General features: G+C 39.1%; 2 protein-coding genes across 3 annotated transcripts; one reads left to right on the top strand and one right to left on the bottom strand.

Annotated features, from left to right (window-relative positions):
* The first annotated feature begins 5,505 nt into the window (after positions 1-5,505).
* On the top strand, positions 5,506-88,645 carry LOC131044848 (ribosomal RNA-processing protein 8). 2 transcript variants are annotated; one of them, XM_057978306.2, is made up of 9 exons: positions 5,506-5,920; positions 17,619-17,680; positions 18,001-18,052; positions 27,236-27,350; positions 27,528-27,622; positions 27,964-28,070; positions 87,105-87,222; positions 87,327-87,371; positions 88,345-88,645. In XM_057978306.2, exons 1-9 carry the CDS (start codon positions 5,594-5,596, stop codon positions 88,414-88,416), a joined length of 993 nt encoding a protein of 330 aa, XP_057834289.2. In that variant the 5' UTR covers positions 5,506-5,593; the 3' UTR covers positions 88,417-88,645. The 2 variants fall into 2 exon arrangements, with proteins under 2 accessions (XP_057834289.2, XP_057834290.2); XM_057978307.2 differs by having other exon boundaries at positions 5,507-5,920; positions 87,108-87,222.
* A 31,866-nt stretch (positions 88,646-120,511) lies between these two features.
* On the bottom strand, positions 120,512-125,130 carry LOC131044846 (small ribosomal subunit protein eS4x). The gene is made up of 5 exons (XM_057978299.2): positions 124,828-125,130; positions 121,978-122,055; positions 121,660-121,840; positions 121,418-121,515; positions 120,512-121,170 (listed from the first exon to the last, which is right to left on the bottom strand). Exons 1-5 carry the CDS (start codon positions 124,828-124,830, stop codon positions 120,739-120,741), a joined length of 792 nt encoding a protein of 263 aa, XP_057834282.2. The 5' UTR covers positions 124,831-125,130; the 3' UTR covers positions 120,512-120,738.
* Positions 125,131-144,179: the final 19,049 nt, after the last annotated feature.

The following is a 144,179-nucleotide window of genomic DNA, read 5'->3' on the forward strand; positions in this document are numbered from 1 at the left end:
ACAGCTGCAAGTCACCCCTCTTCTCCGACGACACTCCTGTATGAACAACATCCAGGAACACGATGATGGCATGATGCAACATATATAAAACCTTGTGCCAGAGTCCTAAGCATTTATGGATGCATTGAGAAAGGAATGATGCCTAGTTGAAGACCGTGCCTTTTCGCAACCCATTCATCAAATACAACATCCACACGGCGATGTGTGACCCCCGACTGGCTCTTGTTAGTTTGCTTTTGATGATGTTCATGATGCATCGCCACTCTACATTGGCCAAAAATGTCCGCTTCACCCTTCGACTACTACCAGACCTCCATATGTTGTCCTGTTCGCCCTGTGTCAAGTCCCCTCGACAAACTAGTTGAACCAATTACTTCTTTTGTTCTAATGTCATTTTTCTTTTAATGACAGGGCTGCCTTGGTTAGAAATTCCAAAAAAATTGGCAAACTCAGGGGCGAAATACGAAATGGTGAGGTGACATCCCTCGTGCTGTACCATAGACTTGTGTGTATGTCGATCATATCCAACCACCATTCCCTTTAGTACATGCTCAAATTCCTTAATGCTAAAGACTGACATGGTTAGAATGTGGTCAACCCTTGCCCTCTTCAGATTCATTTTGATGATATTGGTGTCGTCTATCTCCTCCCACCATGTCTTGCAGTCATTGCCATTCAACCCTTCCCATGTCAAAGACTACATCGTTACAGGCTCATTTCTTTGCACACGTGCCCACACCTTCTTCCCTTTGTTGTTGCCTGGTGTGGCCATGTTTCCGATGAAAATGATTGTGCCTTTGTCACTTGGGTTGCCAAAACTTAGTTGCGACATAACTGAATCAACTTTTCTAAGTTGCAATTCGTTGTTCAATTCTCCTACCAGATCCACCCTATCACTGTCAAATCCATTATCCCAATTGTTCCCGCAATCAGCTAAATCCTGACACGTGCTAACTGCACTATACGACAAGCTGGCCACCTTTGGTTAACTCTATAGATTACCTGTGTACCAGTCGTACAAAATTTCAGTCTCTTTCTAGCTGTACGGACTCCTTCGACTGTACATAATTCCACAATGTCCCAATTCCGTACAAATTTGTGCCAATTTCGTATGAATTTCAATAAATCTTTCTTGGACCTTCGTTCATCGTGTATAGATTATCATACGAATATCATTGTCGATGCTATGGTACATATTTCCACTGTTGTTGTACAACTCACCTCCCGATTCCTGTGCCGCTTCTAATTACGTATGGTGTCTGTACAATGCTGTCTTGTTGGAACCTTCGTACTGGCTTTGATCGGTTGTAACCTCCGTACACCCCCCGTATGAATTTTCGTCTTCTACAATTACCGTACGGTCAATTGCAATTCCAATTTTTGTACTCTGCAATTTCTGTATACTACAATTCCTGTACCCTGCTATTTTCGTACTTTGCAATTTCCTTTCTTTGCAAGTTTCATGCTCTGCAACTTTCGTACTCTCTCTGTATGGATTTTTGGCCCTGCTACTACCATACGACCCGTACGGATTTCCCATGATCTCCTTGTACGAATCTCTTCTTTCTTTGCAATTTCTATCTTCTGGTGTGAGGAAATTGGCCACTCGGGATAATTTATAGAGTTTTCTCATTTTTAGGGTTAGGGAATTTTTTTGTAATTTTTTATAAAATAAGCTTTTTTTCACATCCGTTTCCTTGTACTTGATAGGTTTATCATGTTCAAATTGGTGGGTTGGCGTGTTATCCACCCATGCCACTCCTTCCTGGTACCTATCGTACTTCCGGGGAAATGACTGCTCTTCCGTACCGCCACTTGATTCCCCAATCTCACATATTTGTAGCATGTGGCACTCCGGGTGGAAGACCTCATAGTCCTCCATCTGCCAATGGAAGAGTTCGACCAATGAACTAGTTTCATCTTTAGAGCATCCATCCAATTCCAACACTCCTTCCTTGTTGGGTTCCATCCCTCCTTTGTCTCCTCCAGAACCCCACTCCCATCTGTTTGAGTCCTCGAGTTGGAATTAGACGACACAAGCTCTTCATTGACAACCTAGTTCCTCAGGTCAATCACATACTTATGGACTTCACTCTCAATCGAGAGTGTATTCTTCTTCCAATTATGATTAGCTCTGGCCATGATGAACCATCCCCTTTCGAGGAGGGCGCCATATGCTTTCCTCTCCAGTGGAATGACTACAAAGTCCAGAAGAAATTGTTGTGTCCCAATCACCACCTTATGTGCCATGAGAGTCCCGAGGGGTTTGATGTTGTGTTGATCCGCGTCGACGAGGTGGAATGTTGGTGGCCAGAGGGTAGGCTTGCCAAGACCCTTCCAAGTTTCTTCTGGTAGTACGTTGACACCAGACCCGCCATCCACAATGGTGTTTGTGAGATTTTGCCCCATTATCTCAATCTCCACCACGACAGGTTTCCATCCAATGCTTACTTTGAGCAGCATAGGGTCTGTGGCATCTGTACCAGGTTCCATCACTGTAACCGTACTAGGTGGTTCTATTATCGTTTGGTGTTCCTAGTCGGCAGTGGTGTCACCGATTGCATTTGTCAAGGCCATCCTCAACTGCAACATGGTTTGTAGGAGGTCAGATACTTGTACAGGTATAGTGGTTTGTAACATATGCTTAATGATAGTTTTTTCCGATCTTGACTGAAGTGGAGTACTGGTAGCCTAGTGCGAGGCCCTCCATTCGTCCACCATCGCATGTTCAATGTCTGCCCTGGCCTCCCGAAGTCTTCCCTTCTCCGTGCGAGGGTCAAGGTAGGTGGCTTTCTTACTTTGCAATCTTGTGATTGCCAGTAAATCTTCCTCTGATTCCTTCACCTCAACCATATTCACCCCTTTTTGCTTTGGACACTCTATGTCCTCACGATTTCTTGGACCGCACCATTTGCACAACAAACTCCCCGCACTATCTCTATTTTGACATTCTCGCGCAAAGTGACCCCATTCGTTGTATTTCTGACATTGGATCATGGGTCATCCTTTTGCGTTGTACTGAATTCTACTGCTTGGCGTGTTATTGTTGGACCTGTTGTTACCTCGCCGGTTGTTTTGGTACCCTCCAGGAGAGGCGTTTGAGTTTTCTACCAGCTTTGGAGGTGTCGCTCGTGGTGTGACTTGGTAGGGTTGGGCGTGGAGCACTTGGGTGCTCCATGCTTTCGAGTTGTACGGGGTTTCCTTGATGGAATGTCCCATTACTTGGCAAATGTCACATAAGGCTTTTTGAGGGCAACTCCCCTTAGTGTGCCCTTCTGTCTTACAGTTGGTGCATCAAAGTTCCTTTCCTTCCTTGCCATTTTCTTTATCATCCTTCAGTTCTTTCATCATCCTCATCATATCCCTTCGGAGTGCTTGTACGGTCTTAGATTCCCCGTCGCTGTCTTCACCTGTTCTATCACCATCACTCACCCGACGCTTCCCTCGGGACTTCTTATTTTCACTCTTAATATCCATTGCGCGGTTGTATGCTTCATCTTACGAGGGCGAAGGGACCACCTTCATCTTTCATCTGAGGGATGGCACTAGTCCTTCGACAAACCATCTCTTCTTCAGGGCATCAACCGGTTGGTTCTCCACTTTGTTGAGCAGTTCCCTCAACCTTCTATTGTAGGCCCACACACTTTCACTTTTTCTCTACTTGGTATTGTAAATCATCGCCACGATTTCATTGGCATGTCGTAGGAGTTTAAACTCCTCTTGGAAATCCTTCTTCAAGTTGTTCCATAATGTTTTATACTAGGCATCCAGGTCCATAAAACAATCAATTTCTATTCCTCGCAGGGTGGCCAAACATGCCTTCAACTAGTAATCCTGGTCGTCTTGGCCATTTGCCTCCCAAATGGTCACGCATGTCTTACAATGTCGTACGAGGTCCTCTGACCCATCACCCATGAATTTTGGAAGCTTTTGTTTCTCCGGAGTGTGTGCCATTGTCTTCATCTAGAGGGTTTTATGTAGCACCTAGAAGTTATTATATGTCTGGAAGGTATTATGTGTCTGGACGGTACCATATGCGTTTGACCTGGTTGGACCCATGTCCGTAGGGCTTTGGTCACCCTCGCTCCTATAGTCCCTCCTTCCCGGGGTTTCTGGGTTTGCCTCGCCTTTGGTTTCCTCCATCAAGGACAACTTCCCGATGCGGGATAATGTCGTTTCAAAATATTGGTGATCTCCTCATGCAGATCTCGTACCGCCTCCTCTCCTTGTTCAAAATACTTCGATAGACTCCTCTGCGTCTTGGCTCCAGAGTCTTCTTCACTCGACGTCGAGTGTGAGGCATGATTGACAAGATCCTCCTCCTCTACGTCTGGATGTGGCAGGTTCCTGGCGACCTCCTCCAACTCCTTCAACGTACACGGTCTCTGTCTCTCCAGACTATGACTCCAACTCACACTCTGACTTCTGCTATGTTCCTCAAGGCTCCTCGAGTCAGCAACTTCCCTTAGCCGTCGTCTCCACTCAACCTGTTCTTTTATGCGAAGGGATCTCCGTACGGTTCCCTCGTCTACTCCCTCGGTGGTAGTGGTACGTTTGTCTTTGTTTGGCCATAGGGGCATTAAGTGCCGGGGGTACGACATCGACTTGTATCCCTTTCCTCTTCCTCCCTATGGTTCCGCTCTTCATATCTTTGGAGCACTTGTTGCCAATGGAGTTCCCGTGCTGTTTCCTCTCTTCAGTCTTAGAGTGCAATCAGATTTCTGGCGAGCAACCTTGGAATGCTTTCGAGCAGATCAAAGATGAGAGTGTTGACGGTGAATTCAACACGTACCATGCCTTCAGAGACGAATCTCTCCTGAGCCTCCCTCTGCACGTACTGCGTGACCGACACGTCCCACAACTCTACCAAGTCTGCTGTCAACTGATCCTCTCGTGCCTCTTCCTCGGTACTTTCTTCGCGCGTGTCATTGTCTATGACAGTTAATTGTTGGTTGAATGGCCAACCCATTAATTCCTTCCGCCTGCAACCATAGTTATCTCTAGGTTTGTACAGGCAACGACGCCTAAATGTTTGTTCCCTACTGGGAATGATTTAAGTTCTAGAATGAATCACAGAATAAGCACATAACAAGTACCAACAATACAACTATGCAAGTAACATTCATATATATTAAAGCATAAATAACAATTACAGAAAACACAAATATGGCAGAAGTATGATATCTTTATTCCATTCCCAAAATATCCAATACAACAACCTCTCCGTCGGGGTTCCCTTACATGACAATATATACTAATTGGCGGTTGACGGGAGGTACCAACCGTCGCAACTAACACGAGAACCCACACGACCGACTCCAAACACAACAATAACTTAAAAGTTTTATTCCCTAATTACAGCCTAACAAACTCATTATTATATTTTAAATTTTATTTCTCTTTAGACTTTGGAAGGTGACTTCTTCCAATTTTTTTAAAAAAATATACGTTAATATTATTTAATAATTAATAATACAAACGCTTGTTTTAAAAATAACAAATTGAAAAAATGAAGCTCAGGGTACAACTCTGAAGCTGCACTTTATTTCTTCACAACGGGTGTGGAAATCTTTTCGATCATACTTCGTTGCCGATGAAAACCCAAAATGTCACTGTGACTGCAGAGTCACTGAAGAGCAAGAGAATGAAGAACAAGAAAAGGAAAAGAAAATTCAAGGGCAACTTTAATAATGGCTCGGAGGAAAATCCTCGACCCGCAGAAGAAGAAATCTCCGAGATATCCACAAGAAAAAGAAAAAGGAGGCGAAAATCTGCAGGTGAAAATCGTTCTTCTGCCAAATTAGAACATAATTTTATGGAATCGTCCAAATACGTCGAAAAGCAATCTCAGAACGCAATGACGAGGGAACCCTCAAAGCCTCCGATGTCTTCATTGAAACCCAACAACTTTCTTGATAAGGTGTGTAATTTATAATACAATCCAATTCAACAACTTGTTTTCAATAAGGCGAGTAATTTAGAACATAACCCAATTCAACAATGTGCGTGGGATGCATAAATATGACCCATGTGGCAGTTTGTGTCAGAACTTTAAATTTTTTATAAAAAATCGGTTGTAGGTCTACTTGTCAGTGGCGTAATCGTTATTTGTAACTGCCGCTCAGAACGTAAAATGTAATTTGTCTTGAAGCCTAGTTTGCAGACCAGACATGACAACTAAAATGGTTTCTCAGAGATTAGATTTTGGTTTATGCACTTCATTCCAAGGGATCCACTATTGTGCAACAAATAAATTTTCAAAATTATAAAATATTATGTGTTGATAAGGAGGCAGTCCCATCGAGGAAGCTGCCTCTTCTATTTTTCATGTCCAGGCGATCCCAAGGTAAGTTTTCAAGAGCGAGACAAGAATAATATGAATCTTCTCGATGAAATATATAGCAATCAATTTTTTAGATGGAAGGTTTATGGGGGGTGCTGGAGAGGGTGGCCAGACCTTTGCAGTTGCTGCTCAGATAATTTGGGAAAATATTGGGCCATTTATATTTATTGAAGGTAATATCTGTAGAAAATATTTTAACTGATAATTTTAAATACAGACCTCTGAAAAATAGCAGGAATAGTTTGAATTTAAAAAAGTTCACGGGACCAATTTATTGCATGTCTCCAATTTTTTCTCTGTCAATTCCCATAGAATACGAAGGGCAGCTTCAATCCGTAGGACGATTGTCTTTAGAGTCGTTGGAAGAAGCAAATCACAAATCTATAGTAGAGCGCCAGGGACAACACAAATGAGGGTTTGAGGCTTGAGTAGCAGATCTGGGCGGAAGACTTTTAGACCCTAGATGGCAAATAAACAGTCAAAGAAAATGTTACGAACCTGCAATCCTTCTGAAGTGATCTATTTTTGCAAGCAGCCCACGAAGCCTTAATGAATCTATTAGTACTAGTAGAGCCTGTGTTGGGGTACTAAGTTTAAATAGAGGGTATTGACCGGTAAAACTGTTGTTGGTAACTCATTTACATTTATATTGTATCTTGCTGGGGAATAAATTTGTTTTAGATCTGTAGTTGCAATTTATTTAAGGTTTAATGGTGATTTTTGTTCTAGCGTCGCATGATTCTACTGGCAAATTTGTAACCCTAGAGCAAGTAAACCATAGGGATTGTACATTGGTATCAAAGCACAGCTGACCTACTAGCTTGAGGGTGTGATAGTTTATGGCATATGCAATTGAGCCAAAGAGATTAGCGAGCGCCGGAGAAAGGAAGAAACTAGAAAAAGATTTAGAAGTTATTGAGGTTTGGAATTGGAAGCAAAGGTGAGAAGATGTCAGATCAAGATGAGAAATGGATGTTTACTGCTATATCCGATAAATTAAACACATGAATCAATAATACAGATGACAATGCATACCAGATAGAAATAATATATATCTCACATGAAATTACTACAGAGAAGAAGACCATAGATGGTTGGACAAGGATTACAGTTGATCCGACTACGTCATACTACATTTCTTGACAATACACAATATATCGAAAAGACTTGACAGTTTCCAAGAGGAACACAACCATATGATGATAAAATGAGGTCGTACAATTAGATGAATTTGCAATCCCAATAATTGAAGTTGCCATACGGTGTGTAAGAGCCCACTAAGCCATGCGACTTGAATACTTGAATGCCATACTATGTAAATTCTTGGATGCCATACGATGATTTTTTGAAGGGGCCATATGGTAAACTTTTGAACTGGCCATATGTTGCTGCAAGGAAATTGTTGTACGGCTTGGTAGTGAAAATGTCGTATGACTTGGCAATGAGAATGCTGTACACTAAAAACCGAGTGCATGAGCCACTGTATAATATGAGCTATTTGCCGTATTGTATGAATGCTTAGCTGTGCGATAAGAAGTGTTTGAGTCCCTACGATGTGTTGAGGGAGTCATATGATCAGCTTGTGAGTTATCTGCTGTACAAGAGGGATTTGACAAGGCCGTACTATGTTCTGATGAGAATGACAAGACCTCGCTCTCACAGAGAGTGGAATATTATGCCACTGAGAATGGTGAAACCCTGTGTTCACTGTGAGTGAAATGTGCCATTGAGAATAAAATGAATTTCGTTGAGAGTAAACTGAACTCCGTCAAGAGTAAAATGATTTCTATTGAGAGTGGAATATATAATATCACTGAGAGAGATATAATATGGTTGTGTGATATCCCCAACCAACGAGTACAGCGTATCACCACGTCACCCTGGATCAGATCAGATCAAAACAAGCAATATAACCAGTCACAAGATCGAGTATCATAATCAATAATTCCAAATCCAATAGCACAAGATACCTATCTTTACTTCTAAGAGTAATAGACTATGAGATGATAACATCAGTAAAGTCTACATTACAATCAACATGAAGGAAGAGTAATAATCACAACAACTTATATTATCAAGTTAAATACAAGGATTTGTTGCTGGTAATAATAGCAGTAACAGATCGATAAATGGAAAGTACCAGCGACTTGGATACGTGTCAACAGTCCTTAATAGTATTGGCAAGTATAATTAAGCACCTTTAATCGATGAAGAGACTAATCGGTATTATGCAATATTAAGTAGTTATTGTCAACTAATGGATCTCTTAATGAAGTGGCACAAGAAAAACTAACTGTCAATCAAGACACCGATGTGGAAACGTACGAAGGCAGCGATTAATTATGGCAACAATTGTTATGAAGAAAGCTCAATCTAGAAGAGACACGACTCATCAACTCCAAGGATTGCAACCATTTCAATTCAGGAGATAGAAGAGTTGGATCAAACTCATTCGAAGATCATGGTGGAGTGTATATCTTATTTCTATTCAGTTTGGATTGTTCTTATTGAGAAAATGCCATAGGCACATTATCGGGCGCATAAGCAAGTCAAATTCACATCTGAGACAACCCCATTCAAGTTGCACGTAGATAAGCTACCCACAAGAAAGTGAACATATCACCATCGAGAAAAAATAGTGATCATCAATCTGCTCGTGTTACCGATTCATCAGACATAGCAGCGAAATTAAGGAGCAGCGGATACTGTAATTGCATGAATAGAAAGCATAAACAGAAATAGCATCAATATTGGAGTTGCAAGCACATAAATCTAAATCTGAAATAGCAACAGATTGTTCATAAATGATATCACCATATTTTGCATAAGTACATTGTCATATTAGATATAGAAATTGCCTTCGGTCTGGCATATCTTGTTGATGATATCAGATATAGCAGAAACAACAGAGTTCATTGCATAGTTCTATCATCTTTATTGGGAGAGCAGGTGAATCAATTCGCAGATTAGAAGATTTCAAATAGCATATTCTTCAAAGATCAGATTAGAGACAGCTTCTATCCAATCAACCATCCCTCATTAACATTAGTGAAAAACATATTATTCACTTGGCATTGGTTATAATAGAAAGAGCAAGTGACATTGAAAGTTTAAATATCTCTATATATTTGTATTCAGACTCTTGATTATATAATCCATAATCTAAATCTGATATTATAATCTCTAGTAAGTTAAGGATCTGAAATAATTGTCTTATACTAGCCAATAATCTTAGAAGCTACATTATAGGTTGAGAGTGAGAAACATAATATCGTCGAGAGTGAGAATATATATCCCCACTTCTTTAATTTTTAATCCCACCTTTATATTTTTGGCCCTTAATTGTTCCTTTATTTTTCCTCCATGCTTTATAGTATTTTTCAATTCAACTCCCTCAGTAATTTTTCTCCGTGGCACTTTAATAATTTTTCCTGTGAGTAATTCAATATTTTCTAGCTCCAATATTTTATCGACCTTCTCCTTTTTTCTCTATTGCCAAATTTTTTTTCCTTTTAATTGATTTTTCCTTGGTTGTAATATTTTAATAACTTTGTTTTTAAATTTTCTTTTCGCTCGCCAACTCCCCTTTAAAGTTTAAAATTTTTTTTTACTCTATTATTTTTTGCTTTTTCTTTCCATTTCCCATCCCTCCTAATATTCTCTTTCTTTTCTTGTAAACTTTTGGTGAAGTTGATTTCCTTTGACAATATTTTGTACGCTCCACATTATCAGATGTATCATCCATAATTTTATGTGCTTTCATTGGTTGCTCTTCACCGAGAGTCGTGGCTTCTAGAAAATTACATGTTGACGAAAATACCTTATAGTCCTCCATTTGCCAGTGAAAAGGCCATGGAGAGAATTTGTTTCATCCCTTGAGCATGACTGTAACTCCAATATCCCTTTATCATTTGGTTCCATCTGATCTTGACTCTTTGTTCATTCTTTTCTAGAATTTGAATCTAACGAATCTGAGGAAGCTGCTTCCTTATTGACGGCTTGGTTCTTTAAATCAATTACATACTTCCGACCCATTGTTCTCAATGGAGATTGTATTCTTTTTCCAATTGTGATTGGCTTTGGTTGCTATTAGCCATCCTTTTTTGAGTAATGCATCATACACTTTCTTCTACAACGGGATGACCACAAAATTTAGGAGGAACTGTTGGGTCCTGATTGTTACCTTCTGTGCCATCAATGTCTGCAATGACTTGATTCCATGCTAGTCGGCACCTACTAGGTGAAATGTTGGTGATCAAAAGGTTGGTTTCCCTAGGCACTTTCAGGTGTCTTTTGGTAGTACGTTTATGTCTGAGCCTTCATTGATGATGGTATTTGTGAGGTTCTCCCCCATGATTTTCATTTGAATGACAACCGATTGCTTCTTGATGTTCACCATCATCAACATTGGGTCAATGACTTGTTCGCCCTCAGGTGGCGGCTCTATTATCATGTCTTTACTTGGGTCTTCTTGTCGCCAACTTTGGTTGTCACTGATCATGTTGGTAATTGCCACTCTCAATTGTGGCATAGTTTGAAGAAGGTTTGTCACCTTGATGGGTATGGCTGTATATACTATATAACACCTTTGAACTATGTTCTCCTTTGACTTGGATTGCAATGGCGTGCTTGTAGTTTTGTTGGAGCTTCTTTGTTCCTTCGCCATCACTAGTTCTACTTCTCTGGCTTCTCGAAGTCGTTCTTTCTTTGTACGAGGGTTTGGGTTTACCACCTTCTTCGTCTGTGCTCTCGTGTTTGCTAGAATTGCCTCGTTTTGATTGCTAGAACTACCTCGTCTTGTTCCTCCTTGTCTAGCATATTCATACCCTTTTGCTTCGAGCAGTTAGTGTCTTCATGGTCACCTGGTCCACACCTGTTGTACAATAATTGTACGTTCTCTTTCTTATTCTGGTAGTCTCTCGGAAAGTGTCCTGTTGTGACATTTTCACATATCGCTCCATTGCAAATGGGGACCCCTACTTTTTAGGCTCTCTTGGTCTTTTGGCTTTCGGTTTTGTGGTCTTTTGAGCAGCAATCTCATTAGTCCTCCGAGCCTTCAAGTGAGTGGGGTCAAATTGGTTAAGTTTTCTTTTCGTTTGAGCGAATTTGGTTAAGTCTAGGGCCTGTTTTGGTCATTTTAGGGTTTTGTCCTTAAGTCCTAGATTTTAGGGGTTTCTTTTAGGGTTTTTGAAAAACTGAACTTAAACTGGAATCAGGACCCTTCAAGGAACCTCCCAGTAAAATTTGAGCCAAAACGGAGCAACTTTCTATTTTCAGAAAGTTCCTATTTTTCAGGGATTTTACTGATTCCCGGAATATCGTCATTTTGCCAAAAATCAAACTTACTATTTTTAGCAAGTTTCTATTTTTAGTAAGTGCTTTTCTGACCTATTTTGTCCAAACCCTAACATTCTGAAACACTTACTATTAGGGAAAATCTATTTTTGGCAGGTTCTTCACAGGGAAACACTGAAAACTGAACATCCCTGAAGACGTTGAAGACTGAACGTTCCTGAAGATCATTTCTAAATTTGGAAGAGTCAGAAGGCAGACAAGTTGGATAAAAAAAAATGTTTAAGCATGGAACTCCTATTCTAGAAGTGGAAAGCATGCAAAATCATTTAAGTCTGGAAATTCACATCAATCCACAAATGTCATCTTGATCCGGAAATGGCCTGAAATTTGACTAAGTCTGAAAATTTAAAATATCTTCTAAAACCTAGAATTTGCATTATAATTCCTAGAGATCTGAAACCACTCTCAAACATCCTGCCAATATATATGAAATATAACTTAAAGTATAAAAAAGGAAAAAGACGTATTGAAATGCCACTTATATGTTATATTTCATATATATATATATATATATATATATATTCTGAATTGGTAGAAAACATCAAATTCCTCCACAAGCATGGAAATCCGCCTAGGCAAGGATGAGGGCGCTAAAGTCAAGAAGTCATAGAAGATAGTAAAATGTATGAATTCCTTGGACAACTCAAAATCCTCAAGAAAGTCAAAGGGCGGCAAAGCATGGTCAACAGGGAGAATAGAAAAAATTGTGAATTCCTCAACCTTAGTCAAATTCTGCCCTACTCCTCAGTAGGGCGCTAAATAGGAGAGGTCATGGGCATAAGGACAAATAGAAAATTCCATGACAAGGTCAAAAATCCGCCCAAGAAGGTCATAGGGTGCTAATTCCAAGGGATGATGGATAATTTAAACAAAGCATGAATTCCTCCTTCAGTGTGAAATTCCGCCCATGTACATGAAAGGGTGCCAAAATGCCTAGGCTTTGGAAAATGTGTAAAGGATGAATTCCTTCATCAAGCCAGTTCAACGCCCAAGTTCAAAGATAGGAAAGGAAGGTTTAAATGATGATGAAATTTCTACTCCAAGATGATTCCATGCTCAAAAAATATTGGAAGTCTCCCATGACCAAGGATGAAATGATGAATTCCACCATGCAAAATGAATTCCATGCTCAAGCCAGAAAACAAAGGAAATTTGTCGAAGACATGAAAATCCAAGGGTCAAGGAGGAATGAAAAGCAGAAATCCCCTTAGGAATATTTTTGAAATTTCCATTTTTAGACATCAAATTTCATCAGAATTTCAAAAGTTTTGACATGATGAATTCAAAGAACACAAAAAATTCCTTCCTCAACGAACAAATTTCCAGAATTTCTTCCCCTGTTCCAAAATGTGCCCAACGTTGGAAGCAAGATGTAAAAATCAAGGTTCAGGAAGAAAGGTTCAAAATTAAAAAAAAATTCCTTCCTCAGGGAAGAATTGCGCCCAAAAAGAAGAAATTCCTTCCTTCACAAGAAAGTGAAAAAATTGACTAAGTGATGGAAATTCCTTCCTTCACAACATAATTCTTGGAAAAGGTGAAAATTTGGCTAAGTGATGGAAATTTCTTTCTTCATGACAGAATTCCAGGAAAGCTAAAAATTGACAAGTGTTGGAAATTCCTTCCTTCAGGACATAGTTCTTGGAAATCATGAAAATTGGCTAAGGCATGAAGAATTTCCTTCCTCGGGGTAAGGAACAAATTTCTTTCCAAAGGAGAATTCCTTCACAACATGAATTCCACATCGGGATGAATTGAAGGTAAAAAAAACCAATTTCTAAGGCAAGCAAGGAAGAAATCAAGGATGAATTGAACAAGAAATTCCCCCTCGAGAAAATTTTTGAAAAATCCATTTTTGGGCATCAAAAATCATCCAAATTTCAAAATGATGATAGATTTGGAGTCGTGAGGGAATTTTCTCTCTCCTGGACTATGGAACCCTAATTTGAAAATTTTCCTAGAAAATAGGAAATGTGTAGAATTGATGAAAAATCTTCTCCAAGGCAGGAAAAGTCAAGCCAAGTGGATAAATCAGTTGAATCTTGAAGAATCTCCTAATTTCCCTCCACAATTTGAAAAAATGGAAAGTTGACTTAGTGGTGGCCCGGTCTATATGCATGTTGAATGCATGAAGAATATTTTTGCATGTAGCTGCCATATTAATGATTTTATGACAAATTCTTGCCGCATGTAGTCGTCGCATGGAGAATGATGGGCATTTATGTCTACGTGAGGAATATTCATGGTATTTTGGGCAAATTTGATGTAATGGTGTGCATTTAATGCATGAATGGATGCCATTTTGGGATTGTTTGAATTCATTGTATATGGGCTTAGTGGGCATTAATAGTTGATTCCCACCTTGTTGCATCTTGAGTGGGGAATCTTTTGGGAAAACCCTAATTAGGGTTTTGCATGTAATCAAGGCTTGGAGCCTATATAAGGGGGTGACCCCCCTCATTTTTAACGGGAAGGAGACTTGTATGAAATTGTTGCGCTAAGTTTTGAGATAATAACAGTGAAACATTGTTCTTTGATGGTGTCCACTTAAGTTATTTTTTCAAAACTTGCATGGTTTCACCTTCCTCACTTAAAGTAGAATTTTATTTTCTCAGTTGTTAGATAAAGTGCTTTGATTTCGATAGAGAATGTGATGGTGTTTGATGAATTTCCATGGTTCATACTTTTTGCATCTTGCTGATTGTAAGTTGCAGTGTAAAGTTAGTTGAACCCCCAAATTTGTGCTAAGTTCGATTGTGATTAGTCGTTTGGATTGTGCTGTGTTGGGTATTCAATGCACTTTCTCAATGTGAAAATCCTCCAACATCCTCAGAAGATTGCACCAGTTCTTGCGAGTTGTAGTTAAACTTGGCAAAGTAGAGCTTGGTTTATTTGGAATTTGTCCACCAAAGCATTAACTATTGATATCACTACCCTTAGGAATAGATTTAGATCCTTCTAAACCCGTTCCCCTTTATTTTCAGTTCATTCGAAGCAGAAGCATCGCTAAATTGCCATATCTGATGATGAAGTTCCATGCCACAACAAATAAGTGAAAGAACAATCCAAACATAAGGCCCCTTGGATTACCAACAAACACATCAGCCAACTGAGTCACGTCCATGCATTGAAGGAACCTTGGAGGTAGCCGTTTGATCTTATTGAAATCTTAGCATATAGACTAACTTTGTTTTAGAGAGAGTAAGGTGACCATTGGTAACTTTATTCTGTGTTCAACATAGTCATAAAAAACATGTCAACACGTCCTTATACGCTACGTTGTCGACATTGTATGATAGGACATCTTTTGTAGTCATACTGTATATGATTTCACCCTCATTGATTTTGATAACTGCATGGGGATGCATTTTGTGGTTTTGATGGAGTGGACTCTCCATGTGTGAAGAGTACTTGTGTACTTTTGGTCTTAAAATTGTATGGGCACTCCTTTATTGAATGATCCATCACTTGGCAAATCTCACAAAACATCTTTCTAGGACAATTACCTTTAGTGTGCCCCTCAATTTTGCACTCACTACACCATAGTTCATTAGTTTCTTTATTGGTTCCTTTCTCCGCCTTTAGTTCTTTCATCATTCTCATCATATCCCGTTGTAGGGCCTAAATTGGTTTCGATTCTTCATCGGTGCTACCTTTGATGCTCTTGTCATCATTCATCTTCCATTTTCCCCAAGAGGATGTTTTGGATTCACTCTTGATGTCCATCTCCCGATTATAAGCATTGACATACGATGATAGAGGTACCACTTTCATTTTCTTGCGCAATGAGTGAATGAATCCCTTAATGAACCACCGCTTCTTTAGCTTGTCGACTCGCTGATTCCCCAACTTAACCAACAATTCCTTGAGCCTATAATTGTAAGTTTGTACGTTCTCATTCTTCCCTTGTTTGGTGTTATAAATCTCAGCGACAATCTCATTGTCATCGTTTAGCAATTTAAACTCGGTCTCAAATGCCTTCTTTAGTGCATGCTAAGAGATTGTGCATTCATCATCAAGCTTTGTGAACCAGTCAATGGTTATGCCCCACAATGTTGTTGGAAACGCTCTTAGCCAATAGCCTTTGTCCTCTTGATTGCGTGCTATCCAAATAGTTTCACACGTTTTGAATTCTTTCCAGTTCCTTGGATCCATTTCCTATGAACTTGGGGAGTTTTTGCTTGTCGACATTTAGACTCATTGAGGGAGTCACCATCTTTCTCGATCGGTACACACCTCGTGCCTTGGATTTGGTTGGACTGTTTTTCTCTTGATGTTTTGGTGATTCACTTGCACTCACGACCACGTTCGAGACCTCTACACGTCCACTCTCAACATCTCTTGCACTCCGGTTACCTTTCGTTTCATTCTTGGACTCTTTTCTCCCGAGGTCTTTGGCTTAGTTCCCCCAATTTTTGGTTCCTCTCTCAGGATGGATAGTTCTTGGATGTGGCATATGTTATTCTCAAATGATTTAGTTAATTTATGTCCAGGGTTTCTTTCTTCTTCATTGTCTGTTGTCGTCGGTATAGACAACTATCCTGCTTGGTTGGCGGTCGGCAAGGTCTTGGTATGTTTTGTTAGGGAGTGATAAGTGTTTGGCAATTTATTCCCAATTTCCCTTAGAGAGTTCTTCGGTGAAGGTTTTCCTCTCTTCTCAACTATGACTTCACCGACGCTTTGGCTTTTACTTCCTTAGTTGGAAGGGCTCGGACTTGGGAATCGTCCAACTAGATTGTCCTTGAATGGTTCTCGTAATCTTCTTCTTTGTTCTATAATCCTTAATGATTGTTTGATCACTTGGTCTTGACCACCCTGTGGCCTCTTCTTGCCTTTATTGGGATCTAAGGGCACAAATCACTCAAATTTGACTAGATTTCTTTAAAGGCAATGGCACCAAATTTTTACTGCTATATCTGATAAATTAAATACATGAATTAATAATACAAATGACAATGCATACTATATACAAAAGTAAAATATATGTTTATTCGCACATGAAATTATTCTAGAGAAGAAGACCAGAGATATTTGGCCAAGGATTACAGTTGATCTGACTACATCATACTACATTCCTTGACAATACACAATATATTTAAAGGATCTTACGGTTGCCAAGAGGAACACAACTGTCAACCAACCAATGCTTATAACTACCTGAGAATGACAAACAAATTAATACATAGCTGGATAACCAATATTATCGAAACATAAGAATGGACATTGTATGCTGACTACAATGGAGAGCCTTCTTGCAAATACAACAACAATTAACAGAAAATAACTTCAAATTTTTACATCTATTTCATGTTTGAATTCTAGCTATATATTCAGAAGACAAAATGCAAAAATACTATGGTCCATTTTCCAGAATTGATAAATATGTGTAGAAAGTCAACACTATCCATTCAAAATTGTTTTGACTGCTGTTATTCTAGTTATTTTGAATGTTTAAGGTCTTGGAGGGCACAAACATGATTTATGTTTCTGTTGAAGGAGATTTGGAGAAATGAAGTTTCTATCAGCAGCAGAAAAACTTATAATAATGCACTGATGTATTTTATCTTGAAATATTGTAGTTTTTGATTCATATGTATTTGTGGAAGAAAGCATCCATACAAAAGGTTTATGCTAATTCCAGCTTGAGTAATTCTGTAATTTACTAATCCTGTGTCTAACTCTGAGACATTTCATGCTTTGGGATGTGCTTGCACTCATTTTATCACTTAAAAACAAATTCAATGGGGATATTCTCATCCTTCTGAAAGTAATTATTTTGGTAATTTTACGTTAACTGTTTAACTTCAGTCTAGCATTTACTGTATATTTTGGGGGTTTGAATAATGAATAATGTGCATTTATTAACTTCTAGAACTTAGCATTTTTCATTTGAGGTCACTAAAATTATGTAATGGCTGTGCAGATGCGAGCGAGATTGGCAGGGGGACATTTTCGCATGTTGAATGAGAAGCTTTACACTTGCAGGTACAACAGGCACTTGGAGTGCACAAATATATGCCATCTTTTTATGTTATTTAGGTTGGCCAAGATTTGGATGGTAGCTCAAATTTTTGGATTAGGGCATGCATATTCTTGATATTCATGAATGGTGGAATAGGCAGTGATGCTGCTGTGTTCCTTTCTGTTTCTTAAGTGACTTTATCAAATGATTCTGACAATTCATTGCCAAATTTCTGGGTCTTTTATTCTTCTGAGCTAAAGCTCTAGCATTTTAAGTGAGTTATAAAGTTGTTAAACAGCTAAGGGCTTGTCTTGATTTAAAACATGGTGTTTTTTTTGTGCAGAGGCAGCGAGGCATATGATCTATTTAAGAATGATCCTTCTTTATTTAATGTGGTAATGTAAATGGTCTATCTTGCTCTCATCATTTTGTTTGTTTTAAATTCTAATCTATTGTTAGAATTATTGTTTTTTTATATCATTTTTGGTTTTTCATGCTTCGTTGGGTTAGATCATATGAATTTGAACTAGCATGTTTCTAGATCAACCTACACGAGGTCTTTCAACTAGGAGGTTGCAACTCTCCACTGAACGAAAGGACACACCACTTCCAAGCAATGACTCACTTTCCAAGGCAAGGAGATGTCCTAAAGACCATTGTAGGACACTTGTCATTGTAATGACGACCTAGGAAGACTTCGAGGACCGAGGGAACCAACTTTGACCCACAAGGTCACCCTGAGAAATGGTCAACAACCGGTACTAGGCAACTGAACTGCAAAAGTGGACACGATAGGGACACTAGCGCCCTAGGAGGACACTAGTGCATGAGTTTGGTGTCCCAAATTTGCTTTAGAGTTCTGTTTGTGCGTTGGAGTCCAACTGAACATTGGTCTCTTGGCTCTGCATTGGTGTCCTAACCAGTGAGCAATTTAGAGCCAGGGATTGGTCACTAGGACACCTCGAATGGAAAGGACACACCCACAAGGGTGTATGACATCACAATAGTTCGAAATTGACAAAACTTGACTCAGGAGATGAAATCAACAATTGACTCCCTTTGGCGCAAAGCACCACCTAAAAGTGAAATGAGAGGTTGTGAGGGACCCTAGTGACCTCACCAACGCTCCTAAGTCTTGCCCTAAGCCAAAGGACATAAGAACACAAAACTAACACTTTACGACAAAAGAGACACTTTGCAACACTCTCTAGAGGGTCCAAATTGGTTCAAAAAACCTTACAACGTCACTCGAAATGCCGCTAGGACATATGATGAAAGTACAATGGATCTACAAACACCACCCAAGATGACATCACGACACTTAAGATTCATTTTAAGCCCAAAATACAAATTCCTAAGTTCATATTCCTTAACAAAGTATAAGCAATTTGATCAAGTTAATAATCATGCTCGCCTCCAACATCGAGACATGGAATACAAACCATAAACATAAGCATCATTCAAAATTAAGTACACCCATCTCGATGAGAGGTCCATAGAATATCATTACATTACATGAGGGCTCAAATGTCCTTCAATTATACAATTACATTTCAATAACATCTGGAAAGAATAAGCAAGTACATGAGAAGTGGATCCATTGAGCAAGTTGGGTTCACTATCCATCAGATCCCAACGGTGGTAATCATGCTACCCAACCATGTGGAATCAAAAGATCCAAACCTTCTATGGTAGGAGATAGTCACAAAGGCCGAATACACTCACACACAACACATGAGGAGAGGTGCAAACACTCATCCAAACATGGAGAATACACATCATCAAAGGCATGGAAGTAGACGATATCCAAGCACGAGGGATATCATGTCCAAAAGCCAAGTATACATGGAATCACATAAGCATCAATAAATTAACATGCACTGGAAAGGCATAATCATCTTTCAGGTGCTGCTCAACTACTCAAAGGTTAGATGTTAGAGAGAAAGAGAGGGGAGTGTGTTGACGTGTCTGAAATCGCATCGCAGCAAACTCCATACGGCCAATGCAGAATAGAATGTACTCGCTGAGTATCCTATCCTCTCTTAAGATAAGGAAATCCCTAGTGCTATTTTCTACGTTTTATCAAAGGGGATAACCTCAAGGTTTCGATTGTCAGGTTTTGACTGCGGGATTACTCAGTGGTCGATGTGATTTGCTGGGAGCACAAGGGGACTTACGATTTGCAACAGGCTGGTCTGCTGTGATTCTCGAATTACGTAATAAAGAGCAAAAGGAAAGGGTTAGGAGATCTAAAACTAACAACACGGGTATGTGGGTAGATGGATTCAACATAACCAATTCCTACTTGGCCAGAATAGCTCACAACCTTGCAGGAATGGTGCAATCTTCAAAGGGACTTGGAAGATTTTCAGATTGGAGATGCACGACTAAGCACCCAATTCTGGCGCAGCTCAGACGGACACCTGCAATTGAACTAAGCACAATTAAAGGCTCAGGTTAACCATACAAAAGGATACACAATCAGTATATCCTCAATGGTATGAGCCTGAATCTATCAAATACCTGCACACCCAAAATAGAAAGATCTATCTAAAGTGCTGAGAGAAACCATGCAAACAGGATGAAAACAAGACAATAAACACCAAATCAATGTCTATATATTGATTTCAGCTGCCTATTACAACAATTTCTGCAGCATCTCTATGCTACTGCTTAAAATCTAACCTATTCTAACTCTAAAATCTAACTCTCTCAACAGAATCTAACTATCCAACAATCTCTAACTATCTAACCATCTAACCCTTTACAAAAGAAAGGCCTTTGCCTTTTATAGATATTACAATTTTGAATCGAAGGCTAGGATGGATTGCATCCAAGGCCTGCAAATTGCCATCCAAAAGTTGGCAGCCTTAACCCATGCCCATTACATTCTCACTCATCCATTTAACCACAATTTCAATTACCTGCCACTATTTGGCTTCAATTTGAGTCTATCCGGTAGTTGGACATAACTGTCCACAACTGACTTGTTTCCCCTTTCTTTCAAAATATCTGAGTGGGACCTACAAGCAATTTTACAATAAAACAATTTCAGCTTTTTAGAAATTGAATTCTTGGAATTAAATCCAGTTGTGTGCTTTTTTCTTGAGAAGGCATAAACTTGCAGCATTCAGAGTGTTCTTTGGTCTTTGGTCCCGGTGGTGGACTTCATCTTGTTCAGCGGCACGGTTCCCAATGTTTGGTTGCTCGCGCTCCTGCAGCACGTTCCCACATCTTTTTTCTTTTCCAGTTTTCAGTGCCTGGCCTTGATTGCGATCCTTCTTCGATTTGCGTTTCAAGTCTTTCTCCTAGTTCTTTAATGACGTCCTGCAACCTGCGAACGATTAATTTCATTTCATTAAATCAATTTGAAAAATTAATTAATTTGATTTAACAAATATTAAAATTTAACGCTTGGAGGGTTATTTGAAAATTTCCCAAGTTTTAATGCTTTACTCCTTTCGTGAATTTGGTTGTTCCTGGCAATTTTGGGCAAGAGGGGCATTCGAAAAGTTTTAAAAACTTTGACATTTCACCCCGTAATGGTGAATTTCGGGATTTTGGGCACTTTTGCAAACTTTTCACTTTTTAACATTTTGGCTTAAAGGCCCAAATTCGGCCCTTTGGGCACTTTTTGCAAACTTTTCACTTTTCAAATTTTCACTTAAAGGCCCAAATTCGGCCCTTTGGGCACTTTTTGCAAACTTTTCACTTTTCAAATTTTCACTTAAAAGGCCCAAATTCGGCCCTTTGGGCACTTTTTGCAAACTTTTCACTTTTCAAATTTTCACTTAAAGGCCCAAATTCGGCCCTTTGGGCACTTTTTGCAAACTTAAAGGCATTTTCGGACCTTTTGCCAGTTTTGTTAACTTTTGAATTTTTTTGAGAATTTGACCCCAAGGTCTGAAATTCGGCCCCCTGGGCGGTTTTGGCAACTTTTTAACCTTTTTAAAATTTTGGCCTCTGGGTCCGAAATTCGGCTCATAAGGCAATTTTGGCGACTTAAGTGAAATTTCGGACCTAGGACCAGTTTTCGCCAGTTTCGCAATTTCGGACCTTTGGGGGTCTTTGGGAATTTAACGAATTTTGAAATTTCTCTCAATTTGGCCTGAAAGTCCGAAATTCGCCCTTAGAGTGATTTTGGCAATTTTAACTTTCTCCTCGAGAAGCGTGAGCTTGGGCAAGTTTGTCAACGTTGGCACTTTGCATATTTTATCTCCCTTGTATCCCTTGGCGAAAATCGGCATTTCAACGTCATTGAAAATCGGCGATTTTGCGAGAATTGGGGAGTTTTTAGTTCGCAACATGGCCCTAGAGGCCAAATTTGGTTTTAGCGGCACTTGACCCTTCATATCCCCTTCCTCTTCCGCAAAGACAGAAAGGCACAAACCGGGGGGTCCCTGTCTAAGACAGGGATGGGTGTGCGATTCGCACAACAGAGTGCCATTGCATAGCTCAAAGGGAGGGCTCACATGGAATTGAGTAGCCCTCTCCAATAGATGAGGAGACTCGATCTTACCAAATCAATGCCTCACGGACAGCTAGGCCTTCTTGAGTCATCCTTAGTCTTTATGAGCACTCAAGGCATGAGAGGGGCACACATTATCTTGGTTCATTATTAAGCATGTTTCATTAGTTTTTACTTATTACCATAACTTCCCAATGGGTTATCCTAGCAGTAACCCCTTTGTGCCTTGGCCTCCATTGGAAGCTACTCCCATCATTGACTCTAATACCTACACCCTAGGCTCATCACATTTTCCAAATAACACGGAATCAAAATTAAACAAGGTCATTTCACAAGTTTTCACAATTTGACACAATGAAGGTGCAATTTTTTTCAGAAATCTCAATAATCACATGAAACATGATCTAGATGGATCCAAATTCACAATCTACATGATATACATTTCATTCCACAATATAATCCATCATTACTTACCAAAAATTCCCATTTTCCTCTGTAATGTCCACAATCTGAAATATAATTTAATAATAAATAATAATAATAAAATTAAAATACAAAAGAATAAAAATAAAAATTAAATTGAAATATAAAAGAATATAGTTAAAATTTGATTAAAGTTAATGAATGGTCAAAAGTCATGAAATGATTAGTTGTGCCTCCCCCAAATATGAGGTATAAAAGGGAGAAGAGAACTCATTTGAACGGGGGATAATTTGGGAATCAGAAGTGCAGATCTCATTGTGAAAGGTTGTGTCCCTTTCAAAGGGCAGAAATAATGAAGAGTTGCACTCTTTCAAAGAGTGCTAATGGTGGAAAGGGTGTCTCTTGCCAAAGGGCATATATGATGAAGAGGTGTGACCTCTCCCTCACATTGAGAGATATAAAGGAAAGGAATCAAAAGCATCCAGTGACATCACCATTGATCAGATCAGATCAAAACTGTTATTAAGTTACAGGCAGTAACATCCTTGTTCTTGGTGGTATGCATGGGGATGTGCTTAATATGTATGTTTAATATATGAAGCTTGATAATGTTCTTATGCAGAATCTAATAATAATATTAATATAGACTGCAATATGTATGATAGTCATACTTAATTTCATATACATTCATAGTATATGAAAGACTATTATATTAATAGCCCATTACTTAATCCTTTATATTGCCCCCCTCCCCCCCATAAGGAGAGGCATGTTGTTTTTAGGGAGAGGTGGAGTAAATCCATCCCAAATTAGGTGAGCCCCAAGGGTGGTTTGGGAGGATCTTCCTAAAACCTGGGCCCAATTTTGGAGGTGGTGTCATCACGCCCTTGACAAGTAAATCCCCACCCATCTATGGTTGAGGATTAGAAAGGAAGTAGGAATTGGGGTTTGAATATAGCCACTATAAATTATACTATGAATAAATATGGTTATCTAGTTTAATAAATTAATTTAAGGCATGATTTTATTAAGTAATGGGTGTTGATTATTGGGAAATTGGCAGCCTCCCTAAACCCTTAACGCGAAACCCTAAACCCTAAACCAATAGGGGACATTACATCCTCATTTTCATATTTTCATCAAAAACTAGTAAAATTGTCAAAACTCCATTAAAATAGCTCAAAATTCATGAAAAATTTAAAATCTCAAAATCGGAAAACAAAAGACACCCATTTGGTTCTAAGGTGCCCAACACCACACTTTGGAGAAGAAATGAGGTTCCTATCTCAAACTTGGCTTAAAATTTACTCTTCAAATTGTCCAAGCATGTCAAAGTAGAGTACAAATCCAATGAGCAGCAAGAACCCTTCCCCATTCCTATTCTTTTGCCACAAATTTAACTCAAATTCCTCCACAAATGACTTCACAATAAAAAATCCGAATTTCAAGCAAGAAGAGGGTTTTCTTGCCCCCCATTTCTTCTAAAAACTGTAAGTATAAAAATGAGCCATATTCCTTTCTAAAATCCAACTCACTTTTTCTCTTTTTGAAAAAAAAATTAAATATCACTTTTTAATTTCCAAATGCACATATTTTACCCTAATTATGCAAATTATATATATATATAAGCCACATTTAAATTGCCTTTTAAAACCTCAAAACCCTTTTTCACATTAAATTTGAAATAAAATAATTCCTTTTCATCCAAATTTCACCCTTGAACCCAAAATAGGCATTTAAAACATACTCTTTTGCATATGATATTCAATCTCTCATTAAAAGCCATGTAAGCCTATTTTAACATTAAATTACAGAAAATTGACATTAAAACCATAAAACACATTTTCGCAATTTAATTCACGAGGAATATAAATTGGCACCAAAACACTCTTTATTGGGTGTTCACATAAGGATTAGGGTTTTTGGAGCATTACTAATCATAGTATTTGGGGTAACATGGGTTGCTATTGCAATATGCTCAGACCTGTGAAGCTAGGTGGAGTCAATACCCCGTACTTTTAACCACTCCACAAACGTCAAGTGTACTTGTGCATGTTCATAATAGCAGAAGCATAGCAAAATCACCCAACAGGGTCAAGTATCACATATATAACTTTATTACATTTAACTAAGCTAAATCATGTTATCAATAAATTTCAACATCAATATTCATATCTCAAGCATCGTAAGTTCACAATCATATTTTATCCACATTTAACCATTATCTTGGATATCATGAAATTAAGGCACAATAACATCAGATATAATATCGTCACAAAAGAGCACATCATGTCCTCACAAGGAACTTGACACAATATCAAGCACACATCTCAATGCAATAACATTGATAACTGACATGTTGAAGGATCCTCATCTCGAACATGTGGGTGGTCCATGACTCCGTATACATCACAAGTCATATAGGTACCATATACACAAAAGCAAAACATGGAATAATCTCACAAAACCAAAACACACTCAGAAACCATTCATCCCTGGATGCATAGTTGGAACATGCCGAGATCAACACATCTCCAAACTGCAAATGGGAAGAGCATTACATGGGGGATGGAACTCCCTAGTATATGTTAATTGATTTTAACTATATGTCAAATCCATAGGCAAACAAGGGACAACCTGGTGAACTGAAACATCGTAGTAGCTAGAGGAAGAGAAAGTACAAGCGATTCCCATAGTAGCAGCAAGTCAAGTGGGATCAGCCTAACTTGTTAAAAGTGTGAAAGAAGGCTTGAGACAATTGAACAAAAAAGATTTGCATGTGCGCTCACAAGGTGGGCCTCATACATTAAATCAGTGATCTTAGAATTATCTTTACCTTGACTTCTTGCTTAGACATCTTGATTTTATGTTCAAATAGTAGTAGCTATATAGAAGTGGGGATTGTAGCTACTTACATTGTCAAAAAATATTTTGATGCTTGTTGTATGTGTTAAAACAAGAAGCAATGTGATATAACAAACATCTTCAAGAGAGAGCAGTAATCTAGCTCTAAGTTGCCAAATCGGAATTGAGAACAAGTATTAGTATGTGGGTACAATATTTTGCTATGACAAAATAAAATAAAATGGGAGATAGCGTATGTTTTGGATATGTCTGTACATTTTTTTTTATTATAAATATATATGCATATTTGTAGCTTAAAAAAGGAATGTATTTCAGAATACCACATTATACTAAAGAAATTTGTATGGTATTTCATTTTTTTGATGAAACATTGGACATTTTGTCTGTTATTAGATATAGTTAGGATTTTTCCAAGGTGGGTAAGAATATAAACAATTACAAATGACCAGGTTTATATAAACTTGCCAAAGGAATTAGGATGAAAACATAGTAGGTGGGAAGCCTTAACGATTAATGAGTTTGGATGCCATTTTGGTGCTGGAAGGATAAAAAGTATGCTGACCTATTGTGTGTCCAATTGTGGGCATTGTTTGTGGATGAGAATCTTGGTCAATATTTGGAGAGACACCAAGCTCGAAGAGGGTGATCTTATGGTGGGGGGTCACATTAATTTTAAACTTGACAAAGTAGGTTTTAGGAAAGATAAATTGGGAATTTTAACATAGTATAGGGCTAAAATCAACATTGAATGGTTTAACAAAGGGGAAAAGGGGGATAAATTAAAAGAAAATTGAAGAGGGGCTAAGAACATGGAAAAGGGATAAATATTAAACAAAATGAACACATTGGAACAATAAATAAAGAGATGCAAATGACATGGGTAAGGGGACATGGATGACTAGGGATAATTTAGGCTAGGGACAAGGGGTCAAGACAACACAAAAACACATACAGGCTAAAGTGGACACCAAAATGTAATAATGCAGTTTTGGGGTATGCAATTTTTGTCATTGTAGTCTCTTTCTGCATTACCCAGGAGATAACTTTGTTTAACATAACTGTGTTTAGGGGTTGACCTATTTTGAAGTTTCATGTTATAAATCCACATATACATTCTCAAATCCTAATATGGCAAGATTTGTGAGGTTTGCTTCTGTTTTCATAGGAACTGCTTTTTGAAAACTTTTGGAGGATCCAACTTGACTTCTAATAACCACAACCTCTACAGTTTGGGCAACACTGCAGCTATGTGGCTGCATATTCTACCCTATAACTGCATTAGAACCACAAGCATCCATAGACATGCAAAATCTGTAGGCATATGACTTGCTGAACTAACTGCAAAATCTTGCAGTAACATGTGGATTCTGAAGTTCTGAGTAAGGAGGAATCTGTCTTGATTGCGACCTAACTCACATTCATCTATAGATCAAAATAAGCAAAACTAAGCAGTTTTTATTCTACAGGATTGATACTTTTGTTTCTAGTATTAGCTATTTTATATGCACTTTACTTGTATCAGCAAGCATCTAACTGGTTTGTTATAGCCTGGACAACATCATGAAACATAGAAATATATTTATGAAATGTGAATTTGCTTGTGTATAAGGCCTAGGTGCTAAGATGTGTGAGTATATTGTCTAGTTCTTGAAGTTATATCAGATCTACAATCCATAGTTTCTTAATGCTATTCTTTCTAAATTAGATTGTGTGAGATTTTTTTTGTATCTTTGTTATTTATGAATGTCAGTATGCACATATAATTATCTCTCTCAACATACTGCTGTATAAAAATCTGAGCATGGGTCTCTCCTTCATTCAGTATCATTCAGGATACCAGGAGCAGATGTCTCATTGGCCTCAACAACCAGTGGACGTTATCACCAAATGGCTCAAGGAGCACAGCCACTCTTTAGTTGTGGCTGATTTTGGATGTGGTAAGAACTTCCTTTGACAGTTTCATTATTTACTCAATCAAGGCCTTTTAATTAGTTTAAGTAATATTAATTCAAGAGTCTGTCCTTTCAATTTCATCCCATTCTCAAATATCAGACATCCCCAGAAAATATTTTTGTCGCTCAGGATCTTGACGTAATTGACACTGAATGTCACAGGTGATGCGAGGTTAGCAAAATGTGTCAAGAACAAGGTTTTCTCTATTGACCTTGTTTCCAGTGACCCATCAGTGATTGCTTGTGATATGGCACATGTAAGTATTCTGACAAACCTCTTTTTTTGTGGGATTTGAATCAAATTTAGTATTTTAAAAGGCCTTCCTTTACATGCTTCATTTCTGGTATTGTGATTGACTTAATTTCTTCATTTCTGTTCTTGTTATTGATTGAAGTCCTTAATTTTTAAATCCATAAATGAGGAGACTCATTCCTTAAGTCTAGATAAACTGAGATGTAGGCAGTGCTGAAGGCAGCCTAAATGTATATGTCCTCATGTATGTTTCATAGGGAGGTTCAGATAATCTTTAGAATGCTTAAGCGGTGATAGTTGTTGTCTGTTATTGTTATCAATATTTATATATCAAGTCTTTTGCAGACCCCTTTGACTGAATCATCAGTTGATGTTGCTGTCTTCTGTCTCTCGCTGATGGGAACTGACTTCCCAGATTATCTCAAGGAAGCTTACAGGGTACTGAAGCCAGGGTATGCATGTGATGATTTGATTCCAAACATATATTATGAAGCTAATTCAAATGTTTCATGAGTAGGTAATTTAATTTAATCAACAAAAAAATGTTCTTCTTCTTGCCAAGTTTCAGCAGTTAACTGGCCTGAAGGGGATTTGTTAACATGTGATATCCTTAACCAAGCATGCTCTGTGCATATAGAGTATTTTGGATTGGTTTTAGGTTAATTGTTATTGTTGATATTGTTTAGAGGCCTCGGTAGACTCTTGTCTTAGTCAACATGGGTAAACAAGAAAATGCTTGAGAAAGTACATAGTTTGCAAAGGTAGTTGTGATATAAGCTTGTAGAAATATCAGTCTTTTCCTTGGATTGTATATAGAATTGTATATGTTTATTTAGTACAGAAATACATACACATACACACTCACATGCACGATTGTACACACACACACACACACTCTCACATGTATGGTTGCACACATGCATATGCATATATGTCCCGAATTTTGAAAAATACTGTACTTTATGTTTATGTCTGCCCCCACTTATATGGTATATAAATTTTAAGACATCAATTGTTAGGTGATAAGATAATCTTTATTTAGCCTTAACAATTGTTTTATTCTTTTGGATACTTTTATGTAGATGTGTATTGACTTTAAGAATTTATAAATTAATTTCAGATATTGCATTTTTAAAGATTGTGCATTCTTTTGTCCATTTGTTATATTTCTTAAAATGTATTAGGAGGTCCTAATTTTCAGCACATTGTGTTTTATAGCATGCTTTCAATGTGATTATTTATCACGTGTGGTTGATTTTAAATATCAACCCCGTCAGCAAGCAAGGAGAAAACCTCTTTATTGGATACTTTAATGTTAAACTAGGTTTCCAGGACATTACATGGTGCCCATTATTGGTCTTGAGGAACTTCTTATGACCACAAGTTCATACATATTTTTGCAAACGAAATCTTGGAATGTGAAAGGGTAAACCAAGAGTGTGGCTTAAACCTGTGCTTCCATCCTCTAGTTGATTTTCTATTTAGCAAATTTGGCTTTGAAGTTTATTTTTAAAATGCCCCCTTAAAATGGATGTCGCATACAAGTGATAATGCATCCAAATACAATAAAGGCATTTATTTTATATTATAATTTTTTTGAAACCTTTTTATTTGTTTATGCTTTACTACTACTTTAACAATTCTTTAATGATTTTAACCCTTACATAGACAAGATGCGTAGACCATGACATCATTTGTTGCCTACACAATTGTCTGCAAAATCTTTGCTCACCACTGCAAGATTAAATGAATGCATAGAGTTCATGAAGTCACCTTCGTAAAAATAGCATAATGCATTTAGCTATCAACTGAATAAGTTACAGCTTAAATAACTCTCTCTTACACCTTCAGAATCTTTATACCACTTCCTAATCATGCTTCATAATCTGTGTACTTCTGCTAGGCAATGACAATGCTATCCTAATGACATACAAACATAGTCCATACTAGAAGGCCACAACGACAGTAATTGTTAAAAGGCTGCAGCAAAGTCAACAAGATAATTGCACAATTGGAGTTGAGATCCATAACAGCAAACTAAAGGATGAACAAAAAATGGTTTGGACTCAAAACAAGCTTGAAATTGCCAGCAAGCATCTGATCATTTCAGAATCAGGAAAGCATACAAATTAAGCAATACAACTACTGAAATCGGTTGTCCAACTACTGAAAATACATTGAGATGCTAGAACTTTTATGCAACATTAATATCATGTGCAGAACATCTTGAATTTTTATTTTTTCGTTTGGTATTAAGAGAGATATCATGATTTTACTGAACAGATAATGAAATAAATTTTTGGATGCCCAACGTTGATACCATGAGAGAAATATGGGCAGAAATATTAGAAGCTAAATAATTTTGTTTGCACACAATTATATTATGCTTCTATATTCTTCACACAATAATATTGCTTCTATTCCACTCACCTTCTCACATTCATTCAATACATATTTATCTATCTCCTAAATTATAGGAGAACTGGTATAACCTCCTAGAATCACTCCTTTACTTAGACAAGTTGTTCTTACAACTTGTAATACAATCTTATATAACTAAGTACAATAATATTTTAACAAACCACACTAACAATAATATTAAGTTGTTTCTTAACAACTTAGTATTTATTAGACATACTTAAATGCTATTTAAAGTTTAAACACCCATGTAAACAATAATTCTTAATAGAGACTTGCCTTTGACTGAATTAACCAAAAGAGGGGCTTTGTATTGGTCCGTGGGAACACGAGTATCATTTGACCATCTGCAGAAGATATTGTGCATTGGGCCCCTATTCTTGTGATACTCAATTTTGCACTACCTTTCGTGGTAGAGTGTGATGTTTCAGGAAAAAGGACTATGAAAGAGACTGCTGATAATGCTTAATTTTCATAGGTTAATTTAGAACAGATTGAAACAATACTTAGCATGAAATTTTGTTAATGAAATCAGAAATAGATCTTTCATATTTGCATTTCCAGTACACACATTTAGGCTCCCTTCTATCAAAATTTATCAGATTTTATATTCAACATTCAAGCGGATTTATGAATCCTTATTTCAACAAGCTTATGATATCATAGAGATTACATAATCACAAGTTAACTGTCTCTAATGAGCAATACCATTAGGTTTGATCTCTAACATGGACCGCAATTTCTCTAACTTCTATCTGAGACTGAACCGCTTGATGATTGTGGCCCAGAGTGCCTACAGCTTGAGAGGGTTTGATTTCATTTAGCACCCACGATTGAGGCACTTGGAAGTGGCGCTGCCTCTCCTTTGATGTCCACAGTCTAGCGTTATTCTTGTGTTGCATCTTTCATCAATGTAAGAATTCACACCAATTCTCAGAGAGAGGGACAAGAGGAAGAAGCAATATAGGTAGAGATCGTATGCTCTTGATGAATGGGAACCCCAGCTGTTAATGGAGACCTGACTGTAATTAGTGCCACAATGAGGGTTTCACAGAAGCTTCGCGAACTGATGGTAATTCTGTGGCTTTACTAGTTGAAGCCGTTCAGGCAGCTGTGCAAAGAAATTGTGGAAATGACTTGCAGAAGTCGCTTTAATATTATATCTGCTCAAATAAATGTTATGGCTGTAGCTTGAATTAAATCTTTCATATGTTGAACCTTAGAAAAGTCTTCTTAAATTATAAATCAGCCCACACAAAAATAATACTTCAAACCTCAATGCCCTGATAATAACATTCCACAATCTTATGGCTCTTCAATAACATTTGCAAACAATCACTAAAACAATAAAAATATAGGAAGCCACGTGTCCCTCAATATAATATTAATTTGCAATCTTAAAATAAAGCTTCTGTCCATAATAATCATAAACCATGACTTGGCAAACAATGAAGAGCCAATGCATTCTGTGATGTCCCCCACCAAACGTGTGCACTGTATCACCATGGATCGATCAGAAGCAAAGATGAAGAAATAAGGCTATAAGGTAGAGAAAAAGGAATAAGAAGTGAATGGAATCTCAATATGAGCAGCAATCAAGAAATATCAGTGCTTCATACCTGTGTGTTTCTAATCAAGGGAAGACATCAATAAGATTATCATTGAATAGATGACTAAAAAAATTGAAGATATCAAATACCATATCGGTGGTCAATAACAATATGAATTATTGGTGAGGTATCGGATCAAAGCATGGTAAGGAGATTATCAATCTCTATCAAGGAAGAAAGTACAAATGTGGTTGTCAAGATATCGACCAAGCTTATAGTGACGATAGTAACTAATATTTGCCATCAGCGACAATTAGGCATAATCATAATATTGATGAAGGCTAACACATACCAATTAAAAAACACCATTAATAAATGGCAACTATTGATTGCAATATCGATTAAGGAGAGAAGACCATCTGTCCTTAAGGGAAACGCGATATTGTCCAAATATTAAGTATATTAATCGATAAGTGGAGAAGAAATATTAATCACCGATTAGTAAGAAGACTAATCAAAGGTTATGACCCACTAATTAAAGAACGATCAACATAAGGATAATGATGCAGCGAATAGCATTAATAATGAAAGGATGCAACTACAAGGAAGTAGTGTGATGAAGGTAGGCAATCGCCACGATACGTGAGACATGTCTCATCCATGTAGTTTCTCATCCCAAGCACATGGTATAAAAGAGCAATCACAATCTCTCATTTCAAGATTGGGGGAATTTGGTTATTGGAAGGTGGGTTCTCAGACCAGGTGGTGCTCATAGGAACCTTCAAACAACCAAGAGGGGATGGTATACGTTCCATCATCTGAAGGGCTAAGGACACAAGCACACAAAGTCTATTAATCAGGAGAGGCGTTGAATAGACTGAAGGATTATAAAGCACATACGCAGAAAGAACAAGCGGAAATAAATATCTTATTGCCTTCATACACGATTGGGTCTTTAATTACTCAACACAGAATTATAAAGATACAATTCAGAAACGGCTATCATTCATTTGGCTCTATCCGTTGTTATATATAAGCAGATCAGTTATCTCAGATACAGATATACATCATTGTTGATTAGTTAGAGTTAGATTGCATTTAGGAGATCCTTTGTGAGGTAACCAAAGATATATCAGATTCATATTCTTATTTGACGTCCTTTTTGGGAGCAAGTTTCATAATTTCTATCAGAATTGTAACTACTGAATGCGTGGTTATCAAGACCATATTCAGGGAGAACAGACAGACTAATACCTGATCCATTTATGTACGAATCAATATCTATCTATAGTTGCAACAGATATCAATTATCTCGTTCACATTATTGTAATCTGGGTGGATGTACTATTCTATATAAATGATATTGCAGATCAAGATAATCTCCATCATATAGCAAGTATACTATCAGTGACTCAAAGAATGTCTTGAAAATCGTTGTTTGGCAATATAAACCGTGTAGAATTATGTTCATTAACATTAAATAGAAAGAAGCCTATTGCAATTGATCTTTGAAAGATAAATGTCTCTATTTCCTAAGTCATGAAATAGAGGGGACATTACACATTCAAGTGCATCAAAATTTATAATTTGCCGGAACTATTAATTTTTCAGATATAATAATGTTTCCGCTTCCAAATATAACTTTGATTCGCCAAACACTATTTAGAATATAATGAACTTATTTCAAAATAAGAAATATATGCAAGTAGCCCGTTCATGGGCTTTGCTGGGTTAATCTGATTGGGGTCTCGAGATGTAAAGTAAAATGGGATGCACCTCAACAAGGATATGGTACAAAGAAAATTCTGACGGAGCATCAAAAGGAAACCCTAGAGTTTCAGGGGCAGGTTTTGTTATATGAGAGTGGCAGGGGAACATTTTGGTGATGGGAGCTCAAAAACTATCAGAGGGAACAAATAATGTGGCTGAGCGGCTATATTGACCATCCGATGGGGGATTAAATTGGGAATTCAAAACCTACATCTAGAGGATGATTCCCAAATAATTACCAATGCAATAATTAAAGGAGAAGCCCAAGCCTGGCAATTGAATAAATTCATTTAACAAATGATTTAAATTTTAGTAGAAATTATAGCATTTCACATGCACGGAGGGAAGGAAATGAAGTGGCAAATGTACTTTCCAAGTGGGTGACATCATCTGGGGAAGTGGATGAAAGTCATGTGGAGGATTTTAGAGATCTATCGGAGGATGATATGGGCAGAGGTGTACAGATTGGCATTTAACTGCCATTATTATTTGGCACGACTGAGAATGTTGTGATGGTGGAGCATTATTTATAGTTGTTTGGGCCCATTTTTGGTTGTGTCCAGAAGCGATGGCTGTCGAGGTGTTGACAAGGATGGAAGCAACGTTCACTCTTTGCACCTCCGAACAACAGCTGGTGTTCGTGGGCGACGTTACTGCAAAGAGGCTTAAATACCTTTTCAAGTTTGGAGATGCAGTGTTTGTGCAGATTATGGAGACCCTTCTCGGTGAATGTTTTCTGAAGACCATGCAGAAGTATCGTACGCATGTGGATGTAGTCACAATGGTGATGGCCTGGGGTTTGGAGTTGGGTGAGCAGAAGGATGTTCTGGTGCAGGTGTTGAGGGGGTGTGTTGAGGATGACTGACTATGTGGATTGATGGAATTGCTCGAGATGGCCATGCTTGGAGCGGGGTGAAGACCACATACTGAGAGGGGGAGGGGGGGTGAATCAGTATAACAACCAATTTAAACTTTTTCAACTTCAATCACAAGTATATAACTTATTAACATATTCATTGCATGGCAACATTCATATGTGATCTAACTAAGAAGAACACAAGTAGAACACAAGATATATACGTGGAAACCCTTACGGGAGAAAACCACGACAAATTAATGCTTTTATAAATTTCTTCTTCTACATTGTTTGTAGGCTTTAACCTACTAGAGGCACCAACTTCTAACACTGTTTGTGAGCACCAACCCATTGGAAGCACCAACTCCCAAATCTGATTCTGTGAGCACCTACCCATTGGAAGCACCAACTCCCAAATCTGATTTAGTGAGCACCAACCCACTGGAAGCACCAACTCCCAATTCTGAATTTTGTGAGCACCAACCCACTGGAAGCACCAATTCTCACTTCAGAATTCGTGAGCACCAACCCACTTCACACAAATCTGATTCTCCACCTTGACAGTGTTGCTATAAAAAGGGATGATGGATGACTTTTCTTCCACAATCTACTATAATCTCTTCTACAAATGTGCTATAATTTCTTCATATTCTTTTCTTCAAATCTGATACAATATATTCATCTGCAGACCTTTTATATTTGCATACACTCCTCTATATCTGCATACATCTTTACAAATCTGCACATATTCCTCTTTATATCTGCATATACATATCTTTTATATCTTTGTTAGTTTTAAGATCAGATTAACAATAAAGCAGATACGAAACCATTCACACAAAATTGCACAGCATATACCCTGAGAAAACCTTCCAACTTGAAGGTGAAAAACCCAGCAACAATGTCTTTATTATATGTGACAAATGGCAAGTTGAATTACAAAGTCACTTCAGTACTTGAAGCTAAACACATTCAACCATTGGACTTCCTTGATGATTCACAATCTGCTGTAGATATCCTTCTATCTGCTGTGATGGTATGAACTGCTATGATTCTGCTGTAGATATCCTTCTATCTGTTGTGAATACTGAGTGAATTGAGTGCTGGATGGAAGACAAAAATGATCTTCCTTTGTACCCCATTGAAAGGCCCCTTATGGAATCAACGTGTCCCTTCAAGGGTGGCGGACTTATGCAAGTTGGCCCTCAATAAATAATAAATATAATTTATATTTTATTTATATTTAATAAAAAATGCCTCTTCATTAGGTCGGCCCAAACAAGGGTCCGACCTCAGCTACACACACCAACAATCTTCACATATCATTCTCACATAACACAAAATATATCTGAAAACTTTCCTTCTATCTGGAGTATAATTCCAGAATTATACACTATAACACACACTTCAACACACTTACACTTCTATTGTCTTATATACCTCATCGTACATTTATGTCTTTATGTAGAAAGACATACCATTTCATAAAACAAAGCATCTTTCTAGAAAGTCATTACTAACCATAATCAAAACACAACTTTTGGTGGATATAGTGAGCGTTTCAGCTTAGTAAGATTCCACCCTTTTGATAAACTCATTTCTTTAATAAGTTAGTTTACAAACAAACGATAATCTTCAATATCTTCAATATTATCACTGACTTTTAGTGATCATTCTAGAATTGTTGTCGTTAATTTCCAGCGCTGTCTCAAGAACTTCTTCACATGTATTGGGATCTGCTGTAATATTTCTTCTCAAACAAGTCGCTGCTGTGTAAATGATGATAGAATATACTTAAATTCAGTTTTTCTTTACAGACCGCTACCAAAACTTTGTTGTTTATATTATACAGGTTGCTGATAAAAACATCCTCGCTGCTTACAGGAAGTCGCCATTCTTCAAACATATTGTCAACTCAATCCTCGAGATTGGCAATATAAGTCTTTCTGTATGCTGATGTCTGTATAGTGCTTGCTGTATGTTTTAATCAGATCACACTTAATGACAAAGTCTTTGTCTATAATTGTTGACCGGTACATAGTTGCTATTCTTTTGTCTTTAACATTTGCGTCTTAAGTCGCGGCTTTCCTCTGTCTTCATTAATATTGATGTTTTTCATCTCTAAATCTGATTGCTAACCACATCGCCATTATTCATTGTTGAAGAGAAACATATCCATAATGATGCTGCCACTCTTTTATCGGGCATTTCCTTAATACGAATTGTTGATTAATAAATATTTTCACCATTCTACTTCAATTAGAATCACAACCTTTGTTCATCATGGAATCACTGAAACTAAATCTATGTTCTTCATCCTGTAGTTACCATAGCTGCTGTTTATAATCAAATCTTTGATGAGGCCTCTGCTTTTATTAATTCTTTATCATTCACATCGCTGCTCTTTATATCGTATTTCATTGGTGTCTTTAGAAGATGTAATCGCCGCTAACAGGGTGATGGACTTTATAACATAGATCGCTGTCCTTAAATATTTCCCAAGGATAATGGTCATTGTCTTTGACCATATTAAATCGCTTATTACTGTATAGCTTTTAGATTGTTGTCTTAATTCATCTCCTCTGGAAAGCTCTCATCTTATTTAGACTCTTCAATTTGTGCTTCCGTCACATGTCTGAATATTCGATAACTCAAACATTCAGTTCCCATCATTCACTGCACTTATATATTAGTGATAATTGCCACGTTCAATCATTTATGTAATCACCAAATCACTAGGTGCTGGATATCTGAATTGCATCGCATCTTTTTTCAATCTGATTGCTCCTTAATACTTAGTCATAGTAAGGGTGCCATTCTTCATAAAATAAGATCGCTGTCCCATAGTATAAATGTAATTCGCTGCTTTAAGAGTCGATTCAGTAGCTGTCTTAAGAATGAACTTCTTTTTCTCCATTAAGTCACTGTTATTAAATTTATTGCCACATGTTTAAAACTGATTACACTTTTTCTATCATGAAGAAATAAGGACGCTGACTATTGCATTGTCAATTAGTCATCATAGTCTGAAACAGATTGCTTGCCATCTGTTGCTTACTGTCTTTGTCTTAAGCATATAAATCACTCACTTTTGCCTTCTTTATTGTTTGCTGCCTAAAATGCATTGATCAAAATATCCTTAATTGTTATTCATAGATTATTGTGCCTGGACCTGTGTGTGTGATTATTATATATACTTTATGATCATCTTCTTCATTTCTTCATGATTCCATATAGTTGGATAAACTCTTCATATCTGCTATATATATTTTCACCAAATAATTTAACTTTAACTGAGTCCAATTTCTTTGACAGTAATGATAATAACCTCATTCAATTGTTTTTACGCCAATGACAATTATTGTTTTGGCCTTTGACATCAATGACAACATTTTCATCATGGAGTTTGATGCTAGAGAGGGTCTTGACATTGATGGCATTCATGAATTGAGGAAGCTGGTGCCTTTTATTCGATGGCCTTTTGGGGTAGACCGTGATGAACGCTGAGCGGAAGCTGCAATAGGTTGGGATTCGCTCAAGCTTTACTTGAAGGAAAGGGAGGCAGAGTCTCATGGTATTGGAACTTTGGACTTGTAATGAGGGAATTGAAGGTGAAGGGTAAGAGGAAGATGGTGGGAGCTAGGAGGATGAAGTAGAAAAAACGGCCGGTGGCGCTTGCTGGAGCTGCAACGGAAGGAGCAGAAATGAACAATGCAGGTGAGGGTTCGAGCGACCTAATTCACAATGTGCCCTAGCCTAGGGTTGGATGGGTTTTTGTTTGTTTCTTTTAAAATTTTGTTTTACAATGTTGGCCATTTTAAAGCTCGGTTGGTATGTAAATTTTGGAATATTAATATACTTGTAAATTTGATGAAGATTTATGTATGGCTTTTAGTAGTCTGAGTCTTCAAGTAGTGGTGGTATCTGAAGTCTGTCTGTAGGCTCGGGGTGATAATTTTTGGTAATGGTGTTGTAGCCCTTCGACATGTGCAAAAGTTGGCTCTTTTTGAATCAAGCCAACTGGTTGGTGGTGCATTGTCTGGTTTAATGGTGGGGTTTAGTGTCTAGTGTGGGGGTTTTGATGGGTGTCCGCTTGTATGGTTCAAACGTTTCGCAAAATCTTGAAATAGTTTTGTATTTATAGATCCTTATTAATAAAATATACGTATTACCGACCCAAAAAAAAAGAAATAGATGCAAGTATCTTTATTTAATTTGTCTCCAAAGGAGACTAATTTTCCCAGATGTAGATTCCATCACAAATCAACAAATCCACCCCTTAGGAAGAACTAGGTTTTTGTCTAGCCCTTCTTCAAACTTTGAATGTTTTCGTCTCCAAAAATCATCAAGTGTTTATCAAATCGAAAAGCATGATTTGCCACAATCCAACAAACTCCTTATAAAGACTTCTAGGAACTTTCTAGAAGATTAGGCTGACTTGGCCAACTTTAATATTTTTTTTTTGGTAGATTAATAGTTGCTGTGAGGCAACACCCATTATATTATTTAAGATAAAAACTTACATAGATGTCAATAACTATATGTGCCCAGTGCACTGAGACAACACCACCTATTAACATCTAGTCCCCAACCATACAGATATTCAACATGCAGAATGAGGAACACCCAACTCAAAATGGTGCCCTTGATACACTAGAAGACACAAAAGTGTAGAACTAACACCCCATACTAGGGATATATGCTAGCAAAATGTCAACTATAACCTATAGTATATAGATTATACAAAAAAACCTTAACATTTAAAGAGCCATTACTCAATGCTCTTCCTTCCCTCAAACTCAGCTCACACCAGACATTCAGCTCCGCATTGCTCGTGTCCCACCATCTCAGCCTCAAGAGGAAGGCCCTTCTCCAAGACCTTCATCAGCAACTCTTCTTTGATAACCTCCCCAATTTCAGCTTCATCATCATCACTATCAAGACCTTCTGCCCTCAAGTAGTTTTTACTCCAGTCACCACCTTCATTCAACATAATCCCCAATAGCTTTTTGAGGATAACAATGTTCATGTCAAAATTTAGTTTTCGACTTTCGAAAATTTCAGGTTCAAATGTAGTAAGCACTAGCAACTTAGGTACTTCCTTCCCATGGCGGCGGACCACAAAGTAGCCTTGCGGGAGAGGAACCATCATCTTTCCATCCACATTCTCCAAAACAACCTCCATTTCCCCAAGAAATGAGCTTTGGAAGACCTTCCATCTCAGAAACTTTGCTCCTTGCTTCAATTCCCCCATTTTCAGCACTATCACCAAGAACATGGCAAGGATGTCGGTATTAACACAATGCCTGTGGCAAGCATTGAGAAATTCCTCCCCTAAATTGGCCTTCAGTGCATGAATAACCAAACAATGAGATGAATTAAGTATGGTTTTGAGCCTCTTCCCCGTTACCTCCCCTAAATAAGACATCTGCCGCTTAGCAAAGATCAATTTGATGGGAGTGTTCATTTTTATCCCTGCAAACTCTGTACTCCAAGACAAATGATATGAGCCACTAATGGCCACTCGGGAGGATAAATAGGAAAATGCAATTTGTCCTTTGTTGATCAAAGCTTTAAACCACCACACCATGATATCATGCCACTTGCTTCAGACAGTAATTCAAATCTCCTCATATTTGCATGGGGGTAGGGAAATGGAAATCCCAAAATGAAATTTAGGCATCTCATAAATTATATGTCCTTTGCAGATATGCTCATCATCCAATGGCAATGTGGTAAAACGACACATCATCCTTAGTTACATGAATAATTCCTAGATATGGGTTGTATACATCAAAGTTCATTGGGTTCGAGCATATATGGTACACTAGCCAATCGTGCCATAATGGAATATCATGCCTCTTCCGTCATCACCTTGTGCAACAATAAATTGCTATCAACATCCCCAACCTCATAGGGGTTGCGCCAATTCAGTCCGAGTGTGCCACATGTCATGTACTTCATATTCCGCATCATATAAGCAACTCTTTGATGCAAAATTAGCAAGATCATCAGCTAGGCCATTTCCCTCCCTATATGCATGTGTGAGTTTGAAATCCATAAATTCGTTGATTAGTTCGCGAATCGGTTTGAGCCAACGGGTGAGTTTCCAATTGGGAGTCTGAGTTTTGACTAATGCCATTAATGGTGATTAAAAATTCACCTTCAAGGTGAAGTCGGGTCACTTTCAACTTCACTTCCAAATCTAATCCCAATAGACGAGCCTTGAATTTTGCAATATTGTTCATGGCCTCCCCTAGGTGTATTGATCTCTCCGCAAGGATAGTTCCATTGTGATCACATGTGATGCTGCTAGCCCCACTAGGCCCCAAATTTTCTTTCAAGGCCCCATAAAAATTTATTTTGATCCATCCAGTCCAATTCACACCACCTCAAGGGTTGATAGGAAGATCAACCTTCCTAGCCCCATAAACAGGGGGGGTGGTTTGGTCAACTTTAATAATAATAATATTTTATTATTATTTAATTAAATTAATTAATATTAAGTTATCATTTGAATATTTCATTAATTTATTGACAACTTAATAAAAATCAATTTAATTAATTGTCACCTCAATAATTGGGGACATTACAATCCTCTCGGCCCAAACATGCTTGCACTCAAGCAATTCTCTGTTGTACCACCAGAGTCTCAAATCATCACGCTCACACACCACATGCTGCTGTTATAAATCTGAGCGATATCTATCCAATTGAGAACCTCACTCCAAATGAAACAATCGATACCTCCAAAGGCTCCAACGACCATTTGTGCTAAGTTTATCAACACTATGTGAGGTACAAGCTAGTGGATTAGGGCTGGAATACTTCTACCCTTATGAGCTCATCTACATACCATAAACCTAAGTCACCGCATTCGCCGAACTTTTGGCACCAGGTTCAAAATTCGCCGAACCTAAAAAACGTTTATAAAATTCGGAAAGGTTCGAGTCAAACTTGCACGGCAAAATGAATGACGTGTTTTTGCTAAAATATTTTAATGCCACGTTTTTTAGGGCTTTCATCTTTTTTTAATATATATGAAGCACCAAACTTGACGGGAAAGCACATCAGTTTCATGGAGATCATTTTGCAGGAAATGTTGGCTAGGTTAAATCACTAAGAGCATTTGGTAGTCAATTTTGATCGATTGTAGAGATTTTTGTGGGCTATCTTCTAGTTTTTCGTGGGCTCTCTTTTGGCTTTTTGTGGGCTTCGCATTTTGTTGAAGAATGCACTGAAGCTCCTATTGAAGACGTAAGATGTGCTATTGCTGTGACTTGTTGCGCCTCAGTTGATCGTTCGCCATTGGAGCTTGCAAGTGCTACTGCCGTAGTTCGTCGTCCGCCAGACCTAGGTAGGCCCTCGCTTAGATTTATTTTTTTAGGTTTTATTAAAACATTAACGCATACAAATAATATATTTAACTTAATATTATTTTATTTTTGACTATTTTTTATTTTGTTTTTCAAAGTAAAAAAATTTAATATATTTTATTTTACTGTTTAAAAAATTGCAGTTCAGTAATTTTATTTTGTTTTTAAAGATTAGTTTTTAAAAATAAAAATTAGTATTTTATATTTTTTTTAGAGTTAAAAAGGTTAAAAAATTATATTCACGTTTAAATAAATTTTATTGTTTAAAAATCTGTTTAATAATTTTATTTTGTTTTAATTTTGTTTTCTATATTTTTAGATTAAAAAATATAAAAAAATTATATACATGTTTAAATGTAAAGTATTAGTGAATGTTTTAAATCAAATTTAGTACTTTTATTTTGAAAGTTTGAAATTAAAATTTAATAAATTATTTTATTTAAAATAAACTTAGTTTTTATTTTGTTTTTTAAAGTCAAAAATACAAATTTCATATATTTTATTTTAATGTTATTTAAATAAAATTTAGTTAATGATTTAAATATTAAATATTATTTTTCCATTAACTCATGCAGATCATAATTTAATGGCTCCAAAAAAATCAGAAGACGAATTATGGAAATATGTGGCCCGCAATGGTGCTGATCTCCATTGTACCAAGTGTCAGAAATTTTTTACTGGAAGTTTAACAAGGGCAAGGGACCACTTGCTTGGTGTTATTGGGGGTCTAGGAGGAGGTGTTAAAGCATGTCCAAATGTGACTATAGAAATAAGAGCTGCTTTAGAGATAGAACAATCCTCTTCAATTGTAGGAATGATGAAGAAGACACAAAAAAACAAAGAATTGAAGAGGATGTGTCCAAATTCACCTCTATTATGTCTTCTTCCAGCTCACTCAAGGCCACAAGTGCATCAAAAGAAAGTGGAACATTGAACAGCTTTTGGAAACCAAAAGAAAAACAACAGGTGGATGATGCATTAGCTGATATGTTTTATTTAATTGTCATTCCATTCAACGTGGCATCCTCATTTTTGTAATGCAATTTAGAAAGTTGCAGAGTTTGGCAAAGGGTGCACACCTCCAGGTTCAGAGGCTTTCAGGACAACTCTTTTAGAGAGGTCAGAAGATAGAGTGACAACAAAATTAGCTAAGGTCAAAGACTCTTGGAAGTCAACAGGTTGCACTAAATTGAGTGATGGATGGTCAAATATATGTCAAAGGCCATTGATTAATGTTTTAGTAGCTTGCCCTGAAGGTGTTGTGTTTTTGAAAGTGATTGATACCATGAACCAAAAGAAAACTTCAAAGTATATTTTTTAGATATTAGAGGCAGTGATTTTTGAAGTAGGTGTGGAAAATGTGGTTCAAGTTGTTACTGATAGTCCAGCAAATTGTGTGGGAGCTGGGAGGCTGATTGTAGAGAAGTACCCACAAATATATTGGAACCCATGTGCACCCATTGTCTAGATTTGTCACTTCATGATTTGGCTAAATTCCCATGGATACATGAAGCAATTCATCGAGGGAGAGCATTTGCAAATTTCATCAGAAATTGTCTCCCATTAAGTCTTTATAGGCAACATGCATCTAGGGAGTTGTTGATGTTGATTGTAACTAGGGTTATAGGGGTTCGGATTGTCTTAAGGCAACATTCGAACCCCCTTTAGAACCAGGTCCTATCCTAGGGTAATGTGACCCTCTCTTATTCACATTGCCACGCTATGCTAAATACACGCCATTTAACTATTGGCGCCAAAAACCAAGGAGGCCGACTTACATTTCAAAGTGCAAAAGATGCATATAAATAAATGACAATTTGCAAGTCAATACACAATCATCAAGTTCACATACAAAGGCGATTTAGCTCTGCTGTGCGAATTCAAGGAAGAGTGCGAACTATTTCAGATTGGTGCAAAATTGTATTTCAGATTGGTGCGAAATTGTCCAAGAGGACATAGTGGTTTTTATGCAAGGCTTTGAAGCATACAAGGGACAGATCTGATATGTGAAGATCAAATTCAAGCTAAGTATTGTACTTATATTTAGAGGAGAATATATAATCTGACCTGTGGGTCTTTCATGCTGGGTTTTTCCTCTTTGGAGGTTTTCCCAGGGTATGCTTGTTTGTCTACTGTTTTATTTCTGATTTATGTTGGCTTATTAAATATTGCAAATCTGATTACAATCTAGGGCATAATTAATCTAAGTTGGTTTACTAAAATACTGCAAATCTGATTACAACCTAGGGCATAATCAATTATGTAAATCTGATTAATATACCTAGGGTTTAAAATTACAGTTGAGGCTTTGTGACACAAGGTTTGCTTCATTTTATATCACTTTGAAAAGAGTGGTTGAAGAGAAAGCAGTTTTGAGATTGGTTGTTTGTTCCATTGAGTAGGAAAGTTCAACGCTTTCTAAAAGTGCTAAGGGAAAGAACATAAAGCAAATTATTTTAAACATCTTTGGGGAAAGTGAAGCAAAGGTTTTCAATATATGTGGACCAATTGTTGATGTTCTTCGCATGGTGACACTCCTTGCCTTGGCATGCTTTATGAAAGCATGGGCTGTTGTAAGTAATCTATTTAGAGAGCACCAAATAATGTAGAAGTAGAGTACATGGAGATATGGGAGATAATTGATTCTAGATGGAAAATGATGCACACACCTTTACATGCAACAACTGCTATTTGGAGCCTAAGTTATTTCATATTGATAGACAAGGTGATTTTGCAATTATGGTAGGGCTTTATGAAGCCATTAGCAGGTTTGAATGAGATCGAACAACTGCAACTCTAATCAAAGACCAATGTTGGAAATGCAAGAAAGGAGAAGGGTTGTTTGGAATAGAAGCAGGTCAAGATGATATGATACGAGATGAGGTATCTGCTTATAGATGGTAGATGAGCTATGGAGCACAAACTCCTAAACTATAGTGCTTTGCCATTCAAATTTTGAGTCAAGGATCAAGTTCATCAGCTTGTGAGAGGAATTGGAGTTGCTTTAACCACATCTATTCCAAAAAGAGAAACAAGTTGCTGTCCAGAAAGTTGGGAGATCTTGTCTACATTTGCAACAATTTAAAATTGTTCATGAACAGATCAGCAAATGACTCCACATCTTCTTCACAACAACAAATTTCAGAAGACATAGCAGCTGGAGTTCTAGTTGAGCTCGACTTTCTAGATGATGAATTAGGCAGGGATACTAATGATTATGCTACAACAGCTCAGCCATGTGCTCTTGATGACTTGGAACTTTTTTGAAGTTCTATAATCTTGACTTTTGATTGCACCTTTTTGACTAAAAAACATCTTCACACTCTTGATGACTTTTAACTCTTTTGAAGTTCCAAAGTCTTGACTTTTGATTGTATGTTTTTGACAAAAAAACATCTCAGCAATCGTGATTTCACATGTTTCTTATGGATTATATTTTATAAATTTGATATCTTTTTAAAATGATTTCAAATCTATTTTGCAATCTTAAACTATTTGATAATTTATTGGATATATTACTTATATTTTTTTAAAAATAAAATTATACAAGGAGAATTTAATGCCGAATTTGTTTTCCGAATTTTTTGCCCTTCCCAAACTTCATCCAAATTTTATGGTTGCCGAACTCGGATTCTAATTCGAACGTGGTGACTTAGCCATAAACCATATTCCATCTGAAACTCCAGCATATGCCACTCAAAATCAATTACCTTTATGGAATCATCTTCATATCTTGGATCATAGAATAGCTGCAACTCACCATGAATTGCCTCCATGAGATGTGTCACAAGTTCTGAAATTGGGGCACCCTCATACTCCACGAAGGAATCTTCTTTATGACGGGGTTGTCTCAACACAAGTAGACTCCTTGAATCCCTCAAGGATGGCTAAATGTCCAACCAAATCTGAATCACAAATGTCTCCATCTTCACATGCATGCATATCACTGTTAGCTGATCCACTAAATGCATTCTCAACTATTTCTTCCATAACTATGAGTTGAACCTTCAATGGGCTCTTGAAAAGAGGTGACTCATGATCCATGATGCACTCTGTATTTACAAATATAAATACGTGACTCATACCTTTCCTCATGTCCATGCAAATTTGAGTGCTCTTTGTGCTTGACCATCATAAAAGGTTCTTCCCTCAAATATTGAGTGTCAACAATATAAGACTTCACACACTATCATCCTGATGCGTTATGGCTGCCATAGATGACTGAATTTCTCGACATAGCTGATCAATTAGTGCCGGTTTGGCAAACTCCGGGACAACAATTTCTTCAACCTTGTGGTCGCCATGAAGACTTATGTGTTCTCCACTTGAAGGTGCAATAGTTGATTCTTGCTTGCCCATATCCTCATATGGCTGAAGTGATTCCTCTTTTATTTCTATCCTTTCTTCAATAGTAACTTCTGGGTTTCCTTATTTCAAGTGTGTTTCTTCTAGCTTCCGCTCTTTACTCTTCTCATTCATATCAGTCTTTCCATCTAGCTTATCTTTAAGGCAATACCTCTTCCTCCTATGCCTTCCTTTTGTTTTCAGTTTGTAGTATTCAGTGAAGGTCATGTTATCATGGACTGCTGCACTCAAATCATTGCATTCAGTATGAAGTCGGTCCATCTCATTAGCTCGATCAGGTTGTCCTTCACCTGTGTCATTTGCAGGCTTATCACCATGCTGGTCCTTCAATGTTTCAGACATGCTAGTGTGAAGCTCTTCAGACCTCTTAAAGAAGGCCTTAGCTTCATCTTCACCTGTATTACCCATACTGGTACCCTCCTTTTCTCTCTGCGGGTACCTTTGTTCTCATTCGCTCATCGGTTGACGCTACAGGCTGGCAGGACTTAAGCTCTGATACCAGTAAAAGATACTAGATTGTTGACAATGATTAAATTTCTCAAGTTACATTAGAACAGATTGAAACAATAGTTAGCATGAAGTTTTGTTAATGTAATCAGATATAGATCATTCATATTCACATTTCCAGAACACACATACAAGCTCCCTTCTATCAAAGTTTATCAGATTTTATATTCAACATTCAAGCAGATTTACCAATCCTTATTTCAAGAAGCTTATGATATCACAGAGATTACACAATCACAAGTTACCCGTCTCCAATGAGCAATACCATCAGGTATGATCTCTAATATGAACTGCAATTCCTCTAACTATTGTCTGAGACTGAACTGCTTGATGATTGTGGCCCAGAGCACCTACAACTTGAGAGGGTTCTATTTCATTTAGCACCCATGATTGAGGCACCTGGAAGTGGTGCTGCCTGTCCTTTGATGTCCACGATCTAGCCTTATTCTTGTATTTTTTCTTTCATCAATGTAAGAACTTGCACCAATTCTTAGAGAGAGAGGGCCAAGAGGAAGAAGCGTTATGGGTAGAGATCGTATGCTCTTGATGAATGCGAACCCGAGCTATTAATGGAGATTTGATTGTAACCAGTGCTATGATGAGGGTTTCTGAAAGATGCCAACTGAGAATCTGATCCAATTTGAAGTTTTTTTGTTTGCTTTCAAATCTTTGACCAGCAAATTGTTTTATTGGTTTGAGGTGAATTTTGATATTTTTTTAGTTTTGGGGGTTTTGTTTGCTTATGCCAATGAAAAATTGCCTAGAAGAATGCAATACATAAAAGAAACAATTGACTGAAATAAAATTTCAGAACTCAGATTTTATTGCAGCAAATTATAAATTCAAGAGAATGACTATTTAAGACAACTAGAGCCAAAACTGGCCTACCAGGTGTCCAATGCCTTGGCTGGATGAGCTTATTTTAATGCTGGAGGTGGTGCACAAAGCAATACAGGAGCCTCCAGGTGTTGCAAATTGTTCCAATGTGTTTTATTCTCCTTATATATAATTATCAAAAACAATTTAAGGAGGAAATAGCAGATGAGGTGCTTATTCCAAATTCTCACCAGGAGAAACCTTTAGAATTGACCCTTTTTCCTCACTAAAATGCTGATGTAGCCCAAATGTGTTAAAATTTCTCTGAAAGAACCACTGATCTGTCTTTATTTGCTGCCAACAATGAATTTACACAAATTTCTGAATCAAAACCCTCTAATATATTTTAATGGCTTCACAGGAGAAGCAAAGAGGGTACGGCCAGCTTGGGAATGATATGGCCAGCATTAAAAGCACAATAACTGCTGGAAAATGTTCCCCAATCTGTTCCAATCTGCTCAAATGCGTTGTAAATGATTTATTCTTGCTGGAAGTATGAATTTTCCTCTAGATATTGGCCCCAAATGACTTGAAAGAGGATTCCTTCAATGCAAAGGTGAACGGGTTTTCATCCACACACTGAATAAGGGTGAGAGTTTTCGTTCTCAACTTGAAACTCCAATTGAGTTTGCTGCTGCATAGCGCTACAGGGAAGAAATTGTCAAATATCCAATGAATAATGAATAAAATGCTACCCCCAATGTCTTTTAAACATTCCTCAAACCCTAATTCAAATTTGGGGTTAGGGTTGTACTTTTGGCATCAAAAAACATGTTAAAATGTTTCTTTTTATTAAAAAATAACTTCCCCTAAGTGGTTTGACCCATTGAGGATCTAATTCCTCATTAAAAGTGGCCATATATATAAGTTATAACCTTTAAGTTATAACTTCTAGGGAAATGTGCCAGGGGGCCATTTTATAATTCATCATTAACTTTTATTAATCTCCTTTTTAATAAAGTTACTTTAGAATTTTCTAATTATAGAAAAAGTAACTTTATAATGCATTATTATAAAGTCTATGTAACTTAAGCTCACCAAGGCCAAAAAGTGACTATAGACTCCTCTTGGTAAAGCCAACCATCCTCTAGCCTTTGTAATTGCCTACGGAGATGGCTAATAGGCAAAACTATGCAACTGAGTGATCACAGGAAAAATGGGGGCATTACAATTTCATAGAAGCTTCGCGAATTGATGGTAATTTTGTGGCTTTACCAGTTGAAGCCGCCCAAGCAGCTGCTCAAAGAAACTATTGAAATGACTTGAAAAAGTTGCTTCAATATTATATCGGCTCAAAGAAATGTCATGGCAGTAGCTTGAATTAAATCTTTCATATGTTGAACCTTAGAAGAGTCTTCTTAAGTTATAAATCAGCCTACACAAAAATAATACTTCAAGACCCTCAATGCCCCGATAAGAACATTCCACAATCTTATGGCTCTTGAATAACATTTGCAAACAATCGCTAAAACAATAAAAATATAGGAAGCCACGGGTTCCTCAATATAATATTAATTTGCAATCTTAAAATAAAGCTTCCTTCCACAATAATAAAAAACCACGACTTGGCAAACAATGAAGAGCCAATGTATTCAAGAGCGTCAAAATTTATAATTTCCCAGAGCTATTAATTTTTTAGATATAATAATGTTTTCGCTCCAAAATTTAACTTTGATTCCCCAAACAATATTCAGAATACGATGAACTTATTTCAAAATAGGACATAGATGCAAGTATCTTTATTTTTGAGTCTAGCCTTAAAAATTTGTCTCCAAAGGAGACTTCACAAATTTGCCCAGATGTGGACTCTGTCAAGAATCCACCCTTTAGGAAGAACTAGGTTTTCGTCCAATCCTTATTCAAACTCTTGAAGGTTTTCGTCTCCAGACATCATCAAACATTTATCAAATCCAAAAGCATGATTTGCCACGACCAAACAACCTCCTTATAAAGACTTCTAGAAACTTTCCAGAAGGTTAGGCCAATTTGGCAAACTTCAATATTAATCATATTTGAAGAACTTTTAATAAAGTGACACATCCAATATTATTTAATTAAACTAATTAATATTAAGCTATCATTTGAATATTTCATTTATTTTTGACAACATTAAAAATCAATTTTATTAATTGTCACCTCAAAAATTGGGGACATTACAGACTAGGGGTTGTTCTTATGCAAAAAGGGTGATCCATATCATTTGAAAGTTGAAAATTAACATATAAATATAGTGTAATTTCTATGTATATGATAAGGAGATGTTGGCGGTTATGCATGCAATAGCTAAATTCAAGCAATATTTATTTTTTGGAAATTTAATAGTTTACATGAAGCACAAGAATTGGAGTTTTTTCTTATCATAGCATAATCTCAATAGTAGGTAGCAAAATCGGGCAAGTTAATTACAAGTATTTAATAGTGCCATTGAGTATGTCAAGGGAACGAGTAATAGAGTAGTAGATGTTTGAATTATTTGCCTTAAACAAACTTTGATTGAAAGGAAGAGTTGTTGGTTGGGTACACCAAGATGATCCACTAGGAATATGGTTGATTGAAGGTACAATTGCTACTTGAGACAAGGATGAGATATACTAGGTTAAGTATGAGATTGCTTTGTACACAAATGTAATTTTTGTAGTGCTAGTTTCTAGGTTGAAACAAAAAAACTAATTCATCACTTCATGATTCTTTGATTTGTGGTAACTAGTTTCAAGATTGCTTTGCACATTGGATTTTGTAGTGCTTGGAAGGGTCTAAAAGAGGATGTATTGCAATATGTACAAAAATATGGAGAGTGCCTAAGGATGAAACACAAGATCACATACCTTGTATGTTTGCTCCAGCCTTGCCTCATTCCTTGGTAGAATGGGGAATCCTTATTAATGGATTACATCGCAAGTTTGCCTAGAGTAGGGGGAAACATTTGTTTCTTTGAAGTTGTTGATTGGTTGATGAGGTTTGTCTCTTCTCCATTCTTAGTGAATTCAAAGCTCCACAAGTAGTGGATCTTGTTGGGTTCCAAAACTATTGCTCCATTTCCTAGAATGAAATCTCATTCACAAGGTGAGGGTTGTCGTTGTGTAAGTGAAATCAGTTGATTAATAGATTGTGGAGGGTTAAAGGTCAAACTCTATGAGAGGGGGTTATCTCTCCTATGCTTTGAGTTTAGCTTAGACTCAAGACGATGTTCCTAGGGGTATACTTCACTAGGTATTTAAATCAAAGAAAATGGACAACCATAAAAAATTACAACCAAACACAATTGCATTCTTAACCCCAAATATTACTAGGTCAAGGAATACTAGTTGCATAAAACCCATATACAATTGGTATAACTGTGCAGACATAACCCACATAAAATAGATTCATTTAATCTCACTCAAGATGATATCTATGATCATGGATGCACATGAAAGACTACTTTATTCCTAAACTACCTCTTTATTGTTTTGATTTGTTTGAATGATTTGAGATTGGTCATGTGGACCAAAGTATGGTGCCTATCTAATTGTGCTAGCGTACTTAGTGATTCAAAATTGAATTGCATTAATCCATATGAATCAAACGGATGATTGTTACAATACCTGTAATATTTTAAAATGTTGTCACATTCTCAAATGTCCAATGCAATCACGTCAACAAATGTGATAGAGAAGATTTCCCCAGAGACATGCAAACAGTCTAGAGATGTTCTCTGCATAATACCTGTAGCATTTTATCTTGAAATTGTTTCACTGATTCATTGCCTTTTTGAAATTGGACATGGTATGATTGAAGCCCTAGACGAACCCTCCAATTGCGTAGTCTCAAGTCGCCACCAGAAGAACCAAAAATTTTCAAAAACTGATTATGATCTTCAATATAATAGTAGCAAGGCTAAATCCTAATCTGCAGTACCACTAGATCAATGACATAAGATCATTCCCACCCAAAATGGGTGCCTCGGATTGAACAATAATGTGGGCATTGAATTATGGTCGGTGGGTGATATCTACAATATGGTAGGTAGTTGGGAGTAAACTTGGGTGTGAAGTTTTGGTGCCCTAACATATTTTCAAAATTAATTCAGGGGAGTAGGCGAGAGACGTGTGCAGAGCATCACCATGGAATTTTGGATGTTCTAGTGCCTTGCCGAAACCTTGTACATATCGAAATGAATGTCTGTGGGATTTGGAAGTGCAATTGGACCTTTGCAAGAGTTTGTTATTGAATATGATTTGTGGAAAAAATTGTTGGAATTACACTTGTGGGGAAGATCAATTGAACTAGCCAACTTTCACAATTGCTTTTGAGGTCCAGTTTGGATGATTTTCTAATAACACCAGCAAAATGATAGGATGATGTCATCATGATGTAAGTGTGATACCATCATGGATTGGGATGTCTTTGAATGGGATGAATGAGATGATGTCATGATGATGTTAGTATGTGTCACTATTACAAGACTCAGACTTGGCAAGTTGATTTTTGACTCGGACTTCGACTCGGCAAAAATTTGGCCAAGACTCGGCAAATTGAAAAACCCAAGAAATTCAAATTTTTTTAAGGATTTAAAACTTGTTTCATGCATCCTTTAATAAATAAACTTTAAAGACACAATAATCTCATCAAATAGAAGCTACTTTGAACACATACACAAGTTTACAACTTTACACAGATCACATAAGTATAAATGCATATTGTAGGCTTGAGCTGAAGGAAATAAGTTAAACTAAATAACACATTAGAATATAAATAGTGTCAAATGTCTACAAAATTCATGGAATATGAAATCCATGGCATCAAAAATTCAAAACATATATCAAAATAAAAGCTAGAGCTTAGAAGTCTAAGGCGCAGAGGAGCCAATATCAGTGATCACTCGACCTCGCAACCCTCCTACATGTGTGCCTAAGATAGGTCTTGGATAGTTTTGCAACCATGATATCTGCCTGTGTCTCAGGCTCAGGCTCAGTGACATCCACATCATCCTCGTGGTCCTCCGATGGGTCTCCTTGTGCTCTAGCCTTCTCCTCTGCCATCGCTACTGCCTCTACCTCTCAATCCACCTAATCAATCCATTCCAAATCTTCATCGTCGAAGATAGGATCATAAACCTCAATGTTCCAGTTTGTCTGTGGATCAACCTCCTCTAAAGTGATAGGAGATGTGTCAATGCCCAAGATTTGTCTGTGATTGAGGCGAAGGTTGTAATGAACATACACAAGATCATTCAACCTTTGCACTACCAACCTGTTGCGCTTTTTGGAGTGAATATGCTCGAACATGCTCCAATTGTACTCACATCCTAAAAAACTACATGGCTAGCTCAAGATACGAACTGCAACCTTTGTAGATTTGGCACCTTATTACTAAACATCTCCCACCATGCGCATCTGAAACGAGAAAAAATAAAAATCATTTCTATTCTATAACTTTGAGTTTATTATAATAGTAATAGAATCATAGATATAAAAGTTTAAGATTTAAATTTTAAACTATGCCTTGAATAGATTTTTACCTGGCATCATTTTTGACCGGTTTTGCTTGCATATGTCTCATGAAAAGAAGTCTCCTTGTGCATTCCTAAACATCTCTATCTCACAGACTACGTGTGCTCCAACTGATGAATCAAGTGACATTCACTCTACAACTTCGTAGAGCCCATTCCACTCCTTGTCATTGGCCTTGAAATCTGAGCGAATTTGGAATGCCAGATTAAGGTAGTAGGTAGCTGCATGTATAGGCTTGTATAGTAGATTGTGCCATTGTTGATCAATGACCTCCCATATGGGACTGTACTTAGCCCGATCCCTTGAATAAATAGCTCTAATGGCCTCCTTTACCTTGTCCATGCCCTCATAAATGTAGACCATTGTGGGCTTCTCTCCATCAACAACTATTATGAGGGCATGGACAAGGTGAAGGAGGCCATTAGAAATGAAATAAGGAAATGAAATGGAAATGAGAACAAAAATATAATGGAAAATCACCGTCACAATCTCCTTGGTTGGTTGCCAAAAGCTATGCTCATCAAAAACCCAATCAGCCGTCTCAATCCATACAGTGGACTTTGCATATGATGATGTGGTCCACTCCTCATTTACAAACATGCGTTTCAAACTGGCCTTGGCCTTGGACTAAAGCAAGGATTGCAACGTGATAAAATTTGTTGCAAATTGGGTAATTCTTGGACCTAGGTATGATTATATATGTATTTACAAATATTCCTTGCATTCTCTACACATGTTTTAATCTAGGGCATTTTGCCAAGATCCTCCAATATGAGGTCAAGGCAATGAGCAACACAAGGGGTCCAAAACAAGGTGGGGTGCCTCTCCATAAGAAGTTTACTTGCAGAAACATAATTTGCTGCATTATCTATCACTATTTGTACCACATTCTCCTCACCCACTTCCTCCAACACCCCACAAAGATTTTCAACATTTTTCATTTTTCCTGAAGCATCAATTGACTTCAAAAACACTATGCTACCTGAGAAAGAAAAAAAATCTATTTAGTAAAATAAAAATTAAAAAACTTAATCACTAAATCAATATACTTTACAAAATACAAAATACAATTACCTGATGAGGAGACAAGAAAATTCAACAACGTTCTATTTCTTTTGTTAGTCCAACCATTAGTCATGATGGTGCAATCCTTCCTCCTGCATACCTCATGTTGCTCGACAATTGTGGCTTTGACATCAGCCGCCTTTTGACTCAAAATAGGACCTTTTATCTCCTCATCATTAGGGGCTTTGAATCTTGGATCACAAATAGTAATGGCATCTACCATAATTTGGCAATAAGGAAACCTAAAACAAATTAAATAAATAGAATAAGTATTTACTATTAACTATTAAGTTTTGCTTGTGACTTTAAAAATTAAAATAATCAATGTGACATACTCTTTATTTTTTAAAAGCAAAAAAATCAAGACACGGAAATCAAAATAACAATGAATACCTTGTTGCATGAAATGGAACGGTGTTGTAGAACCAAAAATCTCCAATTGCATTTTTCGCAGTGTCATGCTTCTCCTTATTCCAATCCATGCTCTCAAACAATGGTTGGGCACCCAGAGTCGTGCTTGGAACAAAAAGTGAATCTAATGTGGATTTATTTTTAGGAATCCGAGGCCCAATGCTCACACTCACACTACCACTACTTCCAGTTGCAAGAAATGGAGTCCAAGGATTTGAAGAAGCCTCTCCACCAATGTTTGCCATTTCTTCCATTTGCTTCCTTTTTAATTATTTTCTCTTCAAATTCCTCTAATTGAACATGCACTTCACGTATAGCCTTAGGGTGCTACTTTGCATGGTTTGGCATCATGGCGTTGTATTTGTGCAATGTGGTATTTCAACCGGTTAGTACCTCACCCACTATATTTTGTTTTGCAATGAAATCATATTACTTATCCTTTTTTTGATTCGGGGATGGCATGTTTCCAAGCCTTATCCTTTCTAACTGGGTTTGCCTTTGAGGCACCACTACCACTACTAGTAGGCTGAAAAGTTATGCTGCAATATATTATAAATGGAAAAAATCAGCATCTACACATTCTAATCAAGTTAAAAATAAAAAAATAAAGAAAAAACAAAACTAGGGTTTCTTATTTTTTCCTTCAGCATAAAATGAAACAAAACCAAAAGAAATGTACAATAAAAGGGAAATATGAAAGTAAAAAAATCAAAAAACAACAAAAAAAATGTAACTTACCACTTCAAATTTGCTCCAAAATTGAAGAAATGCACCTTCAAATTTGTAGAGGCCTCCTCCAAATCCTTCTTTAACTCCTTTAAATCCTTGAATGCAAGCTACTAATTTGCACAGACAATCACCAATCACTATCTCCTCTTCAATCAATCTGCTAGTCTGCTCTTCAATGCCTCAATATTTTTGCTCAAATGCCTCTTTTTCTCTCCTTGTGTTTTCAAACAATAAAAATGAGCTTTTAGGGTAGGGAGGCAAATATAATGACCTTTTGGTCAAGTGAAATCACTTACTTTTTTATTTATTTTTTGCTTTTTATTTTAACTGGGTGCACTAGAGTTCGACCCTCGGGACTTGGCAAGTCTAACCAGACTCGGCCGAGTCCAAGTCTAGAGCCTTTTGGACTCTGCAGAGCCAACCTGGCTTTGGACTCGCAAAGTCCTAGAACTATGGTACGTGTTAGGCCCAAAGTTATACCGAGAGGGGGGGATGAATCAGTATAACACACTTTTTCAATTTTAAACTTTATTAAACAAAGAATGTAACATCTCAAATGCAAAGAACACAAGTACACAACATTTATGTGGAAACCCTAAATAGGGAGAAAACCATGGCAATAAAAAATGCTTTATATGTAAGATAGTTTTACAATTTGTAGAGGCACTAACCCCTCATTCAATTTTGTGAGCACCAACTCACTAGAGGCACCAACCCTTCAGTCAAATCTGCACCTTCACAAGGTGACTAATTAACTTATTTTTTACAAACAATACTATCAATCTTCCTCTTAAACTGTTCTACAAGTCTGGTATAGGTCTGCAACAAATCTTTTTTTAAACTGTTAGAATGAAGGTTTTATTTCACCTTTAAACCTGTCACAAATCAGATTACAACACTTCTCACAATTCTGTCATAAACTCTTTGCTATCTTTTCTTTAAATCTGAAGATGATATACTTATGCTAGGCTCTCTCCAAATCAGATATGCACTTAATCTTCTTGATTCACAATACACACATTATTCATTTTTCACTGTCTTGGGGTCTCCTTAATCTTCCTTAGATCTGACATAAATCAGATCAGAAGAGTTTTCAGATCTATACTCTCACACGTACCCCCTACTAAACTTGCATTCATTTTTGCCTTTACTTATTCCACCGAATCCAAGAGTTTCATTGTTTTACAAAGGGAGACAAGTCTTATATTATATGCACCCCTCCAAACTTACCCTTTCGTAAGAGACATCATATTGAATTAAAAACTGTTTTAATTCTTACTAATTTAAATCGCATCATTCTTTTATTAAGCGGGCTTGCTAAAACTTTGTTTAGTTGACTTGGCCATTATTGAAATGTGAATGTATTTAGAACTTTCTTTTGCTTAATAATAATATTAAAACGGTTCACAAATGCTAATCGCTTTATTTAGGAGACTTTTTTATTTAATCGCTATTAGTTAACAAACACTTGCTTTGATGTCTGTTTGTCACCTTTCATATAAACGCTGCTATTAAAACTTAGTTACTGCTTTGTCTTTGTAATATGTAACCTCTAGTCGGTTGTCTTTAGTCTCTGCACATTATGTATAGTAAATCGCTGTCTTCACAGTTACTCGGGCTCTTCACTGTTTTAAGTCTTGGACACCAATAAGGATATTTAATATTTATCATAGTATTCTGCCCTTAACATTTCAACATATGGCTGCCTTAGATGTATTTACACAATCTTGGACTTGTATGTGATCTCCTCTTTTGCTTCACCATCAATGACAACATCTCAACAGTACGGTGGGATGATGTCAGCAAGGATAACAGTTGAGAAAACTAAATCGGAATGGTTTTGTAGGGAAGTTCAATTGAACTGGAATAAGAATGTGGGTTTTAAAAGGTTCAATTCAATTGGCTATAGAATCTTTGCAAAAGGGTTGATTATGAAATGTCACCTAGGTATGACTCGCAAAATCTTTTAAGTGAACCATACATATGATCAGATGCTAAGGGTTGGGTTTAGATGGACCTCGGACTTACGCAACACATTAATTTGGCTTCATAAAAGATCGGATGCGAAAAGGGCAAAGTGAACAGGACAAGTCACTTTTGAATGGGGAAGTTCAGATTGGGGGCAAATTTTCGCAAAAGACTTTCATGCAGATAAATTAAGGTAAATTGGATATGCGAGAAGAGTGAAGTGAAACAGTTCAATGTTGAGGGGATAACAGTCAGATTCAAACAAGCTTCAAACCTTTGCAAAGATTCAATTTTAGCTCATAAAGGGTTGTGTGTGGGAAAAATCAAGTGAATTGGTTTATTCATAGTTTGCAAACTCTGCGAGTACTCTATTTTTTTTTGCTCTGCAAGTTTAACTCGCTACTTTTTATAGACATCAAAAAAAACCTGGGTAAAATGCCAACATGAGTAAAATGCTGGTTAAAACGTGTTTTCTGCATTTTTTTTTTCGCTATAAAACCATGCATTTTCTCTCTTGAGATGTCAATTTTTAATTTAATACATCTTGTAATTGAATTTTGCAAAAACTACATAATTATTTAAGAATTTTTAATTTTTAGTACTCTCTAAGTTGCCAAGTTTTTTCCAAGTCGAAAATTTCGAGCTTGCCGAGTACTCTCTGAGTCCAAGCCTACGAACTATGGGTTTATTAAACTTTCAATAGGTGTAGATGGGCACGAGTTTTTGGCAAGCAAGTGAGAAAACTCATCTAATTGGACCCAATAACTTTTAAGAAGGGGAAGTTCACTAAGAAGTCGGGATTCCATGAAAGAAACGCTTGGACTATTCTCCTTTGTTTTTTTCGCTTTTGTGGGGATTTCTACCTGGATAGGACCTTGTAGGGAAAAAATCAAAGAGAATCGGATCTAATTCAGTAAGGAGGGTAAGACCCACAAGCTAATTTTTGATCCACTTTAACTAATTTTGACAAACTTTTTGAACATTTTCTATCCCTCATGAGCAACACTTTAACATGAGGACCCAACTTAGAAGGTTTCTCAGATTGGTTATCAATAATGGGTCACAAATGGCCAAGACAAACACATGGAAAATGAAGGGGCTCAAGCAAAAAGAGGCTCAACAGATTGGAGTCTCAACAGATCTTTTCTTCAAGCGTGGGTTACCCCACATCATGGTCAATGATAGAGATGCATGCTTAGTGAGTGCCTTTTGGCAAGAGTTTTTCCAGTCAAATCCATGTCTTTCATATATTTTGTTTAAAGAAAGCAGATGGGGTAGTATGTGTAATGTTACATCTTCAGCTGAGCTTCCACCTTTAGATGATGAAGGGAAGTTACTAATGCTGGAATAGATACTTGGTACTCGACCCCAAGAGATATAATTGCGAAAATGTGTTCGGACTGAAGTTCCGGTACAATGGAAAGGACTGCCATGGGAAAATGCCACTTGAGAGTCTTCTGATATACTTACCACCCTGCATTGTCTTGCTTGAGGACAAGTACTTTCGGAGTGGGAAGACTTGTAATGTCCCCTTTTTGAGTGCCAACGTTACCGTTACAGCTGACATGGAGGTGGTGTTGATTGGGTCCATTGTCAGCAGTTAGGATAGTTAGTAACAGTTAGGATGTGAGTCACTCAACTAGTACTAGAGTATCCTTAAATAAAGGGGAGTGCTGCAGTTATATCTTCCTTTGTTGGCTGTGTGATGCAGCAGTTACTTGCAGCAATTAAGGAATCTTGCAATCAGTTACCTCCCTGGAATCTTGAGGAGTGAATGTTCAGTTATTTAGCAACAAACATGTGAGCAATGCCTATAATTTATGAGTAGTCCGACTGAGACAATAGATAGCGCTGGGATAATGAGAAGGTACCTTATTTATGCGAGCTTCTTAGCTACAGGATTTCTTAGTGCCTGGGATGAAAACCCACAGGTATAGGCAACAGGTTCCGGGGATGAAACCCTCCAGCAACCATCAGCATTCAGTTGCACAGAAGTAGTAGTGCTAAAAGCAGGATGTGGAGAAGTTGCAGGAGTTACTGGCAATATACCAGGGAGAACAAAAGTCTTCATAAGCAGCCATTACCAATGGGCAACAGCAAAATAAAATCAATGTGTCTAAGATCCAATTTGCACCCAGCTTCACCCTAGGAACCAACCAATCAGTATGCTAGTATGCCCAGTGAGTTATATGAATGATTCTTTTCCTACAGACTGTCATAGTTATTAAAAGAATAAATAAAGTAATCTTTTATTTATCTTTCTTGCATTCTTTTTTTTGTTCTTAGATAAGAATATTTCAAAACCACTTTTTGGTCATTGAAGTTGTTAATTCTTTAGAAATGACTATTTTATTAGTCTTTTGATTCTTGAGCACCTTGGTAAGAGCCACTGAATCTGTCTTGCACTCTCATTGTTGGAATATGTTAAAGAATCTACCTTTGTGATACATTACCTCTGCCTCCCACTTTGTTGCAGATTTGTAGTTGCCTCAAGTTCTCAACACCAACTCTTGAGCTTACACGAATTGACGATATTGGACAGGTGTAGGGTCACAAATTGTAAACACCTGAGCAGCCATTGAACTCATCACAGGTGCAGACTGTAAACATGAGTAGCCAATGGACTCGACACAGGCGCAGATTGTAAACTACTAAACATTGTTTGGCCTCTCGGGTGAATAACTTAAGACATAAGAAACATAACGCAGAATAATGCCGTAAATATCAGACAAGTGTAACAGATGTTCTATTCATAATAAGTGTGTTTTACAAGTTACATTCCGGAGTATAAAAGGGTACCGAGGGGGTGTGAGCGCCAACCGTCGCACCGCAACTTCCACCCCTCGGTTGCCAACTAACCAAAACAATTACACATAATTAACTGATGTTATTCACTAATGTTTTTCCCGTGTACAAATAATGCCGCCAACATCATCCCCCCCAAAAAGAAAAGTCGTCTCCAGGCGACTTACAAAAATGGAGATAATGCAACCTATACAAGATATCGGAAAACTAGGGAGGGGGCTGAGAAAGCGTCCCTGAAGTAGAAGTGTGAGATGGCGGTGTCTGGGCTGCCAAGCGGGAACGAAGCTCGTACACCTGCTGAGTGCATGCAGCCACATCCCGTTCCGCCACGAGGACCTTCTCTAGAGCTGTCTTCACCATGTGTGCTGCCTCCAGTAACTCCTTCTCCTTGGTATCCACTGCCACCGTCGCGCCGGCCAACCGTGTCTGCTCGGTTGCCAGGCGAGTCTCTACCTCCGCCTTCGCTGTCCGGATCTCAGCCGTCTCTGTGCGGGCCGCCTCTAGTTGTGCCAACAACTGCGCCCTCTTGGCTGCCCATGAGGCCTGCTGACTGGCCACCTCACTCTCCAATGCTACTCGGGAAGCCTCCCTGACTGCAGACTCCTGCTGTGTGCGCCTCAATGTATAATAGGCATCCCGATAGACCTGCTCGATCTCGCGGACAACTGCCGTCACCCGACTCTCCACAACGGGCTGACGCAGCCTCCAGGCCTGGAACATCTCTGCTGTCTCCGTAGTCGGCCACCCCTGGGACTCAAAGCAGGTAGCGAAGGCTGTCAGGCAGTCCACCCGCATAAACTGTAGGACCTGCTCTAGCTCCACCACCACCTGCTGCAATGCCTGTGTCTGGGCCGCGGCCACCACTCGCCGACCCCTCGTAACCATATCAGCCATGTCCGCGAGATAAGTCTCAACATCCTCTCCCACCTGTGCTGTAGACTGGGAAATCCCTAGTGGAACAGTCACTACTGTAGCCTGCTGCGAGGGTACTGCCTCCGCCACCAAAGGTGCACCATCTCCTGGTGCCTGCCTAGAGGCGACCTCCCCTGCCTCGTGCCCAACGGTGAGTCCATGTGCCTCCCCTGACGAGTCATCCAAGTGGACTACCTCCGCTCCCGTCTCGCGATGCGGTGAAAATACAACAGCTCCCTCCTGCTGGGCCAATGTCATCTGAAACCGCTAGGTGAGCCAGCTCTGCATAGCCTCGAGGTCAGCACGCATCTCAGTGACTGGGGGAGGGGTTGCTGTGGTCGGCTCCTCCAACAACGAAGCAGAAACAGTCACCATGGCGTCACCACCCACGACCTCCAACCGTACGGGAGGCTCGATAGCCTCCACCTCCGTCGGCCCCTGCTCGACCACTACCGGGTGCGGTGACTCCTCCGTCGCAGACTCTGCCATGTCCTCCGTAAGTGCCGCTGTGGCTGGGCCTGACGGTGCTCCCTGCTGCTCGTGCTGGAGGGGACCCAATGTAACAGGCGTACGGCTCTGCCCGAAGGCCGGAATACAAGTGCCGCCTACTCCAGATGCTGGCACAGTCGTGCCCATCGGTAACAGAGGTGGGGCAAACCGGACGCGTACAGGCTCCTCCGTTGCCTGACTGCTGTCGTCCTCCTCATCTTCCTCCTCCGAATCCTCCCTGCTGCTGGACTCCCTCCCGCTGTCGGGCTCCCCTGAGGCCGAGGCCGTATCCACCACCTGTTTCCGCTTCGCGGAAGAGTGCCCAATGTCCAAGTGCCTCCAATACATTATTGGAGGCTCTCCCACTGCCAACGGTCCCTGTGGCCGTACCTCCAACTCGTCCTTTGTCACTACTTCCCGCGTGGCCTCCAGGAATAACCCTATAGCATAATGAGGCATGTAGAATGTGCGATGCTGGAGCGTCAGAAACTCATACATACGCTCTGCTAGTAACGCTGCCCAGTCATACACGATGCCATTCATCAACCCATTCATCAGCATAATCTGAGGGAAGGCAATGTCCGATGCCCTGCCCGACCCTGTCAATCTGCTCTTGATAACATCCATGATGCACCTCCAATGGCCCTCCGCAACAAAAGTCTTGCGGATTCCCCGACTCTTCGTGGCTCTAACCACACTGTCCAACTCCGCTGTGGTCAAATTCCTGGAGACTAGTTTAATCCACCGCTCCTTCTCCTCCTGTGTCATCTTCTTGGCCTTCAGGTCTATTTTCTTGCCCTGGCTTCCCGGAATGCCGAATACCCTCGTAAAATCCCTCGCTTTGAAGGATATAGTGACATCCCTCCGGAGGTATTCAAATGTGCTGGTGCATGTATGTCTGTCGAAGGTGTCCACCATGAAGCGTAGGGCACCCTCGTACTCCCGGATAGGGAACACAGGCATCCGGATAGCCCACTCCACTTGTGCCTTCCGGAGGTTTTGCTTTACCAGGTCATTATCAGGGGTATCCTGCCACCATTTGCGGCATTCCAATCCATTCAGACCCTTGAATGTAATATTCTGTGGCGTCACTGTGTTTTTCGCACTTGCGGCAACCTGTGGTGTTTTCTGTTTTTGTTTTTGCCGAGCACTGGCATCCTTGGTGCCGCCTGCAACACGCACTCCTGAAGCTAAAATCCTGATATTGCTACCTTTATTCTTCTAGCTGCTGCTGGAAGAAGCGTGCAGCTGTTTCTTCCAACTCCTCTTCCCTGCTGAATCCATCGTTTCCCTTGTAACTGATTTGGTTAGAAAAATGTATCCTTCGTAACCGCCCGCTCTTTTTGGCCGTCGCCGTGCGGCTGGTCCACCTGTGGCTCTTATTCCTCTTTGTGGCTGCTGCGCAGAACCCTTGCTATGGCTGCGTGGAAGTGTGCGGACTTTACCGTGGCCGTGCGGTGGTAACTACCTCCAGAAGAACACGCACGACACTCCTCCCATTTCCTGTGTCTCCCTCGGTGTGCGGCGTGTCTCCTCCCTTTCCCTTCGTGCGGCGTTGTCTCTTCCCGCGTCTCTTCCCGCGTGGTGTTTTGTCCCCACGGTGATCTCCTTTTTCCCTTCGTGTAGCGTTGTCTCTTCCCGCGTGGTGTTTTATTCCCGCGGTGATCTCCTTTTTCCCTTCGTGCGGCGTTGTGTGGTGGTGCGGGGTTCCTTTTTCCCTCGGCTGCGTTACCTTCTTTACCTTTTGCGCGGCGTTGTAATGAACATCCTTTCGTGTGGCGGCCTTTTTATTTATGCGGCTTCGGTGACGTCCACCGCACGGTGGCTTCCACCGTTGGTGGTCCCACCGTCGGTGGTTCCACCGCACGGTGGATTCCACCTTCGGTGGTGCCATCGCACGGTGGTCCTTTTTCCTTTTTTTTTTTGTTCTCTTCTTCTTCCAATTTTCTTTTATATATATATTTTTCGATTTTTTTCTCTTTTCTTTTATGTATATATTTTTTTCAAATTTTCGTATACATATATTTTTTTTTTCAAATTTTCTAATTTTTTGGTGCGCCTGACTGACTGGGGGTTCCCGGTTCCCTCCGTTCGTGATAGATTTTCAGTTTCGACCCGTTGACTGCATCTGGTATCTCCTTCCCATCCAGTGTCCATAACTTTATCGCCCCGTTCGTGTTGACCTCACGTATCCGGAAGGGCCCTAACCATCGGACATTGAATTTCCCGGGTTTAATTTCATTCCTCCCGTTGAATTTTAACACCAGCTGTCCGGGAGTAAAATTCATTCGCCGAAGGTGCTTGTCGTGCCACACCTTCCGTCTTTGCTGGGCTGTTTCTGTCGCCCACTGAGCCATCATCCTTCGCTCGTCCAATTTGTTCAACGCGTATAGCCTCTCCCTCAGGCTCTCCATGTCGCCAAGGCGATTATCGATGGCAATCCGCAGACTTGGTACCATGAATTCAACTGGCATCACGGCTTCTTGTCCATACATCAGCTGGAAAGGAGTCTGTCCAGTAGTTACTTTGTAGGTCGTTCGGTATGCCCAAAGTACTGACGGCAGGCGCTCCTCCCAGTCATCCTTCTCGACCCCGCAAGACTTATATATTACTGACATTATTATTTTATTTGTAGCCTCTGCCTGGCCATTGGCACGTGGGTAGTACGGACTTGAAAAGGAGTGAAAAATCTTGAAGTCGGATGTCAACCGGTGTATGACATGGTTCACGAAGTGGCCTCCCCGGTCACTGGTCAACTGAATAGGTATACCGTATCGCATAATGATTTGTTCATAAATAAACTTCGCTGTGCTTACTGCCGAATTATCCTGGAGGGCCCTTGTCTCCACCCACTTGGTCAAGTATTCTGTCGCAACGATAATGTATCGGCACCGTCGTGCGCGACTGGCCTTAAGAGGGCCCACAAAGTCTAGTCCCCATCGCTCAAAAAGTTCTTGTGCATGCGACGGGTTGAGGGGCATGAAGTCCTGCTTTAGAGGTTTGCCTGCTCGCTGGCAAGTGTCACACCTCACGACGCACTCCCTGGCATCGTGATATACCGTTGGCCACCATAGTCCTGCGAGAAGCACCTTTCGGGCTGTGGTGTCTGGACCCATGTGTCCACCTGCGGGCCCTTCGTGTGCCTCCCTTAGTACACTCGAGACTTCTTCCTCCATGACACAACGCCTTAATATCTGATCCGGCCCCATCTTGTAGAGTAACCCGTTGATGAGTGAAAAAGTCCTGCTCCTTAATGCGAGTTTTCTTCGTTCCCCTGGAGGCATACCCTCCGGAAATCAGGACGTCGATAGGTACTCTCCAATCATCTTGTACCACGAACGGAGCACGGCTATTTGGAACAAGTGTGCATCCGGGAAATCATCATTTACTCCCTCTGGAGGTTCCCCTGACTTAATCCGCGACAGCTGGTCGGCTATGACATGGCTTCGCCCTGGTCTCACCACGATTAAAAATGTGAACTCCTGTAATAGCAATAGCCAACGACTTATCCTCCCCTGGATAATGGGCTTGTTCACTAAATACATGAGTGCCTGGTGGTCTACGTAAAATGTGAATGGTGTGGCCAGGAGGTAATGACGGAATTTCTGTACTGCATAGACCATACCGAGGGCTTCACGTTCTGTGGTACTATAGTTTTTCTCCGCCTTCGAGAGCAATCTGCTGGCAAAATAAATGGGGTGGTCCAACCCGTGTCCTCCTACTTGGGCTAAGGTAGCCCCGATGGCATAGTTTGAGGCATCTACGTGAACGTGGAATTCCTTATCCCAGTTCGGGTATGCCAGTATGGGCGCTGCCATCAACCTTGTCTTCAGCTCTTCAAAGGCCTTGCTCTGTGGCTCTGCCCAACTGTATGGTTCCCCTTTCCTTGTCAATTGATCCAACGGGTGGGATACCTCCGCGAAGTTCTTGATAAACCTCCTGTAGTACCCCACATGACCAAGGAAGGATTTTACCCCGGTGACGTCCGTCGGAGGCTCCATTTCTACTATTACCCGAATCTTGTCCGCTTACGTTTTCAATCCTTCTTTACACACAATGTGTCCTAGCAATCTCCCTTGTGGTACCATGAATCGACATTTCTTTGGGTTGAGGGCCAATCGTGCCCTCCGACACCTCTCTAAGCACTCTCCCAGAGTTTTTAAGTCGATGTCCTGTTCACTGTAAGTAGACCAATCGTCCAGGAATGCCTTGAAGTTCCCCACCGACATCCTTTCGAAAATATGCAGGATGATGCGCTGAAAGGTGGCAGGCGCATTGCATAGACCGAAGGGCATTGGGTTGTATGCGTACACACTGTCCTCCACCACGAAGGTTGTTTTTAGCTTATCTTCCTCCGCGATGGATATCTGGTTGTAACCAGAGAACCCATCCATGAAGGAATAGATTTCGTGTCCAGCGACTTCCTCCAAGATGCTGTTTGTGAAGGGTATGGGAAACGTGTCTTTAACGGTGACAGCGTTTAGGCATCGGAAATCTACACAAATCCGGATCTGATTGGCCTCTTTCTTGAGGGAAATCACAATGGGGGACACCCATTCGCTTGTCTGCACCTTGAAGATTATGCCCGCTTCCAACATCCGCTCAATCTCGTCGTTCACCCGTACAGCATAATTTTTGTTCATTCGGTACGGCCGCTTCCTCACTGGCTGGGCTCCTAGTACTAATGTTATTCGGTGCACACATAGCTCTGGGGGTACGCCCTTCAAGTCCTTGTATGTCCATGCAAAGACATCCTTGTATTCCAGGAAAATTTTGAAGGCTGCGGCCTTCAACATTGGATTCCAATCATCACCGACCAGGATGATCTTGGGGTCACTTGTCTCCCCGAGATTCATTTCCTTTAACGTGGCTTCCTGATACTTAATAGGCTCCCCTTCTGGAAATTGGTGTGCTGGCGCCTCATTCACTGCTGCCTCCCCTTGCTTATACTCGCCATATTCTGGGGGAAATATCTCTGGTTCTTCTTCGATGCTCAAGACGTTGCATGATGGTGTAAATAGTTCATAATCCCCCATTTGCCAATGGAAGAGGCCATTCAAGGAGTCCCCATCGTCCCCTGGACAGGCCTCTAGTTCTAATACCCCTTCATCACTGGGCTCCATGCGGCCTCTACTTCCACCCTCCGCTAACTGGTGTCCTTCGGACTCCGAGTCGGAGGAAGAGGCTAACTCCTCGCTCACCATCTGCGTACGGAGATCGATTACATACTTCCTCCCAACATTTTCCAAAGAAAGGGTATTCCTCTTCCAGTTATGGTTCGCTTTCGCTGCGATGAGCCACCCCCGCCCCAGGATGGCGTCATATCCCTTCTGCTTTAAGGGGATTACCACAAAGTCCAACACAAATTGTTGCGTGCCGACCATCACCTGTTGGCCCATGAGGGTACCAATGGGTTTAATCCCATGTTGGTCTGCCCCTAGTAGGTTGAACGTAGGGGGCCATAACGTAGGCTTTCCCAACTTTTTCCATGTCGCTTCTGGGAGTACATTTACTCCTGACCCTCCGTCCACAATCGTGTCTGTTAGGGTGGTCCCTAGTATACCCATTTCTACCACCGCCGGGTGGCGTCCGCTGTTGACTACCAACAACATGGGATCAATTGCGGGACTCGCGACTTCTTTAAACGCGGGGTTGGTTGCGGGGCGTACAACCTCCTTCGTTTGTACTTGTTGGGGTACAGAGTTTAAAATAGCCGTTTTTAGCTGCGGCATACTCTCCAGGAGGTCTTGAATTTTCACCGGTACCTCTACCTGCAAGATCTGTCGTAAGATTTCCTCTTCGCCCTTTGTTCGTGGTGGACTCGCTGTTTGGTGACTGTTTTGTCCTTGTGCGGCCATTTCTTTCGTTATCTCATCTCTGGCCTCCCGCACTCTCTCGGTCTCCATGTGGGGATTTGGGTAGGCAATCTTTTTAGCCTGTGCCCTTGTGATTGCCAATACTTCTGCCTTCGTAGGTTCTATGTTTAGAAGGTGTACGCCAGGCTTTGGGCAATTTGCGTCCTCATGGTCGCCTGGCCCGCACCATCGGCAGAGGTGCTGAGTGTTGGCTTCCTTCGTGCAATCGCGGGCGAAGTGTCCCCACTGGTTGCAGGCCCTACATTGAATCATTGGCCGGCCCTTGGCATCGTACTGGATCCGGTTTTTCTTGTTGTTATTGTTATTGTTTCTTCCGCCGCCGCCGTCTATTATCCCGGTATCCTCCAGATGATGCGGTCGTGTTAGTCTGCTGGCCTGTACCCGCTGGTGCGGATGTTGTGGCCTGCTCTTTGAACAACACCTGGTTTGGGCTTCGGGTTTTCATATTGTATGGGCACTCCTTGGTGGAGTGTCCCATCATTTGGCAAATCTCACAGAATGCCTTCTTCGGGCAAGTACCCTTTGTGTGTCCATCACTCCTGCAGTCTGTACACCATACTTCAGTTTCTTCCGTCTTACTTGAACTTCCTTTCATGGCCTTGAATTCTCTCAACATTCGTTCCATGTCCTTCTGGAGCGCGTGTACCTTTTTACCTGATCCGCTACTGCTATTGCTCTCCCCGTCAAAATCCTCGTCATCGTCCGATGAATATCTATTACTCTTCTTCTTTCTGGATGTTTTGTACTCGCTTTCCAGGTCCATTGCCCTGTTATAGGCGTCGTCATATGACGTCGGAGGTACAATCTTCATTTTTTTTCGTAGAGAGGATTTTAATCCTTCCACGAACCATCATTTTTTTAAGCCCTCAACCGGCTGGCTCTCCATTTTTCCCAAGAGTTCTTTCAGCCTTCGACTGTATGCCCGTACTGTCTCCTTAGTACCTTGCTTTGTACTATATATCTCGGTCACAATTTCGTTGTCATCACGAAGCAACCGGAACTCCTCTGTGAATTCCTTTTGTAGGGTAGCCCATGTGGCCACTTTTTGCTTGTCTATAGCGAAGTACCAATCTATGGCGACTCCTCGTAATGTGGCTGGGAACTGCTGTACCCAGTCATCCTGGTCTGTTACTCCGTTGGCAGACCAAATGGTCTCACATGTACAGCAGTGTCGTAAGGGGTCTTCCTTGCCATCCCCTGTGAACTTTGGTAACTTTTGTTTGCTCGCCATCCCTGGTCGTCTTCTTGGAGGCGGTTGTGTCTGTGTCTGTGGCTGTGTCTATGGCTGTGTCTGTGGCCCTGCGTTGCTACCTCCGGTAGTGTTGGTGGTGTGTCCTGGAGGTACGGTGTTTTGCCTGTCGCCTGTGGCACCTACACCCGTACTATTGCCCTCCCCTTCGCTCGGACACGCTCCTCCTCCTGCCTCCCGTTGGTGATCTTCACTCCGTGGTGTCGTCGCTCTTCCTGGGCATTCTCCTCCAGGCGGGCCTGTTGCGCCAGCGATGCCTGTGCAAGCAACCGGGGGAGGTGGTTCATTAACCGGTTCACTGCCGGGCTAACCTCCAGCGCTGTCCACACGGCACTTGGTGGGATTTCTGCCTCCGCTGCTTCTCGTCGAACGTATGTCTGAATGGCCACCTGGAGCAAAATTGAAAACTCTCGCGTTGCCGCGTCCTCCCCTGTGTACAGTTCTGTTTGGGCGTTGTCGGCCTCCGGGTTCACCTCACCAACGGGTAGGCCCATTGTGTCTGTGCGCCATCCGTGTCTTCTGTTCCCGAGTTCGTGTAGGCAACGGTGCCAAATGTTTGGCCTCTTGGGTGAATAACTTAAGACATAAGAAACATAACGCAGAATAATGCCGTAAATATCAGACAAGTGTAACAGATGTTCTATTCATAATAAGTGTGTTTTACAAGTTATATTCCGGAGTATAAAAGGGTACCGAGGGGGTGCGAGCGCCAACCGTCGCACCGCAACTTCCACCCCTCGGTTGCCAACTAACCAAAACAATTACACATAATTAACTGATGTTATTCACTAATGTTTTTCCCGTGTACAAATAATGCCGCCAACAAACATATGCAGAATGTCAACAATATAAAAGAATTGAAAAAGCCCTAATTGGAAATGTTTTTTAAAAATAAATTTTAATTAAAAAAATTAAGCCCTTTTCTATACGAATTTTACTGCAAACTAAAAAGGTAACTAAATTTCATACTTTATTAGTGTTCCACAGGTTGGGGATAGGGGGACGGGTTTCAAGGACAGGAGGACAAAGGGCCTAAGTTTTGGGACGGCGGCCCGGGGGAGCATGGTGGGGGGTCGCTGCCGATATACATATAGTACTTGAAAAACTAGTTATGAAAATATGCATTAGAATTACATTTCAAATGGAACTTTGGCAAATTAGTAAAATAGCAAAATTGCAAATACTAAATGCTAAGATTTCTTGAATACTAAATAAAATTTGACAAATGAAATTGTCAAATTGGAGATTTCTATTATGTTGAAAATATCATAAAGATGATTACAATGAGTAGCATGATATCAAAATAAGTACAAAATGTCGAAATGTAGTGAAGGGCGGCCTATAATCATTGGCAAAGTCCTCATCATTAGAACTTTTGGACTCCTCAGAGTCAAGATTCCCCAAACTAACATCAACCATCCCTACATCTAAAGTCATAGCATCGTCATCAACCTATGATGGCTCCTCTGGCTCTACATTCCATCATGTTGGTGGACTCTCTTTGTACACAAGTGTCTTGTGGTCAATGAGACGCAAAGCACTATGTACAACCATAAGCTCCTCAGGTCTTCTAGAGGTAAGTCTGTTCCTCGTAAGAGAGTGGATGAAGCTATAGGTGGACCAGTTCCTCTCAGCAGTTGAAGATCTAGAAACTTGAGATAGCAAACAAATTTCTAGAGTGGTAGTCAAAGATTTTTGTCCATGACAATTCCACCACAAAACTAGGCCCTCTTGTGTCATAGTTGCTATATCCATCTTAGCCTTGTGTAAATAACACCTAAAAGACAAATTTGGTCCACTCAGTGCAAATTGTGTTGACATATTTAGCATCATACATAATATCAATGCACCTAAAGAACCATGCCTTTGCCTCATCATACCGAATTGGTGTACCTTTACCAAGCCTAGCTTTATACCACTTAGGATTCAATGCATAGGCAGCTATATGCAAGGGAGTGTTAAGTTTGTCCCATCTGCGCTGAATGATTGGCCAAATGTGCTCATTGTAGAAAGCTAAAGTGGGGTCCTTCATTCGCACAACCACCCTCATCTGGTCAAGCATAGAATCGATCACCTCTCCAAGCGTAGGTGAATCCCCACCTCCATATCTGATGACCTGAAAAACTAGAGCAATGATGGAGACTATGTATTTTGCATCACTCCAAAACACGTCACTCTTCACTATCTCCTTCACCCTTCTGCCATGCTCGGTCTTGGCCTCGACCCACCTATTCCACTTTGTTGTCATAACCATGAATTGCAATGGCTCTTGCAACTCAATCATCTCTCCAAGAGAATGAAATAGGATGCATATTTGGTCTCAAGTGATTTCAAGAACTCCTTCAAGAAGGCCCTGAAGAGTGCATGTGAATTGGGGTGGTTTCAAATAAACATCTAAACATCTCTCGCATTGCTGACCGCTCCTCTAATCCACTCAATCGTCTCCATGTCCTCAAGTGCATTGTTCATGGCATGCACACAACATGGAGTCCACCAAATATGTTTGTAGGCTGCCTCAATAAGTTTCCTTGCAGCTCTGCACATATGTGTTGCATTTGTCACTTACTTGGACGGGGACCACATTTTGTGGCCCAACCTCCTTAATAGCCTTCCTAAGGACCTCAAACTGAAAATCAGCATCTTTGTGATGCCATGTACAATCAATTGCCTTGAAAAAGTATGGGCCCTTTGCACATGTAACCACGATGTTGATGAGTGGACAATGGCTAATGTTCGTACACCCAACATGCTTTCATCTTCTCTATCAAAACATTAATCTTGGAATAGTTCTTATCCAAGTTCACGGTCCTCAATTTGGTCTCACCTGGTGGCACATATGATGGTCCTCCCCTCACCACCATCGATATCATCTTATAATAAGGAGATTGAGCTACATGAAATGGGATGCCATTGGCAAAGAAGAACTTGCCAATGGCATCATCTATCTCATCCTTTACCTGCACATTGAACAAGTCAGCTATGGGGTTACTTTGCAACTTGCGTTTCCCCTTACCCTCTCGTGATTGGACCACAACATTGAGAGTGGATGAAGGTCCTGACATCACTCCTCCCGTCTGCAATGTATGACTAGAAGTTGTGCCCTACTAGACAAAGTGGTAAGCATTGCAACCGCACTATCATCAGGAATGCCCCAAAGCTTGTTGATCTCAATTCTATATGTGATGTTTTCAGGATCTTCCAAATAAGGACACGGGTTCACACCTTTTCCAGTTTCCTTGAATAAAAGGGAAGTGTGCATGAACTTTAGTAATGCTGCCAAACCATTGTACACCCCAAATGTTGCATTGCCACTTCCTTGTGCCACCACCTGTTCCCCATGTGCCTAGTATTTTTGATGCAAACTGTTTGAGAGGAAACCTAGGATCAAAAGGACCCTTAGCATAGTGTGAGTAATTCGGAAAGGCAATCTGGACTAGTTGTTGCTTTTTCCATGGAACTAGATTGGGCTCCAGGATCAGCCCCATGGTCACCTCCCTCAACCTCAGGTTCACATTCTGATTTATTTCCACTATGAGAATGAATTTCTATCTCATCCTCACTCATGTCATGAGAGCTCATTGTGACACTGCATTTCACAAAATCAAAATGAAAATAAGTTCAATAAGCACCTAGTTGCAGCCTAGTTTAACAAATTTGAAAACAAAATTTTAAATGGCTGCGAGTACATATTCCTACATTCATTTCAACGTAACATTAGAATCATTCATCATTTTGCCCTCAAGATTCAACATCAAATCTGATTTTGAAAATGAAACAAAGAAAAAACAACAAAAAAATTGAAAATCAGAAAATGAAACAAACAAAAAAAAGAGCCTACCTTGTGCTTGAAAAATCTCTCCAAGTTGCTATAGAATCCTCCTCTCCTTGCTCGTTGTCGCTCCTCTTGCACTTGCACTCACTCAACCTATCTCTTTTCACTCCAATCACTCTTTTCTCTCCTCTTCACCTAGCTGTTGGAAAACTCAGAAAAAAAAATGTGAGAAAAAGAGAGGATTTGAGGGGGTTTTGTAAGGCATAGAGGGCATGGGTGGGGCCCACATTAAATTAGTGTTCAACCCTAGCCCCAAAAATTTAGAAAAAACATTAAATTTTAAAAAATTTGCACTTTTTCACATCTGGCAATGGGAGACTTCCAAACATCCCTAAGACACTCGAGGGACACCTGGCTTTTTCCCCCACATCCAGATGTAGCAATGGCGGTGGCAGGACGGTGGGGAGATGCCTTGTCCCCTTCCCCACGTCCCAGAAAGGAACACGTCCTCGTGTTTCACTGTACTTTATAGATTAAATTTGGTGAGATAACTTGACAATTAACACTTTTTTTCCAAAATTTCATTTCATTGATGTCTGAAGTCTTTCACAAAAACCATTTGGACTAATCAAAATATTGTGGACTGTATAAACCTGGCTGGAATTGCAAATTGAGCTCATTCAACTCATTTTGTGGCAGAACTTTTGAAATCTTGCGATCTCAACACTATTTGGTCATGAATTATATTTTATTTATGTTCTCATCTCTTGTTATAAGGTTATTTTTTGTGTATACATACACACATGATAAATATGTGTATCTACATAGGAACATAATAAATTAATAATAGATTGGTGAGAATGATTGAATAGGATGACAGGTTATTTATAAAAGGATTAGAGCACTTTTGAAAAGATGTGTTGCTTTGAGGTGATAGCTCCCATCTCTTAAAAGTGACTATTAAAAATTAGAAGATCAATTAGATCAATACATGTGTTCCCTGAGTGGATAGCTTTTGACCTCAAAGTGTTGGTGTTGGAAATAAGCCACACCCGGACCAACAATGGACTGATCTAAGAGGGGCCAGTAGCTCAGTGGTAGAGCACTCCAGCAGCATATGGAAGGTCCTAGGTTCGAGTCCTAGCTGGTGCATGTCTCAACATGGTATCAGAGCCAGGTCCAGGCTAGGAGCCCCAAGCACAGGAGAGGTGTGGCTTAAGGGGGCGTTTTGGTGTTGTAAATAAGCCACACCCGGACCGACGATGGACTGGTCTAAGAGGGGCCAGTAGCTCAGTGGTAGAGAACTCCAGCAGCATATGGAAGGTCCTAGGTTCGAGTCCTAGCTGGTCCATGTCTCAACACAAAGCACCTGTAGAATACAATAACCAATATGACTTGGTTAAATATTCTACATTACATTCAATTCTGTTAGAATTCTTCACTATAGGAGTATCGCTGACCCTGATAATGGATTACTGTGGACTCAATTATTCAAGTATTGTTGCTAGTAGCAAATTCAGTATTATTCCAACGGTAGTATCAATACTTCTCCACTCAGATCTGATCTTGGATCATTGTTTAAGAGATCTTATCTTGTTACCCCTTTGGATAGTCATATGCAACATGTAGTGCCATGACACTTCAATAGAAGCCCTGCTTTTCAATTCATTTTACACCAAATTCACAAGGTTTTTCTGTAGTTGCTATGATGGATGCAAATTTTCCTTATATAAATTGTATGCAGAACATTTGAATAAATATAGTTCACCTTTACCTGCATTTTAAAAGCTACATCTCGCCAACATTGCATGTTAAGTCCGTAACAATGCATCTATTTGCCTTGCTACAAGACCTATATATTCAGCCCTGGCTGTGCAAAATGATTTTCTCCTATGTTACCAAATTGACAGAATAATCCTGCATACCTATTTGTCCTAGAATTGGATTCAGAAATGAAATGCCTCTGGAATTAGATAGTATGCTTTTTTGGGTCGGATTAACCTGGGTGATTCCAGGTTGTACATTGCATTTCCATGACAATTCCAGTGGTGGGCAGAACTTTTGACTCATTTTGTTGGGCTTTTTGACCATAAAACATGTGCCCAAAATCGTGAATGACAGTAACATTTTCAATGCATTTCATTTGATTCACAGTTTAAACTTTTGATGCAAATAACCAAGGAGTTGCAACCCAAAACCCTAAACAGTCGCAGCAAAAAGAAAATATTTTCTGCATACATTTCCTGTAACAGATATTCTTGCTGCCTGAACTTAAACAATATATGATAAGTCCCTTGCAATAAGGTTTTAAATTAATTTACAAATAATTCTGGACTCATATTAACTTAAGCCTTACAGGTTACAAATTCTTACTATTAAAAAAAATGGGTATATTATTAACCTCGAGGTGAAGATATGGTGCAGGAGATTCCCCTCGCACACCTAAACAAACACATGCTTTGTTACACTTGATGAAGGGTTACTCCATGCAACATTCACACATAGCAAAACAAAGAGAATAACACAAATTTTAAAGAAACAACTTGCTTTCTATATCTCAATAAAATGAAATACAAATTCATCAATTACAAAATATTATCCAATTAGGCTTTACAACTCTGCAAGCTGAAGCTTCTCAAGCTCTATAAAGGACTCAAATCTGAACGATCAAACAACTAGCCCAAGCCCCCAATTTATAGTACTCTTGTGCCTCTTGGAAATCCCATGCTCCCTCTTGGTAAACAACACATGTCCACCAAGGAAATTAACACAGCCAATAAGAGAGTCTACAATTTCCCCAGAAGGGTGCCTAAAGTGGTATCTCTTCAATTTTCCAAAGTGGGCGCCTAAGGAGGTCTATTTTCCCATTCCTCTTTGCAACCACCAAGATGTGTATGCATGACTCTTTTCCTTCCCCAAATCCACACCAAGATGGGGATTTTCTTGATTTTGCATTATAAATAATAGAAATATGTGCCTACACATGAAAATTACAATTGTCTTTAGATGTAGGCCATAAATATAAATAATTTCAACCCCCTATGTTCCGTTGGACACTTTCCTAGGTACATGGAGACCTATAGATGCTTGCATTTATTCTTATTCACCTAACCTTAACATAAAATTAGAATAACAATGTTTTTTGGATGATGCATGATTGCCCTTTGTTGGCGGCATTATTTGTACACGGGAATAACATTAGTTAATTATGTGTAATTGTTTTGGTTAGTTGGCAACCGAGGGGTGGAAGTTGCGGTGCGACGGTTGGCGCTCGCACCCCCTCGATACCCTTTTATACTCCGGAATGTAACTTGTAAACCACACTTATTATGAATAGAACATCTGTTACACTTGTCTGATATTTACGGCATTATTCTGCGTTATGACCTTTATGTCTTAAGTTATTCACCTGAGAGGGCAAACATTTGGCGCCGTTGCCTAGATGTACTCGGGAACGGAAGACACGGATGGCGCATAGACACAATGGGCCTACCTGTTGGTGAAGTAAACCCGGAGGCCGACGACGCGCGGACAGAACTGTACACAGGAGAGGACGCGGCAACGCGAGAATTTTCAATTTTGCTCCAGGTGGCCATTCAGACATACGTTCGATGAGAAGCAGCGGAGGCAGAAATCCCACCAAGTGTCGTGTGGACAGCGCTGGAGGTTAGCCCGGCAGTGAACCGGTTAATGAACCACCTCCCCCGATTGCTTGCACAGGCATCGCTGGCGCAACAGGTCCGCCTAGAGGAGATTGCCCAGGAAGAGCGACGACAACAAATCCTGCAACGATACGAAGAGAACAACCGACAGGACATGGAAAGAGATGGCGACAGGCCAGGAGGGAATTGAAATGTGAACCTCATATTTTCAAATAAAAGTGTTATTGACACGAGTTGTACTTGAGTAGATGAATTAATAAAGACATGTTTTGATTTAAAGAAGTGAGAGTTAAGGAGATGTGTTACAATTAATGCCAAACTTGTTGAATAAAGATAGAAATAGAAAACCGGAAACGAACGAGTGGGAGGCCGTGCAGAGGGCTTTGATTCTGGAACAGCAAGTAGAACGTAGACGGAGGCTGAGGCAACTTGCCGAAGGACGACCTGCCGAAGGGGGGCCCGAGGGGAACCAAGGAGGTGTCACAGAAGGTGCAGAGGCCGACGGAAATTTCTACCCGTCGCCAGATCATCGTAGGACGCGGAGCCACGAAGAATTTCTAGAAGAAACAAGGTTAAGGCGAAATCTAGTTGAGGAGACGCGGGATCAGTTTAGAAACTTATCCCTCACACCACGGAGTGAAGATCACCAACGGGAGGCAGGAGTAGGAGCGTGTCCGAGCGAAGGGGAGGGCAATAGTACGGGTGTAGGTGCCACAGGCGACAGGCAAAACACCATACCTCCAGGACACACCACCAACACTACCAGAGGTAGCAACGCAGGGCCACAGACACAGACACAACTGCCTCCAGGAAGACAACCAGGGATGGCGAGCAAACAAAAGTTACCAAAGTTCACAGGGGATGGCAAGGAAGACCCCTTACGGCACTGCCGTACATGTGAGACCATTTGGTCTGCCAACGGAGTAACAGACCAAGATGACTGGGTACAGCAGTTCCCAGCCACGTTACGAGGAGTCGCCATAGATTGGTACTCCGATATAGATAAGCAAAAAGTGGCCACATGGGCTACCCTACAGAAGGAATTCACGGAGGAGTTCCGGTTGCTTCGTGATGACAACGAAATTGTGACAGAGATATATAGTACCAAGCAAGGTACTAAGGAGACAGTACGGGCATACAGTCGAAGGCTGAATGAACTCTTGGGTAAAATGGAGAGCCAGCCTGCTGAGGGCTTAAAAAAACGATGGTTTGTGGAAGGACTGAAATCTTCCCTACGGAAAAAAATGAAGATTGTACCCCCGACATCATACGACGACGCCTATAAAAGGGCGATGGATCTAGAAAGCGAATACAAAACATCAAGGAAGAAGAAGAGTAATAGATATTCATCGGACGATGACGAAGATTCTGACGGAGAGAGCAGTAGCAGTAGCGGATCAGGTAAAAAGGTACACGCGCTCCAGAAGGACATGGAACGAATGCTGAGAGAATTCAAGGCCATGAAAGGGAGTACAAGTAAGACGGAAGAAACTGAAGTATGGTGTACAGACTGCAGGAGTGATGGACACACAAAGGTTACTTGCCCGAAGAAGGCATTCTGTGAGATTTGCCAAATGATGGGACACTCCACCAAGGAGTGCCCATACAATATGAAAACCCGAAGCCCGAACCAGGTGTTGTTCACAAAGCAGGTCACAACATCCGCACCAGCGGGTACGGGCCAGCAGACTAACACAACGGCATCATCTGGAGGATACCGGGATAATAGACGCGGCGGCGGCGGAAGAAACAATAACAATAACAACAACAAAAACCGGATCCAGTACGATGCCAAGGGCCGGCCGATGATTCAATGTAGGGCCTGCAATCAGTGGGGACACTTCGCCCGCGATTGCACGAAGCAAGCCAACACTCAGCACCTCTGTCGATGGTGCGGGCCAGGCGACCATGAGGACGCAAATTGCCCGAAGCCTGGCGTACACCTTCTAAACATAGAACCTACGAAGGCAGAAGTATTGGCAATCACAAGGGCACAGGCTAAAAAGATTGCCTACCCAAATCCCCACACAGAGACTGAGAGAGTGCGGGAGGCCAGAGACGAGATCATGAAGGAGATGGCCGCACAAGGACAAAACAGTCACCAGACAGCGAGTCCACCACGGACGAAGGGCGAAGAGGAAATCTTACGGCAGATCTTGCAGGTAGAGGTACCGGTGAAAATTCAAGACCTCCTGGAGAGTATGCCGCAGCTAAAAACGACTATTTTAAACTCTGTACCCCCACAAGTACAAACGAAGGAGGTCGTACGCCCCACAACCAACCCCGCGTTTAAAGAGGTCGCTAGTCCCGCGATTGATCCCATGTTGTTGGTAGTCAACAGCGGACGCCACCCGGTGGTGGTAGAAATGGGTATACTAGGGGCGACCCTAACAGACACGATTGTGGACGGAGGGTCAGGAGTAAATGTACTCCCAGAAACGACATGGAAAAAGTTGGGAAAGCCTACGTTATGGCCCCCTACGTTCAACCTACTAGGGGTAGACCAACATGGGATTAAACCCATTGGTACCCTCATGGGCCAGCAGGTGATGGTCGGCACGCAGCCATTTGTGCTGGACTTTGTGGTAATCCCCTTAAAGCAGAAGGGATATGACGCCATCCTCGGGTGGGGGTGGCTCATCGCAGCGAAAGCGAACCATAACTGGAAGAGGAATACCCTTTCTTTGGAAAACGTCGGGAGGAAGTACGTAATCGATCTCCGTATGCAGATGGTGAGCGAGGAGTTAGCCTCTTCCTCCGACTCGGAGTCTGAGGGACACTAGTTAGCGGAGGGTGGAAGTAGAGGCCGCATGGAGCCCAGTGATGAAGGGGTATTAGAACTAGAGGCATGCTCAGGGGACGATGGGGACTCCCTGAATGGGCTCTTCCATTGGCAAATGGGAGATTATGAACTATTTACACCATCGTGTAACGTAATGAGCATCGAAGAAGAACAAGAGATATTTCCCCCAGAATATGGCGAGTATAGGAAGGGGAGGCAACCGTGAATGAGGCGCCGACACACCAATTTCCAGAAGGGGAGCCTATTAAGTATCAAGAAGCCACGTTAAAGGAAATGAATCTCGGGGAGACAAGTGACCCCAAGATCATCTTGGTCGGAGACGATTGGAATCCAGTGTTGAAGGCCGCAGCCTTCAAAATTTTCCTGGAATACAAAGATGTCTTTGCATGGACATACAAGGACTTGAAGGGCGTGCCCCCAGAGCTATGTGTGCACCGAATAACATTAGTACCAGGAGCCCAGCCAATGAGGAAGCGGCCGTACCGAATGAACAAAAATTATGCTGTACGGGTGAAGGACGAGATTGAGCGGATGTTGGAAGCAGGCATAATCTTCAGAGTGTAGACAAGCGAATGGGTGTCCCCCATTGTGATTTCCCTCAAGAAAGAGGCCAATCAGATCCGGATCTGTGTAGATTTCCGATGCCTAAACGCTGTCACCGTTAAAGACCCGTTTCCCATACCCTTCACAGACAGCATCTTGGAGCAAGTAGTTGGACACGAAATCTATTCCTTCATGGATGGGTTCTCTGGTTACAACCAGATATCCATCGCGGAGGAAGATAAGCTGAAAACAACCTTCGTGGTGGAGGACGGTGTGTACGCATACAACCGAATGCCCTTCGGTCTATGCAATGCGCCTGCCACCTTTCAGCGCATCATCCTGCACATCTTCGAAAGGATGTTGGTGGGGAACTTCAAAGCATTCCTGGATGATTGGTCTATTTACAGTAAACAGGACATCCACTTAAAAACTCTGGGAGAGTGCTTAGAGAGGTGTCGAAGGGCACGATTGGCCCTCAACCCGAAGAAATGTAGATTCATGGTACCACAGGGGAGATTGCTAGGACACATTGTGTGTAAAGAAGGATTGAAAATGGACCCGGACAAGATTCAGGTAATAGTAGAAATGGAGCCTCCGACGGATGTCACCGGGGTAAAATCCTTCCTTGGTCATGTGGGGTACTACAGAAGGTTTATCAAGAACTTCGCGGAGGTGTCCCACTCGTTGGATCAATTGACAAGGAAAGGGGAACCATACAGTTGGGCAGAGCCACAGAGCAAGGCCTTCGAAGAGCTGAAGACAAGGTTGATGGCAGCGCCCATACTGGCATACCCGAACTGGGATAAGGAATTCCACGTTCACGTAGATGCCTCAAACTATGCCATCGGGGCTACATTAGCCCAAGTAGGAGCACACGGGCTGGACCACCCCCTTTATTTTGCCAGCAGATTGCTCTCGAAGGCGGAGAAAAACTATAGTACCACAGAACGTGAAGCCCTCGGTATGGTCTATGCAGTACAGAAATTTCGTCATTACCTCCTGGCCACACCATTCACATTTTACGTAGATCACCAGGCACTCATGTATTTAGTAAACAAGCCTATTATCTAGGGGAGGATAAGTCGTTGGCTATTGCTACTACAGGAGTTCACATTTTTAATTGTGGTGAGACCAGGGCGAAGCCATGTCATAGCCGACCAGCTGTCGCGGATTAAGTCAGGGGAACCTCCAGAGGGAGTAAATGATGATTTCCCGGATGCACACTTGTTCCAACTAGCCGTGCTCCCTTCGTGGTACAAGACGATTGGAGAGTACCTATCGACGTCCCGATTTCCGGAAGGTATGCCTCCAAGAGAACGAAGAAAGCTCGCATTAAGGAGCAGGACTTTTTCACTCATCAACGGGTTACTTTACAAGATGGGGCCGGACCAGATATTAAGGCGTTGTGTCATGGAGGAAGAAGTCTCGATTGTACTAAGGGAGGCACATGAAGGGCCCGCAGGTGGACACATGGGTCCAGACACCACAGCCCGAAAGGTGCTTCTCGCAGGACTATGGTGGCCAACGGTATATCACGACGCTAGGGAGTGGGTCGTGCGGTGTGACACTTGCCAGCGAGCGGGCAAACCTCTGAAGCGGGACTTCATGCCCCTCAACCCGTCGCATGCACAAGAACTCTTTGAGCGATGGGGACTCGACTTTGTAGGCCCTCTTAAGGCCAGTCGCGCACGACGGTGCCGATACATTATAGTTGCGACAGAATACTTGACCAAGTGGGTGGAGGCAAGGACCCTCCAGGATAATTCGGCAATAAGCACAGCGAAGTTTATTTATGAACAGATCATTACGCGATATGGCATACCTATTCAGTTGACTAGTGACCGGGGAGGCCACTTCGTGAACCATGTCATACACAAGTTGACATCAGACTTCAAGATTTTTCACTCATTCTCAAGTCCGTACTACCCACGTGCCAATGGCCAGGCGGAGGCTACAAATAAAATAATAATGTCGGTGATATATAAGTCTTGCGGAGTGGAGAAGGATGACTGGGAGGAGCGCCTACCGTCAGTACTTTGGGCATACCGAACGACCTACAAAGTAACTACTGGACAGACTCCTTTCCAGCTGATGTATGGACAAGAAGCTGTGATGCCAGTTGAATTCATGGTACCAAGTCTGCGGATTGCCATCGATAATCGCCTTGGCAACATGGAAAGCCTGAGGGAGAGGCTGTACGCGTTGAACAAATTGGACGAGCGAAGGATGATGGCTCAATGGGCAACAGAAACAGCCCAGCAAAGACGGAAGGTGTGGCACGACAAGCACCTCCGGCGAATGAATTTTACTCCCGGACAGCTGGTGTTAAAATTCAACGGGAGGAACGAAATTAAACCAAGGAAATTCAAAGTCCGATGGTTAGGACCCTTCCGGATACGTGAGGTCAACACGAACGGGGCGATAAAGTTATGGACACTGGATGGGAAGGAGATACCAGACGCAGTCAACGGGTCGAAACTGAAAATCTATCACGAACGGAGGGAACCGGGAACCCCCAGTCAGTCAGCCGCTCCAAAAAATTTGAAAATTTGAAAAAATATATATATATACGAAAATTTGAAAAAAAGTATATATAAAAGAAAAATTCGAAAAAAAAATATATATATATATAAAAGAAAATTGAAAAAATATATATATGAAAAAAAAAAAGAAAAAAGAAAAAAGAAAAAATGACCACCGTACGGTGGACACGCAGGTGGCACCACCGACGGTGGAAGCCACCGAAGGCCCGCAAACAAATAAAACAACGCGCAAGCCGTAAGGTTTCATTACCACGCGACGCCGAGGGAAAGGAAGGCACGGAAGAGACATCGCCGAAGGGAAAGGGAGGAGACCCCACGCGCACCGCACGAAGGAGACACCCCGCGCAGCGCACGAAGGGAACCGAGGTAGCCACCGAAGGCTGCGAGAAGCATAAAGCGTCGCCAGATTGAAACGCCGCACACCGAGGGAGACACCACGCCGAAGGGAAAAGGAAAGAAGACGCTGGCCAACACAGAAAACGGGAGGAGTGTCGTGCGTTTTTTTTGGAGGTAGTTACCACCGCACGGCCACACCAAGTCCGCACGATTCTACGCAGCCACAGCAAGGGTTATGCGCAGCAGCCACAAAGGGAAGAATAAGAGCCACAGGTAGACCAGCCGCACGGCGGCAGCCAAAAAAAAAAAGAGGGCCGTTACGAAGGGTGGATTTTTTCTAAACAAATCAGTTACGCGGAGATCGATGGATTCAGCAGGGAAGAGGAGTTGGAAGAAACAGCTGCACGCTTCTTCCAGCAGCAACTAGAAGAATAGAGGTAGCAATATCAGGACATTGGCTTTAGGAGTGCATGTTGCAGGCGGCACCATGGATGCCAGTGCTCGGCAAAAACAAAAACAGAAAACACCACAGGTTGCCGCAAGTGCGAAAAACACAGTGACGCCACAGAATATTACATTCGAGGGCCTGAATGGATTGGAATGCCGCAAATGGTGGCAGGATACCCCCGATAATGACCTGGTAAAGCAAAACCTTCGGAAGACACAAGTAGAGTGGGCTATTCGGATGCTCGTGTTCCCTATCCGGGAGTACGAGGGTGCCCTACGCTTCATGGTGGACACCTTCGACAGACATACATGCACCAGCACATTTGAATACCTCCGGAGGGATGTCACCATATCCTTCAAAGCAAGGGATTTCACGAGGGTATTCGGCATTCCGGGCAGCCAGGGCAAGAAAATAGACCTGAAGGCCAAGAAGATGACACAGGAGGAGAAGGAGCGGTGGATTAAATTAGTTTCCTGGAATTTGACCACAGCGGAGTTGGACAGCGTGGTTAGAGCCACGAAGAGTCAGGGAATCCGCAAGACTTTTGTTGCGGAGGGCCACTGGAGGTGCATCATGGATGTTATCAAGAGCAAATTGACAGGGTCGGGCAGGGCGTCGGACATTGCCCTCCCTCAGATTATGCTGATGAATGGGCTGATGAATGGCATCGTGTATGACTGGGCAGCGTTACTGGCAGAGCGTATGTATGAGTTTCTGACGCTCCAGCATCGCACATTCTACATGCCTCATTATGCTATAGGGTTATTCCTGGAGGCCACGCGGGAAGTAGTGCCAGAGGATGAGTTGGAGGTACGGCCACAGGGACCGTTGGCAGCGGGAGAGCCTCCAATAATGTATTGGAGGCACTTGGACATTGGGCACTCTTCCGCGAAGCAGAAACGGGTGGTGGATACGGCCTCGGCCTCAGGGGAGCCTGACAGCGGGAGGGAGTCCAGCAGCACGGAGGACTCGGAGGAGGAAGATGAGGAGGACGATAGCAGTCAGGCAACGGAGGAGCCTGTACGCGTCCGGTTTGCCCCACCTCTGTTACCGATGGGCACGACTGTGCCAACATCTGGAGTAGGCGACACTTGTATTCCGGCCTTCGGGCAGAGCCATACGCCTGTTACATTGGGTCCCCTCCAGCACGAGCAGCAGGGAGCACCGTCGGGCCCAGCCACAGCGGCACTTACGAAGGACATGGCAGAGTCAGGGACGGAGGAGTCACCGCACCGGGTAGTGGTCGAGCAGGGGCCGACGGAGGTGGAGGCTACCGAGCCTCCCGTGCGGTTGGAGGTCGTGGGTGGTGACGCCGTGGTGACTGTTTCTGCTTCGTTGTTGGAGGAGCCGACCATAGCGACCCCTCCCCCAGTCACTGAGATGTGTGCTGACCTCGAGGCTATGCAGAGTTGGCTCACACAGCGGTTTCAAATGACATTGGCACAGCCGGAGGGAGCTGTTGTATTTTCACCGCGTCGAGAGATGGGAGCGGAGGTAGTCCACTTGGATGACTCGTCAGGGGAGGCACATGGACTCACAGTTGGGCACGAGGCAGGGGAGGTCGCCTCTGGGCAGGCACCAGGAGATGGTGTACCTTCGGTGGTGGAGGCGGTACCTTCGCAGCAGGCTACAGTAGTGACCGCTCCACCAGGGATTTCCCAGTCTTCGGCACAGGTGGGAGAGGATGTTGAGACTTATCTCGCGGACATGGTTGATATGGTTACGAGGGGTCGACGGGTAGTGGCTGCGGCCCAGACGCAAGCATTGCAACAGGTGGTGGTGGATCTAGAGCAGGTCCTACAGTTTATGCGGGTGGACTGCCCGACAGCCTTCGCTACCTGCTTTGAGTCCCAGGGGTGGCCGACTACGGAGACAGCGGAGATGCTCCAGGCCTGGAGGCTGCGTCAACCCGTTGTGGAGAGTCGGGTGACGGCAGTTGTCCGCGAGATCGAGCAGGTCTATCGGGATGCCTATTATACATTGAGGCGCACACAGCAGGAGTCTGCAGTCAGGGAGGCTTTCCGAGTAGCGTTGGAGAGCGAGGTGGCCAGTCAGCAGGCCTCCTGGGCAGGCGAGAGGGTGCAGTTGTTGGCACAGCTAGAGGCGGCCCGCATAGAGACGGCTGAGATCCGGACAGTGAAGGCGGAGGTAGAGTCTCGCCTGGCAGCCGAGCAGACACAGTTGGCCTGCGCGATGGCGGCAGTGGATACCAAGGAGAAGGAGTTACTGGAGGCAGCACACATGGTGAAGACAGCTCTAGAGAAGGTCCTCGTGGCGGAACGGGATGTGGCTGCACGCACTCAGCAGGTGTATGAGCTTCGTTCCCGCTTGGCAGCCTAGACACCGCCATCTCACACTTCTACTTCAGGGACGCTTTCTCAGCCCCCTCCCTAGTCTTTCCGATATCTTGTATAGGTTGCATTATCTCCATTTTTGTAAGTCGCCTGGAGACGACTTTTCTTTTTGGGGGGGATGATGTTGGCGGCATTATTTGTACACGGGAATAACATTAGTTAATTATGTGTAATTGTTTTGGTTAGTTGGCAACCGAGGGGTGGAAGTTGCGGTGCGACGGTTGGCGCTCGCACCCCCTCAGTACCCTTTTATACTCCGGAATGTAACTTGTAAAACACACTTATTATGAATAGAACATCTGTTACACTTGTTTGATATTTACGGCATTATTCTGCGTTATGACCTTTATGTCTTAAGTTATTCACCCGAGAGGGCAAACACCCTTCACCCTTGGATGCTCCTGCATCAAGATATTGTTTATGATGCAACCTTAAAAAAAAACTGTATATGGTAACAAAACGGAAACATTTTATAATATACGTATGTTAGGATTTATTAAGGTAAAGCCAAAGTTTGTGTAAATCACAAATTTAGGATATATTGTATATCTCATGATTTTGGATTTATATATAGTAATTTTTTAATTTGTAAATATATAATATAAGGTTTAAGGATATATTTAGTATACTTTCAATTTATAAGTTTATTTTAATATTGAACAATGAATATCTATCATAACACTCGAGTTTGACCAGTGTACTATGGGGATGCATCCCCCCCCCAAAAAAAAACCTGTGTCCCCTATAGAGGGTTGTTTACAAGACTTGGGGACTTGGGGGAAACATCCCCCCACAGCACCACCACTTCCGTCACCTTTGTTGGGGACACCGCTGGGGTCACTTGCTATGTGCCACATGCCATTACATACTGATTGCAAACTTTAACTTCGTCAAAACTAGTTGGCCTTTCATGGGGCATTTACAGAGATGTTATATTGCAGTCTTTGCCTTGAATATTTCAATTCAACTGTATTTTTATATTAGCACTGCCTCCCCACCTCTTCTCCACCATCATCCCCTGCTGTCCCCTCATTGTCCCCAAGTTTATGCCCTTGGTCCCCCAGTCCCCAAAACCGGTCCCCACGTCCCCCCATCCCCCTGTCAAGAAACTCTGTGGAACTATGAGTTTGACAAATGTTTATGGTAGTTTTGTTTAGCATATGTATGATATTTTGTGGTATTCTGAACTTAATTTCTGTTTTTAGGCTGCAAACATGTATATATTTATGATTTTATATGTTTTTTTAATGGAGTTTGGACATACGCAGCCACCAATTTTTTTGCAATATCGGCATATGTACACACATACCCGATTCCAATTCTGATTCAGCAACTGAGGCTGAATCTGTGTCATTGACAAATTATGTTGTGTTTATACATTATCTTTTTTCACATTTCACCCTAGTTAATGGTTTACCTTTGCTTCTTTACACTTGATTTAACATATTTTTCAGAAACAATTCTCTCATGTTTATTGACTTACACTATTTCCTCCAAGAGGCGTGATCATCTGCCCTTCCCTTGTTTTATTCAATAAATTACTTTTTCTTTCCAGTATTGTTTATGTTTCCTTGTTGATTTTCATCTCATTATTTAATACTTCATTCTCAAATATGGTGGGTACTGGTGTTAGAAGAAACTCATATACGAATCTTTTTTATTTGCTTTAGAAGAAACTCATATACGAATCTTTTTTATATGCTTTAAGCTTTTTCTGGAATTTTCTAGGACCTTTTTGCTTTTCTGCTTTGATCTGAATAAGACACCTGCAAATTCTTTGTCTATTGTTTTTGAGTAGAAGTCTTTAAGTTTGTAACCATACTGAGGCAGTTGCTTCCTAAACATATATTTTTTATATGAACAGAAAATTGAAAATATTGCTAATGTTTTTACTGATTTGTTTGTAGCCAAATGGCTGTGAGATAGAATTAGTACCATGAAGTTTCTGCAGCCAATCTGTATTTTTGGCATTAATAAATTTGAACCCACGACAATAATTTCCTCAAGTTTTTGCTTTTTTATTTGATACAATAGAACTACCTGCAATGGTAATAACACTTTACATTTTTTCCAGTAGTGGTACTCACTGAGTGAACAATATATATGCATTTGTTTAATAGTCTGAGATTGTTACCTGCTCATTTATTTTCATGAGGACATTGACTGTTTCAAAGCAGGCAAGATTTAATATTTTTCTGAAAATCAGAGAGACCAATGGCTAAAAAATTCTGATTCTGGTTGCCACTTTAACTCTCTATTCTCTTCTGGTATAGAGAATAATTATGTGTGTCTTGCCTATTGTCTTATTTAGCAGAGGTTGGCTTCTGGTAGCAGAGGTGAAGAGCAGGTTTGATCCAGATAATGGTGGTGCTGATCCAAACAAATTTGTTAAGGCTCTCAATTGTCTTGGTTTCAACATTGTCTTCAAGGTTAACTTTGTTAACTTACTTATCTTTTAGAGAGCTTTTTTTTGAGTCTTGCTATTGGTGAAGTTTGTTGCAATTTGTTTTTTGACTGTTTATTTATGTCACAGGACTTCTCTAGTAAAATCTTCGTACTCTTCTATTTCAGAAAGGAGGTATGCTATCTTCCTTTAAGCTGATTTTCTAGCTGCTTTATTTACTTGCCCATCATGTCATATATAAGGTAACATTTGTTTGTTTTTCTAATGCACTAATAGTATGATTGGTGCCCATACGTTTTGTTGGATCTGAATTTTGCAAGATATCTGTAAAGTTTGGTTTGATAGGATTTATGGCATGTATGTTCTATGTTCATGCCAGGAGATGGAAAGCATTTCTAGCATCTGTATTTATCCCCTTGAGTCTTAAGTTCAAATGGTAAAAAGTTCTACTATTCACAGATGTTATGACAAGTATTGTCATGCATATAAAATTATAAATGAGACAACCCCCTTATGCTGGAACCATATTGTGGATCTACCTACAATCCAGATCCTATTTTCTTGGCTTTCTTTTGTATCATCCATGAAGACGAGTCTGCAACAATGACACAATTCAGCCCTATGATAGTAATTATAATCTTGGCCCCACCTGCATTGCCAAAATATTCCACCAGATTGCAAGGTTTGTTAAAACTTACTGCAAGATGAATTTTACACTACAGTTCTGTCATATGCGAAAATCAGTGAATTATTTTCCTTGACAAACTTTAAGAGATTGAATTTTTTTTCAAGAATGCCAGCACATTGTCTTGCTAACAAACACACCATTTTCCCGTGCACATTATACAACTAATGATTTTGAAAGTGGAGTGAGAACTTTATAATATAAGCGATGATTTAGAGTTTGCAATGGACTTCAAATGAAGATGTCAGTGAAGCATTAAACCCAGCCACCATCCAATGATGTTTTAGAACTAAATTCAGCTAAGTTAACAATCTATCTGAAATATAAAATCTACAAACTGGATAATAGTATTATGAAGAGATGGAAAGTTATTTTTCTAGGGAGATGGAAAGTTATGTTTCTAGGGAGACTCATTTTCATATTAGTAACTAGAGCATTTATTTGTGTCATTTGATATTGCAGAAAGGAAGGAATATTGAAGGGAAACAAATTGATTGGCCAAGGTTAAAACCCTGTATATATAAGCGCAGGTGAAAAAAAGCTAATATAGAAAAACGTTTCTAGCTGTTAGTTATACTGCTGTTACTTTTTCATGTAACGGACAGTATTAATGTAAACTATCCAGTTACACTTATATTTTACACGTACCAACTTCACAAGTCAACTTCCATACAAGTCATGGAATATTTATTCTTGTAGGATTAAGGTTTATATAAATCATATGTGGAATCTTTTATTCTTTCAATATAATTCTTTTCATTGATGATTTTGTTCTCTATTGGGAAACTATCAATATTGCTTCAAGCCTTCAAGATCTAGTCATCCATTCTCTTTGTATGTTAAAATTATTGTACTAGTACTATCTTTTACCATCCTGTGATGCTTTTTTATTTGGAAAAGGTGTATAATGTTGTTAATTCTACATCTTATGCATACGTAACAGTCAAGTTTATAGAATAATAAACATATCTCCAGAATTTGAATGTTAGTTTTAGGATCAGACTGTAATATATAGATAGCAAAATCAGAAAACCAAAAATCAATGCACATAAAGAACACCAAAATACCCTGGGAAAACCTCCCTCTTGGATGTGAAAAACCCATCAATAATCTCAGATCTTATTAGGCAAAATCAATATAAATCTTTACAAGTCTGCTTCAACACTTGAAGCACTTGACCAGCAGAATATGCACAGTAGAGTGATAGATTCAAAACTAGGGCAAAGCAGTATTATGGACTTATCTGCAAAACACTTGAATGCTCATCAAGGAAGACAAACACCATTCGCTGTCAATGAAGAAGATTCACAGCCTCTGAATGGACTTGCTGTCTTGGAAGACGTTCACTGTCCCTAAGAGGCAGTTTGCTGTCCTTAGGAGAGAGTTCGCTGTCCTAAGAAGATATTGGCTGACTGTAGATGCTATTCGCTGATCACTGCTGAATGAATGTATTCTCTGATTGTTGCTGAAGGAGATCGCTGTGTGGAATGAATGTGTCATAAGCATGAATGATGCTTTGAATATATATGTGACATAGCCTCCCAATTTACCTAGGTCGGCTTCATTGTTTTGGCTCCAAGAATAGGATCCGACCTATCGATTACAAGTTACATATAGGTCTTTCTTAATTACAAGTTACATATAGGTCTTGCTTAATGACAAGTTACATATGACGCCCAATTAGGGCCAGACGTACACAAAGTCAAATTGAATCAATAATAAGCCTAAGGCCAATAGGCCACTTAATTGCCAAGAGTACTAGGTCGGCCCTAAAAGGGATCCGACATAGCTACAAACATCAACACTCCCTCTTAGCTAGGGAGGAGACCTTCTGAAGATCTGAGATGCATGGCTACTCCCATGAAAGATGCAAATGAGCACCACCACCATGGCTACTCCTAGAGGGTGGGTCCATCATGGTTACTCCCATGAATGGAATTACAAACGAACACAACCACCATGGCTACTCCCAGAGGGTGGGTCCATCATGGCTACTCCCATGAATGGAAACCAATGACATTCACCATAGCTACTCCCAAAGGGTGAACAAACACAAGTGCTATGACATCCACCATGCCTACTTGCAAAGGGTGGAAGAGGGCTTTCACCTCAAACTTCTCCTAGGGAAGAGTGCATTACCATCATGCCTACTCGCAGAGGGCGGAACAAGGGCTTTTACCTCAAACTTCTCTCGCAGAGAAGAATGTTTTAACAAGGGATTGCACCTTGAACTTCTCCTCACAGAGAAGAACTCATTAACAAGGGATTGCACCTCTAACTTCTCCTCACAGAGAAGAACTCATTAACAAGGGATTGCACCTCTAACTTCTCCTCACAGAGAAGAACTCGTTAACAAGGGATTGCACCTCGAACTTCTCTCTCACAAAGAAGAACTCATTAACTAGGGCTTTCACCTCAAATTTCTTCATCACAGAGAAAAATGCATTAACCAAATCTTCATGATGACGAGGCTCCCTCTGAAGCTGAAAAAAATGACATTTTCTCCTTTTAGAACAAGAACCCTTCTGAGTTGACATTTGACCTTGGCTCCTCCCGAGGTGTCCCTATGTCAACTTCCGCAGAAGAAGCTAGAGGAGTAGACCTAGATTTGCACTCTCGAGCAATGTGACCATACTTGTCACACCTAAAACATTGAATGTGAGATAAGTCCTTTTCCGGAACAGGATCTAGACCTCTATCACTATCTCTCTTTCTTCTTTTGCCTCTTTCCATTGAAGTGTGTGTAGCAAGGACTTGATTTTCCATATCATAATGATTATGTTCAATTCCTGTTGATATCAACCTTGACTCTTCTTGAATACAATCAGCACGAAGGTAATCAAGTTTGGGAAATTTGGATCTCCCACTTATGCCTTGGATAAATGGCTCCCAAGAGTGAGGAAGGCCATTCAACGCTAGCATGACAAGATCCTTATCCACAACTTCATCTCCAATGGCGCTAAGTTGATCTCTCAATTCTGCAATCTTCATGAAGGATATAACTGATTCACCCTTTGCCATCTTGACTTGATGAAGTTGCTGCCTCAATGCAAGTGCTCTACTTGTGTTGTTGATCTCATACATCCCTTCTAATGTCTTGAACATATCTCTTGTTGAAGGCATCTTGGAAATGATAGGCACAAGGTGATCCTTCACAGAGTCAATCAAGATCTTCTTGGCTTTGACTGCATTCTTCTTGAATTGGAGTTTCTCTTCTTGATCTTCAGGCTCAAGCTGATCTTTTCCTTTTACAAACTGAAGTAGATCATTCTCTTCAAGTGCAATAAGGACTCTAACCTTCCACGAGGTGAAGTTCAAAGCTCTGTCAAGTCTATCTTCAGCCTTTAAACCGGTCACCATCTTCAACGCTGGAAATGGCGTGAAGAAGTAGGAGCGCTGCTATCACAAAGTCTGATCACAACTGAATCAACCTTAGCTCTGATACCATGTTAGTTTTAGGATCAGACTGTAATATATAGATAGCAAAATCGGAAAACCAAAAATCTATGCACATAAAGAACACCAGAATACCCTAGGAAAACCTCCATCTTGGAGGTGAAAAACCCAACAATAATCTTAGATCTTATTAGGCAAAATCAGTATAAATCTTTACAAGTCCACTTCAACACTTGAAGCACTTGACCAGCAGAATATGCACAATAGAGTGATGGATTCAAAACTAGGGCACAGCAGTATTATGGACTTATCTGCAGAACACTTGAATGCTGATCAAGGAAGACAAACAACATTCGCTGATAATGAAGAAGATTCGCAGCCTTTGAATGGACTTGCTGTCTTGGAAGAAGTTCACTGTCCCTAAGTGGTAGTTCGCTGTCCTAAGAAGATATTTGCTGACTGTAGATGCTATTCGCTGATCACTGTTGAATGAATGTATTCTCTGATTGTTGCTGAAGGAGATCGCTGTGTGGAATGAATGTGTCACAAGCATGAATGATGCTTTGAATATATATGTCACATAGCCTCCCAATTTACCTAGGTCGGCTTTATTGTTTTGGCGCCAAGAATAGGATCAGACCTGTAGATTACAAGTTACATATAGGTCTTTCTTATTTACAAGTTACATATGACGCCCAATTAGGGCCAGACTTACACAAAGTCACATTGAATCAATAATAAGCCTAAGGTCGACAGGCCACTTAATTGCCAAGAGTACTCAGTCGGCCCTAGAAGGGATCCGACCTAGCTACAAACATCAACATTGAATACCAGACTACACACGAATTACACTAATGGATTTGTCTCATCCTGCTATGGTTGATTTAAAGAATCGCCTCCTCTATTGAAGTTTCACTTATACTTGTTGTGGTATATGCAAAGGTACCCTGCTTAAATTTCTTGCCATAATTGTATTGGCAACCGGGATAAAGTTAAAACAGATTGTGTGGATACTGAGAGCAAGGCTGTTCATTTTTAGTTATTGTGAACACTTTCAAATTGTGCTCTTCCGTTAGTAGCTCCATCCTATGAAAGAATCAGTAGATACTTTTGTCAATGAATGCACTCAGTTACTGCTCTATTATACATCTTAATGAACTAAAACAATTACAAGAAAAAATTTATGTGTCATAAAAAGCAGTGACAAGCATCCCTCCATCTGTTTCTGTCTCCACTTCTCTCTCTCCATACCCTTCTGCCACCTCCCTTTCTTCCTCCATTCTCCTCCCTCCTAAAATTTGGACTTGAACTTAGTTGCTTTCACTTATCATAAAAAATATTTATTATTACAATAATTACTTAGTGTCATTGTTTAAAAAAGGTGTTTTAGGTCTGTTGATCTGTTTTTTATGACAGCGTTGAACACAGAATAAAGTTGCCTAACGGTCACTTCACTCTCTCTTGATCAAAGTGCGATTGCATGCTAAGATTGCAAGAAGTTGAAGCAATCGACTCCAAGGTTCTTTTATGCTATGGACGTGACTTAGCTGGCTGATGTGATTGCTAGTAATCCAAGGGGCCTTACGTTTGCATCATTCTTTCACTTCTTTGCTGTGGCTAGAATTTCATCATCGGATATAGCGAATTTGTGATGCTTCTACTTCAAACGAACTAAAATGAATTGAAAGTAAAGAGGAAAAGGGTTTAGAAGGATCTAAATCTACTCCTAAGGGCAGTGATATCAACAGTTAATGCTTCAATGGACAAATTCCAAATAAACCAAGCTCTACTTCGCCAAGTTTAACTACAACTCCGCAAGAACTTGTGCAATCTTTTGAGGATGTTGAAGGATTTTCAAATCGAGAAAGTGCATTTGAATACCCAACATGACGCAATCCAAATGACTATCCACAATCAAACTTAGCACAAATCTGGGGTTTTGGGCGAACTTTACACTGCATCTTACAATCAGCAAGATGCAAAAAGTATGAACCATGGAAATTCATCAAACACCATTACATTCTCCATTGAAATCAAAGCACTATACTACATCTATTCTAAGTGAGGAAGGTGAAACCATGCAAGTTTTGAAAAAATAACTTAAGTGGACACCATCAGAGAACAACGTTTCAATGTTATTTTCTCAAAAACTTATCGCAACAATTTCATACAAAGTCTCCCTCCTTTACAAATGAGGGGGGTCACCCCTTTTATATAGGCTTCAAGCCCAAAAGATTCTCCACTCAAAATGCAACAAGGTGGGAATCAGCAATAAATACCCCATAAAGCCCATATACAATTAATTACAGTCCTGCCGAAAATGGCACCCATAAAGCATTAATTAACCATTACATTTAAAAAGTGCCCACTATGCAATGAATGTACCCTCATGCAAAAATGGCCCCTGATGCCATAAATGCACCATCATCTCCTGAACGTGACGGCTGCATGCAGAAGGAATCTGCCATAAATTCAACATGCAATGACTGGGTCACCATTTGGTCAAATATTCCGGTAATGAATGCACCACTCTACTGCCACGTGTTCAATAGATCCTCGCCATGCAAGTGGACCTCGTTGTCGTATATTCGCTCCTGCACATCTGGAATTGTTGGAGAGGGAAATTTCAATTGAGGAAGAATTTTCTTGAAGTCTCCTCAACTTTCCTTGCTTGAAGAAGATTTTCCATCAATTTTCACCATCTCCTATTTTTTAAGAATTTTCCACAAATTAGGGTTTCAAGTCCAAGAGGGAGAGAATTCTCCTACGAATCCAAATCTATGAAAATTTCGAATTTTGGATGTGATTGGTGTCTAAAAATAGGATTTTTCAAAATTATTCCCGAGGGGATTTCCTGCATTTCCATTCCTCCTTGACCCTCGAAATTCTCCTTTGCCTTGGAAATTTCCATCCCGGACTTTTAAACTCAGGCGTGGAACGTGGAATTCAGCTTTGTGAAGGAATTTCATTATTTCCATGCCTTAGAAAATTTTCAACTTCCTAACTGGGCCTGAAATTTTGACTTTGATAGAGGAAATTCATCCTTCCCATATCCTTGATACTTGGATTTTCGCGTGCCTCAGACAAATTTTCAGTTTTCCAACTTAGGCGTGGAATTCATAATTTCGTCCTTGATTTTTTATTCCTGACTTAACCATTTCGACATCCTTTCCTTGGTCAGGGCACAATTTTTCACTTGTGAAGAAATTTTGAGTCTTTCAACCTTTTTCATGGATCTCTTTTTGGTGCCCTTCCAAGGAAGGAAGAATTTTGATGTTTTTTTTTTTGTGAATTCCATGGTAGCTTAATTTTAGAGCCCTCCTTTAGCCTAGGGCATAATTCTCACTTGTTCAAGGAGGAATAATTTTTAATTCTTTTCCATGCATCATTCATTTTAGCGCCCTACCTGAGTGTTGGGCAGAGTTTTGCATTGGTGAAGGATTCATGCACTTCTTCACCTCTCCCTACACACCTTCCTTTAGTGCCCTCCTTTCTCCTAGGGCGCAATCTCACCTAAGTCATGGAATTCACCATTTTATCTTGCATTCCAAGAACCCTCAACTTTAGCGCCCTATGACCTTCTTGGGTGCTATTTTGATCAAGTCAAGGATTTCAACATTTTTCATGAATTCCATGGCAAGGTGGTTTTGGCGCCTTGGTACCTTCTAGGGCGGAATTCTTGCTTGTGGAGGAATTTCACTGAATGTTGAATCCTCCATGACCTCTCCATTTTGGCGCCGTGCTGAGTGTTTAGGTGGAATTTCACTATTGAGGCGGAATTTCATCAAATTGTGAATCCTCCACGACCCCTCCATTTTGGCGCCCTATTGAGTGTTTGGGCGGAATTTCACTGTGGAGGAGGAATTTCATCAAATTGTGAATCCTCCATGACCCCTCCATTTTGGCGCCCTGTTGAGGATTTGGGCGGAAATTTGTTGTGGAGGAGGAATTCCATTGAATTGTGCCTCTTCTGGACTTGGATGGATTTTGAGCCTCTTCCGGATCGGGCCACCATATAAGAACTTGAGGCGATTTCCTAGATAGAGACAAATTTCTCGAGCTTTCCACTTCAGGTTTGGGCTTCCAACACTTAGCCATTTTTTGATTGATCTTGATTGCTTTCTGACTTTCCGAAATTAGAAGTAGTCGTGAATGTTTGATCTTCATCGTTTGCCTGAATGGTCCTGTCAAAACAAACTTTCCAAAAACAGAAAACTTTTCAAAATGTCAGTGTTAGACCCCAAGACAGGACGCAAGATGACGTACTATAAATAGGAACTTACTAAAAATAGTAAGTTTGATTTTTGGCCAAATGAAGACATTCCGAGACAATAAAATCCCTAAAAAATAGGAACTTTCTAAAAATAGAAAGTTGCTCCGATTTTGCGCAAATTTTATTGGGAGGTTCCTTGAAGGATCCAGATTCCAGTTTCATGCTCAGTTTTTCAAAAACCCTAATAGAAACCTGTAAAATCTAGGACTAAAGACAGAAACCCTAAAACAGCCAAAATAAGCCCTAGACTTCACCAAAATCACTCAAATGAAAGGCAGACTTGATTAATTTAATCCCCAAACACTTGCAAAACAGAGAGACTAACGAGACTGCTACGAAAAGACCCGAAAACCAAAACCAAAAAAACCGAGAGGGCCTAAAAAGTAGGGGGTCCCCATTTGCAATGGGGTGATGTGTGAAAATGTCACAACAAGGTCAAGATAGTCTTGCCCTCTAGTAATAGGCCCTTCTGTACCTACCAAAATTTGAAACAAAATAATGGATTTCTTATAATGTGCATTTCATGTTGCATTTGTCTTACATCATATCATGTTCACACGAAATAAGTTTAATATTTTGTGATTGTTGAACTGTAATACTTGCCTCCATTAATCTTTCATTGCTAATGTTAGAAAGATGGATTCAGCTTTGATGCACGATATTTTTCACTTTTCACACTAAAATTATCTAGTGGCTTAAAGTTGTGCCTTGACATTCAATGATAGGAATTCGAGATGAACATACTGATATAAATCAGTCATGACCTTGGAATTTAATTTAGATGAGGATTGCTCAAAAACTTGCCATGCCAACAAACATTTCCTAAAAAGTCATGAAAAGGGTTACAAGAATGCAGGAAAAACAAATAATCTCAACCAGCATCTTCCATAAACAAGAATTAGATACACTCATATTACAATCCCAGCAGATATATGGGCAAAGGCACAGTGTTCACCTTGTTCCACTTCTAGAATCTCCTTTGCTGCCCCTGAAGCAATGGGTAATGTATGCTTAAACAGAAGTAAGGGACATTACTTTGACATTGTCTGCTCATTTCGTTCCAAACAATTAATCTCTTTATAAGTAATTTTGTAAGTATTATTTGCACGATGCACTTCATTATTCTAAATTTCAATTTTTAGTAGTGAACAAGTTCCTTTTGTGAAGTGGAAGGGCATTGCATGACTAAAGAAGTTGACATGATTATAAATGTTCGACAAATCAGGGTGTCAAGGAAAATTATTTAATTTTCCTGTCATAAAAAATGTTAAACTAGAGGAGTTTAACTACCATATGCAAGCTACGGCTGAATGGTTACTTGCAATTAAATCACAAATTTAACAAGATTTTTTCTGAATTCACTTGAGAAGAGCAAATCGACTCTCCATTAAAATTAACAATTCTTAAGGCAAGCAATCATGGATTTTAATCAAGTAAATGTTACTGGTTTACATTTAGTCGTGTGGTACTGTTGAAGCAGTAAAAATAAGTTAATCATAATGCTATCTCGAAAAATACCATTGTTTGATTACTTTATAATCACAGTTGTATATTGGTATAGGAAGATGATAAATATATGCTTTCAATAAAGATCGGTATTAAAGAAGTCATCAATGGAGCTTACTATAAATTGCTACTTTATATTACAATATGTTTGCTTTTAGGCGAATCCACTTAGTTCATTGTTGATTGAGTGAGCTTTGCACAAATCCAAACCATGATGTGTCACCTCATTAAAGCACGTGGTATAGAACTTGTGTTTCAAGAACATCATGCTCTCTCCCTGCAACTCCTGTTAAACAATTCTAGGTACAATTAATACATTTATTTCTTTTTAACAATAAAATTTACTTCCCTAAAATCTAATGAAAATATTGGGTTTATGGTATTTGAGGATAAATTGATCAAAAGTATCTTTGTACAAATAAAGAGACAGGTGAAAAATTCAGCATCCAAGCTTTATTCAACTTTCTGTGAAAAATACAGCGTCCAAGCTTTTATTCAACTTTTGGTAATATTAACATGAAAGGTTTAGTCCATAGCTAAACTACCTTTGCATTTGAATATTGAGTGAGTCTAGCTTGTCATAGTTGATGTTGTATTAAAATAGATCTTGCTTCATCGAACATCTGATTACCATGCATGTTGGCCTTGTCTGACATACAGCGATGATAATGGAGACAAAAAGAACATGCATTTCTAAAAAGTCCTTGTATTATAATCATCGGTTAAGAAATGTAGCTGATAAACATGAAAAGCGATTGAAAAGATAAATAACTATTGCTATTAAAGGAAAAGTTCAAAACATGATGGGAACATTTGTAGGGACCCAAGAAAAAAGTGAGGAATACCATTTTGGGAAGGTTTTGGTGTACATATTGGGCTACGGGAAAAGTTCAAAACTTGTGAAATAAAATACTTTATACAATAATACAGCTAATGAAAGCAGTAGCTTGGAAGGACTTAGTCACCGACAGATCAAAGATTAAGCTACCTTAGTAGGATTCATATGTAATTATGCAAATTAGCAACTCACATCTCAAGTACTATAAATATACGCAACTGGGTAATTTCCGCTGTCTGGAATCGGGGTAATACTATTGAAGTAATTCAACAATAAATTTTGAATTATTTTTATGTGTTAATGCTTTTCCTATATATTGATTTTCCATAAGTATTGCTCAGGTGTAAGTTTCTATATTAACTCGTTATAATAAGTCTCTACATTCTTTGTATGAATTTTACAGATGTTATTTTCCAAATTACGCATTTACAGATATGATTTTGGTATTAATGCTTCAGTTTTATCTTCTTTTTTTAAACAACATAATGAATGAAACTGTGCATTGTTGGTCAAATGGACGACTTTACCCTAGAAGCAGGATCTTATGTTGCACCACGATGCACCCATTCTTCAATTGCCTCAAACTCGTATCTTGTTGTACACCAACATTAAAGTAATTTAAATGATCAGATAATTTATGAACTGGAGTACCGACTCCTGCTATCTTAAAATCGTGAACGGTAGAAAAATAAATAAAGTCACTCGTGTAGTAATGATCAGGAATTTAATTTTTCGCAACGCACATTTGATCGACAATCATATGAATATGAGATAGACCAATTTGATCTGTAGAAGGGTCAAAAGACTTCATATTTGAAGTGTAACATAGTTTAGAAGACACATTGTATAGGATTCAAACTCCATAAGGGAGGGAGAATGAGAAAAAATTGAGTCTTCCATGCTACAATGTGAAATTGCTGGTTTCACCAGGCCATGATTAAATAAGTGTTGTGATCATTGCAAAACCATTGAGTCGTTTCATATTGGAGCAATGATTGCATGTGTCTAGAACACTCCACTAACCCTTGTGCTAGTTATTGTGGACCTCACAAAAGTAAAACCCGTTGCTGAAGTCAAGGAGGCGTTATTAAAGGCAGCAGCACTAACCCATGGGTTAGTTACTGTGGACCCCACATAAGTGAACCTTATTGTTGAAGTCAAGGAGGTGTAGCCGTAAGATGGGAAATTCTAGCAGTGAACAAAAACTGAAATTACAAGTAAGATCTAAAACTTTCTTGTATTTTTATAAATGGCAACTCGTTACAACTTGGCACATATAAAAATACAAGAAAGTTTTATATCTTATTTATAATTTTGGTCTTCATTCACTACTACAATTTTTTGGCTCATGGTTGCCCTTAACAACACCTCCCTAGCTTAAACAACGAGTCTTACTTTTGTGAGGTCCACAGTTACTTGCAAAATTTTTAAAACTTTACACTCTAAATATTTCTTAAAATGATAGAATGAAAAGCAGTAAATGAACACAATGTTGAAAATAGACTCTACAAATATTTATATTGCTTATGCTCGAAGAAATTACAATAATGACAAGGCTTTTTACACAAATACTCCAGGTTCTATTACCATTTTAATTTTTCATAATCCCAAGTTCAGATGGAAGCGCAAGGGTAGAGGATACTCTTAACTTGCCTCAAGACACTTCACCTAAATTTTGACATACTCGAACACTTAAAAAAAATTAATGTCTCGGATGAACTCACAAGGCCTCTATTTAAAGCATTTGCAGGCGAAGGGTAGATGAAAGTGGTAGATGGAAGTGGGTGCTTTTGATTAGTGGTAGATGGAGAAAAGTAGATGGAATTTTTGGAAGATAGTGAAAGTGGAGTGGTAGGTGATGGTATGTATTTTGGGAATATTGTAATAGTGTTGTACGTACTTTAAGATGAAACAAGCTCTTTATGGCAAAATACAACCCTAATTAGATTATTAGCATCATTTCATAATATTAATACTAGAGGACAAATATTTGTCCAATAAATATTAATATTTGTAAGAGTATATTAATAATTATTTAAATCTAATGGCCCATTATTTATTTATTATCACTTTTTAAGATACCCAAAAATTGAGAACGGTCCACTTAACTATCGTAAGTGGCTACAAGGATCTTGCTTTTTACACAAATGTGCATCCTGCTACCAAGGCTTAACATGGTTGTCATCACGGTTTTTAAGAAAATTTTGCATCCTACTATCAAAGCTTAACATGTCTAACACCACAAGACAAACAAATCCATATGCTAGTTATAGACATGCCATGCAAGACTTAAGATTCTAAAGCTAAAATCATATTTATCTAGATTGCAAGGAGGAATATCCCACCAAATGGTTAATAGTGTCAGACCTTGCTTTATTATTATAATATTCATTATATTATTATTTAATACATTTATGTATAGTAGATTCCAACTATGTTGTATCGTCATCCTAGGTCCAATGTCTAGCCAAACCACCATTCTAGGATACGTCATCGTCTAATATGAAGAATAAGATGAAGTCATGGCATGTTGAAGACATAATCAATTTCCATAATATACTTGTACCTAAAGTATGTTTTAGTCTTTTTTGTAACAATGATTTTGTCTCCAAATGATATCAATTGCCTTTGATCTAGGTGTCATGCTCAATTCTATTCCAATTGGTTTTCAAGGAAATATACAACAACATAGATTATATTTAAGAGAATGAAATCAAATTTATATGCAGTGAAGTAAGATAATAAATTTTACATGAGGGACTAGATATAGTAATAGGTTTATCAACACTATGATGACTTAAGGGAAAATGGCTTGTAACATCTTTGCACTGGAATATTATATGAACATTCTTATATTGTCTTACTAATGTTTTTAAAACAATCAACTATCATTTAATAAGATTTGGGGACAAAATGTGTATTTTTCTTGAAATTGAGACTATCTACAAATCACCCCATGCATAAATTTTGAATACTAAAATAGGATTATCAAAGAAATTTATTTCCAATATCTTTAACATTCTTGTAAAGCTCTTTAACTTTTTGGATGGCAAAAGACTTTGGATTTTCAAGATTAAGATTTACATCTACATCAAATCTTTTGATTGCATTGATGAATCCATCTTTTAGTAAATATGATGGAATTTAGTCTTTCAATTGTTTCCCAAAATAACACCTATCTGAGATAAAGAAAATTCTTGAAACTGGACCAAAAAATCCCATCCTAAGAGGATGTCAGTATTTATGTTATTGTCCTGCCAAAATGAACAAAAATAATTGAACTCTTCTATATTTATTGAAATATCATATGCTTTCTTTTTCATCATTTTTTTGGATCCAATACCCTGTATCAAAATATTCTAAGAATTCCAATAATCATCTGGTAAAATATATTCTTTGGCAATGTTGATTATAGAACCTATTTCTAAACGAGCAAAAATAATTTTATCATATCCTCTCAGTGTGACAAGAATTGTTGGCTTCCTAGGATTTGATTGATAGTGTGAGATTTTGCCAAGATCAAAAGCTCAATGAAATGTACAAAGTAGAGACACAATATAGGACAAGAATAAACTGTATTCTCATCAATAGAAAACGATCAATAATAATGATTCAATAGTTACATACAATGTAGATGAGCCTGCTTATATAGGCAAGGCTAGGGATATGTGAGCACACAAACATGACAAATGCAAACGCATGAAAACCAATGCAATGAAATCTCTCACAAAGTGGGGAAAGAGAGAAAAACCCAATGGGAAAAAACCCTCCCCCAAAAGAGAGATGAAAACATACAAGAGAACTCTCATAGAAGAATGTGAGGAACAAAACCCCATGTGAGGAAAAAGTCCCCCCCATATGAGAGAAGAAGAGAAGTCAAATTGTGACCCCCCCTCAATGGAGAATCTGCACCAATGGAAGAAGCTCGATGTATGAAGAAACTGCTCCACGAATGTCGAACAACATTCCTCCCCTTAGGAAGAAACAAAACTAAAGGTGTATCTATGAAGTCTTCCCAATCATGAAGGGAAGATGTATGAAGAAAACTCATGATGAAAGGAATTTCTGAAAACTGCTCAAGTGTCCCCATGTCGATGTTGAAAGATACCCCCTCCAAAGGTGGTAAACTGTGCCACACTGCTGAAAAAGGCACTCCAAGATCTAGTGGAGATGGATGTAGAACATGTCCCAAAGACTCATATGCCTCCTCAAAAAATAAAGAGACCTCGAACTGCTGTACATAAGTATCCACAATCATGTCAACCTCTAAAGATTGATCATGTAGAGAATGAACAAGAGGGTCAGAGTGTTCCCTCGCAACAATCGAAGAAGGATCATCTTCATCAAAGAGAAGATGAATGTCATCAATGATGCCTCCCAAATCTGCAATGTAGGATTCCACAAACAAACCTGCAATGTCTATCAAGTAATCATCCCATGAATCTGAAGTTGGAAGACAATGAATATCCTGCTGCACTGAATCACATGAAGGCAAAACTGTCGCACTATCTACATCATCAGGTGCAATAGGTGATGTGATATCAATATGAGGAAATGAAATACAAGACTCAAGAATGGGGTCACATGTGAGAATCCCCATGTTCAAGTGTCCAAAGTTCTCCTCAAAATCTGAACCATCACAATAAGTGTGATCAACATGTGTAGAATCATCAAATGTGAAATCATCATCATCAACAAAATCTGAAAAGGAGTATAACCGAGATGCATGATCAGCCAACCCCAGTTGCAATGATAGCTCTAGTCTCCATGTCTCTAATGAAAACTGAGTAAGGTGTGAACTCCACAACTCTCTTAGTTGTGCCATGTGTGATTTGATAGATAGAAAGGAGATTGTTTGTCAAGTGGGGTACACACAACACATCATTGAAGGAGTTATCCCCAATGTCAATAGATCCTTTCCCAATCACATCCATGTATGTATGATTGCCCATCAAAATCTGTGGCATGGTGCAAGGCTCAAATGTAGAGAACATAGACTGCGAAGATGCCATATGATGAGAAGCCCCTGAATCTAAAAGCCATCTCTCTGAATCATGACTGGTAGTAGCACATAGAGCTTTTCCTTTTCTTGTTCCAAAAGAGTGAGTCTTCCCACTTGTAGAAGCCATGAATGCTTCCCCTTTTCCTTTTGAATGTGAGGAAGTGGAAGTTGATGAATCATCCTTCTTGTAGACTTTAGGCAAATCAATGTTATGCTTTTTGATGATATGTGTGAGCTCATCAATCTTCTTAGAATGGCAACGATGCTCCTCATGACCAATCTTTTTACAATAAGCACAAGTAGGTCTCTCCCTTTTTGGTGAATTATCTCTCTTGGAAGAGGATGAATCTCCTTGTTGTGGAGAAGATGGTGCTTTTTCCTTAGGCTTTGATTGCCATTTCTTCTTGTTTGAGTTGTGCTTTCCTTGATTTCCTTTGTTCCCTTGATTTGCCACTAATGCTTGAGACTTAGAAGCCTTAAGAATGCCCATGCTTATCAACTTAGTTTGTTCCATCATCAACATTTCATTGAAAGCATCAAATGTAGGCATTTTGTAGCTTGAACCCATTGTCATCCTATGGGTTTGGAAACTAGAAACAAATATTGCATATTCTTGTGGAAGCTTCCCTATCAAGTTGAATATCAATTGAGTATCCTTCTTATCAATGCCACAATCTTTGAGTTGTGCCCTCAACTCATTTGCTTTAGTGACATAATCTTGTATAGTATCAAAGTTCTTGGGATCTAACATGGTGAGATCACTATCAATTTGATATCCCCTAATCTTATCAACTTGACCATACAAGTCTTGAAACTTTTGCCAAACATCCTTGATTAGAGTACATTTCTCAATATGAAAAATGAGATCCTTTGATACATACTTTCTTAAGGTACCAATTGCCATGATATTTTTAGTGAGCCAATCCAAGTGACCAACTGGATCAACCTTAGGATCAGCGGGAGCAACAATAGTTCCATCAATGTAATGAGTGAGTCCTTTTTCCATAAGTTTACTCCATGCATCAATTTTCCAAGTAGCATAATTATGTGGAGTTAAGAGAGGAAACTTAGAAGAACCCATAGCAGCAAAAAAGAAGGAACACAAGAGCACAAAAGCACAAGAGACACCCCCCCAAATTCAATCAATCAAAGTACCCCCCCAAAGTGATGATTTTGGCACTTTATACTTAGTGCGATTACAATGAGCCACTTGCAAAACAAGGCAATGTGGACTTATGATGCAAATTTTACAACTTTTCAAATGAGATACAAGAGACTTCAATCAATAGTGCAATGAATCTAACTGAGATTCAAGCAAATATAGAAGTACCAAGAGAGCCAAAAAAGGGCCAAAATCTGAAAGTACAATTTCTACTTACAATGGCATCAATCTGATAGCATCATGTGAAAGTAGACAAAAAAATATGCACTTTCCAAAAAAATAGCACCTGAAAAAGAGGTCGTATGACCCCAAACGAAGCCTCTGAAGTTGCAAAAACTGAGATTACTCAGGTACAGTCACCAAAAACTGCATTTTTTGAAAAATCAGTGCATCAAAATCAAAAAATTTCTTCACCACTGCGGAGAGCACGAAATTCTAGCCCATTTCAAAAAAAATTGCACCCAAAAAGGAGCAAAAATGAGCAAGTTATGGCCATTTGAAGTTGAACTGCAAAATCAAAAAGCTCAATGAGAGGGGCCTGCAAAATTTTTGAAAACTGCTGATGTGGCTTTGACGTCAGCAAGTCACTATGTTAAATTTGACGGTCGTATGAACGTCGCAAAAACTTCGCCTCCCTGCTGACTGGGCATTCGTATTGTACAGACTGCTGACTGTGCAGGTGACTGTGTAGGCCGTACGGATGACGTGGCACTATACGGACAGGCTGTGTGGTGCAGTGACGTGGTAGTTGACTGGGCTGTCGTACAGAGCTGACGTGGTGGAGCACTTGACTGTTTTCCTGCGGCCTAGTGGCGGACGCGGTTGCCGCTCGGGTTAGGTCATCGCCGACGGCGGAGATGGCCGGAGCCGTGGACTGGCGGCGGTCGGGAGCTGCCAGAGCCGGTGGGCGGGGGAGGCGCTAGGAACCTGCGGGCGGCGGCAGTGGCAGATCTCGGCGAGGGCGGCGGCGGGAGGACCTGCACGGCGGGAGGACCTGCACGGCGGAGCGGAGCAGCTCGGGGGCGGCGCGAAGGACTTGGGCACCGGCGGTGGCGTCGTGCGGAGGTGGTGTCCTGGCCGGCGGGAGGTGGCTGCTGTCGCCGGAGATTGGAAGCGGTCCAAACGGCGGCGGCGTTCCTGTGCGGCCTGTGGCAGGACGGGGTACGGGCGGCGCTGCAGAGACAGGTACGGCGACAGCTGCAACCTGCGGTACACCCTCTGCAAGTACCGGGTGGGTCTTCAGAGCCCCAAACAAGCACTTTTTTTATTTTGTTTTATTTTATTTTTTTTCAATTTTTTTCGAAATTTTTCAATTTTTTTTTTTGATTTTTTGATTTTTGAAAAATAACTTAAGAAATGAAAAAAAAAATTGAAAAAATATAATAAAATTTCGAAAATCCGTACGATTATAGCAAAATTGGAGAAAAAAATTTTCTCACCATAATAGGCCGACTTTATAACCAAAATTCATGGAAACGACTTTCTGGACACAATGGCGGGGTCGAATCTGGTCTAGGACGCCTCCAAAAGATGTTGTTCCTCAGATCTGCCTCTTGACGTCACAATAATGCCTCTTCAGGACGAATCAATGAAGCCCCAATGGCTCTGATACCATGTGAGATTTTGCCAAGATCAAGAGCTCAATGAAATGTACAAAATAGAGACACAATATAGGACAAGAATAAACTGTATTCTCATCAATAGAAAATGATCAATAATAATGATTCAATAGTTACATACAATGTAGATGAGCCTGCTTCTATAGGCAAGGCTAGGGATATGTGAGCACACAAACATGACATGTGGCTCAATAAGAAACAAGGGTAGGTAGGAAATAGGTGTGGGTAGGTAGGAGAAATAATATAATAGTCCACATGAGGTGGATCACCCACTGAATGTGGAGTGTAACAACAAGATCAACACCATAAAAGGTGGAATTTCTCCTACACACACTATCCCAATATGGCACAAACACCCAAGTATCTCATATCCAAACTACTATGAAATACATTATCCTAAGTAAACTTAAGTAAGTGTAATAATATCCAAGATGAATAATTATTTACACCAACAGATAGTTTGGTCAATCATCTTCCACCGCATTGAATTGTTATGGATCTTCTTCATAGAATTGTTGTACAGATTCCTGATAGTCATAAATACCTAAAAAAAAAAATAGTTGTTGTTGGGTTGTTCAAAAACTTCATATAACTTTGCTGCTAGAACCATCTTAGTTGCATACTGTGGCTCAAATTCTTTCTTTTCAAAAAATTCGTCATCAATCTTTGAAGAAGATTTTTTTGCAGTTTTTTCTTCAAGACAATCTTTAGCATAATCAAGCAAAGTTTGATCATACTCGGCAAGAACTTCTTTACCATATTCATAATCTTTACCAAGCCTTCATTCATGACCTTGTTGTCTTTAATTTATTTATTTTTATATATCTTTTCAGGAAGAATAGATTGATTCATTTTATTTTTTTGGTCTTAAATCATTCTTGCTAGGTATTCTGAATTATTTCTATTTTTCTCTTCTTATGCTATCATGTTGAATTGTTTTCAGTTGTTTTCATTCTATTGAGAAGCTAAAAGAAACATGCAAGGAAAATTAAAAGAAAGTATGTGGACAAGACAACTTAGGAGGAAAAGAGGATATTATGTCAAACATTTCAATCCCACATATGACCATACACAAAATAACCACATAGGAGCATAAATAAAATGGAAAGCAAAAGTGCTAACGGCTCAACTTAGAACTAGTTTGCATCAACTTAGATGTAAAACCAAAAGATGGATGATACTTAAAGAAGTGTGTTGATAGAACATGTTGTTATTGAATCAAGAAGTCATGGAGACGGAATCAAATTACATCATGGAGTGTTCGACTTACAAGGATATTCAAATCAATTACATTGAGATGCTAAACGTGAGCACCTTGAGTAACCCGTTTAAAGAAGAAAAGATAACAAATGTTGTTGATTTCTTGATTAAGATACACAAAAGAAGATCTGAGATACATAAAGGAAAATAAATTAAGTAGGTGGGGTTGTCGTTGGACTTTTCTTTGTGCTTATCTAGATTGTTTTTTATTAAAAAAACAGTGTTAACTAGGCCACTGACCCTTTACATAGCCAAGAGACTATCAAAAATTAAACAAAATCCCTAAGGCAGCAAATAGACCAAGCAAGGGTACAAACCCCAAACAAACAAAGTCAAACAGGCCAAACAATCTATCAAACTTGCAACAACCCAACCCATCTCAAGAGAGGGGAGAAACACCCAAAACTTGACGAAGAGGGGGTTGGTAAAGGGGGGCAGATTTTTCCTTTTGCCTACGACAAACAACCGTCGAAACAACACTGTCATTAGGAACATTCAATGAAAAATCAAGTGGGGAGGACCCCACAGAGTTATTGTCAGACTGCTATAGAACAATAGTAGACTGTTGTTGTTGAACAACAACAAAAGCATAATCGCCAAGTGAAGAGCAAAGTTGTGGAGTAGGAGCAATAGATGTAGGAGCCAAAGGGGCGGAAGAGTTCATGGCAGCAGTAACATCAACAAAGGCTTCATCAGCAGTAAGGGGCACCTCATCTCGAGAGGAGACATCATCCTCCAAAGAGGAGTCAACAAATGCAGAATCAGAAGCATTAATTGTCAAGTGATCTTCAATAGCATCCTTCCACCTAGTAGCAACACCTCTAGGACGAGAGAGAGAACAGTCTGAAGCTAAGTGACCCATTGAGAAGCATCTTCAGCAACGAAAGGAGAGGCCCTCATAATCCAATGATTGAGTCCATGGCCTATCCCCAACCATCAAAACCACATCCCTAGGGCGGGGCGGTGATATATTAGCTATCCATAGGTTGTTTGGCCTTGTGGATGTTATTAAAAACATTCATTCATAATACCTGACCATAAACATTCAACATTGTAAATTTTTTTCATAATAAAATGGTGAACATTTTCAACTTAACCATATATATATATATATATGAGCGTGTGTATGTGTGTTTCTTTTTATGAATGTTTTATTGTAGAATGTACTATTGCTATATTTATTTGTCACATGTCAACAATTGTCATTGTTGTTAATGTTGTAGCTTCGGTCCGATTAGAATTATCATTAACCCAATAAATATTGCTATTGATTTAGTGAAACTGATATTCATCACATAACATTCGAAGTAAATAGCATTCCTTATGTAATCGCTTAGTAATAGCGATCATCGTGATAAGTAAAACAACATTTATGATTTGTTATTGGTGGTTTATTGGAAAAGATTTGAACTCAACACCATTTAGATGCTTATATCATGGACTTGACCATTGAACCAAGTGTTTGAAAGTTGTTAATGTTTATAATGAGTACTAATAGAATGAAATGCATTTTTTAGAACTAAAATGCAACAAATCATGTGATGGCAAATCAACACACCAATAAAACCTGACTTAGTGCTTAACTATCAGTCTAATTTATTTTTTACCATTTTAGACACCTCATTGAAAAACATGTTGATGCGACATCATATTTAATGATGTAAAACCTTAATTATAAGCAAGAGACTTCTCAAATAAGTAGTTGTAAAAAATTGGAAGTGTTTTGATATTGTTACATAGAATTTTGAAAGACACGAAATTAGCGCTCTCAGCTATCGATTCTTCTCCCCTAGGGGAAAGGAGCCAGTAGCCGTTATAGCTAACTTCGCACATCTTAAGCTCCTAAATGATTCATCTGATTTCAATAAAAAAAAATTTGTTCTCTTCGTATGCGACTTAACTACTTAAAGCTATTGATTTTTCTTGTGGGCATGGATGACGCATTTTATGGATTCGATTATGTATCAAAGAGTAAAAAATTGGTCATTTTAAAGTGTCAACCGATACATGATCCTTAAAACCCCAATAGTCGTTCACTAAACACCCTATAAAAACTAAAAAAATATCCAATTACAAAATGAAATAACACCTAATTATAAGTGTATATGCGCATGGGCCTAGTAGAAATGTTCACATTAAAGTTAGGAGTGTGGGGTGACTTGATATATCAAGTCCCATTTAATTCTCGTCGTTTCCCACGTAGACGCTTACGCTATCATGCATAACTAGTAGTCATTTAACCCTAAAATCATAACATGGACATTGCAATTGCCCTTCTTTGTCCGCAAGCATGATTCCAGGGAGTGTCTGCAAGCGTGTTTCCAAGTACCATCTACCACTCTATTCATCATGCATGTTTGTATGTTCAATGATTTCAGTTTGAGAATAATTGTATGCCCTCGTGCATTCGATTTGACTGTGAAAAAAATGGTGTATGCCCTCATGGGTTTGATTTTAGTGTGAAATAATTATTATATGCCCTCATGGGTTTGATTTTAATGTGAAAAAATTATTGTATGCCCTCATGCGTTAGATTTTACTATGAATAATTAGTGTATGCCCTCATGGGTTTTGTTTGACTTGAAATAATTACTATTTGTCCACATGGGTATTGATTTTACTGTCAAAAAATAATTGTATGCCTTGGTGCGTTTGATTTTAATGTCAAATAATTAGTGTATGCTCTCACGGGTTCAGTTTGATTTTACTGTGAAATAATTTCTGAATACCCTCGTGGGTTCAATTTTACTATGATGCCCTCATGGTTTCGATTTTACCATGAAATAGTTATTGTATGCCCTCATGGGTTCCATTTAACTGTGAAATAATTATTGTTTACCCTCATGTGTTCGAATTTATTGTGAAATAATAACTGTTTGCCCTTCAGGTTCGATTTTACTGTGAAATAATTACTATTTACCCTCATGGGTTTGAATTTACTGTGAAATAATAATTGTTTCCCCTCGTGGTTTCGATTTTATTGCGAAATAATTATTGTATACCCTCATGGGTTCAATTTTACTGTGAAATAATTACTATATGCTCTCATGGGTTCGATTTTACTGTCAAAAAATTATTGTATGCCCTCCTGGGTTCGCTTTCCATATTTTCATTTCCATATTCTTTTGATTTCATAATACATATCTGTATACACGTGTATAAATGTATATACATGTATACCTCTATCAAATAAATAATGTATACACATATATACAGATGTATATACATGTATACATATGTATACACATGTATTCACGTGTATATATAGGCATATACAACTGTATATGCACACATAAATCTGTATACCTCTGGATACACCTGTATACCTCTGTATACACCTATATATAGTTGTGTACACACGTATAACTCTATCAAATGAATACGGTATGCCCTCATGGGTTTGATTTTACTATATGCCTCCAGGTAGCATCCACCACTATATTATTCCTACATGTTTGTACGTTCAGTGATTTTAGTTTTACAATATTGTTATGAGTTTGGGTTTAAATATGTATTGTTAATTGTATAACTCCATATGTTTTGAGTCCAGGTTTACTGTTCATCATACTCTCTTGGGTTCGATTTTACTATATGCATAATTATTGTATGCCCTCTTTGGTTCGCTTTCCATATTATTTTGATTTCATAATACATATTTGTATACAGATGTATATACATGCATACCTTTGTATACATTTGTATACACATATATACAATTGTATACACATGTATACATCTATATACACCTATATGCAATTATATACACCTGTATAACTTTGTGAAATAAATATTGTATGCCCTCGTGGGTTTGATTTTACTACATGCCTCCAGGTAGCGTTTGCCACTCTATTCTTCCCACATGTTTGTATGTTCAATGATTTCAGTTTTAAGGCTCAATGACAACTGCTTATGCATGACAGTCTACGCTTGTACATGGCCGAGGGTGGGAATTAAAGAGGACTTGATATATCAAGTCGCCCCACACTCCTAACTTTAATGGTAACATGTCTAGCGGGCCCACGCACATAGACACTTATAATTAGGTGTTATTTTCATTTTGCAATTTGATATTTTTAATTTTTTTATATTTCAATGATATCATATACCTATCTATATATCTGTATATCAAAGGTTTCAAGTTGGTACATTGTTTTCAATCATGCAGTACTCGAAATGTATAAACAGTAGTTATTTTTTAATCATATCAAAATTTATTTTGTATCACTTGCTTTTATTATGTATCTGTGGTTTATAATTAGCCAATTGAATACATGTATACATTATGTATCAGTGGTTTATTATGTGTATGTGTATGTATATGTATATGTATTGTACATGAACCTGTATATATGTTCATGTACAATATATATATATATATATATATATATATCTTTGTGTGTGTGACAATTTGAAACTTGTGGGCATTTGTAATAACTAGTGTAAGTCTCCCCAATAAACACAAAAACAATAGTTCACGATAACATATAAAACGGTTTCTATGATTAAATCGTAATAATCAAACATAGCTTGCAAATGAAGTGAGTGATTGTTCCCCACGTATATTTAAATTTGAAAATCAACTACCACAATTGAATGCATTCATTCTATACATTCGAGTGATTTTATAACAGGAGATTTTGAAGTGTCATTTTCATTATGAATTTTCTCTGTTTTCACTGAATATCCTCTGCAACATTCAATGCTTCTCCTTGTGCATGCAATATTGTAGGATGATTTAAAGTTAGAACCTTACTACCCCCGATTAATATAATTTTTTGCAGGCAGATTTTGAAGGGTCATTTTCATTATGAATTTTCTCTGTTTTCACTGAATATCCTCTGCAACATTCAATGCTTCTCCTTGTGCATGCAATATTGTAGGATGATTTAAAGTGAGAACCTTACTACCCCCGATTAGTATAATTTTTTGTAGGCATGTGGTAGCATGGAGAGTTAAACCAAGTATGTGGTTGATCAAGATGTCAAAGTAATTGTGTTTGTTTTTTATTAAGGAAAAACAAGTTTTTAAGGGACCAGAAACCCTATACAAGACAGGTTTTAGGACCTGCAACCCAAACCGAAAGATAAACTTGAAAGTCCACTCAAAGAAACAGAACACAAAAGAGACTCGGCACACCCAATCAAAGGAAGGGGAACAACATAAGAAAGACCCCCACCAAAAACCAGCAACCCCAACCCAACCAGGAAGGATCAAGAATTTGTCCTACCCTTGTGGGATCGAAGGGTCATATCAAAAGAGGACTGGGACAATTTATATATTTTACTTTTAACAGTAATCCATCCCTCCTCAACCCTAGCAGCAACCTTTTGCCAAGAGGATGGGTCTAGAATAGAGGACCTCCCATCATCAGGAGGAACAGAGCCAGCATCCAGAGAGGTAGGGACAGTAGAAATCGGAGAATCAAACAAAGATCCAACAGCAATCTGGGACGCAGGAGGGTCATCCATCGAGGAAGAAGATCCTGCATTTTTCAAACGATCAGTCGGGATGCCACCGCAAGCATCCACACTCTTGAGGCAAGGCAACACCAGAAAGAGAGGCAGCAACCAGAGGCGCAATACCATTAGCCTAAGGAACCTGTGCCACCACCTGGGAGAAGTTTTTCTTTTTAACAAAATAGTGTTCAGAGGAGGCACCCTTCCACTAAGAAGCGGATCTATTTTTCTTTTTATCTGTTTCACACCGTGCAGCAACATGTTCAGTCTGGAAGCACTTTCGACATCTAAAGGGGATACCATCAAAATCGAGCGGTTGGACCCAAGATCCCAAGGAAGATTCAATCTCTAACTCAGCTGGAAGCCCTTTAGAAACATCAATGTTAACCAAAATCCGAGCATAAGTAGAATGATAAATTTGGAAAGAATCTTTATCAATCATTAGGAATTCGCCTAAAGCCTCCCCCACTTCCTCTAGCAGAGAGTCCGTCCATAGATGAAGGGGAAGGTTAGGGAGCCTAACCCAAATAGGAATCTCATTAAATGAATCAGCAGATGGGTTAAAACCCAAGAACCAGGGTTTAACCATCAAAACAAATTTGTCCTCCTAGCTGAAAGGATTAATACCTAAGATTTTTGATCTATCCTCTGCAAATTCAAATTTAGCAATGAAAAAACCCTTGGCTGAAGGAAAAATGTTAACTGAACGTTTTAAGATCGGTTCCCAGCTTTGGGAAATCCAAGTGTGCAACTGAGGAAGACTTGGCCACAAGCCTCGAAACCTGCAAATCAGACCATGAGATTCAAACACAGAGGAATTGTGGATGATCTCCATATCAGTATCAGCAGACACCCTGAAAGCCAAGGGTTTGCACACGATAACAGCCATAGGCCCCAAGCCACGGTCAACCCGATCAGTAGCAAAGGACGTTGGATGCACCATATCACCATCCAATGTATTAGCAAAAGAAACCCCCGCAGAGCCCCCATTCGCAGCACCAGGCAGAGCAGCCTCACCAAGGGATCGAATAGTGGGCTAGACGGCAGCACCAACCGACGGCCTTAGGGCATCAGCAGCGGCAGACACAGACAACATCACAGCAGCAGAAAAGTAATTGTGTTTGTTAACACATTATATTTTATGGAGATTTTTCCTCTTGTTGCAACATTTGTTTTTAAGCTATATATATTTTTTAAGATGCATGCATGATTTTGTGTCAGTGTATGTGACTAATTTTGCAATCATGTCTGGAGTATTGGGGCGGAATTGTAGAAGATAGCAGGCCTTCACCACAGGTAAAGTCTTTACGACTTTACTTTGGCAATGACCTAGTACACATTGTTAGTTGTTATCTATTTTTTTATGTTTACTTCTGTTCTATGCATACTCATTGTTGAAATTTATGTGTTTAAATGTTTTTGTTTTTTATTTATTTTTGAAATATACACTCATTATTGAAATGTATATGTATATATACAGTACTATGTATGTATGTGTGTATTTATGTACATACATAAATTGTGAGAATTGTATGTATGTATGTATGTATGTATGTAATGTAATACATACATACTAATTGTATATGATCAAGCAATGAATAAATATGTGTATGCATTTATGTCTTGAAATGTTTTATTCATTTTTGTTTTTTCAAATACACAATCATTGTTGAAATGTATAATGTATTGTATGTACATATATACACACAATGTACGTATGTATGTTTATACATGCATACATACATACGTACATACATACATACATAAATAAACATGTATTGAAATGTTTTATTCAAATTTTTTTCAAATGTATTGTATAACATATAGTCATTGTTGAACTGTATAATGTACTTTATGTACATATACACATACACTATGTATGCATGTATGCATGTATGTACATATACACATACACTATGTATGTATGGATGTACACATACATACATACGTAAAAATATTGCATGATGCTTAAAATACATAGTATGAAAATAAATACACGAATCAAACATATATAAAACAACAGTAGGAAAACAACATTGCATAAATGTATTAATCGCTACGTAAACAGTTTGAAAACATAGACGATTCAAGTTCCAAATATAACAACAATGGCATTATGACATTTTATAATCATGTAAGAGTTAGATATTGAACAAAATCAATATTTGGTGATAGACATGTCAACTTCAAAACATTACAAAAACATTGTGACTTTTTATAATCATATCAAAGTTGCACCTTAACAAATGTTGCGACATGAATCAAAATACAAAAAAGACGTGTAGGAACCAATACAGACTTAATCAATTCTGGAAAAGCCTGGGAACAAGAGGTGGAGTGACATATCCACTTGTAGGTGTAGTTTGTTGGGTAGCAGGGGAACTTATGTAACTTGCAATATGCTCAAGCAATGCTTGGTTTCCTTCCAAATTGCCAGGGGCAATTGTAGACTGCATCTCACTAATTACTTGTAAGGTCGGGGTCAAGATATTAAGCATCTGAATGGAAATAGGGTGTTGGGTGGGGAGAGGATCTTGTGCTGTACAAATCCATTTTTTTTCTCTGTTGCCTTTGCAACCTTTTCAGCTACCTTTCGTGCCTTTTCAGCCTTGGCCTTATCTGTTGCAATTGCCTTTTGTTGTTTTCTAATCTTTTTTTCTTCATCTTCTTGCACTTTTCTTGCTAGTTTCTCCGCCCTCATTGCTTCCCTAGTTGCAACATCAGCATCATGTTTTGCCTTCCTCTCTATCATCTATTATTTTTTACGTTTTGCCTTTTCCTGTCGTCTCTTCTTCTCCGCCTCTTTCTCATTGAACTTCTGAATATACTCATTGGATGTCAATATCTATGATAGCCTACTAAGACGAAGAACCTATGTCCGACCTCCCCGCGATGTTTGATTACCTCGCTATACTGGAAGTCTCAAGAATCTGTTGTTTTCTCTTGTCACTTGATAACCATCAGCTTGTGTGCATGGGACAATCTCTTCATCACTTATGGGCTCTTCCTCTTCAAAATTAGCAGCACCTTCGTTCACCCAATTTGATGCATTTGTGAAGTAATGAATTACATCTTCTGGATCAATTTCTGGTTGGGTTGGCATGGAAAGAGTAACTTCATCATTCATGAAATTTGTTTGCACACCTATGTTATTGACAACTCCCCTTAAGTAATCTGGTTCAGTAGCTTGTGTTGGAAAACTTAAGCCATCTGATGTAGTCACTTCAATGCATGGTTGGACAGTTTGTGGAGGAGAAGTTGCACCTTCAGTTGTAGCTTGTGTACCCTGAATGTCTTCGTTGTAACTTTGCACAAAGTGGTCAATCTATTCCTCACTATAGCCATACAAACGCAAGAAGTTGCGATGTGCTCCGGTTGATCTTCCATTGTTGTTGCATCTGCTTCTGTTCCACAAGTTTGCATGTCTTCTTGAACATCGAAGGCCTCACTTGGCCTCATATCATTTTGAAGAGAAAAATGATTGAGTGGCCAAATTCTATTCCTACAAAAGCCACTCATGATATTCTATGGTGTTAATGCCTGCTTGAATGCTTTTGATGCAATAGTTGTCAACTCTTCACAACCAATTTCAATGTTGGGGTTGTTTGACATCCATTTTGATCTTTGTTGTTTGAAGTAATTCTTGAAAGGGGAGAAGAGGTTGACATCGAGTGGTTGTAGCTTGTGGTTGGTATGAGCTAGCAATGTTACCAAGTCTATTCTCAAATGTCTTGCTTCTTCAATTGTGTCGTATGTCATGTGGCTACCATGACCATCAAAGATAAGGAGGGCTCTATTGGAGGGTGAAACACCGTCGGGGATTGAAGTTGCAAAGTGTTGTAACCAATTAAGAAAGAGTTCTTTTGTCATCCATGCGTGTTCTTGTACTGACATGCATGCCCCTACCTCACAATTTTTAATGTAGTTCTTCATGTGCCTTTTTTATTTAAACAAGTAAAATCCAGGATTACTAAAACCAGCTGCACAAACACAAGCCAACACAGTGATCCACTCTCTACTTTTTGATATCAAGTGTGGTACACATCTCTGTCCTAATCTGGCAATCACTCTCATGCCAGAATTCCTACTAGCCTACACGCCAGTCTCATCACAATTCTAGATCCGGCTTGATCCATATTGGTGCAACTTGTAAATGTTTTCAAGGTTTTTATAAAAGGATGACACTATTGAAGGTCGCAACATTAATGCTCTATCACTGTCCACCCCTTCGGCTATTCTCATTGTCAAATTTGGGTGCCTCTTTCGAAAACCTACCCACCATGATTTTCCTGGCATACCATTACTGAATGGGTTGGGCCTATCATCAATTATCTAGGCTATGGTAGATTGAAGTTGAGTGATCTCAAGACCGTGCCCGATTTCAGCCATGTCCTTGCACCACTGCATTATTTCAACCTCCTCTTCAGATAGTATGGTACATGGTTGCCTCATCCTTGTGGATGTTACACTTGTCAGCCAGGCCCTCAAACTGGATGTGGGGATACCATACTTGATAGATGCCCCTCAAACGGACATCTTCTTTTCTTGAACACAATCTATTGCTGATTTCATGTCTTCTTTGGTCCACTTGTACATGGGTGCACGTCTAACAACAGTTTGAACAGTTGGTTGAACGACAGTTTCAACAGCTAGTTGAACATTTTGGTCTTCAACAACACAGTTAGGATGAACAATTCCTCTGTTAGGGATTGTTGTCACTTCCTCAGTATCAGTGAAGTGCACCCCACAAGTGACTCTAGTTGACCTCCTTCTTGATCTACTGGTCTTTGTACTGCATGGCATGATGAACAGTACACCTGGACTCATAATATATGAAGTTATACAATTAACAGTATATATTTAGACTTGGACTCATAACAATATTGTCAAATTGAAATCATTGAACGTACAAACATGCAAGAAAAAAATATTGGTAGATGCTACCTAGAGGCACATAGTAAAATCAAACCCATGAGGGCATACGATATTTATTTCACAAAGTTACACGTGTATACAGTTGTATATAGGTGTATACAGAGGTATACATGTGTAAATAGAGGTATACATATTTATGCATGTGTATACAATTGTATATGCCCATATATACAAGTGTATACATGTGTATACATATGTATATAGAGGTATACATGTATATACATGTGTATACATGTGTAAACATGTGTAAACAATATTTATTTGACAGAGGTATACATGTATATACATTTGTACATGTGTGTATACAGATATGTATTATAAAATCAAAAGAATATGGAAAGCAAACCCAGGAGGGCATACAATAATTTTTTGACAGTAAAATCGAATCCATGAGAGCATATAGTAATTATTTCACAGTAAAATCGAAACCATGAGGATATACAGTAATTATTTCACAGTTAAGTCAAACATGCAGAAAGAATATAGTGGCAGACATTGCCTGGAGGCATATAGTAAAATCAAACCCATGAGGGCATACAGTATTTATTTGACAGAGTTATACATGTGTATACAGAGGTATACAGGTATCCAGAGGTATACATATTTATGCATGCATATACAACTGTACATGCCTGTATATACACATGTATACATGTGTATACAGATGTATACAGAGGTATACTTTTGCACACAAGTATTATGAATTCAAAAGAATATGCGTGTATACAATTGCATATAAGTATATGCAAAGGTATACATGTGTATACAGATGTATATAGGTGTATACAGAGTTATACATGTGTATACAAATATGTTTTATGAAATCAAAAAAATGTGGAAATGAAAGATATTATCTCAATGAAAGAGTCCATGGCATATAACTAATAATTTGACAATAAACCCCGCATGCAAATGTCAAAGATGCAACTCTCATATGATTAAAAAAAGAAAGCAATTGTTTTTATATTGAGATTAACATTCATTAGAAGACACAAGTGATACTAAATAATCTTTGACATGATTAAAAAAATGAATTAGACTGTTTATATATTTGAACTCGTTGATAATATTCACACAAATTGTAAGTGTGCCAACCTGAAAAAATGACTCGAATGAAAACAAGGAAAATTTGTAATGAAAATGACCCTTCACAATCTCCTTCCATAAAATGGCTCAAATGTAGAGAATGAATGCATTCAATTGTGGTAGTTGATTTTCAAATTTGAATATACGTAGGAAACAATCACTAACTTCATTTGCAAATTATGTCTAATTTCTACGATTTTATCATGAATCCAGTTTTATATTTTATTTTTAATGTTTTTTTTTGTTTATTGGAGAGCCTTACACCACTTGTTGCAAATGCGGGTATGAAAACCAGATGGAGTTAATGCATAAAGATATCAAATGAAGTTTAGGAGATTGTGCAATTGTAAGGCTAGTAAGTTAATGAATGTTTGTATCATGTCATGTCATGCACCACTAGTCATGCATATGTAAATGTAAATGTGTACAAGTTGACTTTTAGACCACTTGCTTTGAGTGGTAATTGTAAACATATGTTATTTTTAATAAATGAAAGAGATATCTTTTTGGTGCAACTTGTGTTTGAGGAACAATTATAGTTATTTTGGTTTTTTATGCCAATTACAAGTTCATTAGTTATTGGTACAAAATAAATTATTTATTTATGATTTATAAAGATGACAGTTATTGGTCCTATAACAGCTACTGGCTCCTTTCCCAATACTTCTTGATATTGATAACGTTATATGACCATTCATCATGATATATGTCTTCCGTGCTCAATTGCTACCCTTGCCAATTATGGGGGCTGAATTCTAGGGGTTGTCTCGATGGGGAGCATTTAGGGTAATGAAAAACACTTTCATCACCCCAATTAATCAACTAGAGGCTGCACGCACTGGTTTACGGAGCCATCATGAAAGGTGTTAAGACATTCGATTATGTTGCTTTAGGGGGCCCATTTCTCATTCACTCTTCCATGGCTTACCAAGAGTGCATTGCAAGAGCTAGGAGGGCGTAGGCACAACGCAGTGGGGCTTATCTCAGGCAACTTCATGCATAGATGTAGTGGTTACGGGTGTCGTTGCGGCAGCATCTCTGCCCTTCACTTAGAGAGGGGTTCGCTCTTGGGTATGGATTTCTTTATGTTTCAGTACTGTTGTAATAGTTTGGTTTCTTATTTAGTTGGCTGTTCGTAGTTTGGTTAGGTGTTTTTGTTTATCCTTTGGCTCCTTTGTATTTTTTTTTTTGAACTTATGCTTGTTTTCAATTTTGGGTTTTTTATTATTTTTTGTTATTTTATTGGAGTTTTAGATTTCTTGGTCCTTGTTCCTATTCTTTATATTGGAACCTTCCTTGTGCCTATTTCTTCTTTCCTCCCTTCTTTACATTGGAACCTTCATCTGTAGCTCATTATATTTCTTTCCAAGAACTCATGCCTATTCCTTCCTTCCTCCCTTCTTTATATTGGAACCTTCATCTGCAGCTCATTAAATTTCTTTCCAAGAACTCTCTGCATCCTAATGATGGATCACAGAGTGATCCGAAACGTTGATGATAAAAAATTATTTACACAATCTAAACCAAAACTATTAGATAGGTGTTTAGCTTCAGACATTTTGTCTCTGCCTAAAGCATACATGAAACATTTTTTTTTATAATGACAATATAATGCCTTGTCTCTCTAACTCTGCTTGAGGATCAAAAAGTAAATACAGAATAAGAAATTAGATTGTCATTCTTTTGGCTAACTCCGCTTGAGGATCAAAAAGTAAATACAGAATAAGAAATTAAATTGTCAATCTTTTGGCTAACTCCGCTTGAGGATCAAAAAGTAAATACAGAATAAGAAATTAGATTGTCAATCTTTTGGCTAACTCCGCTTGAGGATCAAAAAGTAAATAGAGAATAAGAAATTAAATTGTCAATCTTTTGGCATAAGCTAATAGGACATAAAAAATGGTGATCATAAGCCATCAAAAGAGAAACAGTGCAAGAACCAAGTCCAAATTTTAACAATTTTCTTTTAGTTCAAACCTAACCTCGTTGCTCTAGGAAGGAAAAAAATAAATGATCTGATTGGGTTTTCATTAGAATTAATTGCACAAAATAAATGCTATAGTAACCTGCCTACCAACAGTAATTAACAAAGACTATTATAAAATCTTCACGCATCTTTTTATGCAAAAGCCATGGCACGTTTTGGAAAAATTGTTTATGTGGCATGTTTACAGAAAATATAAACCAATGTTGGAAAAAGTAAAATGCCAGATTTTCAGCAAAGGCCTCAAAATTTAACATAGAACTACACTACATTCTAGATCTCATACTAAGTCACCAAAGTGTAACCATTAAAGAAAATTATATTTTCCAGGTCCCAAAATTAAGCTGCAGCAGTTTGAGCTGCATTCCGTTTCTTGGCCTCTTCAGTGATAGACAGCTTGACACCTTTGCCCTTTGGTAAAGACACCCAAGGCTTTGTGCCCTTTCCAATGGTGAACACATTACCTTGTCGTGTTGCAAATTCATGCCCAGCAGAATCCTGAACATGAATAATCTCAAAGCTACCCTTATGCTTTTCCCTGTTCTTAATTACTCCAACACGGCCTCTATTACGACCTCCAGTAACCATGACAACATTACCAACATCGAACTTAATAAATTCTGTGATCTTGCATGTTTCCAGATCAATTTTGATGGTATCATTGGCCTTGATTAATGGATCTGGGTACCTAATGGTACGCCCATCATAAGTATTAAGATAAGGGATACCCTTATCACCAAACTGGACTCCACGAACTTTGCAAAGTTTATACTGCAAAGAGAAGAAATGAAATAAAAATTTAAATTAGCTGTTACATAGGCCATCAAAAGAGAAACGCTGCAAGCAATAAAGCCAAGTCCAATTTTAACAAATCTTCTTTTGGTTCAAACCTCATTTGCTCTTTTCCAGAGTTTAATGTTCCATAGCTAGTTTTGGCTCATACATAAGAATTTCATAATATGTTTTTGCAATTCTGATTTTCTTGACAGCTTGAGTTGGAGAAAAAAAGGCATAATACCTTTGCTTCCTCCTCCTTGATTGAATGTAAGCGGAAACGACCTTTAGCATCATAGAGAAGCCTGAAGTTCTCATTCGTCTTTGCAATAGACACAACATCTGCAAGAGAGAGGGCAAGTTGGATAGACAAAAAATGCATTCTACAATCAGGAAAATTTCCGAACTGTTTGTGCCCTCAATATAATAATCATAGTCTAAGACATATATAGAAAGGGATAGCAAAAATCAAATCAATGTACACACCCATGAATCCTGCAGGGTAGCATTTATCAGTTCTGACTTTTCCATCAACAGCAATGAGGCGTTGCATTACAATAGCAATAACTTCACGGTATGTTAGGGCATATTTCAACCTATTCCTCAGAAGAACCACAAGAGGAAGGCATTCTCTTCCCTTGTGAGGACCAGCTGAGGGTTTGGGTGCCTGCAAAAGTAAAACGATGCCACTAAGTACCACATCAGTTAATAAGAAAACTATAGTTGTCTGAAAATGTTACATTTACTTCTAGCAATTCAAATATTTGAATCGGCCTCAAACATTACTAAAACTTTTTAACTTACAAAAGCACCACCAAGTTTGTCGAGCATCCAATGCTTAGGGGCATTGAGCCTCTTCAAATGTTTCTTCAATCCACGAGCCTGAATATAAGGCAATGTACCATACAAAATATTAGAAACCTTCAGAAAAAGTACGTCCCATGTAGTGTCAATAAATCATCCTATACAAATAATAATCACGGCTGACCTATACTAAACAAATTAACATCAGTCAGATAACCAAACCAACCTCCTCATATCCTGTCGAAATAGTTTAACAAATTTTATCTGTACTCTCAAACCAAGAATGTAAATTAACCTATCAAAATACAATTCAAAGATAATAGTACCATACAACACGTTTATTGCAATTTCAGCTGAGACTAAATACCAGCACAAACTCAAGTGTACCAAGCTGGTATGATGATGGCCTTTTTTATCCTCTTATATATCTTTTCTGGTATCCTGGTAAAGGCCCCAATTGACTCCCTCATTAGTCAATCAAAAAAAAATATGACAAGGCAAAGGGACCCACTTAGCACGTAAAAACCTTATGGCATTTGTCAATAAGGGAGAACAGTAAATATATTATATAACCTGCAATTTTATGTTTCTCATCCTCTAGCTTCCTTCAGCATTGGCAAAGCTTTAGAGCATGTAAATGCTTTAAGAAATACTGTTATTTCTCCTATGTTACTGTTACAAGAATTACAGGAGAGTGCATCAATTTAAGCATGGTTAGTAAATCCCTTTTATGTATTTTTTGAAGGTCTACAGATCAATCTGGAAATCTGACACACCAGGCTATTTTCTCAGAAATGAAATCCCTAGGAATTGTGACCCGAACCCAAAATCTCCGTAGTTCAATGATGCCACTAATTTATTCATTTTGGACAAGGGCAAGAGGGCACTTCATAGAGAATTTATGGTTATTAGTGACATTACTGGACCCATATTGCACCTAAGTTGCTCCCATAGAGCAAATACAATTACAGACAAGACATGTACCTAGTCTTCCCACTCAAGAATACGTTATAATATCAAACCATGCACATCTGTCAGGCAATTGGCTAGTCAAAATCAACTTTGCACAATATAAATCTGTCAACACAAACAACAATAGCTTCAAGAGAATCCTATAATTACCATCAAGAAACACCTGTTTCAGACACTACATTAAGAAAATATGAAAAAACAGACAACAACCATGCAAATCAGAGGCCCCAAAATGATATCACCTCGGACAAAAACCAGTAGCACATTTCCCAATGAAAAAATTGTTTACGTCGAATTTTTGTATGCCTATTTTTGCACCATCAATGTCATTTAATAGTAACAATCAAAAACAGTCAAGACTCACTATCATAAACCCTTAATCTAAATTCAAAGATCCATTCTACCCAAAGATTATTTTCCTACGAATATCTAATACAGCCATGCGTGCTTGATCTAAGATAACACATGATATTTTGCCTCAGACAGTTACATTTGATCTTCTTACGACTATGGTAACCAGATATATGCATAGAGGATACTGATTAGACAATAATATGTATTTTAAGGAAGGGCGATACTCCTGAGCCAGATTAAAAAACATTCTAATATGCATAAAACATGATCACACTAATAGAACGTAAAGTGTGTTACACTGTTATACAACACATACTGTAGCAGATATCTACAGGTGTAGCTTTAAACAATATAGAAGATGCAATTTATCCAACGGTTTATACATATAGATGACTTGGTTTACACCCAATGAGCTGTGTTTCTCAGACAATACAAAAGGATTTTTATCTAATCCCACAACGCTGTTGAAAAGGTGAAATGGCAGGACTCAAACATTAGATCTTTAAATATCATAATCAATCCAACAGCATTGATGAAAAAATAAAATAGCCAGAACAAAATCATAAAATCAGTAAATATAATAAAGACAGTCACAATTGTTGATAGTCATGGACTGTCTAGGAGATTCGTTTGGAAAACCTCCCTCTAGCACCCCTAAGCACATCACCACTCCAGGCAGCAAACTGACACAATTTGACCTTCTAAACTAGCTACTGAACAAATATTTTAACAAAACCCATATGATTCAATTAACAAATTTACTACAAGAGTCATAGGATTAATTGCAATGAATGATGACAGCCCCATTCGTTTAAAATAACAAATTAAATCTTCGATTCAAATAACACGATTGACACTGCAAGCCTTTAATGATCACTTCTAGCCTAATATTGGAGGCAATCTTACACACTCAAACCTTTTGGTTTCATTAACAAATTTGAGACTTCGAGGCTAGTTTTCACACTCTGAAAAACAACAGAAATCCCAAACCTACCTCACTAAATAGCCCTCCAAACTGCTAAAAAACCAAACCTCCGTACACCCTGAACCATAAAGCCCAACACTCAAACGTATGCTACAAATCCTAATATCCAATATTACCCACAATATCCGCATTCAATCCTTAGATCATATGCTTCATGTTAAAACCCTATACGATAAACCCAACATTCAAACCCTTGACCATTAACGCACCATTCAAAACCTAACTCGTATTCTCAACTCATCCCATTTGGACTCGGAACACCGCTTGCCTCTAAAATGATATTAAAAAACCTTCTGAATAAAAACCACCTACTGATGCAGATTTCTGAAAAAACATCTACCAGTTTTTAGTCGATCTTAAGTGTTTGAGGACTATTTATTAAAACACAACATCCGGAATTTCAAGGTATTTGAAATCGGGGACAGTATAATCACGAATAAGATACATCGTAAGGGAGATTATATATGCTATGAATTCATCAATTTGCAACCCTGGAATCGAATAACACGCAGAGATATAAAATTAGTATTTTCTCGTACCATTGATCTTCCTCGTCGCTCTCCTGCGCCCGCTGCTCCGCTTCTCTAGCTGAAAACACACACCTGAGCGCCCTACTGCGACCTATAGATGAGACCAGGTCTTAAGTAGTGTGTAGTCGAAAACCCAAAACCATCATCGCAGGAATTTTCTTAACCTCTTACCCCATGTCCCCATGCGACTGGTTAAGTGCAAATTTCTGCTTAATTTCTGCTTAAAATTAATAAGCAGTCACAGTGTTCCCATGCAAATTTTTAATTAAGAGGAAAGTATAAATTGGAATCTTTTCCTATTTAAGTGGAGCAGCAGTGGCTTAAAACTTAAAAATAAGCTTTGAAAAAAAGGGGGGCTGGAAATAAGCGCTTATTGAGAAGATTGACACGTGGCTCTCCAAAACAATTTCCCTCTTTTTATTTGTTTCCAATTTTTTTTCCACAATTTATGTGACCAATTAAAATTAAATATTTCTTTTAATAATGCAATTTAAGATGATTGCTTATTTTATAAGCAGCAAAATTTTACATTCATGGGGCCACCAGCTCCACAAATTCATGCTAAAAAAATTGAGCAGCGGCTGCTAGCAAAAATAAGCTAAGCAGCTGCATGGGGACCTGCCCTTAATAAAATAGAAGAATATGGGAGAGATGAACAGGATCTAGCGAGCGGTTCCATGGAAGGTGGCCGTGAGAGAGAATTTTAAATTAAATATTAGTTTTATAGATGTTTTAAATTATACCATAGTATCAAAGAGTTTTTCATTTATACAGAAATTTAAATATTTTTCCTTCAATTCATCAAGGATCAAGTCTTGTTCATGCGAAATTTCTAATCTCGTATGAGATGAGGTTAGGATAGTATCTTATTCTACTATCACAAAATGAATATTCCTTAATCATTGGCCCTTAGCCGATGACGTATCATCTTAAATTCATAATCTTGATGTCAAATGGGTTTGAAAATGATCTAGGTTTCATATAAAACCCTCTATTATATACATGCATACATACATATATGTGTGTGTCTATATTTAAATAGTTTTCAATAAACCCATCAAGGATCAAGTCGTGTTGAATGTAAGACCCCCTAACCCCGTGAGAGATGAAGTTGGTATTGTGCCTCAAGTAACTTTGGAGGAATATATACCCCTCAATCATCGGATCTTAGCCAAAGAGGTATCAACTAATGTTATTGCTCTTGATATTAATATTGGTATAAACCCTCCATCATTTAAATACATATGTATGCATGTGTCTATATAAATACACATGTGTGTATGGTAGAAATTATACTGGCAAAAAATGGCAAACCCTTACCCTTATGTTTTGGACTCATTTTGGTTAGAGTGTCCTTAATTGTAATGTCCCCACTTTCTTAGTTGATCGCTCAGGATTCATAGATTCATCTGTTAGTCATCTTCGCAAATGAATTTAGTGGACAAGAGATGATTTTGGTTGCAAAAGGCTTCACACTTGGCCAATTTTGGCTTTGGAGTGTTATATTTTGAGTTACTTTATGTCATTATATTATAAAGTTACTTTTACCTTAAGTGGCAACATTACATTAAAAGTGACTTTATAAAAGTTGTTTATAAAGTGTAACTTAAAGTCATAAAGTGACCCCCAACTTGCACACCTAACTAGGCAATTGCAACTTAAAATAAAATGGCCCCACTTTAATAATTATTATAACCTCATGAGGTATGCCCAAGCAAAAGAGAATATTCTTTTAGAATCATGGTATATTGAATCCCTAATTTGGACGTGGGGTTTAGAAGGCATAAAAATGTACAGGGGATGATCGGCATCATTTGTTATTCATTTTTCAACGAATCTTCCTAGAAGTAGTCTGCAACAGCAGTTACAGCAAGTGGTATTCTGATTGGGAATGAAAACTCTCAATATTGAGTTGGTTGGACAATACCCCAGCCACTTGTAGCTTATTGGCACCAAGGAAATAGCACTATTCAGGTCAATAAAGGGTTGAATCATGAAGCTTCTTGCCTAATATGGCAAGCATAGTGGTTGTATAGAAAATTTGGGTAGTTTAGAGGCCCTCAATTGCAATTTGGTGACTAGATTTTGTAGGTCGTACCATCTGCAGCAAGGTCGTACCCCCCTCCCCCCAATTCATTCTTGTAAGCTCAAATAAATAATTTGGAGGGTTTAGATTCACAATTTGTTTCAAAATTCATTGTTGATAATAAACTTCGGCAAATCCAAGGGTTTTTTCAGAAGAATTGACACGTATACATGGTCTACACAAGCATTTCATTGAGGAACAATTGTCAGAATTTGGGGACCTTGCTTGGCAAACTCAGAGGATTTGCACCGTACTTTCAAAAATTGCTTTTGGTAATTATTATTAAGGCAAACAAAACTCATTGGTGCTATTGGTGGCAATAGGAAGCACTTGTTTTGGCCAATTCATCCATTTAGGCAATAAAATCACTCCTACCACGATAGTGTTGGACACCCGGTAATGCCAATTTGGGCTCTAGATGCTAAAATTTGTTCATTCTTGAATTTATAAATTGCCGGTGAAAAAAAATCAGTTCTAAATTTTGTTTCAATCCATTATTCTTTCTTGTATTGCATTTATATTCTATTCAGCATTGTCAAACATTCAAGCAAAAACCTTCAAAAACACAAAAAAAACTGAAAAACAAAACAAAACCCCCTTCGTTGGTCAAAGACAAATATTGGAAACAAATCAGCAGTCTGATTTGGATTCTTAGCTCGGGATATTTCATTAATGTAATAAGAAGTTTATAAGTGGTGCATTCCCATGTGAATTTGATTTTGTGACATCACCACATCTTGAGTCTATTATCACTCATCCCCATACATTTGATCTTGATTCATAGATATTCTATTTAACATCCTTGATTAAATCTATAAGTGTAGAGGAGGAAAAGAGAGCACTTGTGATCTTCCCCATTGCAACAAAGGAGGAAATCTTCCTTTAGAGGTCAAGCATTACATCGTCATGCCTCATCTATTATATATGTGATATGTGAACTAATGACTCATATTACATACATAATAGATGATGCACTTCCAAATTCAATATGGGTGGATGCATTGATTGAGTGATATGATAGATATTGTGATATAGATGATCACCGATAACTTTAAGAAACCCCCTTGAAAAAGATATAAAATACTAGTGAATCTTTCACTCTTTTGAAAAAAACATTAATTTCCATCAGCATATCTTTCCATTTAAAAAAATATATGAATTCTATTGATTGTTTTTTAAAATCACCAAAAGTTGATAGAAAACCTTGACAAGTCTTAATAAAAAACAGGTAAATGCATTAATTACATGGCAAACCTTTCCTTTTAGATAAAATAAAATCCTATGGAAAAGTAAGGGCTCAAGTATGGCAATGATTGACCAGTTTAAACCTTAAGATGTAGTGCTCATGTCTATAATTCCCTAAAATTTCAAATTAAATATTGAATATTTAAAATTAGTGCTAAATTATTTTTCACCATTGTTGATTTTATTTATAAAATAATCTAATGGTTTGATTCTATTTTGGGCCCCATGGACATTGGAGTTCTATGGGTGCATCTTGGCCCATAAAATTTAACCCCAACCATTAGATTATAAATCTTCAATGACCCAAATACAATTCCAAACTTGATGAGCATTGGAGATTTGTGGATACATTTTAACCTATGGAATACAACCCTAGCCATGGTGGAAATTAAAAAATTGTGACGTGACCTTAAAGTAACTAATAAATATATAAAATTATTTGGTGAATTAATTTCATTTTCTATTATAATTTATAAAATTTAGGTGAATCTGATCTAATGAGCAATTGAATATTATAGTAAAAATTTTAGTTTAAAAGTGTGACAAAATAAATATTATGGTGACTTATCTAGGATTAAAAAAAATAAAAATTAAATGTGGTAATTCATGTATATATAATGGCAACATGTATAGGTGCTAATATGGTACTCCATAGTGTTTGTGAATTTTGTTGATCTTGCAATCACTTTGTTTTACCTAGCTATGGGTTTTTGTGTTTGTCATGGTCCTATTTTTATAGGTTGTCGGGGATAACCAAGAAGTTAATTTTTTGATGTAATACATGCACCATTTTGAGGGTTTGTGCATATGTACTAGGTTTTCTCTAAGCGTCTATTAGTTTAATGGATAGGAAATATGTTGTCAAAATTGAAATACTAATGCAATGAAGTTTCTAATACCAGCTATTAATTTACCCCAAAAAAAAAGTGGTGGTTCATGTCACCCTACAACTTGTATTATTAGCTGAATTTTGAACCCCAAATTTCAATTATTAGCTAATTGGCAATTCACCACTAAACAATCACTATAGGTGACTCAACTACACCAAATTTAGCCCCATCTTCTATAGGCTTCTCTAGTCACCCTTCTTTATATTCATTGTTTCTATCTTGATTCTTCCCACGGAAAATCCAATCTTTTTCTCTTCTCTAAAATCTAATTTGATTGAGCACAAACAAGCTAGGAAATAAAAGGGCAAGATCAAACAAACAAGCATCTCCTCCCCTACTATATTGTGTAAAGTGGGGGAGTTTTATATAGTTTAATATAGTTTCCCTCCTTCAATCGCCCTACCTAGCAAAGGTAGGAGTGATTTAGTGCATGTATGGGCATGCCACCTCAAATTCAAATGAGATGTCCTTAATTGATAAAGAATTAAAAAAAAATCAAGGTTAGCCATATGGGGTGGGGTGGAGTGGAGGAGTAGTTTCCAAATGAGTTAACCTATTGATAAAAAGGTTTTCACAATGTATAGTATGAGGTAGCACTCGTAGTGGTGGGATGGGAGAGTAGTAGTCGAGTCAAACACCAAATGGATCCGAACGAAATAAAAAATGAACAATTTGTGATTCCCTCCCATATGGCTAAGGGAAGTTAACAAAGAAAATGAGAATTCCACCTTAGGATCAAGTAATATATATGTATATATAAGTCCACACACATAGATCTAATCTAGGATGTTGAATAAGAGATCTATGAATCAAGATCAAGGTGTATGGGGATAAGCAATGATAGTTTGAATATTTGGTGATGTTATTGAGCCAAAATTACAAATGAATGTATCCCTTATAAACTTTTTATAACATTAAAGATACTCTAACCAAAATGATTCCAAAACATAAGGGAAAAGTGCATGGATTTTCCCTTCACACCATTACAATTTCTATCATAAATGTATGTCTAAATAAATACATATGTTGGAGTTGATAGCTAAGTTCCCCATAGCTCCTAGAAATTACCTGCAACCAAAACACCTACGACATAAGAAGAGAAAAATTCATGATTGATGTTATGCAACCTTGAGATGGTGTAATCCAAAGAGGAATATTATACTAAGATTAACCTATAAATAAATTCAGATAATTTGACCTATAATTAGCTCAATCTAATAACAAAAAAATATTGCTCAATTTAGCTTAAGTGTAATTAAATAATAATGAACCTAATTAATTAATGATTGATTAATTAATTACTAAGGTGATATTGTAATTACTCCAACACCCCTCTTAAGATTAATTTTGGTAGAAGCTCAAACACTAATGATGAATGCAAAGATGGATGCATGGATAGGTCATGGTTACAAGGTCTAATAAGGTACCCATGTACAAAAAAAAAATGCAATCTTTCATAATCAGCAAAAAGAAGAAAACCACATGCAAAAAGAACTCCTTCCCAAAAGAAAGAAAAATGAAATTGTTATCTAGCCAAAAAAATCGTTTTTTTTTAAATATTAAATATACCTCGAGCCCGTTGGAATAATTGGTGGTCGATGCAATCTTACATAATATTTGATTGCGGGCTTGGAGATCTTGGAAAGGAGCATCAGTTGGAATGGCTAGGTGGCAAGAACAAGGTTATCGCCAAGGAAGAGGTGGTGGGCGGAAAAATGGGCAGTGTTAGAAAGCATATGTTTCTATAGAAAAAGATGGGCCATTCAAGATTTGGAGACTTTTGATTTGTGTTAAGTCATGAGTGGGAGTTTCATCAGCCACTGTAGATTGAATTTCCCAAAAAGTTGCCCACGTAGCTGCCAGACTTGTCGCAAGGTATAGTTTGTACCCTATGCAAGAATAAATAAACCTACTACATTTGCTTTTGAAAAACTTTTAAAAACCCAAAAATTATTTTTCTTTTGTTTGATTTTTTTTTTGGAAAACAAGATGAAAATACCATAACAAATAAATCATATACATGTACCTACGCAGTGCTGGAACAAGCATTAATGGTGGTTTGGCTTGCATAGATTTCTGTGCAAGATAGACCACCTAAAAAATTGCTTTTTGAGCAAATTTATATGAGTTCCTTATGTTTTTGGTCACTCTAGATCCAACAGTGAAATCTGCTTTTCTCCGGGATGAGTTAATTTTCTTCTCAAGGGTTGATTTCTTAGAAATTGATAAGAAGTCACATATCTGGTGTTCTAATATCATGTTGGAGATCATAGCTAACATCTATCCATAAATCACTTGCAATCAAAATGCTTGTCACATCTAAAGAGAAAATCCATGATTGTTGTTAAAAAACTTTGAGAGAGATTGATCCAAAGAAGAATCTGATATTGAGGTTCACCTATAAATAAATTGGATTGATTGCAAGAAATTCTTTAAAAAGCATAAAAATGAAATTCTAGACGAAAACCTTACAAGAGGATTAAATTAGAGCATGGCATGTATCTTAATCATATGGTCTGAGATAACTTGGCATGCAATTAGCTCAATCTAATAATAAAAAAGCACTCTTAAGTTTAGCTCAAGCATAATAAAGTAATAGAGGACTTGATTAATTAATAATTGTTTGATTAATTACTAAGTTGATATCCTAATTACTCTAACAAAATACATATGTTTGCATGTATATAAATGATGGAGGGATTTATACCACTACATGTATGTATGTATGTATGTTATAAAGGTGAAAGGTGCAAATCCATGTACCAATCCCTTATGTTTTGGACTCGTTTTGATTAGAGTTTCTTTAATGTGATATAAAGTAGTATATTATTGTGTTATTTGTTTCCATGGCATCACCACAACTTGAGCATTTTATCACTCATCCTCCTACATTTTATCTTGATTCCTAAAACTATTATTTGCCATCCTAGATTAGATTTATGGGCATGGACTCGACAAAACCACTTATGCACTTGTAGATCTAAACCTCACATTTTGTAATTCTAAAATTCTAAATTACACATGACCAACTTCTTCATTATTCATCATGGGATAACCTAGCACATGTTTATGTCAATTTATGTTAATATTGATATATTTAAAGACATTCATTTGTTCATTTTGAAATTGTGTAGGAGAACTTATGACATTCTTATGGATCACATATAGAGTTCGATTTACAAAAGGATAAAAAGAAACTAGTGGCAATCCAAGAACATGCATCATCAACGATACATTGCATGTTTTCTTGTTCTTGATCTTTGTTTGTGAGTAATTTAATTGGTTTGAACCCTCACAATTTAATGGATTCCCTAATAATATTTGTAAACACTATCAATTTCTTATTAGATTCAAATATCAAAATATTAAATTTCCAAATATTCCTTTCTTTACTAATTTAGTCATGTAGGTGCAAATTTAGTTTTCCATACCAAATCATTTTTGTGCTTGTATTTATCAATTTCATAGATGTAGATTTAAACTAAATAAGCATACGATCAGGTTGTAGATTTTGAGATAATTGTTCAAGATCAATCCTATAAATTCCAACATTACAACAAATCAATTCCCAACATCATTTGCAATCACTATTCCATCTCTTGAATCCAACTAAATATTATATTTAAATTCATTTAATTTAGTATTATGATTTCATTAAACCAAGTATATTATTTCTTAGTTGCATCAATTATTTAATTAGCCTATGTTCTTTATGTACTTGGTGTTTTTTACCCTTAAACATAAATATATATGTATAATGGTGAAATTTGCACAACCATTCCTAATTCCATTTAGTTTTGGACCAATTTTTTAAAAATGTCATAATATAATAATATAACAATATATGGCATATTCGTGTGTCAAGTTTAGTTCCTCCCCATCCTTATATGTTTCCATTTACTTCTCCTTACATCCTAGAAATTTTGATATTATATCCTCACCTTCCACGCAAAATCTCACATATACACCTCATTTATTAACTATATTTTTCATATAATAATCCATTACCTCAAGACCATGCACCTATCAAGTTGTGATTCATTTGCATGATATGTGAGTGATCTCACGTGGTAAATATTTGACCTAAACATTAAATTATAAAATTAAAATTTGCTAAGTCTTATCCTTTTTTGCTAGTAGTTGGAAACGTACTCAATGCATGTGTATGCAATGAAATATTATTTCTTGGAATTTCAAGATATTCATTGGACATTAACTTATCATTTTTACATTGGGTAATCATTTACAATTCCAGCACTTTAAGGATCATTCATTATAAGGATAATTTGACTATTTTAAAAGAACAGTGCTTGCATCATTATTATTACCCAATGCATTGCATCATTTCTTTATTGTCTTCAAACATTTTCTCAATATGATAAAGTTAAAATTTAAGGAAGTTAATTTGGGATAACTTAACCACAATAAAAAAAACCCAACAACTTACATTAGATCTTACATGAATTGTTGCACTTAACATACATGCATCAACTATAAATTCAACGCTCAGGATTCCTATTAAGGAAATATGATTGTAGCAACACGAATTAACAATATTCCAAGAAGAGCTAAAACACATAAGATACATCCTTTTTGATGAGATGAGCTTCATGAGGCCAAAGCTACTACTAAAAATAGATGCTAAACTATGTGAGGTACATTTCCTCATTGACAACATGCATACTTTGGTGGAGTGTCTATATTTATACTCGATGACCCAACATAACTACCATTAGTGATGGATAAGCCTATCTAAACATCACATTAAATAACCAAAACACCATGAGACTGATTCACAACAATTGTCATCTCACATACGATGTTTGATCAATAAGACAAAACTAGAACGCAATTTTTTTAAACCTACAATAGATACAAAATGTGAAACCAACACAAGAATACTAGCAATTGTTAATGACACACATAGACGAAGATCTTAAATCAAATTAAAAGGAATAATTTGACAACTTGGTGCACCTCTTTGCTACCAATGATTTAGTAGGACTGCACAATAGAATAATGTTAAAATTGTCAAACCGCCCAATTGCAATAAGTACTACGGTAACCACTAGGATAAAATGGGATGATGCAAAAGACAATGAACAACTTGAAAAAAATGTACTACTATGCAAAGGCCAACAAATAATGCTCACAATCAACATATGGACACAAACAAGACTTGCAAATGGATTTCTTGGACGAGTTATTGATGTCGTTTACAGTCATGGTTCTAAACCACCAAATGTTCTAATGTATGTTGTAGTAAGGATAAAAAATGACAATAGAGAACCATGGAACCAAGATGACGCAAAAAGTGTACCAATAGTGTATGTATCTCTAGGCAATTGTAGGAAAATACCACACACAATGGTAAGGGCTATTTGTTGGGAAATAAATAGGCTCAATACCAAAGATTGTGAAGATCAATCTCTATCTAATAAATTAAACACAGGATGAGATTCAAGGCTTGGATAGCAACAACATGAAGATCCAAAACGCATACAAAAAATCTAAAAATCAAGTTGCCTTAATTGTGGAAAATCCATGATTAGATCCTTCTTCTTTATGATGACAAAAAAACTGTGTTAACCATGCTTAATAAACCTATCTTATGTGAACTTATGTCAACAATAATGATTAATAACAACATAAGATAGCAACAATAAGGCATAAATCAGTAACATAACATCCACACATAACATATGATATACATGGAGAAACCCTTGCGAGAACAAACTCCACCAAGAAGAGAGGACAAGCTTGTATTAACAACAATAAAAGTGCTTACAATACAATCACTTCCATTCTCCTATTTTCCCCCATTATAGGAGCACCTATGAACATGTCAACAACCTCCTCATTCCTCCCATTCATCCTTGATTCCTATAGAGAAAACTACATTCAACTCTTCTACTTAATTCTACACCCACAAGTTTGTATTTATAGAATGACAAGAGCTCCAAAACCACCAATAAAGGTTCCCAAAGAAGACTCTTCATTCCTCGCAACCACAACCCTTGGAATGCCTCCACAAAAATCGAAAATATATTGGTTTAGCTTCCTATACCTCCCTTATAACATGAACACCTATATAGTTTGCAAGATAAATATTACATTAAATGTAATAAATGTTCAAAAACCAAGAGACACATGTTGCATGTTTCGTGCTCCCACATGGAGAATCCCATAGGTCACTCTTTTGCCAATTTTTTAAGTCATTGTATATCTTATTCTAGATAACCATTAGTGGGGCAAACAATATTAAAAAATTGTGTTCACAACCCACTTTAACCAATGCTATTGGAACTCATCACCCCTTATGGATGTATTACAAATAATGGCGAGAATTAAATATTACAAATTTTTTTTCCGATACATCCTAAGTGCCTTAGGACACTTTCCAAGGATGTTGGACCCATGTCATAAGATTTACAAGGTATATGCCACCTTAATCCTAACGTTTTCCCACTTGACATCATGCATTGTAAATACACATAGGAATCACAAACAAGGGGAAAACATCCCATAACCATCTGAATCTTCACTATGCTCTCATACTCCAACAAGATTCTTGCAAAAGCAACCATGACAACCACCATCAAGCAAAAAAAACTCCCCACATCTTCCAACATGCCACATATGGAAGAAAAAGGAACATGTCAAGGTGAACCATAACAACTGTCACTGGAACCTGCACCAATCTCTATATGAACATAAGCATCAGATTCAAATGATAACAAAAGCTCTGATTAATTACCTTACTCACACCACTTGGAATAGCAACCACAACAAATTGTAGTTCATCCAAGCTAACCATACCTTAAAAGAAGGTATACCAACATAGATAAAACTTCATGCCATCAACATATCAACTCTAAATGTACAATCAAGTCATTGAATATCCATCCTCTTAACTCAAAGAAACATACCAATGATCAGAGACAAGGCCAACCAACAAAGTCTGCATCACCACCGAAACAATCTCGTGGATAAAGACAATCCATATTAGATAGTCATCCCACTACAATAAAATGGGCAGCTAATCTATAACCTGCATAACTCGTAGATCCAAATCAAATGAAACATGAAAACTCAATATCACGTCACTAATCAACAAACCAAGACAATACCAAGAATAAATAGTCATGTATCCAAAAGCTCCCACTGCACGAGTAATGTCCAATCTAAAAAAGATCAAAGCATACAAAGTCTATCTATAGTACTTCACATTGAATATGTGGCCAACTCCTCTATCACATAGTTAGGGAAACATACATTATCTGCAAATTCTACAACCAAAAAATGTTGCAATACCTCTCTCACCATTAGTTTCCATAGCTCTCCCAAGTTCTTCACACTCAACTATGTATATGCAAACATCCAAAAAGAAAAACAAGACTAAAGAGAGAACCTACAAATCAAACTATATCCTTGTCCCACACTATCATGTACCAAGCTATGTAGTGTAATATCTCCTTCATCATTCCCATATTGAAAGGATATCAACATCTTTAACATTCAATCAAATGAAACAAGATAGAAATAGATTGAAACCTCTCATACCAAAGGTAGATAAAACAAACCATCAATACCCACAAGAAAGAAACTAATACCCAAAGTCATAAAACATTTCTTGTATCTCTCCAAATAATTCCTCAAAACTATATCCATAGCCTTAAGACCATCAACAAAGAGAACAATAGAAATCCATAAAACCATGCATCTTCTTCTTAACAAGTCCTTAGAGCTTCTATATTCAAGACTAGTTCACATGAGAAAACAAGATACAAAATAAAGAATGCATCTAATAACCAAGCAAGAAATACATCTCAAATCTGTAATGTTCCCTTGCCAATGTACGGCAAAATTGAGAGCGTGTGGGTGTGACAGTATGGTGAAGGTGAGGGTGTACAATGGAGGAATGACGTACGATGGGGCGTACGGTTACGGTGGAAGGTAAGGTGTACGATGGGGCGTACAGAAGGCGTACGGTGAAGGAATGGCATACGGTGGGAGGTATGGCGTACGGTAAGGGTACGGTGAGAGGTAAGGCGTACGATGGGAGGTAAGGCGTACGGTGGGAGGTAAGGTGTACGGTGGAGGAACGGTGTACGGTGGAAGGTAAGGCGTACGATGGGCATACGGTGGGAGGTAAGGTGTATGGTGGGCGTACGATGGAGGAATGGCGTATGGTAGTGGTCCCTAAGGTGTGTATGCTCGGCCTTCGAGACCTTTAGATACTTAGTCAATTTGTAAATCGTAGTGGAATTTATTATTATCACAGGCACAAGAGACTTAAGAGTTGATGATGAATATCCACACATGCACGGGAAATTATATTGATAATAATCGCACTGCAAATTACACAGATTCAGAACAGAAGCAGACTAGGGTGAGGAGGACCCCCACCAAAATTGCGGATGCCAAGTAGGGAGGATCTCTCACCTCCGAAATGACAGACAAGCTGAACTCCAAACTGGAATTCGCACAAATAAAGGAAAAATAGCAAATTCGCATGCCTACAATAATGACTAACACGGCCATATATATGGGCTCCGGGAAACTTCTCGAAGGGTTACAAACGAGCTGACACGACCAACCAAAACTTGCCTAATCTAATTAAATAAAAGGGGCCCAAAACATTTGTATTAAATTTGGGGCCTTACAACCAGGTAATTAGATTTATTATTTAATTATATCGGGGACATCATAGTCCTCCCGGGTCAAAAATTGCTTGCCCTCAAGCAATTGCAGACTTGGATGCTCCAGAATTTGCTCTCCTTCCCAGGTGGCATCCTCGATGGGTAGATTCTTCCAGCGTATAAGGAACTCTTTGACTGTGCATGTCCTCAACCTCTTTTCTTTGACATCGATGATCTTAGCCGGCTCCAGAATTAGTTGCCCTTCTTCGTCGATGGGTGGCAGATCCTTGGAAACTGTGACGTGTTGCCCGACGACCTTCTTCAGACATGATACGTGAAAAACACTGTGAATCTGACTCCCCTCAGGAAGCTCCAACTCGTAGGCAACTTCACCCACTCTCCGAACCACCCTATAGGGCCCATAGAAATGCGGCTTCAGCTTCTCCTTACCACTTGTCTTCAAGGAGGATTGTCTGTGCGGTTGAAGTCGGAGGTAAACCAGATCACCAACCTCAAAATTCCGCTCAATCTGGTGTCGGTCAGCATACATCTTTTGTTGGTTTTGAGCCCTCTGCAGGTTGTCTTTGAGAGATGTCAAGATGTCTAAACTCTCCTGAAGCCAATCTTTGGCCATCGGTGCACGACTGTCTCCCAATGTCAGGTCAACAAATGAAGAAGGCTCATACCCGTATAGTTCTTTGAAAGGTGGCATGCCTATCGACATGTGATAAGTGGTGTTGTAACAGTGTTCACCCAAATGCAACCAGCGAACCCAAGCCTTCTGTTGCACTGAGACGTAGTTCCTGAGATAACCCTCCAGCTATTTGTTCACAATCTTGGTCTATCCGTCTGTCTGTGGATGGTAGCTCGTGCTGGGTGACAACTCGGTTCCTGCCAACCGAAATAACTCCATCCAGAAGGTACTCAGAACATGGCTATCCCTATCACTAACTATGTTTCGCGGTAAACCATGTAGGCGAAACACCTCACGGAAGAACAACTCGGCTACTTGAACTGCTTGATATCTTGTGGGGATGGCAAAAAAGTGTGCATACTTGGTCAATCGGTCAACTATGACAAAAATACAATCCTTTCCTTGCACTCTGGGGAGTCCAGTAATGAAATCCATCGAGATGCTATCCCATTTCTGGTCGGGAATTGGCAGTGGTTGTAGCAGTCCGACCGGTAGGTTATGCTCAGATTTGTTCTGCTGACAGGTGGAGCATTCCCGCACATACTGCAAGACGTCGCTCTTAAGCCCCTTCCAGGAAAACCTTTCACAGATCTGTCTGTAGGTTTTCAAGTATCCCGGGTGTCCAGCCAAGGGAGAGTCGTGCAATTCCTTCAGAACCTTTTCCTTCATCTTGGATTCGGGTACTAGATAAATTATGTCCTTGTAATAAATGATGTCATCAACCACCCTGTATCAATCATCCTGCACTTAACCATCCATTAGTTCGTAGGCAAATGTGTTCTTGGAGTATTCAACCAACAGGTATTCCTTCCAATCCGTCGAAATTTGAGATAAAGAACATACGGCAGGCCTTCTTAACAGAGCATCAACAACCACATTATTCTTTCCCTTCACATATTCAATGTCGAAATCAAATGCCTGGACTTTGCTCACCCATTTTTGTTGTCGTTCATTCAGATCCCTCTGCTCCAAGAAGTATCGTAAGTTGTTGTGGTCTGTTCGCACAACAAACTTTGCTCCGATGAGGTACTGCCGAAACTTTGTCAGTGCATGTATGATGGCGAGCATCTCTTTGTCGTAAATGGAGTATAATCGCTCAACTCCAGAGAGCTTCCGGCTCTCGAAAGCAATGGGGTGACGGTCTTGCATCAACACCGCTCCAATGCCTTCCCCCAAGGCATCACACTCCAAGATGAAAGGGCGAGTGAAGTCTGGTAGTGCTAGAACCGAACACGTGCTCATAACTTCTTTTAATTTGTCGAAGGTCTGTTGCGCTTGCGCATTCCAATGGAAGGATCCTTTCTTTGTTAGATCTGTCAGTGGTGCCCCAAGCTGTGAAAATCCTCTCACAAACCTTCTATAATAACTACACAACCCAAAAAATCCCCACAGCTCCGAGAGAGTCTTGGGTGGAGGCCAATCCAGAATGGCTTGAATCTTCTCCTGGTGAACTTGTACCCCCTGGGCGCTGATGACGTGACCCAAGTACAGGACCTCGATCATTCCAAATTCACATTTGGACCTTTTGGCATACAGTGATTGTGATTCCATAATCCCCAATACTTCATCCAAATGCCCCACATGTTCCTTCCAAGTCTTGCTGTAAATGAGTATGTCATCGAAGAATACCAATAGGAACTTACGCAGTTGCTTGTTGAAGATGTGGTTCATGCAGGACTAAAAAGTGGCTGGAGCATTGGTTAATCCAAACGGTAGAACCAAGAACTCATAGTGTCTGTAATGGCAACGAAAGGCCATCTTTTCCACATCTTGCTCCCTCATACGGATCTGATGGTATCCAGAGCGGAGATCAATCTTGGAGAAATAGATGGCGCCATGTAGTTCGTCCAATAGCTCATCGATCCTGGGAATGGGGTACCTATTCTTGATAGTCTTCTTGTTTGGTGCATGATAGTCGACACACATTCTGAGAGTCCCATCCTTCTTCTTCACCAGAACCACCGAGGATGCAAAGGGGCTAGAACTGGGCCAGATCCACCCTTTATCGAGGAGTTCCTGGATCGTTTTCTCTATCTCATCTTTGAACTTCTTCGGGTGGCCATAGGGTGTGGTGATAACGGGTTTGGCTCCCTCCTCCAACTCGATGGTGTGCTCAAACCCTCGGTGTGGGGGTATACCAGGTGGAATATCAGCAAAGACCAAACTATGCCCATCCAGAACCGACTGAAGTTCCTCATCCTGGTATTAAGTCGGTTGCCCTTTCACGGGTTTTGTTGAGATCAAGCAATGTGTTGCCCAAACTACTTCATCATGTCTGAAGATGGCTTCCATCCTTTTGGCGGAAATCTCCATTGGGCCACCATTCGACATTCCCCTGAGAACCACCCTCCTGCCATCCACCTCGAATGAAAACTCCATCCTTTTGAAGCTCTGTGTGTACTGGTTGAGGGTCTCCATCCATTGAATGCCCAATATGACATCCGTGTCATCCAGATCCACCACAAAGAAATCATCGGTCACTGTGTAGTTTCCCATGGTGATGCTCAGTTGCAGAACCAGGTCAGTGCATGATAGGAGATTGCCTCCTGCCACCTTGACATCGAACCCTTCATGCTCCTTTGTACACAAGGTCCTTCGGTTGACAAGTGACGAGTTTATGAAGTTGAGCGAGGCTCCACTGTCGAGCGTAACAAGAACTCGTTGCCCTTGTAGTGTGCCACATACTCTAAATACACTGCACCTTGGGGTACCCGCTAGTGTGGCAATGATGCCCCCCCTCCGAACCAATGTGGAGATTCTCTCTGCCAAGCTGGTTCCTTGGACCAATTCTTCCCTTGGAGTTTCGCTTTCTTCATGCTCCTCTTCTCCATCGGACATCACTTCAATATAGTGAATCTTTCCTTTGCCCAAACATCGGTGACCTAGTTCCCATGGTTCTTTGCAAGTGAAACACAGCTTCTTCCTTCCGAGTTCCTGTCTTGAGGCTTCATCGAGCGATGACCCCTTCGGATAGGGTTTATTATCCTTCTCCCTCGGAATGAAAGGTGGTTTGGTGTGCGCAAAACTTTTGGAAGAGGCAGATGTTGCCATGTTACGGGCCTTTTTTATTGCTTCCATGAGCGTGTTTGGGTTGAACCCTTTCACCCAACCTTTCAGTGGTTCCATCAATCCGTCCATGAACAAGACCACCAATCTCCGCTCTGAGATGTCAGTCACCAACACGGATAGTCTCTGGAATTCTATGATGTAACTGTCCACAGATCCCGACTACTTTAGTTGTGCCAACTCCTTGAAATTGAGTTCTGGATCCTTCCCGTCAAATCGATCTATGAGCTTCTCTATGAATACGACATAGGAAGTTATCTGGTCATGGCCAAGAGTGACCATTCCATGGTGCCACCATTCATGCGCGACCCCTTCCAAGTGGAGTGCTACAAACTTGATAGCTTCATCTTCAAGCATCGGGTTGAGTTGGAAGTAAGTATCATCTTTTTGAACCCAGGCACATGCTAAGGTCTCTCCAGCCCCATCAAAGCATGACAGGTTGATCTTGCCAACCTTCCGCTTGACGTCATTATTATAGTGTCCATAATGGCCCCGACTTCTGCCGCCCGAGTATTTCATCCAGAGCTCCACATAATCCTTGAAGGATATGTCCCCTTCGAGATTTGCATCCCTCCAATCTTGACTCAACTGTGCTTGCATCTCCTGAAAGGTGGGTTCTAGCTCCCCCCGTGGTGCTTCTGATTTTTGAGGAAAAGTCGGCATTAGCGGCCGTGAATGCAAGCGTTCGACGTTTGACCTTCCCGTGACCGAATCATCGCACTATCCATTCTGTTCTCCATTCGTTTTTCCCAAGGCCAATTGTCGTAAGGTTTCCTCCATGATTTGTTGTCGTTGTTCTCCTCTGGTTAGGGTGTCGTTGAGTTGAGCTTGGCTTTTGCTTAGCTCCCTTAATAGTGCCATGACTTCTCTTGTAGGGTCCCGAGGTTCGCCCATTTGATCGACTGAAAAGTACCTCCTTCTGGTGTACACTTGCATCCGCTACACGACAAGCTGGCAAGATCACAAGCTCTGATACCACTGTAATGTTCCCTTGCCAATGTACAGCAAGATTGAGAGCGTGTGGGTGTGACAGTATGGTGAAGGTGAGGGTGTACAATGGAGGAATGACGTACTGTGGGGCGTACGGTTACGGTGGAAGGTAAGGCATACGATGGGGCGTACAGAAGGCGTACAGTGAAGGAATGGCGTACGGTGGGAGGTATGGCGTACGGTGGAGGTATGGTGAGAGGTAAGGCATACGGTGGGTGTACGGTGGAGGAATGGCATACAGTGGGAGGTAAGTCGTACGGTGGAAGGTAAGGCGTACGATGGAAGGTAAGGCGTACGGTGGGCGTACTGTGGGAGGTAAGGCATACTGTGGGTGTACGGTGGAGGAACGACGTACGATGGAAGGTAAGGCGTACGATGGGCGTATAGTGGGAGGTAAGGCATACGGTGGGCGTACAGTGGGCGTATGGTGGAGGAATGGCGTACGGTACTGGTCCCTACGGTGTGTATGCTCTGCCTTCAAGACCTTTAGATACTTAGTCAATTTGTAAATCGTAGTGGAATTTATTATTATCACAGGCACAAGAGACTTAAGAGTTGATGATGAATATCCACACATGCACAGGAAATTATATTGATAATGATCGCACTGCAGATTACACAAATTCGGAACAGAAGCAGACTAGGGTGAGGAGGACTCCCACCGAAACTGCGGATGCCAAGTGGGGAGGATCTCTCACCTCCGAAATGACAGACAAGCTGAACTCCAAACTGGAATTCGCACAAATAAAGGAAAAATAGCAAATTCGCATGCCTACAATAATGACTAACACGGCCATATATATGGGCTCCGGGAAACTTCCCGAAGGGTTACAAACGGACCAACACGACCAACCAAAACTTGCCTAATCTAATTAAATAAAAGGGGCCCGAAAGATTTGTATTAAATTTGGGGCCTTACAACCAGGTAATTAGATTTATTATTTAATTATATCGGGGACATCACAAAATCATTCACGGGTCGAATAGACCAAGAGTTGCAAACAAGATTGCCATGTGCTCACAACACCAAGCAATAAAGCTTGTAATTAAATTCAACCTTCTTTTTAGGTACATAATGGATTCATGTCCATAACCAGGTGTAGGCTCCTCAATATGTTTGTTGAAATTCTCATCAGGTTGTAACCATCTCAACACATTATCTCATAAAAAAAAACATGAGATCTCATAGCCTCACCCAAGTCTCTCCACTCTCCATGAGCATATATTAATAAATTCATGCTATCTTCAAATGCAATTTTGCAAAATCATGAATCTCCAAGAAAATGATTAATACTCAAAAACAAAGAAAAGAAACAACACCTCACCATAGACTCAAGAGTCCTCCATGCATCTTGTAATCAAAGGTTACCTATGGCTCACAATACACTACACCCACAACAAATTAGAACCAAAATCTTGAAATAAAGAAGATAGAATACATCATGTCACTACATAAAGTACCCGCTAAAAGTGATATCAAGCTATACATGGCATCATGAATACATCATTGCCAAAACTCCATTGAAAGTGAACAAATCTTCTCATGCACCATAATCTACTGCTAAGATTCAAATTATCAACTATATCAGGTACCTCAAATAATCCTTTTCACTACAATCAACATTCCAATGCAATAATGGTGATCAACAACAAGGGCTACCAAACTGAGTCCTCATTAGACAATTTACAAGATCAACACATATGTAACATCTAAAAATAATAATTAGTGCTTCGATCTTAAGCAACTG

This window comes from Cryptomeria japonica, chromosome 1 (assembly GCF_030272615.1).
Source record: "Cryptomeria japonica chromosome 1, Sugi_1.0, whole genome shotgun sequence".
Lineage (NCBI taxonomy): Eukaryota > Viridiplantae > Streptophyta > Pinopsida > Cupressales > Cupressaceae > Cryptomeria > Cryptomeria japonica.

Bases quoted from the DNA above. Each gene is read 5' to 3' on its own strand.
- LOC131044848 (XM_057978306.2), top strand. From the start codon at position 5,594: ATGAAAACCCAAAATGTCACTGTGACTGCAGAGTCACTGAAGAGCAAG. The intron at 17,681-18,000 runs GTACAACAGGCA...TTTTTTGTGCAG, and splicing joins GAGAAGCTTTACACTTGCAG to AGGCAGCGAGGCATATGATC. The intron at 87,372-88,344 runs GTATGCTATCTT...TTGATATTGCAG, and splicing joins TCTTCTATTTCAGAAAGGAG to AAAGGAAGGAATATTGAAGG.
- LOC131044846 (XM_057978299.2), bottom strand. The intron at 121,841-121,977 runs GTAAGTTAAAAA...TTACTTTTGCAG, and splicing joins ACAAACTTGGTGGTGCTTTT to GCACCCAAACCCTCAGCTGG. The intron at 121,171-121,417 runs GTATTATGCCTT...TTCTCTTTGCAG, and splicing joins TCAAGGAGGAGGAAGCAAAG to TATAAACTTTGCAAAGTTCG.